Source organism: Trichosurus vulpecula, chromosome 4 (assembly GCF_011100635.1).
Source record: "Trichosurus vulpecula isolate mTriVul1 chromosome 4, mTriVul1.pri, whole genome shotgun sequence".
Lineage (NCBI taxonomy): Eukaryota > Metazoa > Chordata > Mammalia > Diprotodontia > Phalangeridae > Trichosurus > Trichosurus vulpecula.
This window is the reverse complement of record NC_050576.1, coordinates 35,486,467-35,626,141: the sequence shown is the minus strand read 5'-3', so window position 1 is coordinate 35,626,141 and position 139,675 is coordinate 35,486,467. Positions and strand designations below refer to the sequence as shown.

Genomic DNA, 139,675 nt, shown 5'->3' with positions numbered 1-139,675 from the left:
TATTGCTGACCTCTTCGATGTGAGAAAAGTTAAAAGGCCACAGGCCTGTGGTTGGGGCCAGCCCTGAGTATTCCCTTTCCCCAGACAGGCTGGCCCAGGGTAGGGGGGAAGGGGGCATGTCCAGCTCAAGCTGCACCCCCACCCCCAGGGCTGTGCTGTGGCAGAGGGCAAGGGAACCCCTGTGGTTAGGGGTAAGGTACAAGGAGGGGGGGTGGTTGTGGTCCCTGTGTGCCAGCTCATAGGAAGAGGGGAGGGTCCGGGTCTGTCCCCCTGCTCTAGCCAAATCCTGTGACCCACCAGCAGAGACTTGAGACATGATCCACAACCCCCCTGCCCAAATGGTAAGGCTGCCCTCAGTGCAGCCCCGAGGCACTTAGGTGGTGGGCGAGGGCTGGGGTGAAGCCAGCTTGGCTCAGTTCGCCTTGACTTTGGGCACCCCATTCTGCTGGGCAGCCTTTGGCAGCCGTTTGCCCTTGGTATAGGACTGATACCAGAAGTTGGAGAAGAGCACAAAGAAGATGGTGCCATACATCCAGATGAGGTGGATGATCACAGGGTACTGGTAGTCACAGCTGGGCAGGAAATAATACTGAGAGATGTGCAATGAGACCAGCACGAACTGGATCTGGGGGGAGAGAGGGCTGGGCTCAGGGCCAAGGGCCAAGGGCAAGGGCTGGGCTTGGGACTGGGATGTGGAGAAGCCAGAAGGTGAGAGATGGTGGAGAACGGGATAGAGGGAGGGTAGAAAATGGAGGAGAGGCCAGAAGGAGAGAGATGGAGGGGAAGGAAAGTGGGGAAGAAAGGTGGGAAATGGAGGAGCCCGGGAACAGGGAGCAGCTTCTCACCAGCTGGATGGCTGTCATGTGCTTCTTCCACCAGAGATAGGGCTGGGCTGCTGGGCCTAGAGCAGACAGCCCATAATACAGGTACATGATCACATGGACACAGGAGTTGACCATGGCATGGAAGGAGCCCATTCCTCCTGGGAAGCAGGAAGCGCACAAAAGTTGGGTCAATGGGTCTAAGAGAGCCAGCAGCCTTTCCAAGCCCGCCACCATCCTGTCCCCTCCTCACCTGGGGCCACCCTAACGCCCCACCACCAGCTCCAGGGCAGCACAGAGTGATGGAAGACATGCAAGAAAGTCACCTGACCGTCCTTCTTTCGAAGAATAAAGATTACCTGGAGGGGGAGGGGGAGTGGTCAGGGCTGAGGCCTGGCTTCCCCCAACCCTGCCCTGGCCACCCCGAGTCTCACCCACGAACACTCACCGTGTCCATCAACTCGATGAATTTTGAGATGAGAAAGAGCCAAGCCACACGAACCATCTGCAAGGTGGAAGGAAGGAGGCCCCCAGTGAGGCCCCCCGGCCAGTTCTAGCTCCCCGCTTGAAGGCACCTGGCACCACCCCTACCCAGGGTTCAACTCACCCGAATGGCCTCAGGCTTCTGGGAAAAGTCCACAGGGTCACAACGCCATGTGTAGGTGCTCAGCCAGCCAGACATCAGGAACTGGAGCAGGTGGGGGGACAAGCCGGTCAGAGGGGCTGTTCCCTTCCTCTGACAACCCAAGGCCCTCAGAGGGCCCTACTCTGCCCATCCCTGCTTCCCTGCCAAGCTAGATACAACCCTCTTCAGTTCACTGTGGGCAGGGGACAATTAGAAGGGGCAAATGGGCCAACTGCAGCCCCTCCAGAACAAGGGCCCCTCGCCTCACCTCATATACTATGTAGAGGGAGAGGGCCACCAGGGAGAAGTTGTATATGACCATGAAGCGGCGAAGCTGGAATGGTTTCCTATTGGCCATGAGCCGGGGCCCCAAGGACAGCACAAAATAGACATAGGCGAGGAGGATGGAAGTCATGAGCAGCGGGGTGTCCATCAAGGGGTAGCCCTGGAGCCGGGGATCTGTGGGGATGCAAGCACAGGGTCAGGACTGGGGGCTGGGGGGAGGGGGAAGGTTGGAGGGGCTGAAGTCTCACCTGCTCTTTTCATCACCTCATGATACAAGTTCATTAAGGACTCCATCCTGGCTGGCTGGGCTTCTGGGAAGGGAAGCGGAGAGGAGTGAGGGTCAGACAGGGTCCACAGACATCCCACTGCCCTTCAGGTGCAGAGCTGTGAATAAGCTGCCCAGGGACACCTGGGTCCTCTGGATAACCAAGATCAAAAGAAGTGGGGATGGCCAGAGATAGGGGAAAAGAAGCAGAGACAAAGAGGCAGGGGAGCGTGGAGAGGGAAGGAGATCGGGTGCAAATTGAAGAAACACCGAAGGGTGATGAAGCCCGGCCAGAGAAGGGTGAGTGGAGAAGAGCCCAAGCACGGCCACGGGAGAGAAGCCAGGGCACGCCTGGGGGCCTCCTCCTTCCTCCCGTTCACCTGCCGGGCTTGGGGTGGGGGGCAGGGTCGCTCTGTCGCCCTTCCTTTCCCTGCCAGGATCCCTGTCCTTGGTTCCAGGTGCTGTTCCCTGCCTGCCTCTCCCTCGCTGTCCGCCCACCTCTCCTCTGCCTGCCTGCCTCTCCCTCGCTCCTTCCTCTCTGGCTTCCCTGTCTTTGCTCCTGGCCCCAGCCTTCTCCCTCCGCCCGACCTCCTCTGCTCTCCCAGGTGCTCTTGCCCTCCTCGTCCCCAGAGCTAGGGAGTCTGGCAGCCTGGCCCACCAGCCCCACTCTCTCTTCTCTTGAGTCCTGTCCCGTCCGCTCTCCAGCCGGCTCACCCACCTCCTAGCTCTCCCCGGCCAGTTCTGAGGTGTTTGCCGGCCGGCAGCTGCACCTGTCTGACTAGATCAGGCGGCAGCCCCGCCCTCCACCCTCGCAGGGCGGGTCCGAGGAGGATCCGGGCCACAGGTCAGCCGCCTGTGGGAGTGGTACGGGGGGGAGCAGGGGGGCGTGGCCTGCGCCTGCCAGGATTGGGAAAGGACTCACTGCCCCGGTCCGGACCCCTCCCCATCCACATTCCCAACTGGCCAGACAGGCTCTCACCTGAAGGGTGCCTGGCAGGCAGGAAGGGCTGGGAGCTCACACGGACTAGCTGAGCCCCTGGGTCTGGGCCCAGCCCTGTAGTGACCTGACACACAGCAAGGGGAACACAGCCTTGCCCTAGGACGGGTTAAAGTGGGGAGCAGTAACCCCCTCAGTGTGCCCCCTCTGGGGGCCTGCCCAGCCCCAACCCTGAGCAGCAACCTCTTCTGAGTGGGTGTCAGGAGTCCCTGGCATGTAAAGAGGAGGGGAGCAGCCACCCCCAAATCACCCCCTCCTGGAGGGAGGGGTCCCAACAAGCAGGCAGGAATGTCAGAGGAGGGGCAGCCACCCTGGGCCCTCCGGAATTCCTTGACTGGCCACTAGCCAGGCCCAGATACACAGAACAAAGACAAATTGATCCATGAGTGAGTGGGCTGTAGAGTCAAGAGTGGGCTGCAGACACATGCAGAGAACCCATGAAAGATGCAGAAAACCAGATAGGGATGTCACCCCACACAGACAGACACACACACACACACACACACACACAGGTAGGGACATAAGCATGCACTGGCTCCCTACTGCCTCAGAGGCAAATCCTCCCTCTGGCATTTAAAAAGGCCCTTCACAATCTGGCTCCAGCCTCTCTCCCCACATTTATTGTATGTTTCTCTTTTTCATGATCTTTATTAGTTCTAGCCCACTGGCCTTGGGCTTCCTCATACGAGACACTACATCATCTCCCAACTCCACGCCATTATAAGAAGTAGTTTATGCCTGGGACACTTCTCACTTCCACCTCCTGTTTGGTTTTAGCTGCCTTCAAGGCTTAGCCCAGTCATGGGCTGGATCCCAGATCTCCAGCTGGAAGGGTCATCCACCTAGTCCATCCGCCCAGCTGCTGATGTCTCTCCCCTCACAGCACCACCCCCTTTAGTTGGTGTCTTCTGTATTTGTCAGTATGTATTTTGTTTCCCTGAGGAGAACATAAGGTCATGGAGGGTGGGGACTTTCATTTTTGCCTTTGTAGATCCTCTGCCCAGCCCAGTGCCTGGTACAGAACAGAGGATGTGCCTAAGGAACCTATGTGTGCATTCATGAATGAACAAATGAATGAAGTTCAGAGGAAGGGGCTGAGAAGTCTGCACTGGCCTGCACACCTCGATACTGTTGCCCAGCATATGGAAAAGGGGAACCAGGACAGGTCCAAAACCCAATGCCTGGCCTTATCTCCCAAACTGCCTGCCATACCCCTAACCTCCACGAGGGCAGGAGGGGATACTCTCCAAGCCTGACAGTCAGGTAGGCTCTGTTCCCTTCTCAGACCTCTGGAGCAGGTGCTGCAGGTGCTCAACAAAAACTTGTGGGCAGAGTCAACTGACAGTCAGAGGCCAGGGTGCCTAGACTGGGCTCCCTAGGCAGTTTGCCAAGCCCGACCTCCACCGCCCTCCTCACCACTACACCCGCCCCTTCACACCCCTCCAGGACCCAGCCTCTCTCTCTGCCTCCTCCCTCTTTCCCTGGTGTGATGCGGGAGGCAGGAAGGCTGGCCCATCGAGGCCCTTCTGGGAGTCCCATTGGCCTAGAATGCCGAACGAGGGCTTGCCTCCGCGGTGGGGGCGGGCGCCACCTGAAGGGGAAGTTTGTGTCCCCAGAGGCCTCGGGGCGGGTCCCGGTCCGCTCGCACATGCCCGCGGCGCGATTCCCGTCCCGGGCCCCACGCGGGCACACTCTCGCTCTGGCAGTGCCAGTCACGGTCAGGGTCACACTCGCACGCACACGTGCTCCTCCCCACCTGAGTTCGGAGAAGGCCCGGGGCCGCTCCCAGTGGGGTACCAGGCGGCCCGACCCCACCCCCTGCGGCGCCGCGAGACTCGGGCCCCCTCCCCCTTCTCTCCCTCTCTCTCCCCTTCCGGCCCGGGCTGGCCGGGGAAGGGAACTCGGGACGCGAAGGATGGGAAAGGGGGAGAAGGAGGGCCCAGCTGGGGCCCCCGGGGGGAGAGGGGACAGCAGAGGCCGAGGGAAGGGGTGCCAAGGCAAGGGGGCCCAAGCCGGGTCCGGAGGGAGAGGGGCAGATATACGGAACCCCGCCCTCCCGCCCAGCGCCTGCCCCCGCGCCGAGCCGCGCCCGGAGCCCGAGCCCCGCCTGCCCCGCCCGGACCCAAGAACTCACCGGGCCGAGCAAGCGCGCGCAGAACTCCGCGGGGCGGGCGGTGGGACGGCCGGTCGGGCAGGGGCCGGGGGCGGGGGGAGGGCGGAGGCGGACCAGCTAGTGGAGGGCCAGGCCGGAGAGAGCAGGAGGAGGGCGCGCCCAGAGCGAGGGCGAGGGGAGTCCGTCGGTCGGTCGGTCGGTCAGGACGTCCGTCGGTCCGTCCCAAGGCCAGCCCGGCCGCCACTTCCTCCTCCGCCTCCTCCTGCTCCCGGAGCTGCCGCCGACTTTCTGTCACCCCAGGGGGAGGGCGCCGAGGCCGGGCCCGAGGGGCGGGGGCGCCGCTGATTGGGCCGGCCCGGGCCTGGAGGCCTGGCAGGGCAGGGAGGACTGGGAGGGCTGGGAGGGCGGGCCTCGGCTCGGCTCAGCTCAGCTCAGCTTGGCCAGCCCTGCCCAGCCCAGCCCGGCTCCGCCCGGCCCACCCCGACCTCGGGGAGGGGCTTAAGAGGGAAGGGGGGTACGATCTTAGCCCGTCCGGAAGCTTTAGCCCAGCACCCCCCCCCCAGGTGGCCCTCCCCCGACGGTTCGGTTCAGCCTATTCGCTCCCCCCGCCCCCCACTGACAAGCTCCTAGGTCTGGCCCACCCGACTGGGACCTTCTACGGGCCTGTTTCTTCATCTGTACAGCGAGGGCCTTGGACTCCATGGCCTTCAAGGCCCCTTCCAGTTCTAAGGCCATGATGCCAGCCAGCTGTGATCCTAAACATCTCCAAGGCCAAGGTCAATCCCATATAAACTTCACTCGAAGCCATTCGCATCGGACTCGGATGGCGCCCAACGTTCTGACACTGTCATGGCGGGTGGGTTGGGAGTCTCCCGGAGGAACTGGGCATGTTTAGCTTGGAGAACCCTCGAGAGGACAAACAGCTAACCCTGATTCTGAGCTGGCCTCAAGCATGGAAAGAGCTCTTCTATTGAGGGGAGATTTCTCTTGTTTCTCTGGGCCCCCCCCCGGGGTCAGAACTAGGAGTTATGGGAGAAGTTTCAAAGGGTCTCGTTTTTAAGAACTTCCCCAACATTTAGAGCAGTCCCAGGGAGCTGCCCGTGGAGGTGGTGAGCTCCCGATCCTTGGAGATCTTCAAGGAGAAGACGAAGAACCACTTGTATGGTGGAGCTGGGATTTCTTTTGCGTTTGGGTTAAACTGGATGCCTCCAAATTCCCTTCCAGCGCTCAAATCCAAGGATTCTCAACATCCTGGTCAACTTTTTTGGAAGGTGCCAGCATTTGAACCTGTACTGCAGGTGCAATCTGAGCAGAGTTTTGTGAAGCCACTGGGACCCTGGCTAGGGACGTGAGGCTTTACACTAACCCAGGGGAAGCACCAGCCTCCCTCCCTCTCGCAGGCTGACTCGTAGGAAGCCTGCAGTCAACCAAAACCCTTAGGATTTTTTTCTTTGTTTTGGTCCAGACGTGTAATTTCATTGGTGTAGACCTGTAATTTCCACTCCCTGTGTGGAAACTCCCTCTACCAAAGCAGATAGGCAACTACTCTGCAAATTAAAGTCTTAGAGAGGTGATATTGCCAATAACATAGCAAACACCAGTCTTGAACCCAAGTCTTCCTAAAACAAGGACGGGTTTTCTGGTCATTACTTCATGTCCCCTCTCTGCTGATGTTTTTTCCCACATGAATTATTATCTTGTCATAGCTACACTTCCCAATCCAATATTTATAGAACTAGTGTGTTTTGTTTTAACCAACTACAAGACCAATGATAATGACTGCCATTTTATACGGCGCTGGAAGGTTTGAATAGCACTTTACACGTGTGATTTCATTCGATCTTCCCCACCATCCTGTGAGATAGGCATCATTATTATGCCCATTCTACAGATGAGATAACAGAGGCTTAAACAGGTGAGGGGACTGGTCCAGAGTCATACAGCTAGTAAGTGTCTGATTCAGTTTTTGAAATCATGTCTTCCTGACTCAAAGCTCAAGGTTTCTAAGATACCACCTACTAAAATGGATCTTACCAAATGCATAGGAGAACAATGGGAGTTCAAAAGCCTAGTGTTTTAAACACCCAAAATACAAACTCCTGGGAAAGGACTCTTTATTTGACAAGAACTACTGGAAAGCTGTTTGGCAGAAAGTAGGCTTATACCAACATACTCATTACAACATACACCGCAATTAGTTTCAAATGAATTTTGGTCCAGACTTGGGATTTCATTGAATTACTAACAAGGAAACTCCTTCTGCCATTGTAGATAGGCATCTACTCTTCAACTGGTAATCTTAGAGAGTTGCCTGGGACACTGAGAGATTAAGCAGTTGACCAGGATGTTGAAGGGTTTGAATATCAAAGGTCACATCAAACATAAACAAACAAAAAACCAACAACAGCCTAGAGGAGAATAGCTAGTCACATCTTCCATTAACTCTGATTAGGGGGAGAGGGGTGCAATTCATATTAGCACAGACAAAATCTATGCAACTAGGATAATTTTAAAATGTGTGTGGCAAAGGAGGAGGGATGTTTTTAAACAAATATCTTTGATAAAAATCTGACTTCCAAAGTTAATAGAGAATTGACCCAAATTGATGAGGCTAGAACACAAGATGATGAATGGATGAGGGCTTAAATCATATGAACAATTTTCAGAAGAAGAAATTCCAACTATCAACAACCATATGAAAAAATACAATGTTGAGTCTTGAAGAAGATAAACACACTAATATTAGAGTGCTGGACCTGAAGGCACTGAGTTCAAATCCTGCCTCAGACATTAACTAGCTATTCAGCCCTGGGCAAATAAATTAACCTCTGCCTCAGTTCCCTCCTTCGTATGATTTGGATAATAATAGTACCTACTCACAGGGTTGGTGCAGGGACCAAATAACAGTATTTGTAAAGCACTTTGCAAACCTTCTAGCACTATATAAATGGTATTAATACACTTGATGAAACTGTGAATTGGTCCAACAATTCTAGAAAACAATTTACAATTATGTGAGAAAAATACCAGACCTGTTTATATCCTTTGATATCGCAATCCCACTGAGTGAGTTTATATCCTAAGGAAGGCAATCATAGAAGATAAAGGTACCACATATGCCAAAACACTATTTGTAATAACAAAAAAACTGGAACAAACTGTGTGTTCAATGCCTGGGGAACGGCTGAATGATTGTGAAATATGAGTGTAACATAATATTATTTCACTCTAAGTAATGATTAATATGAAGAATCCTAAGCAACATGAGAAGAGTTACATGAACTGATGCAGAGGAAAGAAATGAGAATCAGAAGGACAACACATACAGTGACTACAATTAGGTCAAATGAAAGTACCACAAGAAGGTAGCTAAAGGCTAAAAGCTGAGATCAGATGTGAGGCCAATGTTGATTGGTTCATTCCTTTTTGTTAAGAAATGCTCAAATGAAGACTGCAAAGTTGAGGGCAGAGATTGTCTTTTGCCTCTTTTTGTAGCCCCGGCACTTAGCACAATGCCTGGCATATAGTAGGTGCTTAATAAATATTTACTGATGTAACATCAGTTGTTTTTAACTGAGTTGTTTTTGTTTTTTTAAATGGGGGGGTGCGGCAGGCACATTTTGAGTTTATCATTTTCCAGATAGTAACTGATGTGTCAGAACAAAATGAGTGAATACAATTTGATGGAATGGGGAGATCCACTAGAGATAAATTGTCATTTTTCTTTTTTAATTGTAGATTGTAACTCATTTTTCCAGTGTGCTCCTTCTACAAGTCAGACCAGTTCCTTTGAGATAACTTTTGCTGGTTGAATGTTTAGCTAGTAATATCAGTTATATTTGTGTGCCCTTTTGTTCAATATCATCCAATTCTTTGATCATGCATAGCTCGTAAAGTTGGGGAGGAAAGGGTTATTGGTTTGTTTTTCTTTTCAGCAGGTCTAGAGGGCGTTCCTTAATTTAGTGAGATCCTTATGGACTAAAGGTCCTTAGGCCTAGAAACCCCCAGTAATTAACCCCAGCTAGCTAATCCCTATGGGGAGTTCTGTTCCGGGTTTGCCTGACCCGATGTTCTTCCTTGGCACATTGACCCTACCTGGTTTCTTGTTAAGTCTACTGGAAGTTTGGATTACCCTTGCAGTGGCAGAGTTCCACTGGGGAAATTTCAGGTGCCTTTTGGTACCAGGCCCAAGGACCCCTGGAGAAATTTTAGCATGCTCTGTGTAGAAGGGGACACCCAGAGCTTTTCTGAGTGACCTTCAGGACTACAGCCCAGCTGAAGGACTCACCTGGCAGCAATGGGATTAGTGCCACATAGGAACTGAGATAAGTTGAGAGCCTTCTTCCCCAGAGACCAAGGTGGTGTAGGTGAGTGTATGCCCCAGAGGTATTGGTGGTGGTGGTGGGTGGGTGGGGTAAATGTTTGTATTTTGTTCTTGCTCTATGAAATAAAATGTTGCTGGTCTCACCCTGAGTCTCTTGTGCTGACCTACATCTCTCGGGTTAGTCTATTCTAGACTTTTAAGGTTCAGAGTGCTAGATCTTCAGGGCCTTCTCAGGAACAGAGTAGTAGGGCCTGGGCTGCCTTGGTCTGAGTGCTGTCATCCCTGCTCTGGCAGCTGCTCCTCCCTGGAGTTTCCAAGGTCGTCATGCTTTCTGACCTCTCAGGGATCCTTCCACTCTAGCTGAATCCAGCTAGAGGTCTTTGCAGGCTACGTGTGTCTCTGGCCCATGGTGGAAGCTGGGCTTCTTTGCCTCATCTGCTTCACTGACTTTGTTCAGTTCCTCCCTTCTTCTTGCCTGTGGACTTCTGGCTGACTTTTTGTGCAGTTCTGGGGTAAGTGGTTGAGAAACTTTAGTTTCTTGGTGCATTTCCTGATCATTGTTCAGATGGGTGTAGATTTCAAGTTTTTTGCAGGAGAAGGTATGTGGGAGAATGATGGTCTTCCTTGGTAGCTGCAACTTTTGGCCACCTTTAGCCACTGGCCTAGCTCATGCAACTGAGCATCTGGTGTGGTTGCAGCCCAGAGTAGGGTGCCAAAAACTGAAGGAACTGGGAGCGTTTAGCCTGGAGAAGGGAAGAGCCAAAGGGGACATAATATCTATCCTCAAGTATTTGAAGGTCTGTCCTGTGGAAGGGGGATTAGGGTTGTATTCTTTGGAAGTACCATGAGCAAAATGGATGATGGGGAGTGAGGAAAGGCTGCAAAGAGGCAGATTGGGGCTTAATATCGAAAAGTTTTTCCTGGCAATGAGAGCTGACCCCAAATGGAATGGGGTGCCTGGGGAAGTGATAAGTTCTTCATCTTTGTAGGTGTGTTGGTGATGTTGTACAAGTAATCTTTGTCTAGGCATGCTTTGAATGAAACGGTCATGTCTATACCCTGAGACCCTCCAAGTTGGCTGGATTTATTGATGTGTACTGGGATGGGGGTGTGGAAGGATAAAGGGAGTGGGTGCAGTGGGTGCAGTGATCCAAGATGCCTTGGAGGGTTTGACTAGGTTCATGCGTGAGGACAGGCCCACTGACAAATGGAGGGAATTCAGGATTGCAAACCAGTTTTTCAGGGGAGATGATGACATCAGTTTCAAATATTCTGCCTCGAAGGTGACAGCCCAGCTTCCAAGTGATGTCAACAGACAGTTGAAGATGTAAAACAGGAGCTCAGGATTCTGAAGAACCTGCATGGAGGTAGTCATTGAAGCCTCAAACCTCAGACAATCCCCAGAGACGGGGGAGCAAGGACAAGCATCGGGGTGAGAAGGGGTCAGGGAGAGATCACCATTTCTCTTAGCATCTCTGAAGATCTGTGGAGGGGAAACACTGACCATGCAAATCCCCCCAAAAACTCAAAAAGGCAACGTCAAGAAGAAACCCCCAAAGCTGAGGATGGTGGGGTTGTAAACACCACCCTTGGAAGAAGGGGATATCAATAATCAACCAATCAGTCAGCGTGTCCTAATTAAGGCCCACCCCCACCACTTCTGTGTTCCCCAAACCAAGCCTTGTGTTGTCGTGTTCATCCTTCCTTCTCGAGGAGGACCAATGACGTCATGGAGAGTGATCTTTGGACTTGCTCATGACACGGATTTCAGTGAGGCAGTTTAGAAACTGAGACTAAATCGAGACAGAAAGCCTTCGAGGACCCAACAAGTGCATATACTGGCTTACCCTAAAGTCCAGGGGCCCAGTGCTGGAGAGAAGAAAAACAAGCTGTAAAATACAAGAGGAAGAGTGATTTGTGGAATAATAAAATCATCATTTTTTATAAAATTTATGTAGGGTTTTTTTTTTGTAAGAATGAAAAAAGGAATTATGCTCTCTGGTTATCTGGGTTCAAGTCCTTGAGATCTATAAGAAAACCAGAGACCTCTGAAGGCTGAGATGTTTGGTTGAAGTATCCTTGTCCCAATCTCATTCTTTGAATGGTGTCGCACTGTGAATGCTGCAGTAAGAAGCCCACAACACTCCCTAGACCAGATGTCTGAGAACTAGGAAGGTACAGGTACATAGACACACACATACATATACACACACAGACACAGACACACACACTACTCTCTGGACCTGGATAGAGCATTGCTGGGTAACGTGAGACTTGCCATCTCTAAGGTGAAATGCCCCAAAACAGAAACAAATTGCCTCTCTTGTATTTTACACCCTGGTTTTCCTCTCCCATACAACCAAAGCTATTCCTATCTTAGGTAGACTTTAGGGATCCCCTGTATAAATAGATACAAAAGAGATACAGAATAAATACAAGGTGATTTGGTAGAGGGAGGCACCAGCAGCTGGAAGTGGGGGTGGGGTTGAAAATCAGTAAAGGCCTCCTATTGTTCAGTTGTGTCTAACTCTGCAACTCTGTTTGGGGTTTTCCTGGCAGAGATACTGGAGTGGTTTGCCATTTCCTTCTCTAGCTCATTTTACAGACGAGGAAACTGCGGCAAGCAGGGTTAAGTGACCTGCCCAGAGTCACACAGCTAAGAAGTATCTGAGGCTGGATTTGAGCTCAGGAAGATGAGTCTTTCTGACTCCAGGCCATGAGCTCTATCCACTATGACACCTAGCTGCCCCAGAGGGCCTCCTGTAAGGGATTTTGAGACATGGAAGCAAGATGGGAGGGGATTCAGGGAATGGGGCATTAAAGATAGAAAGTGGAATGTCTTATGCAAGGAACAGCAAGTAGGTCTGTTTGGTTAAAGCATAAAATGTGCGAGAGCAAGTGATATGGAGGAGGAATCCTGGGAAGTTAGGCTGGCACTGGGAGGTGAAGGCCTTTAAAAACTGAACAGAGAGGCTGCTATTTGATACTAGAAGTACTGAGGAGCCCTGGAGTTGGCTCAGCGACATGGGCAGTGCCAGTGACATGGGCAGAGCTGGATTTGGGAAAATGACTCTGACAGCTGAGTAAAGTGGTGGAAGACCAGAGGCAGGGGAACTGCTGGGAAGCTCTGGTGACAGTCCAGGGCCAGAGGGAGCCAGCACTGTGGTGTTGCTCAGGGCTGAGGCCAGGACAGCTGGAATGTTTTGGCCACTCTGATGTCAATTCTAAGGAGGCCAGGAGTCCCCGGGTGCCATCGCCTCTGGGCAGGAGTCCAGATAGGCCTCGAAGCAGGAGAACACTGCCAGCCATAGTTTCCAAGAGGTAAAGAGTGGGGCCAAAGCCTGACCGGTCTGGCTAATGAGTTTCTGCCTCTCAAGGCCCCACCCATCCCCATTTCTGGAGAGTAGAGCCTCCCGCCCCCTGCCCCCCCACCTCTGCCTCCCCACCTCCACCCTCCTTAGCTTTCACTCTGCCCTCATCCAAACAATTCCCTAACTTCCACCTGTTTTAGGAAGCTTCCTTGACTAATAGGAAGGAACTGAAGGTTTTCCCCATAGTCCCACCCCCATCTGACTCACTCTGCAATCACTAGTGGCTAAGTCACTCCTGCCTTTGAATGCTTCCTGTCAGTTTGTGTGTGTCTTTACCTAAGGAAAAGGCCAGGTATGTGGGTTCAGGGTGGGGTGGGGTGGGGAGAGGGCAGAGAGGAGAAGAAGAGACAGAGATACAGAAACATAGACAGAGAGTGTCAGAGAGAGACAGAGAGAGAGAGAGAGAGAGAGTGTCAGAGAGAGACAGAGACAGAGACAGAGAGAGAGAGATAGAGATAGAGAGACAGATACAGAGAGACAGAGACAGACGGAGACAGAGAGAGACAGAGAGACAGAGACAGACAGAGACAGAGAGAGAGTCAGACACAGAGGGAGGGGAAGGGAGAGCAGATCTGGAAGGGAAGAATCCCCAAATCCCATAGGCTTCTCCACGCTGGCCAGAGCCAATCTGTGCTTAAGCTGGAGTCTCCTGGCCAATGCCCTGCTGGACAGGTGGTTATCCAACTTCTGACTGGTAAAACATTTTGTAGTTCCTCCATCAAGCTAGTCCAGTCTTCTCCAGGGTTGGTTCACAAGGATACCCAGGGGCTCCCACAGTCAAAACATGTTGGGGCTGGAGGCCTTGGGCAGATATATTCCTACTGTTGTCTTGCTGCAATATATGGCCCCTTGGGACATTTGTATCTCTGGCTTCAGCATAGCAGAGGGGTGGGGAGGAGAAGTCAGTCTCTCTGCCATTTCCTAGCTCCCCAGGGACCCAAAGGGAAGCAGGCAGACAGACAGACCTAGAGAGAAGTGCCCCTCAGGACACTCAGAGCGTTAACTTCAGCCCAGCAGTAAGGTGGGGAAGGGGCTGGATGCAGTGGCCTATTGGGTCCTTCCCAGCTTTAGAGCTGTGAGCCTATGATTCTCTGCCTTGTAGGAAGGGATGCAGGGCGAAGAAGGAAAACACTGCACCGTGACTCCAGCGATGTAAATGGAAAGACCAGTAAGTGAAACTGAATGTTGTATAATTAGAATGGAGAAGCCCAGCCCAGGGAATGTGTCCCTTCACTGCAGAATCACAGGACTATGGGTGTGGAATGTTGCCTGTGTTGGCAGACACAGTCAACTGGCCCACTGGTTTTTCTTTTTCTCTTTTAAAATCTTTGTCCAAAGGAGGGCTCACCGAGTAGGGGAGGGGAAGGGATGTGTTCATAAGTGAATGGGTGCAAATAGAGGAACTCCTCCCCTATCCCTCCCTGGACCACTTTCCATGTGCATGTAAACAAGGAGCAGTCTTTTCTATAAGCACACCCAGAGTCCCAAGTGAGCAAAGAATACGAAGGAATCCAAAGTACAACTGTAGTAAGGTACACGTGTGCGGGAACCCAGGTGACAGTTCAAGTTCAGAAGACCTGAGTTCAAATCCAGCCTCAGACATTTAATAACTGTATGATTCTGCACAAGTCACTTAACCTCTGTCTGCCTCAGTTTCCTCAGCTGTAAAGTGGGAATAATAATGCCACCTACATCCCAGGGTTGTTGTGAGGATCAAATGAGTTAATATTTGTAAAGCACTTAGCACAGTGCCTGGCACATAGTAGGTGTTATAATTGCCCGCTATGATGATGATAATGCCAAGGTAGCCCAACATTTCAGAAACTCAGGGCCTCCATATCTTCTCACTCTCCAGGCAGTACTGTCATGTGTGATGTGAGCTGTTGCACCGTTAAGCTGGTAAGGCTCTTTGCAGGGAATGGCCTTTCCACTGGACTGGTGGCTCAGCTGGGTTTTCTTCTTCTAGTGCATAATGCCTCAGCTGTTTGGGCCCATCTGTTGATGGACTGAGCTGGGCACTTACTGGGCAGTGGCTGCCAGGCAAGACTGTGCAGGCTGCAGGAGGAGAGGACAGGGCAGGCTGTTCTGCCACTGGGTTCTTCCCAGAGCTTGGGGTCTCTGTTGGATGGGTTGCTAATAATAATAGTAGTAGCTAGCATTTCCAAAGATATCTAAGGGTAACAAGGCACTTGGAGAACAGTGCTATTATCTCGTCTGATAATGAAGTGACTTACCCAGGGTCACACAGCTATTAAGTATCTGAAGCTGGATTTGAACTCGGGTCTTCCTGACTCTAGGTCCAGAATTCTGCTAGTCTCCTGGGATCACTTTTCTTTTTCTTTTTTTTAAATTATTATTTATTTATTTATTTAATATTTTTAGTTTTCAGCATTGATTTCCACAAGAGTTTGAATTACAAATTTTCTCCCCATTTCTACCCACCCCCCACTCCAAGATGGCATATATTTTGATTGCCCCATTCCCCTGTCAGCCCTCCCTTCTGCCACCCCACTCCCCCCATCCTCCATCCCCTTTGCCCTTACTTTCTTGTAGGGCAAGATAGATTTCTATGCCCCATTGCGTATATATCTTATTTCCTAGTGGCATGCAAAAACTTTTTTTTGAACATCTGCTTTTAAAACTTTGAGTTCCAAATTCTCTCCCCTCTTCCCTCCCCATCCACCCTCCCTGAGAAGGCAAGCAATTCAACATAGGCCACATGTTACACAAAACCCTTCCACAATACTCATGTTGTGAAAGATTATCTATATTTTGCTCCTTCCTATCCTATCCCGCTTTATTCAGTTTTCTCCCTTGACCCTGTCCCTTTTTGAAAGTGTTTGCTTTTGACTACCTCCTCCCCCATCTGCCCTCCCTTCTATTGTCCCCCCTTTTTTATCTCCTTCCTCCTTCTTTCCTGTGGAGTAAGATACCCAATTGAGTGTGTATGTTATTCCCTCCTCAGGTCAAATCCAATGACAGCGAGATTCACTAATTGCCCCTCAGCTGCCTTCTCTTCTCTTCCTACAGAACTGCTTTTTCTTGCCACTTTTATGCGAGATAATTTACCTCATTCTATCTCTCCCTTTCTCTGTCTCTCAATATATTCTATCATCCCTTAATTTTATTTTTTTAGATATCATCCCTTCATATTCAACTCACCCTGTGCCCTCTGTCTACATATATATATATATACATATATATATATGTATATATGTATGTATATGTATATTCCTTTCAGCTACCCTAATACTGAGGTCTCATGAATTATACACATTATCTTTCTATGTATGAATGTAAACAAAACAGTTCAACTTTAGTAAGTCCCTTATGATTTCTCTTTCTTGTTTACCTTTTCATGTTTCTCTTGATTCTTGTGTTCAAAAGTCAAATTTCTATTCAGCTCTGGTCTTTTCACTGAGAATGCTTGAAAGTCCTCTATTTTATTGAAAATCCATATTTTGCCTTGAAGCATTATACTCATTTTTGCTGGGTAGGTGATTCTTGGTTTTAATCCTAGCTCCATTGACCTCCAGAATATCATATTCCAAGCCCTTCAATCCCTTAATGTAGAAGCTGCTAGATCTTGTGTTATCCTGATTATGTTTCCACAATACTCAAATTGTTTCTTTCTGGCTGCTTGCAGTATTTTCTCCTTGATCTGGGAGCTCTGGAATTTGGCGACAATATTCCTGGAGTTTTCTTTTTGGGATCTTTTTCAGGAGGCAATTGGTGGATTCTTTCTATTTCTATTTTACCCTCTGGTTCTAGAATATCAGGGCAGTTCTTGATAATTTCTTGAAAGATGATGTCTAGGCTCTTTTTTTGATCATGGCTTTCAGGTAGTCCAATAATTTTTAAATTATCTCTCCTGGACCTATTCTCCAGGTCAGTGGTTTTTCCAAGGAGATATTTCACATTGTCTTCCATTTTTTTCATTCCTTTGGTTCTGTTTTATAATATCTTGATTTCTCATAAAGTTACTAGCTGCCACTTGCTCCAATCTAATTTTTAAGGTAGGATTTTCTTCAGTGGTCTTTTGGACCTCCTTTTCCATTTGGGTAATTCCGCCTTTCAAGGCATTCTTCTCCTCATTGGCTCTTTTGCCATTTGAGTTAGTCTATTTTTTAAGGTGTTGTTTTCTTCAGTATTTTTTCAGTCTCCTTTAGCAAGTCATTGACTTGTTTTTCACAGTTTTCTCGCATCACTCTCATTTCTCTTCCCAATTTTTCCCCTACTTCTCTAACTTGCTTTTCCAAATCCTTTTTAAGCTCTTCCATGGCCTGAGACCAGTTCATGTTTTTCTTGGAGGCTTTCGATGTAGGCTCTTTGACTTTGTTGACTTCGTCTGGCTGTATGTTTTGGTCTTCTTTGTCACCAAAGAAAGATTCCAAAGTCTGAGTCTGAATCTGAGTCCATTTTTGCTGCCTGTTCATGTTCCCAGCCAACTACTTGACCCTTGAGATTTCTGTCAAGGTATGCCTGCTTGTAGAGTAGAGAGTACTTTGTCCCAAGCTAGAGAAGCTGCACTGTTGTTTTCATAGCTTTTCCACACAGCAGACTCTGCCACACCAGCACTCCTCCTCCCCCAAGACCCACCAACCTGGACCACGACTCAGATCTAAGCAGGCTCTGCACTCCTGCTCGGATCTGCCACTTAATTCCTCCCACCAGGCAGGCCTGGAGCCAGAAGCAGCTCTGTAAGCAGCCTCAGAGCTGCACCACCTCCACCACCCCCGGGGCGGTGGCCAACCTCAAACTTCTTTTACTCCATCCCCACAGCTTTTCCCACTAACCTTCTCTGTTGTCTTTGGTGTTTGTAGTTTGAGAAGTCTGATAACTGCCACAGCTCACTGATTCAGGGTGTTATGGCCTGTTCCACCTGGCTCCCGGTCTGCTTGGTCCTTGTGTGGCCCACACTATGCTCTGCTCTGCTCCACTCCCAGCATGGTGCGATATACCTTACCCAGAGAGCATCTGGGCTGTCCTGGGCTGGAGCCCTGCTTCCCTCCGCTATTTTGTGGGTTCTGCAGTTCTAGAATTTGTTCAGAGCCATTTTTATAGGTGTTCGGAGGGTCCTGAGGGAGAGCTTTAGGCAAGTCCCTGCTTTCTAGCCGCCATCTTGGCTCTGCCTCCCCGGGCTCATTTTTCAATGGGTAACTGTAGTCCTTTGCCACTGAGGGATACTATACTATCTTACCCTGCTCTGGTCATTGGTAAGCCTATGGGGCAGATGATGGGGGGGCGTGGCAGTATTGGGTGGGGAGGAATATGATAGGGGAATGGTGAGAGTAGAGTGGTGTGTGGAGGTAGTAAGGGACAGTAGGGACATGTGGTATGATGGCAGAGGTGGGAATGAGAGGGATGGGTAGGGGATGGGAGTAGACTCTAGAGGATGGCAGTATCACAAAGGGGTGTTCTACAGAAGCTAATTTTCTCCCTCAGTTTTGAATCTGCCTTTGCTCAACCTCAGGTGAGTTCTCCCAGACTGGTAGATCTTCATCACCGAGAAAGTGTTCATCTGGAGAAAAGGAGCCCAGGCAGAGGGTCCTGGGCTTTCTAAGAAAGAAATGGCCCACTTTGAGCCAGATGTATGAATTGGCTGCTGGGGTGGGGCCTTGACCACCACCCCCCATTCTGAGAAGAGAGGAATGTGTGGAGGCAAGGAGGGGGAGATAAAGGAAAGAGGCCTGGAACTGGCAGCCAAGCAGCGTAGGAGGGAAGGGGTTTAGGCTTAGGTGGGGGAGATCTTTGAACCAAAGGAGCTAAATCCTGGGGTCCAGGAGAAAGGCAGGGCTTTGTCCTCAAGCTGGGTCCTTGATACCACCTGTGAGCCTGGCTGAAGGGGAGGTCTTCAGGACTCCCAGTTAGCAGAGGCAGGCCTGAAGCCCAGGGCAGCCAAAGAAGCAGGACTTTGGAAGGTGCATCCTAAGAGTTGAAATCCCAGCAAGTGAAGAAATCAGGAGAGCAGCTGCTCCTAAGCAGTTCCCTCACCATCACCGAATCCTGGTCCCCTACCCTAATAGAAGTCCCTCCACAGCATCCTTGCCAAGTAGGTATACAGACTCTGCTTGCAAACCTCCAAAGACGGGGGAAGTCACCACCTCCTGAGGCAATTTGTTCCACTCTGTGACAGCTCCAGGTATCAGGAAGCTTTTCCTGCTCTTTCTCCTGATCCAGCTTTTTGGGGATAACCAGAACAAGCTTACTACTCCCTTCAAATACTTGAAGGAACAGCTACAGTGTTCCCACTGAGCCTTCTCTCCTTCAGAGTTCCTGGATCAGACCCTTCTCTATTTCAGAGGATGGACTTTGTTTTCCATGAATGTGTGATGGGGTCAGTGGCCAATAGCCTACAGAAGACTTGGAGTAGCCAACCAAGGCCATGATCAACTTGGGCACATGAAGAGGCCGGCATCAGGAGGAATTCCTTGCCAGGAAGTATTTTCTTGGTCTCCTTTGCTGCAGTGGCAGCCCTGGTATAAGTGCCCTCCCAGCCCCTGGTCCCCAGCTGGCCCCTTCTGGATTGCGTCACTTCTCTCTTTCATATCAGCTTCCACAATAGCTCCTACACAGATAGTAGACCCTTTTGCTTAATCTTTAAAAGGTTTCGGCACCTTGGGTAATGACAGATTAGCTGCTATTCCATGAGAAATAAAGGAGGAAATGGTACATTTTAACTTTTATCTAGAGGAGTCTGAGAGTAGATGGAAAGGTTTCAGTTTTTAAAAAATTATTATTTATTCCTATTACACATAAAAACAACTTTAAAATTCATTTTAAAAAATATCAAGTTCCAAATTCTCTCCTTCCCTCCCTTCCCTCCCTCTTCGTTGAGAAGGCAAGCAATTTGATCTAGGTTATACATGTGCAGTCATGCAAAACATTTCCATGTTAGTCACGTTAGGAAAGAAAACAGTTTTAAAAAAAGAAAAACAAAGTTGAAAAAGCATGCTTTGATCTACATTCAGAGTCCATCAGCTCTTTCTCTGGAGGTGGGTAGTATTTTTCATCATAAGTTCTTTGGAATTGTCTTGGATCATTGTATTGCTGAGAATGGCTAAATTATTCACAACTGATCATTGTACAATATTGCTGTTACTGTGCACGGTGTTCTGATTCTGTTCAATTCACTTCGCATCAGTTCATGTACATCTTTCCAGGTTTTTCTGAAATCTGCCTGCTCATCGTTTCTTGTAGCATAGGAGTATTCTATCACAATCCTATACCACAACTTGTTCAACCATACCCAAACTGATGGGCATCTCCTCAATTTCCAGTTCTTTGCCACCATAGATAGCAGAGCTGCTATAAATATTTTTGTATACCTGGGTCCTTTCCCCATTTTTATGATCTCTTTGGGATACAGCCCTTGAAGTGATATTGCTGGGTCAATTGCTGTGACCAGGGTCCTCCATTCTTCTGCAGCTTCAAGCTCTGGTGTGTTAATGTTCCTCCTCACCCTGGGACCATGATTCAGGACTGTGACCCAGATCTACTGATGGGCAATACGACAGAGTCCTGAATCCAGTGCCAGCAAAAGAACCCCTGTAATCTCCTTATGACCAGTTGTCTGAACCCCTTACGATCTGTGGGCTGAGAGCTCTGGAAACAATCATTGCCACCACTGATTCAGTCGCTCCCAAGACCTGCTTCTGGTTTGCTGGGGTGTGGCCTGCCAGCACTCCACTCTCACCCTGGTGCTATAGACCTTTTCTGCTGAATTTCCAAGTTGTCTTGGGCTGGAAAATTGTTTCACCCCATCCTTTTGTGTGTTCTGCAGCTCAGAATTTGTTGTGATGCATTATTTAAAGTTGTTTGGAGGGGAATTTGGGAGAGTTCAAACAAGTTTCTGCCTTTTCTTCACCATCTCTTCTCCACCTGAGATGGAAGATTTTGACTGCTATTTGTAAAGAGACTGAGTTGTAACTACTCAGAGAAACTGTGAGAAGACAGAGAGACAGGAGATGAAGAGAACTGTTTTCCTTCTTAATCTCATAGCAGTACATGCTCTGGCACAACTCTCCCAACTCTCACTCCTATTGATGAGTCCAGTCCCCTGAGAAGGGCTACTTCCTATCCCCTCAGAGTCTAGAGGTACCCCTGAGGCATTGGCAGTGTTTTTCTTTCTAATGCTTTTGCCTCAAGCTTCCATCCCAGTGTGTTCTCCTCAATATCAATCACCAATGATTAGCACTCCCATGTCTTCAACCAAAAGGGAAGCTAGGCAGTGCAATGGATAGAGTGCCAGGCCTGGAGGCAGGAAGACTCCTTTTCTTGAGTTCAAATTCGGCCTCAGACACTTCCTAGCTGTGTAACCCTGGGCAAATCACTTGACCCTGTTTGCCTCCGTTTCCTCATCTGTAAAATGAGCTGGAGAAGAAAATGGCAAACCACTCCAATATCATTGTCAAGAGAACCCCAAATGGGGTCACAAAGAGTCAGACATGACTGAAAAAAGCTGAACAACAGCAAAGTCTTCAACCAATTTGCATCAGCTGGCTTTTACCAAGGGATATCTACTGAGAAGCTATAGCAAGAAGAGAAGTACAAAATACATCCTCTTGGACTCAGTGCACACTCTCCTCTAGACTATCTTGGTCCCTGGGAAGAGTGGCCCCAAACTTAAAGCAAGTTCCTATAAGGCATTTATAGCAATCAAGTTCATTTCCAAAGCCAACAGACAGAGTTGTTCCTTCACTCATAGGACCTAGTGTTGAGCCACTGCTAGGCTGCATCACGTGGATAACTTGGGCTTCCGAACTGTTGGGTTTGGCTGCTCTGGCATGGAGTCCTGTCACTGGACATCTGAGGCCTTGCTCTCACAAAGTCACAGCCTAATTTGTTCTATTCCCAATATTTCTTCATCTAAGACAGGAGAGGATAGATACAAGAGGGACAGAAGCAACAGCAGGGCTATATAGTCATGACTTCATGTCAAATTGGGTGAAGAGAGCTCTCCTCTCTCTTCTCTCTTTCCCTCCAGCTCTTCCCTCTCTCTCTCCTCTCTCTCTCTCTGTCTCTCTCTCTCTCCTCTCTCTCACCCCCACCTGTCTCTGTTTCTCCTCTCTCTCTCTCTCTCTCTGTCTGTCTCTCTCTCTCTCCTCTCTCTCACCCCCACCTGTCTCTGTTTCTCCTCTCTCCTCTCTCCTCTCTCTCTCTCTCTCTGTCTCTCTCTCTCTCCTCTCTCTCACCCCCACCTGTCTCTGTTTCTCCTCTCCTCTCTCTCTCTTTCTCTCTCTCTCTCTCTCTCTCTCTCTCTCTTTCTCTCTCTCCCCCCACCCCCTTTCTCCCCCCCCTTCTTCCTTTTCCTCTCTTTCTCCCTCTCTTTATCTTTCCCTTCCCGGAGGCTTACAGTAATTCCTGCCTCCTCGTTTGAATGCAGCCAGAAGGAATGCAGGAAGGACAGAGCCCTCACTTTGGCTGATTAGTGCCTTTGGAAATGCACACCCAGTTCCAACTCTGCAGCCAATTAAAAGACCTTTTCTTCACCACAGAGCACACAGACAGGAAACAGTTACCAAGTATCTGTGCACGCTCCAAACTCCACAAAGAGGAAAGCGCCAGGCAACCCTGCTTCGTGTGGTCAGAAAAAAAACCGGGTTCTTATTGGATAGTCCTCCATAACATTGTGAAGAAACATTATAAAGAGAATTCTTGAGAGGCCTGGGTCGCTCTTTTGAGTTGGTACTTTGTTTTCAGAATTGAGAAGTCAGCAGTTAAAGGGATGGTTAGAGGTGACTGTGGCTATGATCTTTCTCAGTTGAAACATTATAAATAATTATGTCTTTGTTTTATTATTTGTTACACTGTTAATAAGTTATCGAGCCAGTAACTTTGATATTTAAGCCTAGAGGACTGGGGACTTTGATGTGTTGTGAGGGCTGAGCAAGTGCTTATGGGAAAAGAGATTTCTCCAGCCAACTAAATAAATAATATTTATTAACCTGGATTGGGGGCTTAGAGATAATGTTTAAAGGAGAAAGCTGTAGCAGCTTTAATGATTAATAAGGGAATAACCAAACATATTCTTGCATTACTTAAATCTCGAGGTGATAAGGATGAATACAGTTACAAGAAAAGCAGCAAACAGGAGCAATCACTGTCCTACCCTTTCGTCAACTATAAAATGAGGCGCGTAATAGCACCACAGGGTTATTGTGAGGTTCAAATGCAATAATGTTTATAAAGTACTTACGGCAGTGCCTGGCGCACAGTAGGCGTTTAACACATGCTTTTTCTCTTCCCATGGTGCTAAGCGCCTTACAGATATCTCACTGAACCTCCTAACAACCCTGTCAAATAAGTGCCATTGTGAATCTCATTTTACAGATGAGGAAACTGAGACCTATAGGGTTTAAGTGACTTACCGAGGGTCACACAGTTACTAAGTATCTGGGAATGAATTTGAATTTAGGTCTTCCTTCCTGACATATACCACTTAGCTGCCCATAAAAACCTGACTACTTTTTTTTTAATCTTTTTTTAAAAAAGTTATTTATTTATTTTTCATTTTCAACATTCACTTCCATAAGATTTCGAGTTCCAAATTTTCTCCCCATCTCTCCCCTCCCCCCACCCCAAGATGGCATGTAATCTGATATAGGCTCCACTTATACCTTCGTACTGAACCTATTTTCACATTAGTCGTGTTGTAAAGGAGAATTAGAACCAACAGGAGAAACCACGAGAAAGAGGAAACAAACAAAAAAAGGGGGAAAAAAAAAGAAAGAAAGCAAATAACATGCTTCAATCTGCATTCTTTTTCTGAGTGTGGACAGCATTTTCCATCATGAGTCCTTTGGAGTTGTCTTGGATTCTTGTGTTGCTGAGAAGAGCTAAGTCTATCAAAGTTAGTCACTGCACAATGTGGCCATTCCTGTGTACAATGTTCTGCTGGTTCTGCTCCCCTCACTCAGCATCAATTCATAGAAGTCTTTCCAGGTTTTTCTGAAATCCACCTGCTCATCATTTCTTATAGCACAATGGTACTCCATTACATTCATATACCACAAGTTGTTCAGCCATTCCCCAACTGATGGGCATCCCCTCAATTTCCAATTCTTGGCCACCACAAAAAGAACTGCTATAAATATTTTGTACAAGTGAGTCGTTTTCCCATTTGCGTGACCTCTTTGACAGACCTAGAAGTGGTATTGTTGGGTCAAAGGGTATGCACTTTTATAGCCCTTTGGGCAGAGTTCCAAATTGCTCTCCAGAATGGCTGGATCAGTTTACAACTCCACCAACAATGCATTAGTGTTCCACTTTTCCCACATCTTTTCCAGCATTTATAATTTTCCTGTTTTTTCATGTTAGCCAATCTAATAGGTGTGATGTGGTACCTCAGAGTTGAAAAATCTGATTACTTCTTATCAGAGAAGTATCTTCTCAGTCTCTTTGGCAGGATCATCATCATCCTTATCCCACCGACTTTGGATGGGGGTCCCCCAAGGTTCTGCCATGGCCTCTTTTCTCCTCTCTCTGTCTCTCTTTATCTCTGTCCCTGTCTCTTTGTAGGTGTGTCTCTCCCCCCTTCTCTCTCTCCATCGCTGTCTCTCTCTGTTGCTGTCTCTCTCTCGCTCTGTTGCTCTCTCTCTCTCTGTCACTCTCTCTCTGTCTCTCTCTATCGTTGTCTCCCCCTCCCCCTCTCCCCCTCTGTCCCTCTGTCTCTCTTTCTGTCTCTCTCTCCCCCCACCCCTCCCTCTCTCATTGATCAGCTATGCATCTGATTCCCAGACCTACACATAGCGCCATTATGTCTCTATTAAGCTCTAGTCTGTTTCCTAATGAATGTCCTACAGATGTCTTGCATTCAACTCATCTAAAAGACACATCATTAACTTCTCCTGAAACATGCAGCCTTCCTAATTTCCCTATTTCTATCAGAGACACCCCCCCCATTCTGTCAGTCACTCAGGCCCACTACTTAAGAGTCATCCCAGCTCTCCTTCTCCCTGGCCCTAGCCACTCAGTTGCCAGGTTTTGTAATCTCTACCTTTACGACATCTCTGGCATTGGACCCCTTCTCTTCAGTCACACTGCTTCCTCCCTAGTCCAGGCCCACATCAGCTATCCCTCAGACTATTCTAAGAGCTTCCTAATTAACGTCTCTGCCTCCAGTCTCTCCCTTCTCCAATCCATCCTCCAAATAGCCATCAATGTGATTTTCCTACAAAGCTCACATCTGACCATGTAACTCCTCCTCTCAAGAAGATTCAGTGGCTCCCCATTACCTCCAAGATAAAATATAAATGCCTCTCTTTGGCATTTAAAACTCTTCACAACCTGGCTCCACCTGACCTTCCAGGGTTAACTGCATATCACTACATCTTGCTTTCTTTCACATACTCTTTGGCCTTTCCTCTTTGCCAAGACTAACCCCCATTCCTGGAATATTCTTCCTCCTCACTTCTGCCTCTTAAAACTCTCAACTTCCTTCAAGGCTCAGCTCAGATACCTCTACCTTCGAAAGGCCTTTCTTGATTCCTGCAGATGTAATTGCCCTCCCCGACTCCCCACCACAAATCTCAGACATCTCTGGCTCAACAATTACAGCACTGGGCCTGGAGTCAGGAAGACCTGAGTTTGAATCCTGCCTCAGACATTTACTTAGCTATGTAACCATGGGCAATCACTCAACCTCCCTGCCTCATTTTCCCCACTTATAAAATGGGGTGGGTGCAATAGCATCCACCTCCCAGACTTGTTGTGAGGAATATTTATAAAGTGCTTTGCTATTGTTATTCAATGTTATATATCCAAATGCTAGTTATTATTATTAATCTGCACGTACCCCACATGTACTGTTGTTATTGTTGTTCAGTCATTTTTCAGTCGTGTTTGACTCTCCTTGACCCGATTTGGACTTGTCTTGGCATCTCCTTCTCCAGCTTATTTGACAGATGAGGATACTGAGGCTAATGGGGTTAAGTGACTTGCCCAGAGTCACACAGCTAGGAAGTGTCTGAGGCCAGATTTGAATTCAGGATAATAAGTCTTTCTGGCTCCAGGCCCAGGACTCTGGCCACTGGGCCAGCTATCTCCCACATACTGTTTGTGAACATATTATATCCTTCCATTAGAACAGAAACTTGAAGACAGAACTTCTCTCACTTTTGTCTTGGTATCTCCAGGACCTAGAAAGGCGGCTGGCACATGATAGGAGCTTAATAAATGTACATTGCTTGGCTAATTGGGATAAGGGCAGCTTCAAATGCCATAGAGAGCAATGCAAATTTCACAACAATGTGTATTGTGTGTGGTTTTTCCTTCTGCCACAGTCAAGTGGCTCCTGTCTATTTTCCAAGTACAGGCTGAATTTCCTGAAAGAGAAGCTAGTGGACTTGAATAATGCCAGGCCACACTCTCAGGTGATGAGGGACAAGGAAGTATGCTTTAAAAATACAACAGAAGTGGGGCTTCAGTGGGGAGGAGGAGGATCTAGGTGGACAAGAGTAAACTTGCCCCTTGTCAGAAATTCGAAAGTAGAAGACTGTAATATAGAGGTGAGAGGGGAAGAAAGGAAGAGGGTAGCACCAGACTCAAGACAGATTTGGGGCTCTTCTGTTTAGATGCAGAAAAATAAAATTCCAACTTAAAGGGAAATTAAAATGAAGAAAGATCTTCATGCCTAGCTGAATTTCTAGGGCTTTGATTTTTAAACTACAAGTAGTTGTAGTTTTAGGCTAATAGCCTTTGTGCCAATGTTAGTGGAGGCTACAAATAGAATCCAGGTTTCCAAGCCTGGAGCCTTTTGTTTGCCATTAAAAATGCAGAATGAGATATTAAACTGGTGGAACAATGTCAATGGAATGGTGTGGGCCAGCATTAGAGGTGGAGTTAGTGCCAGAGCTACTTCAAGGAGAGGTTTCACACTCAGAAGACACGTGAAGAGGAAGACTTGGAAACTTCAGACATGTAGGGGAAGGTAGCTCCTCTTGTCCCTGATTCCCAGCTCAGCTCCCTGGAGTGTTTGGAGACTGCCTTGGATGGGTACTGGGGCCTCTCTCCTGCTTGAGCTCATGTACTCTTGTGCATTGTCTGGTCTATTTTAGTCTATGTAACTTCTCTTTGCACTTTGCTTGGATTAATAAGTTTACTTATTTTGATATTTGTGATGATCTTTTGTGAAGTAGTGTTTGGAGGAAAGAATAGGTGGGTTAGTCAGTCAATAAACATTTATTAAATGCCTACTTTGTGCCAGGCACTGTGCTAAACACCAGTAGTGGTGGTGAGTGTAGACTAAGGGGTAGTGACCAGGTAAACAGATTTTGTTCTGAACCAGATTTGTACCCGCAGACCAGCAATATCGGAGGGGGCAGAGAGGTATAAATCCAGCCTGATACTCTTCTTGGAGACAGGCAGGGATCTAAGAAAAAAGTACCTAGCCACAGACCCTCTCCTTCTCCTCTTAAGATAGAAACTACAGTATCCTTTGGAGAGGAGTAAGTGTCAATCCTCAACAAATGCCAGTACTTGGATTAGAGGTGGTCTGACTCTGAATTCTTTGAGAGGTACTGGAACAACACACCATGAAACTGCAACAGTATCAGTTCATATACCTCTTCCCAGGTTTTTCTGAAACCACCCTGTTTGTCATTTCGTATAGCACAACAGTATTCCATCACAACCATATTAACTTGTTCAGCCATTCCCCACCTGATGGGCATCCCTTCAATTTCCAATTCTTTGCCACCACAAAAAGAGCTGCTATAAATATTTTTGTCCATGTAGGTCCTTTCTTGTTTTCTTTGATCTTGTTGAAATGCAGACCTAGTAGTGGTATTTCTGGGTCTAGAGCAAGGGTTCTTAACCTGGGTCCCATCATCTGGGGGTTTTTTAATAACTATATTTCAATATAAGTGGTTTCCTTTGCAATATTATGTACTTTATTTTATGCATTTACAAACCTGACTTTGAGAAGGGATCTATAGGCTTTATTAGAAACCAAATGGTCTAGGACACAAAAAAGGGTAAGTAACCTTTGAAAGTTGTTTGATGAACTCAAATATTGTTGCCTAATATTTGTCACATCTTGTGAGTTGTCTAAAAAATAGGAGACTAATTCGGAATCCAGAGGTTCAAGCATCTAACAGCATAGGACAGAAGTTTTTCAGTCAAGTCCCTGAAAAGGAATCATTTGGTGGGAGGAAAAAAGAACCCTGGCCTTGGCCCTAGACCTAGCCTACCATGGCTTCCATTTTCCTCCTGAGCAAGCCAGAGGATGACCTCTTGAACTTTGTAGAAATGGGAGATTTGGAATTTTTCATCAGCATTTTAATGGTGATTCTAGGGCAGCAACGGCTGCATCAGAAGCCAGGGATGGACTAGATGGGAAGAAACGTGACTTCAAAGCTCTTCAAGGAGCTTATTTGTCAAAAAAGCTCCCTAAAGGCAACATCTTGAGGGCTCCAGCAAAAGGACTTCTGGGAGCTGTGAGTTACCCTTTTGCCACATGAGCGCTCTAAGCTGGCACCCATTTTCCCCTGGTCTCTGTATGTATTTGTGGGTGAGGATGTCACAGATCTTTGGGAGAGGAAGGTCTGTACTAAGTGTTATTACTCTAGTACCTTTTTTTTGGAGGGGGGAGGGCAGGGCAATTGGGGTTAGGTGACTTGCCCAAGGTCACACAGCTAGTAAGTGTGCCAAGTGTCTGAGGCCGGATTTGAACTCAGGTCCTCTTGACTCCAGGGCCAGTGCTTCTACTACCTTTTAAAAAGCTAACTGACATCTAACTGACTAATTGTTAGAAACTGAAAATAATAGAAGAAAGTATACAAGTGTGGCTCATGAGATATAGCATCAGAAATACAAAATGCTCCCCTCTGATCCTTCAGGACTAACCCTCTGAGGAGGGGAAGAAAATAAGTATTTATTTGGTGCCTACTATGGACTAGGGACTAAGCAGTTTTACAAACATTTCATTTGATCCTCACAACACTCCTGGGAGGTAGGTGCTGTTATCATATTCATTTAATAATTGAGGTAACTGGGATAAGCAGAGGTTAAGTGACTTGCCCAGGTTCATACAACTATTATGTATCTGAGACTGGATTTGAACTGAGGTCTTTCTGACTCCAAGAGCAGTGCTCTGTCTACTCAACCACCAGCTGCCTCTAAGGAGGATCTGACTTCTCAGTGAGTGTGAATTGGGTTGGTGGCCCTAGAGCCAAAAAAACACTGATATATGACCAGGTGTAATTAGGCCTCTTGTCAACGCTTACTATCTTTGTGATTTGTGATATCTTTCTCATAGGGGGCCATCTCCAGTCATCCTGACTTATATCTGGCCATTGGACCCAGATGGCTCCGGAGGAGAAAGGGGCTGGTGACTTTGCACAGCCCTCCCTCACTCAAATCCAATTCACTTGCAAGTCATGGCGTCATCTTCCTGATGTCACGGCCCTTTTCGAGAATGAAGTGCAAACAACAACATCTTTCTCATATCCTGGAGTTCTTGGAGCTATGTAATATGGACTGTCATGATTTAACATGACATGTATTTTAAAACTATTTTAAATTTATTTTTAACATTCTTTCTTTTAAATTTTGAGTTCCAAATTTTCTCCCTCCCTTTAGTTCCTCTCCCACTCAATAAGAAGGCAAGTAACATGATATCAATTGTACATGTGAAGTCATGGAAAACGTATTTCCATATGGTTGTTGTTTAGTCATTTTCAGTCATGTATGACTTTTTGTGGCCCCATTTGGGGTCTTCTCGGCAAAGATAATGGAGTAGTTTGCTATTTCTTTCTCCAGCTCATTTTATAGATAAGGAAACTGAGGCAAACAAGGTTAAGTGACTTGCCCAGGGTCACATAGCTAGGAAGTGTCTGAGGCCAGATTTGAACTCAGGTCTTCCTGACTCCAGGCTTGGCCCTCTATCTATTGTACCACTTAGTTGCCTTATTTTCATATTAGCCATGTTGAAGAAAAAAAGGCATGAAAAATAAAGAGAGTGAAAAAAGTATCCTTCAATCTGCACTCGGAATTCACCAGTTCTCTCTCTGGAGATAGACAGCAGTTTTCATCACAAGTCCTTTGGAAGTGTTTTGGATCATCATATTGATCAGAGTAGCTAAGTCTTTCACAGTCAATCATCATTACAATGTTGCTGTTACTGTGTACAGTGATCTCCTGGTTCTGCTCACTTCACTTTGCATCACTTCACATAAGTCTTCCCAAGTTTTTCTGAAAGCATCCTGTTCATCATTTCTTATCACGCAACAGTATTCCATCACAATCATATACCACAACTTGTTCAGCCATTTCCTAATGAGCATCCCCTCAATTTCCAATTCTTTGCCACCAGAAAAATAGCTATTATAAATATTTTTGTACATATAGATCCTTTTCCTTTTTCTTGGATCTCTTTGGGATATAGACCTAGTCATAGTATTGCTGGGTCAAAGGGTATGGATGGTTTTATAGCCCTTTGGGCATGGTTCCAAATTGTTTTCTGGAATGGTTAGACTAATTTACAACTCCACCAACAGTGCATTGATGTCCCTGCTTTTCCACATTCTCTTGGCATTTGTCATTTTCCTCTTCTGTCATGTTAGTCAATCTTATAGGTGTGAGGTGATACCTCAGAGTTGTTTTAATTTTCATTTCTCTAATCAGTAGTGATTTAGAGAATTTTTAAAATATGACTATAGATAACTTTAATTTCTTCTCAAAACTGCCTGCTTTTGTCCTTTGACCATTTTTCATTTGGGTAATTTCTCTTATTTTTATACATTTGACTAGTTCCTATATATATATTATGAAATATATAATTTCATAAATGAGACCTTTATTAGAGAAACTCACAATAAAATTTCCCCCTAGTTTCCTGCTTTCCTTCTAATTTTGGCTGCATTGGTTTTGTTTGTGCAACACCTTTTAAATTTCATATAGTCAAAATTATCCATTATACTTCTTCTGATCCTATCTCTTGTTTGGTCATTAACTCTTCTCTTATCCACAGACTTGACAGGTAAAAATTTCCATGCTCTCTGAATTTGCTTGTGATACTGTACTTTATGTCTAAATCACATGTTGGAAAAGAATTGGAAATACAGGAGATGTCCATCAATTAGGAATGGCTGAACAAGTTGTGATATATATATATATATATATATATATATATATATATATATATACACACATATACACACACACACACACACACACACACACACACACACATATATATATATATATATATATATATATATATATATATATATATATATATGGTGATGTAATACTATTGTGTGATGAGAAATGATGAACAGGCTGCACTCAGAAAAACCTGGGAAGACTTACGCGAACTGATGCAAAGTGAAGTGAGAGGAACCAAGAGAACATTGTACACAGTAATAACAATATTGTAATGATAACCAACTGTGAAAGACTTAGCTACTCTGATCAATACGATGATCCAAGACAATTCTGAAGGACTCAGGATGAAAAATGCCATCCACCTCTAGAGAAAGAACTGATGGAATCTGAATACAGACCAAAGCATATTTTTTCACTTAATTTTTTTGTGGGTTTTCCTTCCGGTCTGTGTTTCTTTCATAACATGACTAATATGGAACTATGTTTTGCATGATTGCACATGTATAACCTAGATCAAATATCTTGCCTTCTCAATGAGGGAGGAGGAGAGGGAGGGAAGGATAGCATTTAGAACTCAAAAATTTTTTTTGAGGGGGGAAGGCAGGGAAATTAGGGTTAAATGACTTACCCAAGGTCACCCAGCTAATAAGTGTGTCAAGTGTCTGAGGTTGGATTTGAACTCAGGTCCTCCTGACTCCCAGGCCAGTGCTCTACTCACTGCATCAAAATTTTTAAAAAAGAATGTTAAAAATTGTTTTTACATGTAATTGGGAAAATATAAAATATTATTTATAGGGAGTAAAATATAATATTAAACACAAATTATAAATAAATATAAATAAAACAAAAATTTTAATAAAATAAAATATTACAGGGAAAAAATTTGTAAATCACATACCCATTTTGACCTTATCTTAGTATACAGTGTAAGACTTTGGTCTATACCTAGTTTCTGCCAAATGGCTTTCCAATTTCCCCAGCAGCTTTTGTTAAATAATAATTTCTTGACCCAAAAGCTTTGGTCTTTGGGTTTATCAGACACTAGATTGCTATGGTCATCTTTACTGTGTGTGTAATCTTCTCCACTGATCCATCACTCTGTTTCTTAAGGTAACACCGGATTATTTTGATGATTACTGCTGCCAAACATACTTTTGACACATTTTCCCTTTCTGTTATAGACAGAGCAAGATTTGCTCTCTGGAGTAATTTCTAGAACTTTCTAGGAGCCCCTTTGATAAAGGCTATTTAAACCCTCAGGCTTCTTATGTCAATTTGTGATTTCTTGGCTAGTAAAGGATTATGTATAATGGTCAAGGGATCCTTCAAGTCAGTATTTGATAAATTAATGAATATGTATTTCAAGGGCAGCTAGAAGGTACAGTGGATAGAGCGCTGGGTCTGGAGTCAGGAATTGAGTTCAAATCCAGCCTCAAATACTTACTATGTGACTTTGGGCTAGCTAAGTCACTTAACACTGTCTGCCTTTATTCCTCATCTGTAAAATGAGCTGGAGAAGGAAATGACAAACTACTCCAGAATCTTTGCCATCTGACTGAAACAACTCAACAACAAATGTATTTCAAATATATCTGAACCCTAAATGCATTGCTAAAAACTCAGTTTATGAGTTATGAATTAAGGACTCATGCAGAAGAGGAAGGAGTGGGAAACAGCTCCCTAAGGTAGAATGGAATTAAGTACCGGAAGGTGAGAGATCACTCAAAAAGTATCAGAAGATGACAAGTATAGCAGTAGTACCTTGTCAGAGGTAATAACTCTGTGTCTCCCACATCATAGTGTCTCAGTTCCTAACACCAGACCTCAAGAGCTCACACCAACTCACTCAATTTAACTCTGCAGGGGGCTCTCTGGAATGCTGGCATTCTGAATCCTCTCATCAGTTGGAGGATGTGGGTCCAGGAAGCAAATCCTTGAATTCCCCTTTCAGGTTTCTTTTTGCCAGTGGGGCAAGAAGAGACACATCTCCTGCTGCCCCATGCTGCACTTAGTAAAAGGCCCAAGGGGAAAGATGAAGAGTGACCTTAGGTGTTGGTTGATCCTCTCAGCTACTCCCTAGATATTCCCTGTGTGGTGTCATTGGCAGCTGTCCCATAATCCTACCAGTCTGATTGAGCGGCTTCTTTATATCTCATCATCAGGTTGTAAAAACATGCCTTACAATCTCCTTTTCATTAAGGGCTTTTCATAAAGGGCTGGAGAAAACTGTCTATGCACATCCAACCCTCCCCCTCTCCCCCCACTCCACCAAAGCCAGGCACTGTCAGGGATAACTTCAGTAAATGAAGACTAGCAGTGAGAAACTCACAAGAGGGGGAAAATGCAAGAAGAAAGCTAGTTGGTACCATCTGTGGCTTCAAAAGCCTGAAGATCGACCGCCACAGTTCAGGCAACAAGAAAGAGGAAATAAGGGTCCTGATGACGGGGAGGAACTGGACCTGCTTGGTGGGATGAAATGGATGGCTGGACTACAGGTCTTTGCAGGCAGACCTCACTGAAGAGAAATAGGATAGTAAAGGGCAGTAATTATTAAGAAGGTATGCTCATCTGCAGAAAAGAAAGAATAAGAATGAGAGAAAGAGATGACATACACTTGAAACAATTCAATCCTGAACTACCTTGACAAGTAATTGGCAACCAAACATTGAAAATGGACAGAAGACAAAACAGCAACACTGACTCTAACAATGGTGTAGAGAAGTTTAAATGATATAGATCAACTATGACAACAGGGAGATCAAAAAGGTCTCAAAAGGCCTCTAGCAACAAATATCTGACTCACCAATAGAGAAAGCTGCCAAAGGTAACATCAGGTTAGACTATAAACTTGTCTATAAAATATTACAAAGGATCATGGACAATTAGAACTATCATTTCATAACATGGAGAGAAGCAGTAGAGAGCAAAATCAGTTTAAAGAAAGCTTGATAAGAGATTCAACCTTTAGCAATGTCATCACAAGGACATTCAAAGATGAACATGGGAAAAGGACTCAAAAAGAAGAAACATGGAAAAGATCTGCAAAAGTCTGTTTAAAAAGGCAAGAGAACCACTACCCTTGGGCCCCCTGACCCCAGAGTTCTACATATGCTTTTAGAAGAGGTGGAAATGATGGTAAATAGAACAAAGGTAGGGAAAGTAGCTGGATTGGGCCAAGTATATACAGAGGAGATGCATGTTGGAGGTGACACAATTGTGAAAGCCTTGGGGAACTCATATACAAGGAAGGGAAAATGACAAAAGTGTGGAAGAAAATCTCAAACCATGTAATTCATAGTGCAATAAGATGGCTTAGAGAACAGATAGAATTACTGACCTTCATGACCTACTGACTTACTTTACTTTCCCATATATACAAAAATTTAGGAAACCTAGCTCTGCATGATTTAGGCCATCATCCTTGGTAAGGAGAGGAAGAGCTAACAAGCAGATCTTCCATAAGATTGTGAGCTCCCCAAGGGCACGGACTGTCTCTTGCCTTTTTTTTAACAGCCATAATGCTTAGCACATGGCCTGTGTAGGTAGTAAATAATAAGTACTTAATAAATACCTATTGACTAACTGATATTCAGCAATGTAATGTGTAACATCAGACATAACATGTTCAGTCACTCTCTAGAGAGAAACATCAGATGGGACATCAAATAGGGAGATCCATGTTCACCAAAGGTATGTGCTTCTGTGATGGAAGAGATCTAGCTCAAAGTCCAAATTCTCTTCAAGTGGATGATGAGGTTGTCTAGGAGTTCCTGTCTGTGAATGACACTTTACTGATTGTATCAATCCCCAGAAGGGGCTTGCAGGGCTTCCTAGAAGAGACCCATAACCATTCAAAGTTAAGTTTGGTTTTACCATCCACATAGAAAAGACCAAGTGGATGAGGACCATCTATTGCCTAGATTTGGTTCATTCTTTCTTTTAAAGCATGGAAACTTTTTTTACCTTTTTCTTTAGTTCCAAATTCTCTCTCTCTCCCTCTGGAGCTCCCCCCACCCCCAAGGAGGTAAGAAAATCAAAACCTATTATTAATAATTATAGTCATGCTAAACAACTTTCTGCATTAGCCATGTTCCAAAAAAAGATAGAAAGAAAAAAAAGGAAGGAAGGAGGGAAAGAAGGAAGGAAGGAAAGAAAGAAAGAGAAAGAAAGAAAGAAAGGAAGGGAGAGAGAAAGAAAAGAAAGGAAGGAAGGAAGGAAGGAAGGAAGGAAGGAAGAAAAAAGAAAATACACTTCCATCTGTACTCTAAATCTATCAGTTCTCTATCTAGAGGTGGATAGCATGTTTCATCATGAGTCCTTGGAATTGTGGTCCATGTTATTGTTACTGTGTACATTGTTCCCCTGTTTCTGTTCACTTCATTTTGTATCAGTTCATACAAGTCTTCTCAGGTTTTTCTGAAACCATCCCCTTCATCGTTTCTTATAGCATAATAGTACTCCATCACATTCATATGCCATAACTTGTCCAACCATTCCCTAGGTGATGGGCATACCCTAAGTTTCTTTGCCACCATAAAAATAGGTGCTATAAAAATTTTGTACATATGAGTATATTAGCAAGGCAATAATCACAATGTAGAAAACACAATGAGTCCTTTTCCTCTTTCTTTGATCTCTTTGGGATATAGACCTAGTGTGTATTGCTGGGTCAAAGGGCATGCACAGTTTAATAGCCTTTTGTATTGTGTAGGTTTCAAGTTGCATCTGAATGGATGTAAACCCTCAAAGGGTTTGCCCAGCAATACACATATCTGGAACAGACAGTGCAGATGGACAACAAGCTGGGCCCAGGGTTAATCGGGAGGAGGAGGAGAGCAAGCTGGATTGACCTCTGGAAATTGCAAAGTCAATTCAGTGATTTCAAGCTTTCCAGGAAAACAAAGGTCCATCTTTTCAACACTAATATTCTACCAGTGTTGCTGAATAGTAGTGACACATAGAACACAATGGTTTCTCAGCAATTAAAAATGATTATCACACAGAAGGCCATGGAGAGGCACATGGAGGGTCAATTGGAAACCTTTGAAAAAGAACTGGAGTAAAGGCTGCTATCAAGGAGCTGCATGATTGGAAGAGACCATGGGCCATTCATACGGCAAAGATAAAGATTATTTGAAGTGACTGATGTGAATACATAGGGAACTCCCTGGCCAACTCAGAATTTAAAGAAGACATAAACAAGGCAAGATAACAGAAGATGGATGTAAGAGAGTGGTACAAATAGTATCTGAAATGCTAAAGCTCTGAGCAAGTTGAGGCTGGAAAGGAAACCTAACAAAACAAAAAGTTTATTTTTTAAGCTATCTTGGGGAGAACAGAAGAACCAGAGAAGAGTTGGGATGACTTTTGGGGTCAATGGGATGATGACACTAACCGAAAACAGAGAGAAGATTAGAGTCACCTGGTTGCTATTTTGTCTCTGTTTTCTCTACAAAGGTAGATGCTCTTCACATTAGAAATGACAATACGGGGCAGCTAGGTGGTGCAGTCAGTAGAACACCAGCCCTGGAGTCAGGAGGACCTGAGTTCAAATCTTACCTCAGACACTTGACACCCGACACCTGTACTAGCTGTGTGACCTTGGGCAAGTCACTTAACCCCAATTGCCCTGCCAAAAAACAAACAAGAAAAGAAATGGCAATTCACCTCCAAAGAGAGAACTGATGAACTCAGTGCAGATTGAAACAGACTTCTTTCACTTTCTCAATGTTTCCTGCTTTTAATTTTTTTTATTAAACATGGCTAATATGGAAATATGTATTGCATGACTTTACATATGTAATTGATAGCATGTTGCTTGCCTTCTCAATGGGTAGGTAATTGGGAGAGGGAGGGAAAGAATTTGGGACCCAACATTTAAAATGAATGTTAAAAGTAAAATTTTTCTTAAAAAGGAAAACAACAGAACAACAAGTATTGACACCCATGCTAATCCAGGAGAGGGTGAGAGAGTACTGGCCTGCCTTGAATGAAGTCAAGCCACCTGGCAGAGAAGTGACAGCTGGGATTGCTGAGACCCTGCCAGTGACACGTGAAGGATCACAGAGATTGGGGGGGGGTGGTACCACAAAGTTAGAGAGGGGAAAATGTGGTCAGTTTTCACAAAAGGGAAGAGAAGAAAATCTGCAAGCTTGAGGCCAGTAAGTTTGACTTGGATTCTTTGGAAAATTCTAGAACAAATCATTAAGTGATCTAGCTGTTGGCAAACCTCTAGCAAGGGAAGCCAACCTGGCTTCCTCCAGAACCGGTCCTACCACACTTGGCTCCTTTCCTTTGTGAACACGATTGCTTCACTAGTGCATAAGCACAATGTTGTAGGTAGAATTTATTTTGATTTTAGCAAAGCAGCTGATGAAGTGTTTATACTTTTCTTTTGGGGAAGACAGAAAAATGGAGATGAGATACAACCATCAGATGGATTCAGAATTGGCTGGATTATTAATTAATTGTTAACGGTGCACTGGCAGCTAGAAGTTTCCAATGGTGTGTTTGCTTGGTTCTGTGCTAGCTGAAAAATTTTTATCATAGGTTTGCAGGCTTATCAGGCTTGTTGATGACACCAAGTTGAGAGAGAAGCAGATTAGCTAACAAACACAGATAGGGGCAGGATTCAAAAGAATCATGATAGGCTAGAGAGAGCATTGGCCTAAATCTAGTAAAATGAAATTCATTAGGAATATGTGTCATCTTATACAGGATGGGGAAAGGAGCATGGTGGTTGTGGTTTAGTCTTATCTGACTCTTTGTGATCCCATTTGAGGCTTTCTTGACAAAGACACTGGAGCTGTTTGCCATTTCCTTCTCCTTTACAGATGAGGAAACTGAGGAACCAGGGTTCAGTGACTTGCCCAGGATCACACAGCTAGAAAATGTCTGAGGCTGGAATTTGAACTCAGAGAGAGGAGTCTTCCTGACTCCAGGCTCAGCACTCTGTCCACCGGGCCACCCAGCTGCCTCAACAGAGCTCATCTCTACCACTCTAATATTTCCTACCCCAAGCATCATGGCAGCATTCTGTGCCACAAGAGAAGCCAAAGAACTCAGCCCAAGAGCAGAGGAACAGAGGGATGGGGCAGGACATGTGTGTACCTCTGCCATGCAGCACTCTATTAAGCTAGAGGCAAAGTGAACAGCATCCATCTGGGGCCAGTTCTGCCCCCCAGAAGTCATTTGAAGCAGAGACTGAGGCTGGTTAACCATGAATTGCCTAGTGTGGAAGGAGGCTTTGAGGTAGAGCCCCCAAGGAAACTGACATCAAAAGAGAAGGAGCTAGAAAGCCTGCATGAGAAAAATAGAGAAATTACCCAAGACCTCAGCAGAAACAAAACTGAAATCAAATCCCTGAGCACACACCAATAAACCAACAGGAAAGATATTAATAGCAAAAGGAAACATGGCTTCTAGATTGTGTAGAGATCAGGCATCTATGACCAAGCACTGCAAGACAAAAGAAAATGAATCAACACCTGATGAGGAAGGGGATCCTAGGGATTCCCATGAGAGCATGGAAACACAGCAGGGTGCTCCTGAATGGTTTAATGGAGATGCTGCCGCAAAAGGAGCTAATAGGATCTTGGGCTACATTAAGAGAGGTTGGTTTTTATGAAGAGAGATTCAGAAGGACATTGATAAGCTGGATCATGTCCAAAGGAGGGCAATCAGGATAACATATGGTCAGTGACATTCAGAGGCAATGGTTGTTTCAAGATGGCCAGTCTGTTCAGCTTGGATACTAAGAAATATCCTGAGAGTGACCTTGACAGATGCCACTGTTATCTTAGAGTGACGGTCCAGGTATAAAAAGCATCTGCTGCATTTCTGACACACAAATTTCTGAGTCTATGAGTGGCTTGGCTTTAAAGAAAATAGCTCTTTTTAAAAAAGTCAATATTTTATTTTTCCCCAATTATATGTACAAACAAATTTTAGCATTCTTTTAAAAAAAATTTGAGTTCCAAGTTCTCTTCCTTCCAGCCTCCCCTCCCCTCCTCATTGAGAAGGCAAGCAATTTCACATAGGTTATACGTGTACAGTTACACAAAATATATTTCCATGTTAGTCATGTTGTGAAAGAAAAAAGAACAACTCCCTGCCCAAGAACAATAAAGAAAATAAAGAAAAAGAATGTTTCCATCTGCATTTAAACTCCATCAGTTCTTTCTCTGGAGATGGATGGCATTTTTCATCATAAGTTCTTCAGAATTGTCTTAGATCATTGTATTGATGAGAATAACTAAGTCATTCACAGTTGATCATTGTACAATATTGCTGTTACTGTGTACAGTGTTCTCCTGGTTCTGCTTATTTCACTTTGCATCAGTTCATGTAAGTCTTTCCAGGTTTTTCTGAAAGCCTTCTGTTTGTCACTAAAGAAAGCAACTATTAACATGAAATCCAAAAGGATTCAGACAATTCTGAAGTTTCTACCACTTATAAAAGGAGATTCTTAGAGTGGGGGCAATACTTATAGTTTCTGTGTATAGTAGGGAACATTAATAAAAGCATAACAACAAGCCTAGGGTAATCCATTCCTTTGATGCCCATCAGCATATTGTACACAAGCAGTCTGAATGAGATGCTGGCTAATAAAGGAGCCCACCCAGACACATACTCCTCCATTTCACTGCTATGATTAACTCACGCTACACATTACAACAACTCTCTTGGGAACAGGAAAAAGGAGCAGTACAGGGACTTCAGGTTCTCCAAATTGGTTCTTGGACCAAGGCTGCTGTCTTCTGTTTGTGGGTTATCCCTATCAATCAATCAACAAACATTAAGTGGCTACTATTTACCAGGTACTGTGCATAATACTAGGGATACCAAGATGAAATCTGGGACAACCTCTGCACTTAAGAAACCCACACACTAGCCAGAGTGGATGTGTATGTAGAGGCATATACACTATACTGCAAGGTGGTGGGGGTGGGGATGGGGTGGGTAGAGAAGGCATTAGCACCTGGAAGGATCAGAAAAGTCTTCAGGTAGAAGGTGTGACACTTCAGCTGAGTCTCAGAGGAAGTCAAGGAGTCTGAGAGACAGAGAGGGGGCAGGGACAGCCAGTGGAGAGGCCTGGAGATGTAGGATTGTGCATGAGGAAGAGTAAGTACCTGGTTTGATGGGCCCATAGATCAGAAAGATAGGCAGAAGTCAGTTTGGAAAGGGCTTTCGATACCAGACAGAGGGGTTTCTATTTGATCCCAGAGGTGCTAGGGAGGGGGTCCATTGGGTAGGAGGGTGACGCAGTCAGACTTGGACTTTGTGCGCAGAGTTTGGATAAGTGTGAGCACAGCCATGACCCAAGAAGCTTGCTTGGGACACTATTGCAATTGTCCAGGTGAGAGGTGTTGAGGGCTTAAAATGTGTGGGTAGAGAGAAGGGAACAGGTGTAAGTAATGTAGTGGAGGTGGGAATGACAAGATGTGGAAACTGTGCCCAAGAGTACCTGGCACCAGGCCTGTGTGCCCGACACCTTCACTCCTCATCATAGTTATCAGCTCCCTCAGTGAGTTTGCATACGCTTCTTGTCTCTGGAGGTTTCCACTCCTCCCTCCATCTGGGATGGACAGAAGAGGAGATTATCCTGGTTTTCAGCTTCAGACAGGGGTTTCCATAGACTTCAGGGACTCACAGGGGTTTGCATAGACAGGCATTGGGGACTTTTCAAGCATATTGACTTTGCATGCCCCTTGTTTCTTAAGAGATTCCTGCTCTTCTTTCCTCCTGGGATGCAGAGAAGAGACTGGGGCTTTGTTTTTTTCAGTTCCAGACAGAGACTTCAAGCACTTCCAGGGGTTTGCATAAACAGGCACCAAGGACTTTCTAACAGCTAGAATATGCTGATCTCTAGGGCTTCTATACAGAGATGAGTACATGCAAAGTCAGTAGGAGGTGCCAGGGAAAAGGTGCGAGAGAATGAGTAGGGCCTCACAGACATGGGACCAGGCAGTATGAAGGTTTGGGAGTAGGAGGTAGAGTCTCATGGATGAAGAAGAATAAGAAGGCCAGTCTGGCTAATGCATAATAGGACATGTGTAATAAGGGTGGAAAAAAAGAAGCCTGAGTGCAGGCAGGTCACCCGGGAAGAAAAAGAGCCACGGGCCCTGGTGTGTCTGGCCACAAAACACGGGAGGGAGGGGTGAGGGGACAGACAGTGGCTCGCGTTTCTGTAGAGGGGTAAACGCCTCGGGCATCTATGCTAATGCTACATTCTGACTTGGGGGTGAGGGTCAGGGGACCTCCCAGGAGCTGGAATAAAGCTGTTCTCTTAGAGGTGGTCTTGCATCCATAGCCGTATAGAATTGGGGCCACTTCCTGCCCCATAGGTATAGGTTTAGGGTTCACTTCACCAGGGTGTCTCCGATCACCAACTGGACATTCCAACTGGATGGCCTAGAGGCATCTTGAACTCAACACGTCCAAAACTTTAACTCCTTCACTTTCCCTTCAAATCCTTCCCCTTGTCTTCTCTTTCCCATTACTGTGGAAGGTACCACTATCCCAGGTGCTCAAGCCAGATGTCACCCTTGAATCTTTACCTGAACTTGGCCCACAGATCCAATCAGATCTATAAGGTCTTTACTTATCTATGAAGTAGTTACTATGTGCCAGGCACTATGACCGAATCTTATCACTCCCTCGTCCACATCATTGTTGCCACTTTAGCCTTCTTTTCATGGCAGGCTTTTTGTTGAAGGGGGCCGTAGTCCACCCACCTCCACTTGAAGACCTCCAGTGATGAGGAGCTCACTACCTTTCAAGGAAGCCCAGGGCAGCTCTCACGGTTCCAAGAGGTCTTTCCTAACCTATCTGCCTACCTTTGCCTCTTGTTAACTTTCTCCCACTGCTCCCATTTTGTTTCAGTCAGAATGTTCCGGTAGCCTGCTGGTTGGTCTCCCAGTCTCAGATCCCTCCCTCCTCCAGTCCAGCCTTCACTCTGCTTCAAATAGATCTTTCTAAAATGCAGGTCTGGCCACATCAGCTTCCCACTCAAGCGAGCACCATCACCTTGATGATTAAATACAAACGTCTCTGTCAAAGGTCTCCCTCATTTTGTTTTCTGGGGCCAGGCAGAACAAGTGTGACCCCTCCTCCACAAAGCAGCCCTTTATATAAGTACATGGAGCCAACACCTGGGTCCCCCAGAGTCATCTCCAGGCTGATTGCATCCCATTCCTTTAAGCCGTCCTCACACGACTGGACTCCAAGCCCTTCAGCAGGCCCTTAACAAATGACAGCTGAATTGGAATCCAGCTCCAAAGGTGTGGACATAGTACTGAGATTAGGGAGAGGGGGATGCTGCAGAGAAGGAAACATCCTGAGCTGGTTGCCTTGGTGCCTGGGGTGGGTGTTTGGAAGACCTTGATTCACACAGGTCCCGATTGCCTCCAAGGCACAGTGAGGTCACTGTCCATGGAGGATTGTTCTTGGCCAGGCAGCTTCACAATGGGGGTTTGTTCCCAGCTGCTGAGGGGCAGTGGGGGTGGCAGGCAAAGGGCCTGGCTGGAGCTGGTGCGGAGAATTTCGGAGGCGTGGTGGTGGTCCCATATATGGCTAAGCCCTGGCATCCTCCCCATCAGGCTGAGGGATGAAGAGGGTGAGCCAGTTAGGAAAGGGCAGCATCTGGGGCTTGAGATAGGAGGTGGAAGCTGGGACAAAGAGCAATGCTGGGAAAGCATTGGGTAATGGGCGCTGTGCTCACAGACACAGCCAGAGGGAGGTGGGTGAAAGGCAGATGTCCATCAAAGCACAGGCCTGAGGAAGAAGTCTGACCTGCAACTCTGAGCTTCTCACCCTGAGGACCCAAAGCTGCTAGGCTGGGCAAACCTACTCTCTGCCCTGGGACTCCTTTATTCCTATCCCCTGGCCCCTTCTGGGAAAGGAAAAGAGCCACCCAGTTGCTACAAACACTCCCTTGAAGGGCCAGGGGCCATGGCACCTCCCTAGTTCATATCCATATAGTGGCTCCTCTAGACTCCTGGCACAGCCCTAGGGAGCACCGAGGGCATTGGGCACAGGTTTTTCATTAGCAGATGCCTTTCCAAGTGGGTGTTTTTTCTCAGCAAATTGTGTGTCTAAAAGGAGCACCTGTCCTCAAGAGTGCACCTAACCTTAGGCTGCCTCATAAGGACCCTGCCATCCTGAGGCAAACCAAGCCTAGGAGAGGGGAAGGGCCTTGCCCAGGACCCCACAGGTAGCATCGCAGGTGAGCTCTAAACCCAGGTGTTCCCAAGTCCTGCAGGTACCCTAATCCTAGTGGGACAGCTACAGAGGTGGTTGGCACAAGGAAGCATGTCTGAATGTCTCTGACATCTAGCAGTATTCCCAGGAGGGCCTGGAGGGGCCAGAAGTGCTTGGGGGCCCCAAGCCTCATGCTCATTTCCCATCTTAACAACAGAGGATCGGTTGGGTGGGCAGGGCTCCAAGGCTGCCAGCCACTGAGAAATGCTTCTCCAGTCATGTCACCAACATCTGCCAGTTTCCTCATCCGAAAAATGGGGCTAAATCATACCCACTTCCTAGATCTATGAAGATCAAGAGGAATGCTTGTAAAGAACTTTGCATATCATAAAGTGCTATGGAAATGCTAGCTATTATAATTTTTATCTGAGGCTCTGTTGAGATCTGTGGAGACCAGGCTGCCCCACAGTAAAATACTGACACACAAATCACTTTAATGCTTTTTTTATTCTGATGATACACAAGGGACCCAGGAGGGATTCCTGTGGTACCCAGGGCCAGCTATCTGCCCAAAGGGAAGCCCTGGAGAGGAGAGAGCTGGAACAGCAGCATTCCTGTGGAACAGGCCCAGCACAGCATGCAGGAAGCCAGGCAGCTGACATGGCAACACTCCTGGGCCCTCTTGCTGTCACTGCCTAAGAGCAGGTAGGCAGAGATGAGGGGAGACCCCTCAGCCCTCCCCCTCCCCAGGCACAGATCCCACACCAGATTCAGGTCAAAGGTGGAGCAGTTTGCCAAAGGCCCTGAGGCTATCTCCTCCTTGGGTGCTTGCTCAGAGAGCAGGAGAGAAAGCTTTTTTCTATTTAACAACGGGACAGTCCTGTTCTTCACACTGGCCTGTTCCATCAGCTCCCAGACTAAGACTGGGATCCCTGCCCCACCTTCTCTTAACAGCTGCAACAACTGCCTCTGTCCAAGGAAGCCTTCATGGAAAGGGCCCCAAAGGCCAGGGACTGGACAGGCCTTGAGGGTCAACCAAACCCAGCTCGTAGGGCCAACACTACCTTCTAGGCTGGACAGGTTACACAGATGCTTCCCTGAGCCAGAGTGAGGCCTCAGCCGTCAGGAGTCCTAGGTGATCTTAAGGTGGAGGGAAAGCCTTGCAAAGGTCTGGCCTCTGAGACGGGGTGTGCCTGCAAGGGGCTCTGTCCATGGACGACCTCTGTCCCTTCAAAAGTAGGCCCAGGCATTCAGAAAAGGAGAGGGCGGTCCAAGTGGCTGAGGAGGCAGAGTGTCAGTGGTGGGTGGGCAGCTCACCGCTGGTAGGGGTGCATTGAAGCTGACTTGATGTTGGTTTTGATGCCACTTGGCATCTTACCTAAAGGGAGAAGCAGCAGCATGGGGTTAAGCAGACCATGTTCAGGCTCTACCCCCTCTACCCCAATGGTCATCTCCAAGCTCTTCTGGCCCTCATCCCTGGGCTGAGGCGCATGTGTTTCTCTGTCATTACCTGTCCCTCAGTGCCAGGACCACCAGGACTCCAGGTACAGGATCTTGAAAAAAGCTCAGCATAGAGAAGCAGGGAGGGTGGAAGGTTTGGTGCATTTACACACAGGGACACCTATCTCCTGTGCCCTCAGACATGGTCCAGACAGGTCTGCGAGGCAACCTTTCCCGATAGAAACCCTGCAGCAGAGGGGCTCACTCACAGGCAATCACCAGGATGGGGGTGGGGGTCACATGGAAACAATGAAACGGGCAGATTGTAGGTACTCCTGGGGCAGGCCCTGGCCTCAAAGGATCTCCAACACCCCCAATGTGTGGCTCTGATCCTCCATTTCCCTGGAGGTTACCCTCCCGAATCTGCGCAGCCACACATCGTCACGCTGGACTCGAACTCTTGAGCTGAAGTGAAGTGAGCGAACAGGAAAGGGAGGGAGGGAAAACACTGGAGAATGAACAGGCAAGACATACTCTTCTCTGCTGCCAGAAAAAATGCCATGGCCGGTGTCACGCCATTATGAGGCACAGAGAAAACATGCCTTATCTCCTGGGCCAGATAATCTAGCCCAGGGGTGTGCCTTACACAAAATGCCTGCAGGACAGAAGAGGGTGGTAGACTATGGAGGTGACCCAAAAAGGCAGGGACCACTCCACTCAGTCCATGGCAGTCTGTGATAGGGAAAGGAAGGGGGCAGGGAGCCACTGGGCTCAGTCTGGGATGACCAGATTCCAAGAAGGGTCAGACAAGGAACTGGCACTGTTGCTTGGGGAAGATGAGAGCCTGCCAGCAAGGAAGGTTCTTTGTAGTAAATGTATTTGAAACAGGGAGTCTGCACCAATCTGTAACCAGAAGAGCCATTTCTTGGCTAGTGAGTGGTCAAAGGACATAGGCAGCAGTGATCAAAGGACGAAATGCAGCTGGCAACAGCCAAAGTGGAGATGGCTCCACTGTCTGCCCACTAGACCTGCAAATATGACCTGTACGGTAAACGTGGGAGGGGCTGGAGGTAGGCGGGCAGACAATGGTATCAAGGAAAACACAAGAATGTGGTGCAGCCCTGCAAGAACGGGGTCAGGGATGCCCAAACCCAGAGAGCTGAGGTGCAAGGGAAGCTTAGGTGGGAAGAGGGGTTCTTTCAAGTTATCGGAGTGCATGCTGGGGGAGCTGCGGAGTCCACCCAGGCTAGATTCAGCGATCCTCCTTCCAAGCCCATACCTAGGGACACCAAAGAATGTGAAGGAGCCGATGCACACGTATATTCATAGCAGCTGTTTGTGGCAGCAAAGAGCTAGAAACAAGGGAGTGCCCACCGACTGAGGATGCTACAGGAATGTAATAGAATACAGCTGCCATAAGAAAGGATAAAGGGATGGATCCAGAGGAAACTGAGCACTGCCGGTCTTATACTCTATCATCTATGATCCAGCTAGAATGGCCTCCTGGCTGGTTCCCAGACATGATACTCCATCTCCTATCTCCAGGCCTTTTCCCTGGCTGTGCCCCATGCCTGGAATGCTCTTCCTTCTCATCTCCACCTCTTGGCCTCCTTCTCCTTCAAGACTCAGATCAAATCTCACCTTTGATAAGAGGCCGTTCCTAGTCCCCCCCAGTTGGTAGTGTCCTCCCCTCAGATGACCTCAATTCCATTTCCCCTGGATACAGCTCGTACGTGCACAGTCATTTCTACGTTATCTCCCCCATTAGACTACGAGCTTCTGGAGGACAGGGATTGTGTTTCTGCCTTTCTTTGTATCTCCAGAACTTAGCACAGTGCCTGGCACACATAAGTGCATGTTGATGCAGGATGAAGTGAGCTGAACCGGGAGAACAAGTTACATAGTGATGACAACACTTCAAGGAAAAAGTACTTCCAAAGACTGAAAAACTGACCGATGCAATGACCAATCCTTTCAGAGGACTGCTGATGAAACCCGCTGCCCCGCTACTGACTCAAGTCAGAGGAGACACTGGTTTTCAGACAACAGCCGATGGATGGATCTGCTCTGTTTGACTCGGTTTGTTACAAGGGGAGGAGGCTTCTTGGGGTGGATTTTGGGGTGGTAATAAGGTTTCCCTCCCAAAAAGAAGAAAAGGGTGTCAATGAAATAACACAAACCAGACCTAATAAAACCTTAGTTTTATAGACAATCCTTTTTCTGTTCTTCATAAATATATGGAATGTCCGTGTCCACTGGAATTTGTCAAGCTCATGATAACAAAAAATCAAAATTAAAATCCTGAAAAAACTGGAGGGAAAGCGGAAGGTCCGAGAAGGGCCCAAGCTGCTCCTTTAGGTGGATAGGCCAGTGCCAACAAAACAAAAGAATGAGAGGACAAAAAGAGGGTGCTGAGTGGCCTTGGCTGAATTCAAGGCACCAAGTGCACCTGGTGAACAAACCCAGCAGATGAGAGTGCTGAGCGACTGCCAGGGACGCCTGAAAGGCTGGAGAGGGATAACAAAGAACAGGAAAAGGCAACTGTCCTGGTTTTCCAAAAAGGTTAGAGAACAGATGAGTGAGGCCAGTGAGCTGCGTAGGTTCCCGGGAAAATTCCAGAATGGTTCATTTAAGGAGACAGTGAGCACCTAAACAAGGATTTGGGGATTGGAAGAGCCAGCTTGGCCTAATCGAGAACAGGTCATGCCTGATGAACCTCATTTCCTTTTTACAGAGGATTATTTAAGTGGTACAGCAGGGAAGGCTATAGACATAGTTAACTAGATTTTAGCAAAGCGTTTGACTAAGTGTCTCATTATCCTATGAAAACATAGGTGAGATGAGGCCTAGACCACAGCAGGATCCAGCTAGGAGGGGCCTGAGAGTGCAATGGATTGCTCTGCTTTGCCCGGGGGCTCGAAGGATCACACCACCTTTCTGCGTAACCTGTATTTCCAATAAGAGTGTGAGCTCCCGAACAGCCGAGACTCATCCTTTCCTTGGACCTTGGCAGAGGGTGCTTCATGTAGTAAGCTTCAGTCATTTTACAGCTGAGGACACGTGGGCCCAGCGAGAAGGCACCCTGCCCAGGGTCACAGGGCTAGGCTAGGAATGTCTGGGATGGGCTTAGCACTCTAGTTTTCCTGACTCCATGTCCAAGGAGCCCTAGCTTCTTGGAGCCTCCTGCTGAGCTAATACGAGACTAACTCAGAACGAGCAGAACAGCTGCAGGTCAACCTGGCAGGTGTCCAGGGGAGCTGCCCTGAGGATCTGTGCTCAGTTCTGGACTGTTCCCTCTTTCTATCAATGATTCATCTGAAGACAGCAGAACATGGTGACCAGGGAGCCGGACTTGAGAGTCATCGAAGACCTGGATTCAAAAGTCCTACCTGCAATGCTAAGTATGTAAACTACAATTATATTAAAAAAAAAATAAAGCTACAATTGCTGTCTGGAATTTCTGCTCCCACTGGTGACTCCTATGGGGAGAGGTCCTGACCCCTGACCCCGGAGGTCTCCTGGCCTCCAGCCAGAATCATGTTTTGGGTGCCCTGGACAGCTGGACCACAGCCAAGAGAGGCAGGATGAAAAGGCTGATAAAGGGGGTGATATACTTCCCAGACAGAATTTCAGAGCTGGAAGATCTAGCTAGTCTGAGCCACACCCAGAAGGAATCCCCCGTTATAACATTTGCCCCAAAGGGGCTGGCTGGCCTCCACTAGAAGACTACCAAGAAGGGAGAGCACTGACCCCTCATCACCACCCCCAGCCCCCCACTGTGGGAGTTTTCATTATAAATTAGCAAGCTTTTCCCGATATCCCACCTAAATTTCTCCCACTGCTCCTGGTCCTGCCCTCTGGGATCAAAGAAATCTAACCCTACCTTCACATGACAACCCTTCAAACTCTTACCCATAATTCTCACATCCTGCCCCTCCCCCCAGATCCTGTACCATGACTGGAGGCCCCTCCCACCTTGGCTACCCTCCTCTCTGGAGGTTCTTAGACTTCTGATATATCCTTCCTAAAATAAGGTGCCCACACAAATTCACTGTTGATGAAGCTGTGAATGGATTCAGCCATTTCTGAAAATAACTTGAGAAAGAACCAACACAGTAACAGCTCACACAGTGAGGTGCTTTCCCTAAATACGTAATCTCATTAGATCCTTCCAGCAGTCCTGGATCTTACAGGGGACTGGCCCATGGTCACACGGCTCCTAAGTCAGATATGAACCCAAGCCTCACTCCACAACACCAAGAAAAGGCCCCAATCTGCTCCTTCCTTTTGACCCAAAGACATCGCTACATCACACATCTCTACTGAGGACGAAGACAGTAAAAGGTCCCCTGAATAGCCCCATATCCACCTCTATGCTCTCGGTGACAAGACGCAGGTGCCTGGCCCCTGAGCAAGCCCTAGTGTGTGACTGTGTCAAATTTCTGTTCCATGAAAATGAGAAAATATAAGAAAATCAGAGAAGGCCGAAGACCCCTGGGGCTGTTGCTGAACGGGACGACAAGAGAAAACTGCAACCTCAGCATGATGGCAATGACCCATCTTGGTCCCAGAGGGCAGATGATGAGGCACACTGAACTCCTTCTTCTTTGGGAGTGGGGGGAGTCTCTAGCTACAGAATATGTGGTCACTTCATCTGCTGGGACTTGAGTGATTTTTTTCTCTGTTCGAAGTGAGGACTCAAGAGGGAGGCACCATGTTGGGAGATGGATGAGGAATGAAACAGCCAAAGCAGCAACAGAAAAGAAAGCTAGACCAAGCCGTCCTCTCTTCCCTTCTTCGTCACCCCCCTCCTCAGGCCCAGAGCAAGCACAGTGCTCCCAACCTTGAGCCCTGGGTGCTAAGCCTGAGCTTTCTGGGCAGCCTGCAAACAGCCTGCAGACCAGGCTGTGTAGGTACACTTCCCAGACAGAATTTCAGAGCTGGAAGATCCAGCTAGTCTGAGCCACATCCAGAAGGAATCCCCCGCGTAGGCACTGCACTTTCCTGCCTCCATGTATTTGCTCACTGCTCCCCTTACCTGGCTGGCTGGCTTGCGCCATCTGTACTCCGCTGAGCAGGGTGCTCTGCTGCTGGCCGGATCCTCCTGTCATCTGAACTTGCTGCATGCCTGAAGCTCCAGCCAGGAGGGTCCCTGCCCCAGGCTGGCCTGGCTGGCCGGGGCCACTGGTGCCAGGAGGTCTCCAGTTGGACAGACCCTTACCAAAAGCAACTGCAGCCACCAGGGCGTTGGTGTCTGTGGGGTTGAAGGTCTGTTTATTCTGACGGAGACCTAGAAAGGAAGGCCAGGACACTGAGCAGCGGGCCTTGGCAGGACCAGAATCACCGGGCCCGAGAGCCTGAGGAGACTTCTGACCACTCCAATCCCCTAAGCCAGCCCCCAGCTCAGGCATGGGAGCAGCAGGTTCCGGTGGTGGCCTGAGACCAGCACACACGGGCTCCCATGAGGGCTGTTTGACAACCCTCGGCCCCAGTGGCTTCACCATCCATCCAGGTCCACTCTCCACATTTGCCTTCCTCCATCCCTGTCTTTCTGTCCTCTCCAGGATTTGCTGCCATGCCCACACTGTGTCCCCTATACCTCCACTTTCCGTGTCTACGCCCCCTTCCCTCCTTCCCAATCTTCCCTCCCCTGTGATGACTGGCTCTTGCCTTGCCAGACACACGCACCTCCACTTTCTGATTCTCGTTCCTCTTTGCTGATTTTCTCCAGTAGATTTGAGCACATTTTATTCAGGGTCTGAATTTGCTTCTGTAAAACATCCAGATGCACTGAGGTGAGCAAGGTCAGGCCTGAGGGCTGCCTGAAGAATAGACTGAAGCCACGCCTCCCAGGGGCCCCCAGGCAGGACCTCGGCCTCCACTACCTGGGCAGCATCTGTGCCGATTCGAGCTGCATCTGTCGTCAGCTGCTTCTCCTGCTCCTCCACCTCTGGGTCTGGTTTGGTTCTCAGGTGGTCAGGGACCACCTCATGACTGAAGACAGGAACCCGGCCCTCTGTCTGCCGCTGTCATAAGCACAAAAGGCTCGCTGCATTAACTATATCCTCTCCTCCAGAAGAAAGCACTTTGGGCCTTAGCCCATCCATACCCCAACAAGTACCCCAGAGCAAATGCTACCAGCTAAGTGGGGAAAGGGAGCAAAGAGCCCTGGTTGCTGGCAGCAGTAGGAGGGAAAGTCTTGATAGAAGCTGGAGAGAATGTGCTGCTCAGGGTGAGAGTGATCCCCATTGTGCCCTCCCAGGCCCCCCTTCTCACCGTGAGCTCTTCGTCTCGGTCCGGGGACAGCACCAGGGGAATGATAACCTGGTTCCGGAGCAATGGGGTCTTCTCGTGCTTGAGGACCTTGTTGAGGGTGTTCAGCTGACCAGAGAGCAGAGCGAAGCTGTCCAGGACTGAAGGCCTAGGTGGGGTGCAGGAGATGAGAACAGGGCCTGGCTGATCCCTCAGGGAAGCAGCAGCTTCCCAAGAGCCCTTCAGACAGAGCTACAGATGTAGCCTTAAGATTCAAAGCTGCAAAGACCCTTCACACCCAGGCCCACCCACAATAGATGTACAATCTGGGACTTGAGTCAGGGGTTTCCTGACGTGGCTATGGGAAAAAAAAAGGCTGTCAAAGAAGCCAGCAGGGCCTGACACACAACCAGGCCATGCTGGGCCTCCTCGGGAGAGAAGTTCTATGGATCAAGGCCCTGTCTAGGCCAGGCTGTCTTCTAAAGACCTCTTTTAATGGCTGGGCCTCTGCTTGCCAATAGGGACACAGTGGGACTTCCCACAGACTGGCCTTCCTGCAGCATCCAAAGTAAGAAGGGCTGGGAGAGAGAGGAGAATACAGATGCATCCTTCTCATTGTCTGAAGAGCTTCATCCTCCCTGGACACAAGTGCCTCAACCCCTCTGCAGCCCAGAGCTGCACCAGAGGAATGAGGGGCGCAGGGCCCCCATAGCACCTTCAGCAGTGCAGGCCCAGGAGCCGGAGGGAGGAGGAGGGGTCACTCACTTCCCTTACAGGCCCCAGGGTCCAGAAGCTGGGAGACTAAACCACGTGGCCAAGGAGGCTTCCAGCCTCCTGCTGGGCTCCAGGCCCACCTGCCCTTACCAGGTGAGCCGGTCATACTCGTTCTCCAGCTTGCAAATAAAACTTCCCAAGGAGCTTTTCAGATCCGCCACTTGATTCAGCAGCGCGTCCACTGACGCCTCCAGCTGCTTCTCTTCCCTCTGCATGGACAGAGACCAGCCAGTCAGCGTAAGGTGGTCAGGGCCCAGTGTGCCAGATGCGGCTCAAGACTTAAGAGCCCACGGGGCACCTGGTGTTCAACAAGAAGACAGAAGCCCCAGGAAGGGGAGAGAAGGAGGGGCTGGCAAAGGCACAATTCTCACCCCCATTGCACAAGGTTGTCTTTTCCTTCAGAGTCCTCTTGGGGTACTAATGGGCAATCCCAGTCAAATCCCAGGACAGGGCCCAGAGCCCCTGGCCCAGTGAGGACCTGCTGCAGAAAAGCCAGGAGAGGAGGGAAGGGGTGTCTGTCCTCTCCCCCAGGGTCTGTGTGAGGGATGCTGTCTGCCCTAGCTGTACCACATGGAGCCACGCGTCAGGGCTTCTGGAACAAGAGGGTCCCCTGAGGGCCAACGGGCAGGGAGTGTGCCCCAGGCAGGAACGAGGCCACAGCTGGAGGCTGTGTGGGCACCCCATCCTGAGCCTCTGGGGACCAAGGGGAACCCGGGTGCTCCCACACAGAGACGGGGCAGGATGGTGGGATCACCCAGAGGTGTGGCTTAGGGGCCACCCCGGTGCCTGCTCCCTGGCCTGCATTCCTCCTGCCCCATTAGCTTATCAGAAGCACCTCATTCCTCCCGAGGCTTGACGCATCCTGGCATCCTTATCTGCCCTCCGTGGAGCATCTGTACCTGCCAACTATCCCGGGGCCCTGCCCACGGGGACCCCTCCTGAGGCAGCCCAGCCTGGATGCTCCTGCCCCCACCCCCGGGGCCCATCGGTCTCTGTCCCCTCCCACAGGCCAGGCTTGCTTTCTCTGGTTCTGCTTGTTCGTAGGTCTGTGACGTAGCTCCCCCTCCCAGGCTGTCCACCTCGGAGCATCCTCCTTCCTGTCACCCCTCTTCTCATTCATCATACCTCCTGGCCAGCCCCTTCTCTCCTCTGACTCAGGCCTGGTCATATCCCGCCCAGAACACGGCAGTCTGCTGAGGGGCCTGGCGGGGGTCTGCCGGCCCCCCCAGGAACAGGGGACCTTCCCCCATCAGACTGGGAGCTCCTGAGGGGCAGGGACCTCTAGCACCACCTTCGCACACAGAAGGAGTTTAATAAATGCTCCACTCGTTCATTCACTCTCCGCTCCAGTCTATCCTGCGCTGAACTTCCGTGGGACCTTCCTAAGCAGGGATCACCAGGGACCCCGTCCACCCCGCCCCCCACGGCCTCAATGACTAGAGAATTCCCTGGCCCGGTCCATGACCCAGGGCCTGCCCTCAAGGAGCTTCCATGGTGGGGGAGGGGGGCCTTTGTGCTCCTCCGTGCTCCGCACAATGGTCTGCACCTGTTGTTGCCACTCATCCAGCCTCCCTCCACACCCCACTGGAGGATGGCCCAGGGTGCAGACACTCCTCACGCTGGCGCTTAAAGCCCTTCCTGGCCGGGCTCTTACCTACTTTTCAAGGCTCATTATGGGTGATCTAACGCGGGGCAGGCAGTCCAGCTAGACCAGCCTCAACAACGCATCTCCTGCCTCCTCGCCTTTGCCTCGGCAGACCCTCCTTCCTGCAAGCTTCCCTCCACTCCCCCCACTCCAGGGCGCCCCCAGCCCCCGTGCCCCCTCCCCCTTCTCTGCCTCCCAGGGCAAAGGAGGGCAGGCTCGCTGTCTCGTGGTAGACCCAGGCCCACCGTTTGACCCTCCCTAGGCCTTGGTTTCTCTATAGGTAAATTGGGGGCAGGGCAGGGAACGTCGGGGCCCAATCAAGCGCTCTGCAAACCCTGAGCAGTGGCTCCGTCCACATTACAGGATAGTCTCCTGTGTATGCGCTACTACGCCGTGGAGGGACCCCCTCCCCCGCTCCTCTCCGACGCCTCCGGCCCCTCTTGGGCCTAGCCTGCAAGGTCTTCTCCACGGAGATCCTCCCCCATACCCTCAGCCCGGGATCTCGGACCCGAGGCCGCCTCGCTTCACCCCCCCCCCCCCCCGCCCAACCCCCATAACCCCACCACGACCCCCAGCCCAGCCCTGACCTGCATCTTGTAGGCAGGAAGAATTTCACGCCCGGGGATGCCGCCCTCTAGCTTCCGCTTCCGGAAGCACCGTCATCCAGCCCCGCGACTTTGCAAGGAACTTCCGGCGCGACGACCAAGCGTTTCCGGGTCACGGCGGGTCAGAGGTCATCCCGGGGATCCGACAGCCATGGCTGCGGAGCCGGCCGAGGTAAGGATGGGGCGGGTGGTCCGGGGAGGGGGGCCTGAGATGCCGAGCTCAGGGAGCGGGGTGCGGTGTCTGCGCTCGGCACTCCAGGTCCCTGCGTCCTCGGTCGGGGAGCCGGACCGCGCGCCGGCGCTTCCGGCAACCCGGCGGTCAGTCCCCCTCCCCCGCCCCAGTGAGCCCCCGGCGGGTCCCTGAGGGTCGAGCTCCCTGCAGGTGGACGAGGCCGCGCAGGTCTTCCTGCTCATGCGCAAGGGCCACCGCATCTCCCGCAACGTGCGCCTGGCCTGGTTCCTGAACCATCTCCGCCAGCCGGTCCGGGCAGCCTCGGCCGAAGAGCTGGTGAGTGGGGGCGGGGCAGGGGTCCTGGAAGGGGGCGGGCGGGCAGCCCCCCGCCTCCCGCGGCGCCCTGACGCTCCTGTCCCGCCCCCCACAGCTGCGCTCCGAGCCCGAGCTGGCCGTGCTCAGCGTCCTCCCGCCAGGCTGGCAGCCGGACGAGCCGCTCGGGCCGCCGGGCCGGGCGCTGCTGCTGGTGCCGGCCACGCGCGTCACCTTCCTGGCCTGGCGCTACCGCTTTGTCATCGAGCTGGACCTGAGCCCGTCCACGGGCATTGTGGTGAGGCGCCTCGGCCCCCCACCCCAACCTGCCCAACCCTCCTGGGGGGGCCGCTGACAATCCCCCTGCCCCTCATCCACGGGTACGGGGTGGGGGGGAGTGCCCTACCCCGCCCTACCCAGGAGACCTTGACAATCCCCTGCCCCCCCCCCAGGGTCCGATGGGCCCCCCCTTCCTCTGACCTCCCCACCCTCCCAGGATGACTCCACGGGGGAGATTCTCTTTGACGAGGTGTTCAGGGCGCTTTCCCGATGCCTGGAGGGGCTGCTTCGGCCTTTCCGAGTCCCGGGCTCCTCCATCACCTTCCAACCGGAGATCTACGTGACCATCCAGGCCTATTCTTCCATCATTGGCCTGCAGTCCCACCAGGTAGGGAAGGGCCGGCCACTTCCACACTCCCCGCGGGCCTGACCACCAGCGGATGAGGCTCCTTTGTCAGCATTATTGAGGGCTAATTCACTGCTGAGAGTCTGAGGTGGGATTGAATCTAGGGTCTGGACTAAAGTCCACCTGGCATCTGGGCATAAAGGTCTTAGTGCTGTCCTCACCTGGTGTGTCTCCCATCCTCCCCCCATGCTCAGGTGTCTGACAAGCTTGGAGTCAGGACTCTGGGTTCAAATCCCACTTCAGACGCTTCTTAGCAGGGTGATCCTTGCAAGTAACTCACCCACTCAGCCTGCATGGCCTCACTGTTAGAAAGAATGTGGTTAACAACAACTCTGACTCTACAGAGTGCTTGTGAGGATCAAATGAGATGATGCATTTAGGGCGCTTCTCAACCCTTTAGGCACAATATTCTGAATTCTGTTTCTTAAGCTAGCCCTGGTGACATCTGGCTTTTGGCCTGGGCTTGCATAGTTATGCCCCAGTGGGGATAGCTGGGGTCTCTGGCTCCAGACAGTCAGACAGCCCCCTGCTCACCTGACCCCCCCCCACACACACACACAGACTCTTGTGTCAAGCCCGCTGTCCTCATTGCATGGTTGGATCCCATGCCCTTACTCATCCGGAATCAAGGAATCACCGACATCTGATTCAACCAGATCTGAGCAAGATTTCTCTCAGCCTCCCAGACAAATTACCGTCCAGCGAGGGGATGAGCCCACCTAACCGAGCACATAGTAAACACCTGCTGTGTGCAGGGGGATCCAGCCAAGGGAGTTGGGAAAAGCTCCTTAAAGGAGATGGGATTTGAGCTGAGTCTTGAAGACAGGCAGGCTTCCAGAAGGCTCAGGTCAGAAAGGAGAGCTTTTTTACTTAGGATGAGTCGCAGCCTGTGAAAAGGCATAGAGGTGGGATGTAGAAGGCGAATGCTTGTATATAGGAAGCAGCAAGGAGGCCAGATGGGAAGTGATGTGGAATCAGTCCTGCAGCTGGGCCGTGAAGGGCTTTCAATGCCAAACAGGAGTTTGAGTTTTGTCATAAGGATCAGGGAGCTCCAGAGGGGTCTTGGGGTCCCAGGGTGTGATAAGGGGAGGAGCATGAAGACAGCAGAGAAGGCTAAGAGTGACTGTACTGAGAAGGATCCCTTTGACTGAGATGACGGAGCCCAAACAGGAGGACGCTCGTGTACTCTAGCAGTGCCCGTGACGAGGGGCCAGCAAGGGTGATGGCTGTGTGAGGAGAGATGAGAGAATGCACATGGGCAATGCAAAGGGTGGATCAGCACGGCTTGGTGACTGGCTGGCTCTGGGGAGTTGGTGAGGATGGCTGAGGGTGTGAATCTGATTGACTGGGGAGAGGCTGACAAGATGGGCAAGTGAGGAAGAGTGGCCAGCGGCACAGATCATGCTCGAGAGGCCTGCAGAAGGTCCAGGCAGGGATCTGGGGGAGCCTGGGGGATCATCGATGTAGAAACAGTAGTAAAATCCAGGGGGCTGGTGTGGTCATCAAGGGCAGAGCGTAGGGAGTGAAGAGAAGAGGATGCCTGGGGTCAAGCCTTGCTTCCCAGGTGAAGCAGAGCTCAAGAAGACATGGTTGGACAGGAGATGGAGAGCCCCGAGAGCAATGCCAGGACCCTGGGGAGGGAGAGGACACAGCCAGTGTGTGAGGCAGCCAAGAGCTGGGATTTGGCAATTAGGAGATCAGCATGAACCTTGGAAAGTCACCTCAGTTGAGGAGCATGAACGGAAGCCAAGGGTTAGGAAGTTCTTGACATCAACCCAAATTTTGGTCCCCAGAAGTTTTGCTTCTCTCTTTGTTCTTGGGGCCAAGCAGTGTAAGTCTTTAGCTCTCCTGTGCTCACCCCCCCCTCTCCCCAACCTGCTTCCAGCTAAATGTGGTCCTTGGCTCCTTCGTCTCCTGGAAGAGAACCCATCTCCAGTCCTCTTCCTGTCTTGGTCTTGCTCCCCCTTGTCACAACCTTCCTGAAATATGGTGCCAGTCCTGAGTGCTGGCTGTGGCCACCTCCCCTCTTAACTCAGACCAACTTTGAGTTTGCTTCAGATGCTTCCATGGTGAACTGCTGACAGCCCACCAGGACCCCCAGACCTTTCTCACCCATGCCATTTTGCTACTTTTTCCTGTGCTTCTCTTCTACAAAATTCTGGCCATGCTGATGCTGTCTGTGTCCCGTTATTTGAGGGATTGCTGTCCTGTCTGTGGACAAGGGAGCAACTCTCACTGGCCTTTAAGGATGCACCCAGGAACTCCATTTGGGACAAACTCCCTCACCACAAGAGCCATCCTACAGTAAACAAGAGTGAGCTCCCTGTTCTAGGAGGGCTGCAAGCAGAGGTTGGATGGCTGCTGGTTGGGATCTGTCGGGGGCTGCTGAGCTGTCGCCCTCTGTTCCCCTGTCTTTGTGAGCTCTTCGCACTTCCCTCTAGACATTCACGTTGTGTTTTTGCTCTTTGTCTCAGGATTTTGTTCTTGAGATCCTTATCCCTCAAAGACTGGCATTCTCTGTTGAATTTTGTCTTTGAAAGGGGTTCACCTGAAGTCGAGAGATGTGTCTGACTATTCCCCAGCATCCATTCCTTCCTTTTTTGACAAAACCCACGTGACCATTTGGCACAACCTGCTTGTCATTTTAGATCTAGCTGGGAGGGACCTTAGGACTGAGGCCCAGATTTGGGGCAGTGACTTTTCCAGGGTCACATGGGTGCATTTGGATGCAGGTCCTCTGACTCCAAACACAGCCATCGGGTGAAAATCGGACCCTGGGTCTGATTGCCTGGGTAGTGACTCCTCCATCTTCTGAGTGAGGTCTCCTCCTGGGACCAGGTCATCGCTCTCTCTGCCCATGATCTTTGCTGAAACATTCTTCTGTGGCTCTGAGCTTTTCTCACTTGAGTTTGCTTTCTTGAGCTCTAATGATCAGTGATGCCCTGCTCTCCCTCCCTCAGCCAGATCACCTCCTCTCCCAGGTCATAGCTGCTGCCCAGCACAGGCCCCCCCAGGGCCCTCAGTGGCCAGGATTGGGGCTGGATCCTTGGTGTCTACCTTGGATTCCCTGTGGATTGTTCCCCGTGGCCTTGGTCATCAGAGTTGGTTGGTGAGAGACAAAGACTGCTGTGTCCGCCCTCCACTTTCATGGTGAGGACTAGCCTTTTCAGGTCTCTCTCCCTCTGGCAGGGAGCTGTGCTTGGGAATGAAATTCCATTATTTGTTCCTCAGTCCTCTTCTTCTTAATCAGCCGCTCGTTTCCCAAACCTCCCCTTTTCTTCCGAATCCTTTGCCTCTTTGGGCAGCAGTCACTCTCCAGGCATTTCCAGAGGACCTGCTGGGTGCTGGGGTGACCAAGACCTAGTGTCACGGTCCTTGTCCTCCGGGAGCCTACAGCGTGATGGGGAGGTGCATCTTTAGAGGGAGCCACAGCTACCCCTTCTCCTTTGTGCGTCCAGAGGCTTGTTGTGTCTAGGGCTACGTTCAGAATAAAAGAGAATTCATCTTATACATACTTCACTGTGTGATAAGCTTGGCTTTTATTGTGTCTGTGCCCAATGTAAATTCAGGGTAGGAGGTGAGGAGGGAGGATGGGCGGCGTCTCAGCCCCAGGCGCCTGAGCAACTTTTGAGAACTGGCCAGAAACTCAAGGTATCATTGTCCCCTTTCCACCCATGGGGAAACTGAGGCTTACGGAGCTGAAGACACTTGCCTGTGTCTCCTCGGGGCTGCCTGATGCTGGTGAATATCAGCAAGGGAATTCTAGTCCAGGTACCCTCCCAGGGAGACAAGAAGAACAAGTGTTTATATATCACCTACTGTGTGCCAGGTACTGTGTGCTATTTTATTAGTATCTCATCTGATCCTTACAACCACCCTGGGAGGAGGCGGAGGCTGTTATGATCCCATTTTACAGTTGAGGAAACTCAGGGAAACAGATTAAGTAACTTGCCCAGGGTCACAAAGCTAGGAAGTATCTGAAGCCAGATTTGAACTTAGGCCTTCCTCATTTGAGGTTCAGCACTCAATCCACTGCTGCCACTTTGCTGCCCTGGAGGCTAGTCTGACCTCATTTAGGTTTCATTTCAGTAAAGACATGAATGAGCTGGAGAGGGTCCAGAGGAAGGCAGCCAGTGTGGGAAGGGCCTGGAGTTCCTCCTCGTGGAAGGAGTGGTAGCCAGAGCTGGGCATGTTTAGTGATGATTTCCAGGGGACATCACAGCTGTTCTCAAGAGGAAGGGGTGTTAGGTGGAGAAAGAATCGTCTTGGGGTCCTTCTGAGCCCTGTCCCTCCCTGCCAGGTGTTGGTTCAGGGCTATCTCTTGGAGCCTTCTCGGCGAGAGACCTTCCTGCAGCAGGTATATGCCCAGCTCTGTGTCTTTGAGAACAAGGTGGCTGCCACACTCCAGCAACAGTATGAGCCACGGAGCCAGGTACATGGATATGAACTGGCTGCTTCTGTGCCTCTAGGGCACAGTCCAGGCATGGGAGCCAAGACAGGGTTTCTGTGTCCCCAGGGTATGACTCAGGCACATGGTCACAGGCTGGGCACTTCTGCACCCCAGGGCACAGCATAGGCATTACTGGTGGTGGGGAGGGGTCTCTAGGCTGTGGACTTGATCAGGCAGTACTGAGCCATCAGATTGGGCTGCTGTAGGTAGGAGGAGCAATAACGGTGTCTCTCATGGGCCGGGCTTAGGTGGATGCCTCCCATTTGAGCCAGGACCGGCCCCTTGGCTCTGCAGGGGTCTCCATGGTGACAGCTGACATTGGCCTCGTCAGTATGATCCGCCAAGGCATTCTAGCTCTGCAACTTCTGCCATCTAACTCCAGTGCTGGTTAGTGGGCACCGGGGGAAGGATGGCACATGATGGGATGGCTGGGATGGGAGCTCAGGGCTCTCAGGGACTTGGGGTGTGGGTATTTATACCTGAGGGCCACAGCCTGGGTACCTGATCAGCAATAAATGTTTGCGGATCACTGGACTGCTCTGGGGCTTTGGTGATGGTGGGTTCTCAGAGGCTGAGCTCAGGTTGGGGCCTTGGCCTAGCCACTCAGGTGACTGACTCTGCTGCCTCCTCCCCAGGTATCATTGTGATCACAGATGGGGTGACCAGCGTCCCAGATGTCGCAGTCTGTGAGACGCTGCTGAATCAGCTACGAAGCTGCACTGTGGCATGTTCCTTTGTGCAGGTAATTGTTCAGGAGCCCCTGGCTCAGAGGCACCAGGAGTGACTGGGCCTGGGCTGCCTTCTCAGGGTGTTTATCAGCACTCCTGACCTGCCAGCATCAGGTGCTCCACTCTTATCCAGTCCCTTGCCCAGGGCATCAAGTCAACCCATGACATCTTCTGCAAGTGGCCTCCAGCCTCGAAATTGCTGCCTCCCAATGTTTCCCATTCCATCGGTGGAGGCTTGAGGTGGGCCTTGTGGCCCCTGCCTTCAGGTTCCTGCCCTCTCCAGCCTGATCCCTGCCTCTCCCCAGGTGGGGGGCGTGTACTCCTATGACTGCAGCTTTGGTCATGTGCCTAATGTGGAGCTTATGAAGTTCATGGCCATGGCAACCTTTGGTTCCTACCTCTCCACCTGTCCTGAACCTGAGCCTGGCAACCTTGGATTGACTGTCTACCACCGGGCATTTCTGCTCTATTCTTTCCTGCACAGCGGAGAGGCCCTGAATCCTGAGTATTACTGTGGTGAGAAGAACATAAGAAGGCCTGGAGCGGGGGGTGGCCTAGGGGAGGCCCCAGCCCTGACTCCCTGCCCTGCCCCTTCCCCAGGCTCCCAACACCGACTGTTTAATGAACATCTGGTGTCTGCAAGCAGCAACCCGGCCCTGGCACTGCGGCGGAAGAAGCACGCAGAGAAGGAGGTGCCTGCTGACCTGGTCAGCACCGTGTCTGTGCGACTGAGGGAGGGCTACAGTGTCCGTGAGGTCACCCTGGCCAAAGGTGGGAGTCCTGCCAGATCTCCTGGCCAGGGGAGGTGCGGGTCGGTGAAGGGCTCCGGGTCCGGGCTCAGGGCAGTGGGGGCCTGAGTGGGGTGGCGGGGAGCCCCTGAGCCCTTCCCCTCTGGCTGACTCTGCTCCCCTCCCCCAAAGGGGGCTCCCACTTGGAAGTGAAGCTGGTGTTGCTGTGGAAGCACAACATGAGGATTGAGTACGTGGCCCTGGCCCCGTGGCCCCTGGAGTGTGCGGGTCCTCGGGGTACGTGGGTGGAGGTGACCATGGAGGGAGGCTATGACATCCTGCACGATGTGTCCTGTGCCCTGCGGCAGCCCATCCGCTCTCTCTACCGGACCCACGTCATCCGCCGCTTCTGGAACACACTGCAGAGGTGAGCTCCCCTGCTGCTAGGATGCCTCTCCCGAGTCACACTTCTCTGGGTGACCCCTCCCTCCCAGAGGCTGTACCTCACCCTGACCTCTGCCGTGCCCTCACCTTCTGTCCATCAGTCAGGAACCCAGGTTTAGGTGCCCACGGTGTGCCAGGTACCACACTAAATGATTCAGAGATGAACAAAGGCTCACGGTCTAATGAGGGAGACAGCCTACAGATGGCCATGGACAAACAGGATCTCTCCAGGATGCAGAGACTGAAGGCACTAGAATTGGGGGTGGGAGGCTGCCTGTGGAAGAGGAGACTTTAGCTGGGACTCAAAGGAAGCCTGGGAGGCCAGGAGGCAGAGGTGAGGAGGGAGGGCATGCCAGGCAGGGGGCACAGCCAGAGACAATGCCTGGTGTTGGGAGATGGAAGTCAGGGGAGTAAAGTATAAGTAAGAAGACTGGACAGGTGGGAAGCTGCTAGCTTATGAAGGGCTGCGAATGCCAAGTGTCAGACTTTATATTTGATTCTGGAGTTGATAGGGAACCACTGGAGTTTATGGAGGCATGGGGGAGGGTAATGTGTTTGGACCTGCATGTTAGGAAAATGAATTCAGCAGCAAAGGAGATAGATTGGGGTGAGGGGAGTTCTGAGGTAGGTGACCCCCCCCTCCTGGCCTATTGCAGCAGTCCAGGTTTGTGTGAGGTGGTGAGGGTCTTCACAGGGCAGGCGGATGTCAGAGGAGAGAAGGGCGCCTGTTGGGAGGTGATCCCCCCGCTCCAGCCTACTGTAGCAGTCAAGTGTGTGTGAGGTGGTGAAGGTCTGCATGGGGTAGGGGGGAGGGCAGGGTGCGCAGAGGAGAGAAGGCGCCACTTGGGAGGTGACACACAGGCTTTGGCAGCGGCTCAGCTGGTGGGGGAGGGGGGGGCGGGTTGTCCAGGGTGGTGAGCCTGGGGGATTAAGAGGGTGGTTCTGGCTTTCTGTGGTAATAGGGAAGCATGGGAGGGGGAAGATAATGAGTTCTGCTTTGGATATATTGAGTTTAAAAGTCTGCTGGACGCCCAGCATGAAAGGCAGTTGGAGAGGAGAGCCAAGGTCAGCAGAGAGGCTGGGGCAGAAAAGGTAGATTGGAGAATCCTCAGCACAGAGATGGTCATTAAATCTATGGGAGCTGATGAGATCACCCAGTGAAGAGGTCTAGAGGGAGCAGAGTGGAGGGTCCAGGACGGAGCTCTGGGAGATGCCCAAGGTTAGCAGGTGTGCTCTGGAGGAGGATCCAGCAGAGGAGACAGAGAAGGAGCTGAGGAGCTGTCAGATGGGTAGGAGGAGAACCAGGACGGGGTTGGGGGGGGGGGGTGGGGAGGGGCGTGGGGAGGGACGTCCTGAAAGCCTTGAGAGAAGAGGAGTGAGTGATCCACAGTGTCAGAGGCCGCAGAGAGGTCCAGGAGAATGAGAACGGGGGAAAGGCCACTGATTTTGCCAGTTAAGATATCATTGGTATCTTTGGAGGGGGCTCTTTCAGTCAAGCGGAGTAAACTTGGGGTCTCCTGGGCTCAGCTCTGCAAAAGCAGTTAGGCTCGATTTTCTAGGGGAGAGAGACTGGTGGTGTCAGGGTGAGATCAGGGCAGCACTTTGCCTATTTCCAGAGCCTTGGGAACTAACCCCTCTTCTCTCCCCCTGGGGCCACAGGTACCTGGCCACCACATCTGCCATGCAATGCCTTGGATGGGGTCTGCTGTGTTTGGGGGAGAGGTGTCCTCATTCTGTTGCCCTTTCTGTTGCAGCATTAACCAGACAGACCAGATGCTGGCGCACCTGCAGGCTTTCTCCTCTGTCCCAGAGCATTTCACACTTCCTGACAGCACCAAGAGTGGAGTTCCCCTCTTCTATATCCCACCTGGCTCCACCACCCCAGTAAGTTACCCTTGCCACTCCTTTCCTGGGGTGCCCCTCTGAGGCCTTGTCCCTGGGCCCAAGCCCTTGGTGTTTCCTCTAAGCCCTCAGGGCCTTCCCCAAGTCTGGCATGTGGCCCCCACTAGGCCCAGACCTGGGGGACGCTCCTTGTTCTGTGTTGTGTGTCTTTGAAAACTGAAGGGAAACTGACCGGAGGACCCACCAAAGAACTTTAAAAATGCCTATTAGTCAAGCGTAGCCAACTCTGAGTTGTCAGGAGCTCAGCTAGATCCCTCTAAAATCCAGGCCCAAGATTTTGCTTGCATCCCAGGGAGGGAGGCTTGGGCAGCCACCACCAAAGCCACGTTCCTTCTTGGCTTTCAGCCTAGGCCAGCTTCAAGGCTGCTCTTCTCCCCAGTCTGTGGAAGCCAATTGGGAAAACTCTCTGTCCAGTCAAGACTGTCTGGACAAGATAGGCATTTCTGGGAAAGAAAGCTATTTTGTGAGAAACCAAGAACTAACCAACAGGCCTCCAGAAGAAGGCCTTACTCCGGCCTGAGCCTCTGATCTGCCTTTGACTCCTGGCTGACTGTACTAGCTCAGCTCAGGTACCCCCAAAGAAGTTCAGTTCAGTTCAGCAAATGCTTCTTAGCAGTCTGTGCCAGGCCCTATGCTGGGTCCTAGGGCCCCCAAGCCTACAGCAAACTGTCTCTTCTGCCAAGGAGCTGATATTCTGCAGCGGCTTGTAGTATGTGAACAGGTAAATCCATTACTACTTCCTGGAGGAAGGGGATGGCACCAAGAGCTTAGGTCAGGGCAGGGCCCTGCAGGAGGTGGCCCCTGCAAGGACCTTTGGGGGATGCTTAGGACTGCCAGGCGGGAGGGATGGGGCTAGCTGGTGGTGTTGCCTGGATGGAAGTGGAGAGGGCTTAGAGAGGGCATCTAGCCTGGAGCCATGCTGGGTAAGGCTTTCAGAGCCAAGATGAGAAAGCGACACCCAGGGTGCTTCCTTGCCAGCTTAGATTTTTAAAACCTCTCTAGAAGATGGAAGCAAGAGCCAGCCAGAACTAGGAGGAAGATGAGAGAGGAAGTCAGTCCTTCCAGAATGGAATCTGAACTTGGGACAGCCTGTAGGGTTCTTGGAAGGGGCTGGACGCTGCTCGGACAGGACAGATAGAGGGCCAGGCCGCTCCTTACTGCTTAGGCTGCTGACAGGGACTAGGGAGATGAGTGGAGAGCCCCCTCTGCCCTGGCCCCACCCTGGGGGAGCTCTCTCCTCAGCAGCTATGACTTCTGAAAGACAGAGGACAGCTTTTCAGGACTAGAGAAAGGTGGGTGTTCCTTTCACCTGTAGACAGTGAGGTGGGTTCAAGTTGTAAAATTCTAGATGGCATCATTGGAGGGAGCGTATGGCAGAGGAGCCAGTCTGGTGTCACCAGGAAGGAGCTGGCCAAGCAGACGGGACTGGGCACAAAGCTTATGCCATTGCCCTAAGGAATGATTTTACTGACTGAACATTGTAGAAAGACCCTTGGCCCCAGTCAGCAGACATGGACTGCAGTCTCTGAGCTTTGACCCTTTACCCTGGTGTCTGGGACTGGGAGGGGCCACAGCTCTTAGAAGTTACCGGACACCTGAGGTCAAGCATGAGAGATGGGCCGGAGGCCCAGTGTGCCCAGAGGGCAGGCATTTAATATGTAGTTTACATTCTTGTTGGTCACAAATAGGGTAAAGACGTGGACCTAGAGCAAGCAGCTCATCCCATCTGCAAGTGAGCCCTCATGGGGAGGGAAAGCTCTTGCAGTTGGGACATAGGGTCCAAAAGGACTGTGACATTCTGGACCATTGACTGGAACCTTTGAAGATGAGGTTCAATATTAGGCATCAAGGTAAAGTCTTCTGCTTGTGGACAAAAAGTCATCTTGACTAGTAGAAGATGGGAGAGGTGTGGAGAGAGAGCAGTTGGTTTGAAAAGAATCTGAGGGTTTGAGTGAACTACCAGCTGAGTGTGGAAAAAGTGCATTCAGTCTGGGGCTGCATTGAGAGGCGGTGATTGCATGTGCAGCCCTGGGTACCACAGTGATCGAGAGGGTCCAGAGAGGGCAGTCAGCATGGGGAAGGGCCTGGAAGAGAGAAGACTGGGGATGGGAGCTCAGCCTTGTTCTGCTTGGTCCCAGAGAGCAGAACCAGGAGCTGTAAGAGGAGACTTGGAATTGCCCAATTCCGCCTCAGCGTTAATGATGAATGCCAGAAATGAGCCTGGTCGGTGTCTGGACGGAGTGAGCTCCCCACCCTGGGGGATGTATGTTTTAGTGGGGAGTCCTTTCTAGAATGGGTTGGACTAGGTGACAGCTGAGGGAAGCCTCTTCTAACCCGCAGTTTATGATCCTGGATCTCCTCCCACTCTGTCCACCCTCCACACGGTACTAAAGAAGTTTTCCTAAAGGGCACTGAACTTCAGTGGCCCCTACAACCTCTATGGCTGTGGCCTGATCTCAGGCTACCTTCCCAGCTTTATTCTGCACGACTCCCCTTCCCTCCTTCTGCAGTCCAGGCCACCTGGCCGTCTCACTGTTGCTCCCTTGCCTGCCCAGAGCCACCCTTGGAGCATTCTTCTCCCTCATCTCTCTTCTCTGCTTCCTAGAATCCCCCCAACTGCCAGGAACCGTCCCCAGAAAGTTGCCTTGCATGTATTTTGTATCATCTCATACCTACGTGTTGTGTGTGTACATGGAGTAGAATGTAAGGTTTTTGAAGGCTGGGCCAATCTTCTATGGCCCCCAGTAGTGCCTTCATGGGGCCAGGCATCGGAGTTTATGGATGGATTAGTGGATTAATCCTCAGCATGTGGCGATTCTTGTTCCAATTTGGGCTGGGCTGAGGCCTCTGAGGTTTTAGGGCTCCCAGCTTGTATTTGACCTCCAGGCGAGAGAGAGAGACACGTGGATGATTTTTGAGGAGGTGAGTGGTGTGGTCAGCTCTGTGTCAGGAATCTTAGTGAAGGATTGGAGAGGGGAGAGCCTGGAGTCAGGGGACCAGTCAGGGGAGAAGTGATGAGGCCTGGCCTTCTGAGTGGAGAGAAGGGGTTTCAGGCCCCACTCTTGTCGCTTCTGATCATGGGCAGACTCGGCCTAGTTGCTGCCACTTGGGTTCTTTCAAGCAGCATCCTCCCTGGCAGTAGGCTGAGGTTGCTTCTGCTCTGAACCCCTTCATCCCTGTCCCGGGCTGGGGCCCCACTTCTAGGGATCCTAGAAGGTTTTTGCAATTGGTAGACAGTAAGGAAGAAGGGGACAGTACTGAGTTCAAAGTAATGCCCCACATTACAGATGCAGGAGCGTGGCCAGAAACAGGGAGGTCCCTGCTTTCCTGGGAGCCCCAGATCCTTAGGCAGAGCAGGGATGGGAACCATTGAGGCCCCTTAAGAGAGGCCACAGCAAGTCTTCTCATAAACCCCCACTGTTCTGGTTGGACGCCAGGGCACTTCATCATCTTGTCAGCTGTGAGACCTCCATTGTTTGTCCTTCTCAGATGTCACAGCAGGGAGGAGAACTGGGGTGGGACTGGCCTCCCAGGAGAGGTCCCTGAAGCTGGCCTGGGCCAGTGTCCAGAGGTGGCTGCGCCCTCCAAACAGTGTTATGGTCGCTATCCCAGGAGGTTTTCCTCAATCATGGCACTAATTTCTTACTTAAAATGCTTCAACAACATGTTGAGTAGTGGCGTGCCCCTCAGTGGGCCCAGAGGTTGTCCCTTCAGCTGCAAGCAGGTCTGAAGCCTTGGCTAGTCTGCTAGCTTCCTGCCAGGGAAGGAAGTGTTGGCTGTGAATTGGCTTCCTGAGCTGTTACAAAAGCGTGCCTCCCAGCCATGGCTAGCTGGGCAGCTCTGCCCTGTGCAAAGGACATTCCCCACCCCCAGTGGTGGGGGTCACTTTGCCTTGGCCCTGAAGGGCTGTGGGTGCATTTCTCAGCAGCATTCGTGGGGTGTGTCCTGCAGGCCCTTTTGTGGCCCCAATTGGTCTTTGCTCCCGACCCTATCAGGATCCTGTGGCTTCAAGGCCAGTCCTTCAACTTAGCTTTGATGTCACCTATGGCAAGAACTTGCCCTGCCCAGGGCTCAGCTTCAGACACCTCAGAAAAAAGATGGTATTCCCTGCTGTGGAAGACCACAGTCCGCAAGCATTGGGTGCCTGCTTACATGTCAGGCACGCCTGACCATGGGGCATGCCATCTAGCAAAACACCACATACATGTCTAGGCATGTATGAAGTATGTACAAGCATAGAGACAGGGACCGATGTCATTGGCATGTGGAACTCCCAGGTGAGGAAACTCCCCACCCTTGCAAGTTGTCACCCTCATAGTCTCAGAAAACAATGTAGTCACCTAGCCAGTGGGCCAGAGGTGGCACTTGAACCCAGGTCCTCCTAGCCCCGAGGCTACCTCTCAATAGCGGAGTTGTTGGGTTTTTTCCCTAGCCTCTGGGGGATTAGGAAGGGCTTCATGAAGAAGTGGTGCCTGGTCTGAGCTTTGAGGGGAGCACAGGAGGAGTGGAGGGGGATCACATAGAGTAGACGTGGGGTATGGGACCTCTCCTCCTCGTTTTTAAAATTTTTAAATAGCTTTATTGTTGTCTTTTTTTGCATCAGTGTCTCTCCTCCTTCCAGAGAACCCTCCTATATAACAAATAATATTTTTTAATGACAAAAAGAAAAAAAGAAAAAGATTAGCATACCTCCCCAACATATCAACACGTTTTGAGGATACGTGTGATGCACAAGTGGGATGGGGGGCGGTCTTCTCACATCTCATTTCTTTCAGGCCATGCGTGATCCCCCTCACTTTGTCGCATTCACTTTTGATGGGTTGATGGTTCTCCCTATTGACGTTGTTCTCATCATGGTGTCTGTTTTTTTCTTGGCTCAGTTTCTCTGTTCATCAGGCCATGCTTCATGCCCTTCTCTGTGCGCCACCATGGATTCCGCCACTCCCCAATTGATGAGCCCCTACTTTGTTTACAATGCTTTGCTGTCACAAAAAGTACTGTCGTGTAGAGTTTGGCATCTTGGAATTTCTAGATCATTTTGTTTGCATAATTCCAAATTGCTTTCCTAAACGGCTATACCGAGTAGCAGCTCCACCAACAATGCATTACCGTGCTTCTCTTCCCACAACCTCTCCAGCATCGATGCTTCCCATCTTGTGTCATCTTTGCCAGTTTGCTGGGTGTGAGCTAAAACCTCAGGGTTCTTTTGATTTGTATTTCTCTTATCATTAGTGATTTGGAGCATCCTTTTATGTGATTGGGAATAGTTCTTTGGAGAAATGCTTGTTCATATCCTTTGACCACTTACATTGGGGAGAGGCTTTTGGTCTTGTGTGTCCCATCTGTTAATTGTTGACCTCTCTTAGACACCAAACCCTTGTGATCGATGTTCCAACCTTCTCTTCTCTTCTCCACTTCACCCTTTCTCCTCATTCCTGCGCCGTACACATCTGTCTCTTCTCTCCATGATGTTCCATCCCTGGTCTTCACCCTCTGTCCCCCAGAGCCTTTCCTGCTCTCCTCCACTCCAGCACCCTTTCTCCTTAAGCCATCCCTTACTGACTTGTGCCTGTTATGTGTTGGCTTGTCTCTGGCATTTCCCCTGATAGAACGGAACCTCCTTGAGATTGGAGAGAGCCCTGTCATTGAGCCTGGTGCCTGGCACACAGCAAGCACTTACTAATTAGTGCTTGTGGATGCATGGATGACTTGCCTCAATGATTTCCTCTTTTAAGTCAAAAAAACCAAGAATCAGGATAATAATGATGGCACACATTTACATAGTGCTTTAAGGTTTGCAAAGTATGTTACAGATGAGGAAACTGAGGCTGACAGGTGAATTGACTTGACCAGGATCCCACAGTTAGTCATTCAGCCTGATGCAAGCTCAGGTCTGGCCTACTCCAAGGCCAGCGCTCAGCTAGTCTGACTCATTACCAGGGATTGAAATGATGAGGACCTTGTGTGTAAGTAGCCATGCTTTCCTAGAGTTTGTGATATAGGAGAGGAAATTTGGGTGTGGTGCGATGGGCACCTTAGGCTTGGGGAGAGCAGATTTCAAAGGGTCCAGGGGAAGGATCGGCAGGATCCCATGGAGTAAAGTGCTTCAAGGGAGGTGAGCCCAGGAGCGAGAAAGATGATAACGGAGCAGAGTCTGAAGAACAGGGAGGATCTGATGCGGATGCCCGGGGAACAGAGGATGACTGTGACGATGGATGGATGAATTTATTGTGCTCACTGTGTGCAAAGTACCCGGGTAATATGAGAGTTAAAGTAGCATCAGGAGCAAGGCCAAAGCTCGGAGTGAGCTGGGGCTGCTGAGGGAAGCAAGGCAGAACAAAAAAGGCGCAGTCGGCTCCCTTGGATGACAGAGGAAGGAAGGGCTTGGAAACTGACAGAGAGGGCGCTCAGACCATCGGGACCCAAACTCGGAGCCGTGCTGGAGGAGTTCAGGTCTCTTGGCCCAGGGCGATTCCCATCGTGGGAATCAGGAAAAGGGCAGCAGAAGGGGGCAGGACGCGCATCGGGAAAGAGAACTGAGTTTGGAAACTGAGGTGAAATTCTGGGCTGTGATGTGAGCTCTGTGGTTAGCGGCAGGTTGGGATGAGCCGCCTTCCCGGCGCGCCGGCTGCCATCTGCATCAGCCAGCCTCGTTTCCTTTTGTGACAGGGTTACTCAAGGGAGTTCAGGGCAAGGTCATGGGTGGAGTTTACTGGGGCTCTCGTGAGTTCTCCCTCACTGTCCTTATGGAGACAGTGGGACAGGATGGGTTCAGAGCTAGCTCAGTGGCCAGACTTCAAGTAGTCATTCATGAATCAGTGGCAGGGATTCAAGCATTGATTAAGCACGTGCTGTGTGCCAGGCCCTGTGCTCGTTGCTAGGGATACTAAAGCAAAAAGGAATGGGCTGCTGCTGTCCTTGAGCTTATGCTATTAAGGGAGACAGTGTGAACACATACAAGGAGATCGAAAATAGATACTCAGTGGCTTTTTGCTAAGGCGTTGGCAGGTTGGGTTTACCAGGAAAGGAAAGAAATAGCTCATGTAAGGTTACTGAGCACTCCTGAGTGCTGAAGGAGGTCTCCAGTGGAATGTCTCCCAGATCTGTTTGCCTGTTCTGCAACATGTTTCTCACTGACTTGGATAAAGCTTTAGATGGCCTACTTATTAAATTTACTCAGTGCTAATACAGAGATCCAAAAAGATCTTGGGTTGAATCTAATAATGAAAAATCAGTAGTGATAAATGTGTTTATTTATGAACCTTTGGCTTCAAAAACTCAGCTTCCTAAATGGAACCTGAGGGAATGGCCAAGCAGCCATACACCTGAGAAAGGATCTGAAGGATTTAGGAGAACATGAATCAGCGGCAGCCTGTGCCTGCTACAAAAGGGAATCTCAACTTGCATTGAGTGGCCTGGCTTCCAGGAATAAGGAGGTCAGACCACATGTGGAGAATTGTGCTCCGTAAGGGCACTTCAGGAAAGACTGGTCAACTGACTGTGATGGCAAAAGAGCTTGCATCTCTGCCATGTGTGTATCGTTTAGAGGAAAACTCGGGAGATTCACTTGTTTTCAAGTACTTACAGCTGTCCCATGGAAAAAGGATTAGACTTTCCTTGGCCCCAGAGGTCAGAACTAGGAGAGATGGGGGAAAGTTTCAAAGAAACAGATTTAGGCTGAATATAGGTAAAAACTCCATAAACGCTGGTGCTATTTAAAGTAGAAGGGGCCGCCTCAGTAAGTGGTGAGTACATTCAATTTTTTACATGATACTCATTTCCTCTTGGTACCCTTCCTTGTAATGAAGCAAAGTTGTTAGACAAAACCTGAAGATGAATTGTTTACCTCTGAGCGTGCACCACATTGCACAGTGTCCTTCCTGGCTCTCCAGAGTGGAAGAAGATATGTTTTATCATTGGTTCTTGGGACCAAGGTGGTAGTTACAATTAATTAATTAGAGTACAATTGCCTTTTAAATATGACTTTCATTTGCATCAGTCTGTGGCCACTTTCCTTAGCTCAGCCAATCTAACAGGGAGAGTTATCATCAGCAGGCCGGCCCCTGGAGGTGAAACATTTGGACATGCCACCCATGAAACAAAGTAACACAGTGTATTCAGACCACCTCTAAACTACAACGTAGCCCTCAACATGAGGTAGGCCTTTGTTTGAGGGCCAACAAGGAGACAGAATGCTGGAAGAACTGAATGTTCTCCATCTTGACCGTAATTGATGCCAGAAGAACATCGCATCTCGTAAAGCCAAATCCCACTTGGTGGAGCTGGTTTTATTGTACCTCCAGAAGCAAGAAGCATCATTTCATGAGGTGCTTAGTCATCTCCTGTTGCATTGCTTATAATAACTATTGGGAAATGGCCACCAGGAAGATGAAGATCGTTTTAGTTTATGTGCCAACATCTATTGCAGAGAATGAAGAGGTAGAGAATGATTGTGAAGATACATCAAGAACAAAGATCAAAGAACAACTTTGGTAACTTCAATACAAAGGTCAGCGTAGGTGAGAACAATAGCAAATGGCAGAAAATGTGGTTCAGGAACAAAGAATGAGGTCAAAGACTTGTCTACCACGCAGAAGCCTCCCATCCCTATGGCATGAAAATCTTTGAAAAAAGAAGAGGCAAGCACCCGATGTGATGAGCACCAAATTTGTTACTATTTGTTTCAGCCTATGAAAATAATACTAGATAACACCACAAAAATGAAATTTATTGTATTTTACCAGATGAATATCCATACGTTCCTGACTTGGGAGTTATTGCTGAATCAGCTTTTTAAATGTGTAGCTAGATAATTGACTTGTTAGAGCAGAGTTAAAAATTAAACGTTCAGTCATTTCAGTCATGTCGGACTCTTTATGACCCCGTCTGGGTCTTTCTTGGCAAAGATACTGGAGTGGTTTGCCATTTCTTTCTTCAGCTCCTTTTACAGATGAAGAAACCAAGGTAAGTGATTGGCCCAGGGTCTGAAGCCAGGTTTGAACTCTGGTCTTCCTGACTCTAGGCCCAGCTCTGTATCCACTGTGCCACCTTACTGCTCTTAAAAATTAGTGTGAAAGAAGAATAAGAAAAAAGAAAAGGGAGGAAGGGAGCAAAAATAAAACAACTGTAGGGGCAGCTAGGTGGCGCAGTGAGTAGAGCACTGGCCCTGGAGTCAGGAGGACCTGAGTTCAAATGTGGCCTCAGACACTTGACACATTTACTTGCTGTGTGATCTTGGGCAAGTCACTTAACCCCGATTGCCCTGCCTTCCCCCTTCCAAAAAAACCCAACAACTCTTAATTTGACCCACAGACATGAGGTTATCATCACTGAAAAATGGGAAATGGACTGAAAAAAGGACATTCACCCTAAGTGTGGCGACTTTATGTAGGATTTTTACCAGTATGAAGCAGTGGCTGTGACAAAAGACCAAAAGAATTCTTGCCAACATGAGAGAGGATGGTAGTAGCCATCATTCCCACCTTAGAGAAGCTTGTGGGAAGGACATCAGTAGGTGATGATCATCAGTGCCTCATAACACACCATGAAGGCAGTGCGGGGAAATAAAACCAGTTTGAAGAAAGCTTGACGAGAAGCACAATTAAGCACACTCATTCTGAGGTCACTTCAGGGTGAGACCGAAAGAGGAAAATCTGCCAACGTTTTCATGACAAATAGGACCAAGGAGCTGCCACACTTGGACTTGGGTGTATTGAGCAAGTAGAAATGGCCCTGAAAAATTAGTCAGCATTTATGAAGTACCCATTTTGTACCAGGCATTGCTTTAGATGCTGAGGGCACAGAGAGAGTGAAAAAAAAATACCTACTTTCGTGGTAACTGTGCAGACACATATAGACATGGATAGCATAAATACAGAGTGAATTAATACCGAGCCGTTAAACACAAGCTAGTCTGGAAGAGAGGGCACTGGTGACAGAGATGATCAGGAATTGATTTCATGTAGAAGGGGATGCTTCAGGTAGATGTGCTGAGAAGGAAGTGAGGGATTCGCCGAAGCGAGGATGGGCTATCCAGGGCAAAGGAAGGGAAACAGGAGGTAGAGTGTTGTTGGTGAGGAATATGGAGAAAGCCAGTTGGACTAGATCACTGAGGCCATGCGGGGGCAGGGTGGGGGGAGGCCATGTCAGGTGCAGCGAGGCAGGAAAGACAAGTCAGGGCAAGGTTCTGAAGGGATTGATTGGAAAGCTAACTTAAGCATTCCTATTTGATTCGAAAGGCTGTAGGGAGCCACTGGAGTTTATTAAGTACTGAAGTGACATAGTCAGATCTGTGTTTCTTTGGCAGCAGTGTGGAAGGGAGGGATGACGAGTCAGGGAGGCTAGTTAGGGGCCCATTGCAAAAATCTAGGCAGGAGGTGAGGAGAGTCTGAACAAAGGTGGTAGTTAGCTATGTGACTGGAGAAGGGGTTTTTTTAGATTGGTCACTTTTAAATTTATTGTAATCTATAAAGGAAATGTTGGCTTACTACCAAAGGAGTGGTATTATTTTAGGATCTGCCAACACTGGTAGAGAAGGAGGGAGGGAGAGACAGAGAGAGGGAGACAAAGACAAAGACAGAGACATACACCTTTTCCTTCAAATAATGAATGCAAGACAGTGCAGTACAGTTATAGAAAGCTGGCCTTGGGAGTCATGAGAACCTGATTCAGATCTCACTTCTTTTTTGCCCCCCCAGATCTCACTTCTGACACATACTTGGACTGCATGATTGTGGGCAAGCCGCCTGACCTCTCATTGCACCACCCTGTTCTCTAAGACTCAAGTTGCAATGCAGATCTGATAGATATCTATAGGGAGAATTTCCTTTCCAGGATGTTTCCTCTACCAACAAAACTAATGGTCCAGTTCCTCCTCCTGTCCCTGCCCACACCCACACACATACACCCATATTAGTTATGTTGTGGGAAAACCACAGACCAAACCCCCTTCCCTTGCTTCAGCCCAAGAAAAATAAGTATGCTCTGATCCGCATTCAGACTCCATCAGTTCTTTCCCTGGAAGGGGGATAACATTTTCATCATAAGTCCTTCAGGCTTATCTTGGATCATTGCTTTGCTGAGAATAGTTGTTATTGTTCATTACACAGTATTGCTGTTTACTGTGTACAGTGTCCTGGTTCTGCTCACTTCATTTTGTATCAGTTCATGTAAGTCCAGATTATTCTGAGAGCTTCCTGCTTGTCATTTCTGATAGTACAACTTGTTCAACCATTCCCTAATTGATGGACATCCCTTCAATTTCCTTTTTTTTTTTTTTTGCCACCACAAAAAGAGCTACTATAAATTTCCTATATATTTTTGTATATATATATCCTTCTCCTTTTTGTTTTTTTTATCTCTTTGGGTTACAGACTTAGTAATGTTAGTGCTAGGTCAAAGGGTATACATGGTTTTGTAATAGCCCTTTGGGCATAGTTCCAAATTGCTTTTCAGAATGGTTGAATCAGTTCACAACTCCACCAAACTACATTAATGTTTCAATTTTCCCACATCTCCAACATTTGTCACTTTCCTTTTTTTTCATATTAGCCAATCTGATATGTGTTGGGTGGTACCTCAAAGTTGTTTTAATTTGCATTTCTCTAATCAGTAGTGTTTTAGAACATTTTTCATACAACTATAGATAAGCTTTGATTACATCATCTGAAAACTGCCTCTTCATATCCTTTGGCCATTTATCAGTGGGGTAATTGGGCTCATATATAGTTGACTCGGTTTTCTATATATTTGAGAAACGAGGCCTTTATCAGAAACTTGCTGCAAAATTTTTTTCACAGTTACATTTGCTAACTGTATTTCCCTCCATCCTATTTCCCCGTTTATCCTATTCTCTCTCTCCTTTCACCCTGCCCATCCTTGAAAGTGTTTTTCTTTTGACTTATCACCTCCCCTGATTTGCCCTCCCCCCTCCCTCCCCATCCCATTCCCCTCCTACTTTCCTGTAGAGTAAGATTGATTTCTATACCCAGATGAGTGTATATGTTATTCCGTCTTTGAGCCATTTCCAATGAGAGTAATGTTCAAGTGCTCCCCCATCTTCCCCTCTACTTTGATGTGAAATAATTTACTCTGTTCCACCTCTTCCTTTCCCATTCTCCCAGCGCATTCCTCTTCCTCGCCCCTTAATTTTATTTTTACGGATATCATTCCATCATAGTCTCTTCACACTCATTCCCTTTGTTTATGCATACTCCTTCTAAGAACTTTATCATTATTAAAATAGTTAGGAGTTACATGTTTCCCCATGTAGAAATGTAAACCATTTAACCTCATCGAATCCAGTATTTCCCTTTCCTGTTTACCATTTTTTTTTTTGGAGGAGAAGGGAAGGCAGTTGAGGTTAAGTGATTTGCCCAAGGTCATACAGCTAGTAAGTATGTCAAGTGTCTAAGGCCAGATTTGAACTCAGGTCTTCCTGACTCCAGGGCCGGTGCTCTGTGCACTCCTGTTTACCTTTTTATGCTGCTCTTGAGTATTGTATTTGAAAGTTAAATTTTCTATTCAGCTCTGGTCTTTTCATCAGGAATGCATGAAAGTCCTATTTCATTGAAAGTCCATTTTTTTCATCCCTGAAGGATTATACTTAGCTTTGCTGTGTAGGTGATTATTGGTTGTAATTCTAGCTCCTTTGCCTTCTGGAATATATTTCAAGACCTCTGCTCCTTTAATGTAGAACTTGCTAAATCTTGTGTTATCCTGACTATGGCTCCATGATTTTTGAACTGTTTCTGACCGCATGCAATATTTTCTTCTTGATCTAGGAGCTCTGGAATTTGGCTATATTGTTCCTGGGAGTTTTCATTTTGAGAGCTCTTCCAGGAGGTGATCAGTGGATTCTTTCAATTTCTGTTTTGCCCTCAGATTCTAAAATATCAGGGTAGTTTTTCATGACAGTTTCTTGAAAGCTGATGTCCAGACTCTTTGATCATGGCTTTCAGGTAGTCCAATAATTCTTAAATTATCTCCATTAGATCTATTTTCCAGGTCAATTTTTTCAATGAGATATTTCACATCTTTTTTTTTTCATTCTTTTGACTTTGTTTTATTGCTTGTCGATGTCCCATGGAATCATTAGCTTCCACTTGCCCAATTCTAATTTTTAAGGAATTATCTTCTTCAGTGAGCTTTTGTACCTCCTTTTCCATTTGGCCAATTCAGTTTTTTAAAGAGTTCTTTTCTCAGTGAATTTTGCACATATTTTTCCATTTGGCCAATTCTACTTTTTAAGGCATTCTTCTCTTAACATGGATTTTTGTGCCTCTTACCATTTGGCCCATTCTGGTTTTTAAGGTGTTTTTTTTTTTTTTCAGTATTTGTATATTTGGTATTTTTTGGTACTTCTTTTACCAAGCTATTGCTTCTTTTTCCATGATTTTCTTGCATCACTGCTCGTTCTTTTCCCAGGTTTTCTTCTACCTCTCTTACTTGATTTTAAAAATCCTTTTGTAGCTCTTTCAGGAATTCTTTTTGACCTTGAGATAGTTTACATTTTTCTTTGAGGATTTGTATGTAGCAATTTTGACTTCGTTGTCTTCTAAGTTTGTGTTTTGATCTTTCCTGTCTCCAACTTTCTGTGGTCAGGTTCTTTTTCTGTTGTTTGCTCATTTTTTCCAGCCTGTTTCTTGACTCTTAACTTATGTTAAAGTTGGGTTCTGCTCCCAGGTCCCAAGCTTCAAGTTTGTTTGTTTTGGGGTGGTGGGGGCTGCATTCAGTGTTACTTCTGGGAGGGCTGTAAGCTTTCAGTTCTTCCAAGATGATATGATCCAAGTTGAGGTGTGTTTACTACTCCCCTGCTCTTTTGCTCTGGTCTGTGCCCTCATCCAGTCTTTTCTGCCCTGGAACTGTGACCAGGGTCCCCTGTTCTGCTGCTGCAAGCTCTGGTGTGCTACTGCTCCTCCTCACCCTGGGACTGCAACCCAGGACTGTGATCCAGATCCACCTATGGGCAATGCAACAGAGCCCTGCACCCAGTGTCAGTGAAGGGACCCCTGTAATCTTCTCACCAGTTATCTACCCCTCTTCCCATCTGTGGGCCGAGAGCTCCAGAAGCCCCTGCTGCTGATTCCATTGCCCTCCAAGGCCTGGGGGCTTGCCAGGGGGTGTCTGCGCTGGACTGTGCCCCACTCTTGCCCCAATGCCACCGGCCTTTCCTGCTGACCTTCTATATTATTTTGGGCTAGAAAATTGTTTCACTTCATCCTTTTGTGGGTTCTTCTACTCCAAAACTTGCTTTGAGGCATTATCTGTGGTTGTTTGGAGGGGAATTTGGGAGAGCTTAGGCAAGTCCCTCCTCTTCCTCCACCATTTGGCTCTTCCCCTGTAGTATTTTCAATATAAGTAGGAATGTTTGGAGGAGGAGAGGGTTTGGGGGTAAAATAGCTCGTTCTGCTTCAGACATGTTGAGTTTGAGATGTCTCCAGTAGACGCTGGGGCTCTCTAGGTCTTTTCCTTCGAGATTGCCTTGTGTTTCATTTGTATGTACTTATGAAGCAGACACCCTGCCTCCACTTAGAGAGGGCAGGGGCTGTTCCATAGCACAGTGCTTGGCGTTGACTCAGTGCTGGCTGGTGGATGTGTCTCTGAATTCCTCACGATGAGGTCACTTCCCATGACATTCTTAGACTGTACTTGGTCTAGTCCTTCCTCTGTTGATGGGTGTCTCCACAAGAAAGAGTTGTTCTTCATATTTTTGGCATATACAGGCCTTTCTGTATACAGTCTCAGGAGTGGGATCCCAAGGTCAAAGGCTATGCCTGGTTTGTTGGCTTTGGGGGCCGAGTGTTTTCCACCAGGGCTCCTCTATAAGTGTCTGTTGACTATAAGGCTATATAAAATATATTTATCTATAAATAAGTGAAAGGTAAAAAAAAGAAATCTCATTACTCCCATAACGGGAGTGGGATGGGAGGTGAAATTTCAGAATTGTTTCCATTCCTTTTTCTCCCAGTAATTTGGAGAGGGATCTAAGCCAGTCTAGAAAGAAAGCCTGTTGCTTCTCCTGGGAGAGCATCCTTTGTGTAGCATAGGCCCTGGGGGCTTGCAGGGTGAGGGGCAATGGGAGGTAATCAGAATTGAATAGCAGCCTATGTAAAGGCAGCTGGTAGAGCAGTGGGTAGAGATAACTGCCAATAAGATCGGCAGTTAACTCCTGCCTTGGACCTGGGGCCTAACCTTGGACTTGGACAGAACCTTCATTCGCCTCAGTTTCCTTATCTGTAAAATGGTTAATGATGACCTCCCTCCCAGGGTTATTTGAGTATTCAGTGGGATAATAATGATAGAGCTGTTTGTAAACCTTAAAGCACCGTGGAAATGCTCGTGATTATTCTGTGGCGTGCAGCTACCCTTCTGTTCCTGCAGATAACTCTCAGGGCCACCCTGGGACTTTCTCACATCTCCAAATTCTCATTCTGGTCATCCTCTGAGACAATCTATCTCCAGCTTATGCCCATTTCTGCCCTCCTGCCAGGTGCTCTCCCTTCAGCACAGTGGCTCTGACTCCTCACACTCGCAATTTGCTGCCTACTGGAAACCAGTGCTCTCCATGGATGCCAACTCCTGGCAGCGCTGGCTGCACATGCACCGGCTGGTGCTGGTCCTTGAGCATGACACGTAAGGGCATGGGCCTGTGGGCATCTTGGTGTTGGGGGAGGCCTGGGAAAGGGCATGAGATGCCAAGGCCTATGTCTGGGAGACCTGACTGTTTCTTCTCACACTCAGGTAGTCAGCAAGCCAGGCCAGAGAGATAAGCTGGAGCCAGATTGTGCAAGGCTTTCAGTGTTAGGTGGTGGGCGTTGTATTTTAACTTCAGTGCAGTGAGGAGCCCTGGACTTTCTTCAACAGGGCAGTGACTTGGTCAGACCTGAGGTTTAGGAAATCATGTTGGCAGCTGGGTGGAGAAAAGAGTGGAGAGGGTGGAGGCTGGAGGGGATGAGGGACTGCCTCAGGGTAACTGAAGTGAATGGAGAGAAGGAACAGATGGGGGAGATGGTGAGGAGGTGGGAGAGATGGAATCAGCAAGACTTGGTGTCCAATTGGATGTGGGAGGTGAGGGGGCACTGAGGGTGGCACCTAGTTTGTGAACCTGAGCGACTGGGGGAAGGAAGGAGTCTGACAGAAATGGGGAAGTTTGGAGGTGGGCTAGGTGTTGGGGGAGGACAGCTGATGTTTTGTTTTGGGCTGGGTGAGTCCGAGATGTCTCTAGGACATCCAGTTTGAAATGTCCAAGAGGCGCTTAGAGATGCAGGACTGGGAGAGATGGGAGAGAGAGATGAGGTAGGTGCCTAATCTGGGACCCCTCTCCCAAGTTTATCTCAGTGTGTCAAGGGCTTGGGTTTCTTCCTAGGCCAGTCCCCAAACACCTGCACACACCAGGGAGTAATGGCCGCTACAGCACCATCCAGTGCCGCATTTCACATTCAGCATTGACTTCTCTTCTCCGGGACTGGAGTAGCTTTGTGCTCGTGGAGGGTTACTCGTATGTCAAACTGCTGCACAGGTGCGTTGAGGACCATGTACAATGGGTGTGTGTGTGTGTGTGTGTGTGTGCGCGCGCTCGCGCGCGCGTGCACAAGTGCGTCCCCAAGGCAGTGGAGGCTAGAGTCAAGGACATAAATTTGGGCATACGTCTAGGGAGAGGAGGCTGATATCCAGAGGTCAAGACAACATTTGGATCTTCGGAATCCACATCGTGGAGTCTAAATCTGGCTTTTGTCAGAAGAATATCAGGAGACATACAGGAGATGAAAAGATCTTCCTGGACGGGTTTGGACTAGTGGAGTAGGACAGGGTTTAAATCTGGGAGGAGACGTTGAATAACACTTTAAGGTGAACTGTCTCCAGTCCAGAATTGACCTTTTGAAAGAGGGCTAAGATTCAGGACAACTAAGAGGACATAAAATGTAGAGCCTGAAGACAAGACTCGAGAGTGAAAAGGAGAAGGTGTGGTAAGAAGGGAAAGTGAAGCAGGACCATTGACAGTGATGGTAAAAACAGGGAAGTGGCTGGGCCTGGAGGAAGGCTGGTATCTAAAGAAGTCAGGGGCAGGCTGCCAAGTTATTAAGGTGCATAGCTGGACTTAGGATCAAGTTGGAAACTCCCACAGATAATTCAAAAAAACAAGATTGGAAATAATTGCCAGCATTGATGGAATGTGTTAAGGTTTGCAAAGCACTTCCCTGTGTTCTCTCATCAATCCTTATAACAACCCCAGGTGCTGCTATTGTCCCCACTTTGCAGAGGAGGAAACTGAGGCAGGCAAAGGAGAAGTAGCTTGCCCAGGGTCCTAGAGCTAGTAAGTGTCTGAGGCCGGATTTGAACTCAGATCTTCCCGACATCAGGGCCACCCACCACTCTAGCCACCTGCACACTTTCAGCCATTGTGGCCAGTAGGTCAAGTAGCACAGTGACTTGCATCAGATGTGTGTGTTTGTATTTCTGCCTTAGTTGAGACCCTAAGAAGCTTGGGTCTAGGGAGACTGATCTCACTCCCAGAGGAGAGCGTCAGGGGTCTCAGAGAAGCCTCTCTATGTTCCAGGTTGGGAAGGAGAGTAAAGGTTCCTAAAGAAAGCTGAAGCAAGGCTTTGATGGGAAGCAGAGGAGGGCATATGTGACTGTGATCAGGACATTGGGGAGTGGAGGAACCTTACCCAGAGCAGGAGAAGAGGAAGAGGACAGCCGGAAAATCAGGGTCTCTTTCTGAAGGGGAAAGGGCTGGCTGCTGTGAGGAGGAAGTAGCTGCTGATTCCCCAGGTATATAGGAATGTGGTCTATCCCCAGAGGTTCCCAGGTGAAAGATCATCCATCAAGGAGGAGGCATGGGCAGAAGAGACTAGCAAGGGTACTTAGTGACTTTCTTCCCCAAATAGGCAGTCACAGCAACTAGGGTGGTCTCTTGTTTCCTGGGTCATGTCTTGTTTCCCTCAGTTCAGAGCTGAGCCCCTCCAAGATTTATCCAAATGGATGACAAGCACCCAACCCAGGTAGTTCACTTGGGCACAAGTGACAATTCCAGGAGAAACTTATAAGCTACTGCTAATGATTACAAAGTCTTAGGCAAGAAACTGAAGACTATGGGAGCACAGATTTCTACTCATTGAAGGCATGGGATGAAAAAGTAATTTAGAAGGTAAGCAGCTGGCTAAGAAGATGCTCTTCACCAAATGGAACTGGCTGAACCATGGTTTAAAATACAGCAATAACAGACTCCTGTCCAGAAACGCAGTGCTTTTAACAAAGGCTGGTCAGAGTATTTGCCAGGGATTGGGCAAATCAAAAGGGCTTTAAAGTAAAAAGATGGTAAGGAGAAGGCTGCCTGTGTATAACATCCCCCCCACTCCCCCAAGTTAGAGAGTAACCACAATGAAAGAAGAGAGCCGCTGAGAAGCCCAGAAGTGCAGAGTTCAAGAAAAGAATCTCTGGGCTCAAGTGTCTGTCTGCAAATGCTCAACAACCAAGAGGACATAGAGATCCTAACACAAAGAGAGAAATTAGACCTTGTTGGTATCATTGGAACACATGCCTGGACTGTATTTCTGGATAGGGTGTGCCTTATTCAGATACAGATTGGGAAGAGTACTGGAAAAGGATTATATGTCAAGATAGTGTGTTCGTGAGAAAATCTAGAACTAGAGAGAAGCACGATAGAGAAGAGTGTTTGAGTAAAGGTCAAAGGAGGGAGAAGCAGAAGTGGCTTTGGTATTAGGATAGATTATAGACTGCTTGGCGGACAGGAGATAGGAGTCTGGGATGCTCCTGGTCACGAGTAACATAGGGGCATGATGGAGCAGTGACAGGAGCCATTAGCCCCTTAGCTGTCCCCTAGCCTCTCTCACCAACGGGAGGAGATCAGCCAGCTTGTGACTTTCCAAACCTGGAGAAACAAAGAAAGGACAAAGTGGACTCTGGATCTGAGTCTCGCTAAGAAGGAAAGCCTGGCTGTGGGGGTGGAAGCCGTGGGACCCTTCTGGGAGCTGACCATCCTTTCACAGGATTTGTGATAGAGAAGGGGAGAAGAGCTGGGCCTCTTCTGACCCAATCATCTTACACTGAGGGCAAAGCAGATTTCAAAGAAAGACGGTAGGCTCTTATGAAGTAATGTGCTTCAGGGAAGTCAGTCCAGGAAAGACGGGAGATGCTCAAGAAGAAAAGCCTGCAGACTCAAAGGGAAAACATTTCCAAAGAGGAAGAAAAATGAGATTTGCCTGTAGAAATTGAGAGGGATGCATAAGGACTCACCAACTCAACTTCAGTTTTAAAAGAAATATACAGAAGATGGAAGCTAAACCAAGTAACAGAAAATGAATCTAAGAATACGGCATGGTCCTGTAACAGTGATGTCAGGAGTACTGAAGCTCAGAACGAGCTCAGGACAGCAAGTGGTGCTAAGGATGAGAAGAAAAGTTAAAGCTAATTTGGGGGAAAGAAGGTGAAAGAAGAGAGAAGACCTTTTCTTGGGGTAGACAGAACAAGTTAGCTGACAACAGTAAGAGAAAAAATTACCGCTCATTTCTTACTTTGCTCCTTTTTTTTCTTTAAAGAAGGATCTTTACGCTAGAAATGAAAAAAACAAAGTTGGCCAATGGAGTTGATACCCAGGACAAGTAAGAGGATGTTAAGAGAGTACCTTGCTGCCCCAGATGAATTCAAATCACGTAGCCTGAATGAGTTACATCTTTGGTCCTAAAAGAACTGCTGGATGTTATTGCTGAGATCAGGGTCAGTAATATTTTAAAAATAGTGGAAAATGGGAGAGACCTTCCAAGGCTAAAGATGAGCAAATGTCCTGATTTTCACAAAAGGGAAGAAAACAAGTCTGTAAACAATAGTTTGATTCCTATGAAGGTTTTAGATCATTAAAGAGGTGATTGGTGAGAATCTAGAAAGGAAGGCTGTGGTTACAAAGAACCAGCATGTTATCATCAAAAATGGATCATGCCAGACTAGCCTCATTTCCTTTTTTAACTGAAATAATAAACTAATAGATGAAGAGGAAGCTGTGGTACCTGGATTTTAGCAAAGTTTTGAAGAAGTATCTCATGCTGTTCTTGTGGAAAAGATGATAATATAATCAGTGGTTTCAGAATTGGTTGGATGGGCAGACTCAAAGAATAGTTTTAATGGTTCAGGGTCAGCAGGGCAGGTGATCCGTAGTGGAGTGTCCCAGAGATCCACTTTTGGCCCTTTTCTGTTTAACATCGTTATCAATCACTCAGATGCAAGCATGGCTGGCATGCTCACCAAATGTAGGTGACACAAAGCAGGGAGAGATCGTTAACATGCCGGAAGACAGAGTAGAATAGTGGTCTGAATCCAGTAAGTTAAATTTCAGTAGGGGCAAACATAAAGTCTCACACTCAGGTACAAAAGAGATCAGCTTCACAAGGACAGAATGGGGAAGGCAGAGCACACTTGTGACCAGATCCCCATGGGGGTTTTAGTGGACGGCACACTTGAGTGAGAAGTGTGACCCAGCAGCCAAAAAAGATCTTGTGCTAGATCAGGAGAGAGAGGGCTTCTAGGAATGGGGAGGTGGTGGCACCCCAGCACTCTCCTTTGTCAGGTTTCATCAGAAATGTATTGTGTTCAGGTCTGGGGACCATAGTTTAAGAAGGATGTGATAAGTTAGAAAGTGTCCAGAGGTGGGCAATCAGGGTGGCAGTGGGTCATGAATCATTGATGTGTGAGGATCAGCTGAAGGACTTGGAGAAGAGACGGTTTGGGGACAGATGTACCAGATTATCTGAAGGGCTGTTATGGGAGGAGATTTTAGACTTGTTCTCTTTGGCCCCTGGAGTGGAACCAGGAGCAGTGGGAGCAAGTGGCAAAGAGGCAGATTGACGCTTCATGTCAAGACAGACGTCCTGACGACGACGACTTGACTGGGACGTTGAATTCCAGGAGGGATGGGCTCCCTCTCCCAAGATTCTTCACGCACAAGCCGAAGGACATTTCCTTTATTGTATGGGTGGGACTGTGCACATCATAAAATGTGAAATCAATGATATGTTAAGAGTAAAAGACTTTTATTGTAAAAGACTTTATTTTGAGAGTTATCCCTGAGTCACCCAAGTGACTATAAGAATTAGTAAAATATAAAAAGAAACAATAAGAACAAGATACTGTACAGAGTTGAAACAACTGAACCATGTAAACAAATGATTGAACATCAAAAGTGAGAAAGGGACAATAGGAGTGATACCAGCTCTAATGCTTTCTTCAGAAAGTAAACCATTTAAAATCACCACAGCAGGGAGGCCAAAAAGGTCCTGAAATGGCTCAGCCTGCAAACGTCCAGCTTACTTGCTAAAAGAAAAGATGTTGCCAAGGGCAGCTCTGTGTTCAGATGTAAACTCCTTTCCAAAATCTTACCAGATAGAGCAATGATGATTATGAGCAGTATCATCTCATAGAGAAGCAGTGGAGGGTAAAGCCAGTCTAAAGGAAACCTGGCAGCTATCCAGCTAAGCAAACTCAATCCAAGGGTATTCAGAAATGAAAATGGAAGAAAGAATACATAGAGAAGAAAACTGGAAAAGATCTGCAAAAAACATTTTAACCAGACTCTTCTCCATGGAGGGCAGTGGGACTACCATGTTTGGACCCTAAATTCTTTCAGAGAAGGCAGACATGGCACTAAAGAAAAGATAGAAAAAGCAGTCAGATTGGTCCAAGAGTGTACATAGAGGAAATCTCTGTTGGGAGTAGTCAATATACAAGGTATCTGAAGGAGGCGAAGATGTCAAAGGTAAAGCCCTCAGATTTCTTTAGTACCTTAGGGATTGCCAAGAGAACAAACATGTGCAGATGGATGGGTGGTGGGGCAAGGTTGGCATGAAGAGGATGAGGACGGTATAGCTCTGTGTGTATGTGTGTGTGTGTGTGTGTGTGTGTGCGTGTGTGAGAGAGAGAGAGAGAGAGACGCGGACCAAATACTGTGAGATGAAGACAGCATTGAGTTGTCTTCCTGTTCCATTGGGTGGGGTCTTGCCACGGGATGCCCACATGCCGCCCACTGACCCCGCCCTTTTGCTGTTGAGTACTTCAGGGTCTCTCATCTGCAGCCTGAATCTCCCATTTGCGTTGATCCCTAAACTTTCTCTCTCCTGTGACTTCTCCTACCTGCCCTACTGACCGACCCTCTATTTACACCACCCCTGCTAACATCCCATATCTCCATAGTGCCCCAGACCTGCCCCCTTCCTCCTTCTACATGGTCCGAATCATCTCCAAAGCTCCGTGCATGGTGCTCAGACTTGGTTTTCCCATTGGCACACCAGCCCGATTACGCAATAAGGTGAGGTCGTGAGGCCTGGGGGGTAGATTGGGTTGGAATACAGTTAATCTAAACATTCCCTTTGGCCCCCTTCTGGGAAGGCAGTGACCTTAGAGGCACAGGGAGGGAGGTGTAGGACGGAGGACACTTGCCCCTCACATGGCTTCCCTTCCACTCCTCCCTGCCCCCACCCCCACCCCGCCATACCTCCTCTCTAAGCTCCCTGGATCCAAGGTGGGTGGGACACAGGATTTGGAGGTAACAGAGCTGGGTGGGAATCCTGAATCTGCCGCTTACTGCTCTTATTTACTGTAAGTCCTTTCTTCTCTCTGGGCCTTAGTTTCTTTATCTGTAAAATGAAGGGGTTGGACTCAGTGACTTTCAGCCAGCCCTAGAACTAGAATTCCTTGATCCTCTGACCATCACTGAGGGAAAAGGGTATGACCCTTTATTCTTGGATTCGGGTCCCCAGATTGTGGATGAGCTGCGGGAGGAGATCTTGAAGCTGCGCTTCCCCCACCGGGTGCAGAGCAAGGAGGCCACCCCCAAGGTGAAGCGGAAAGGGCTGGGGGCAGGCAGCTCCCCCTCCAAATCTCCACCACTCCTTGGGCCTCAGCCTACCCTGTCTGATCGGCCCTGCCTGATAGTCCTGCAGAAGCCCCTGGACAAGCTGCTGATCAGGTCAGATAGGTCTGAGGGAGGTGTCTAATGGAGGGAGGGGCTCTGTGGGGTCTAGAGGAGATAGGGTGCTGAGCGGCCTGGTGGATATGGTGGGCATCAGAAGGAGAGACTGAGGGATCTGGGGAGACTGAAGGGAGAGATCCTACTGATGCCAGCCTCCAGTCTCAGGACCTTTGTACAGAGAACCTCAGTAAGATGGTGCTGCGTGGCTAGCAACGCCCCCTTCTTAAAATGCTCCTGACCCTTCCCTTCTCCCCCACCTCCTTCCATGAATCCTCCCACTTTCTCCTGAACAAAAGTTCCTTTCATGTTGGGGCTCCTCCTGCCTCTCTCTTGGTAGCTGGCTCTTAGGGAGTCCGTTCACCCCTAGAGGACTCTGCGCTCTGGACTCCCACTGCTGCAGGGGCTGGGCCTTTGTTCCCCACTGTCTCTTCTAGCTGCTGCCGTTCCTGGGCAACCCCCTCCTTCATCTTTCTGCTGCCCTGTCCAAATGCTGCCCATCCCCAGCTTCCAGGTTGACTGTCTAGATCATTTGTCCTCGTGTCTTTTCTCCCAGCCCACTGCCCCTGCTTGGACCTCCCTGTTTTCCCTTTGGAGTCATGATCCTGCACCCTGTATGCTTCCCTCGGTGCTTAAACACTGACCCCTGACTCTTGTCCTGTTGATCTTTTTGCCTTGCCAAACCCCAGCCTAGAGAGCCTCTCCTCCTTGAGTGATCCCAGGGCTGCTGGATGGAGCTCCCATTGGGGAGACTCTCGATGCTCACAGCAGCCCCTTTGGCCTTCCTGGCCTCAACAGAGCTTGTCTTTCCTTGAATCTCTCACCTCCGTGTGTGCACATGGTGTCCCATGATTGAATATAAGCTTGAGGATAGGGGGCTGCCCTTTCATTTTTGCTTTTGTATCCCCCTGTGCCAGGCATGGATCCTGACATAGTAGGCAGGGGCTTATTAAATGCTTGCTGATTGATGGATGCTTTATTGATAGAGACCATCTCTGACTCCCATTTCTGCTGCTCTAGATCCCTCCATCTCCTCTTCCATTGGCCTTGGAAGAGGAGGTGGCCCTTCCCTTTGGCCAGGCCCACTCTGCACCCATGGACCTCCTCCAGGAAATGCCCTGGTGATCACTGACTCTCCTGGTCCACAGGCTTCACTGCTGCCTGCAAACAAACCCAGGTCTTCCCTGGTCTCAAGAACTCCTTCATTTGTTCCTGCTATCGTCTCAGGTCATCATCTCACGTCTTTCTTCCCCTTCTTGGGCCACTTCCTGGGAAAAACTCCCCAGAAACAACAACTGTATACATGTGGCTGCTTCTTCCTTTCCTCTCACTCATTTTCTCTACTCTTTACAGTCTGACTTCTTACCTCCTCACTAAGCAGCTACTGCTCTCTTCAGAATTCCCAAAGATTTCCTCATGGCCAAATCTGTTGGTCAGTCAGTCAATGCTTATTAAGCTCCTACTATGTGCTGGGCATTGCCTTATGCACTGGGGCTTCAAAGAAAGGTCAAAGACTGTCCCTGCTCTTAGAGAGCTTAGTGTAATGGGTGTGATGCCCTGAATACGACTACATGAATACAGACAAACTAGAAGCTGGAGACAGTCAGTGCAGGGAAGACTTCCTTTAGGAGCGGAGTGGGAAGGAAGCCGGGGGCGGCGACGAGGAGGGAGAGCCGTCCAGGCAAGGGCCCAGGCCGTGATAGTGCTTGCCATTCTAGGCCTCAGGCAGCCCTTGTTCTTGCTGAGTACTCGCTCTTTCCTGATAGTCTTTCTCTCCTGGGATCTTCTCATTTTCCTACTTGCTCAACCACTCCTTCACACACTCGTATCCATCCTGCCCACTAAGCAGGGGCATCTCCAGGGCTCTCTCGGGGACCCTCTTCCCTTCTCTTTATCTGCTCTTCAGGTGATCTCATCACTTCCCATGGCTTGGTTCGATCATTCGACAAACATTTATTACACACCTACTGTATGCCAGGCACTGTACTGGGTGTTGGGTATACAAGACAGAAAAGAAGCAGTCCCTGCCCTCAGGGAGCTTACTGGGGGACCAGTGTGTAGAAACAGAAATAAAAGGGAAGCAAATCAAGGGAATACAAAGTCACTTGGGGGCGGGGCCCTGGGAGCCGAGGGAATCAAGAGAACCCCCCCAAAGACACTAGCGTTGGAGCTGAGCTTTGAGAGAGCTAGGGACTGCAAAAGGCTGAAGGAAGGGGGGAGGGCATTCCAGGCATCGGGACAGCCTGGGCAAAGGTCCGGAGGTGAGACCAGGAAAGTCATATAGTAGGGATAACAAGACCAGTTGACTGTCCTGCAGAGTGTGCAGGTGTGAGTGATCTATAATCATTTGGGGAAGATAGAAGGGGGTTAGATTGTAAAAGGCCTTAAATGCTCAACAGGGATTTGAATTTTATTTTAGAGGTATTAGAGAGCCCCTGGAGATCTCTGAACTCCTGCAGAGTGACACAGTCACATTGAGTGAATCCCTCTGGAAGTTGTGCGGAGGATGCTCAGAGTGGTCAGAGATTGGAGACAATCGCACCATCTAGGGGAGGGGTAGAGTCAAGATGGTGGCCCGAGGAGTGCAGAGAAGGAACATATGTGAGACGTGTTGGGAAGGTGGAATACACAGGGTTGGCTAAGAGATTAGATGTGGGGAATGAGTGGGGGTGAGGAGTTAAGGGCCAGGCTGGGACGTGAAGCCTGAGCGGCACTGACAGTGGGAAGGGGTAGGTGAGGGGTTCAGTTTTAGACACGTTTAAGGTGGAAGGTGCAGTAGGCAGGAGAGAGCTGGAGGCTGGACTTCCAGATTTAGGAGTCATCTTTCTAGAGGGAATAATTGAGCCCATGGAAACGGGTGAGGATTGAGAAGAGCCTGTGAGATGATGCAATCAGGAGACCCCTGGTGACCTGGGAGAGCTGTGTCCTTGAGCAACGAGCTGGGCAGTGCATTGGTTGGGGAATGAGCCAGAGGACAGGAAGGAGAGGCAGCCAGGGTGAACTTTTTCTAGTTGTTTATCTAGAGGAGGGACAGATGCAGACCAATAGGTGGGGAGATGGGGAGGTCCAGAGGGAGCTTATGGGCAGCAAGGACAGGATCAAGAGGGGGGAGAGGTGGTGATGGGCTCATGTGTGCAGATGTGGGGGTCTGGAGGGGCCACCTTCACAGAGACTACAGGGAAGGAGGATATAGAGAGCAAGGTAGAGAGCAGAACCGCAGAGCTCCTCATCCTGAAAGGAGAACAATTGGTGGGGGGATCCCATTTGTGGCTGGGGCGGAACAAAGGTCACAGGAGTTGATGGACTGGCAGGCCTGGGTGTCAGAGGGCCAGCACCTCGAATGTTGGATCCCCTCAGATTGGAACAGTTGGGGTGGGGAGGAAGAGCCTGTGAACCATGTACTGGAACTCCAGAAGAGAGGAGGTAACGTACATTATCAAAAGTAGTTTTGAGTTTGCTCCCCTCCTCTATTCTAAGAAGCCTCGTCAAGCGGGAGGGATCCCCGCGGGGGCCTCGTGCCTTGCCCTGCCTTGGGCCCATCGCCCTGTCAGCAGGCGAAGAACGTACTCTGCCGTTGGCCACAACCTTGATTGGGGTTCCCAAGTCTGTCCACAGTATTTGTCTTTCCCACGGTGCTCTTGTGTCAGCTTCCTTCGCTCAGCGGCGGTTCAGACTGCCCGCCATTTTCTGAAATTTCTCTTTACTCATTTCTTACAGTGTGGTAACATTCTGTTACATTCGTGTGCCGTCCTTTGTTAACCGTCCCCCAGCTGACGGGCACCCTCTTGGGCTCCAGTCATTTTCTTGTTTCCTTTTAAACCTCCTTTTGGAATTAGGAAGTACGCTGCCTACAGCAGTGAAGGTGCTGAGATGTTTTTTTGGATTGGATCTGAGGCAAGATGGATGGCTCTGAAGGAGGGGGCCTGAGGGAGGCCGACATTTAGAGACAGTAGCCTCAACGTAGGGGAGTAGCTTGGAGGGGGGGGCACCAAAGGCCTCATCTGAGAGGCGGAAGCCTCGGCCCTAAGGGGACCTAGAGAGAGAGCTGCACTCAGGCATCGGGAGGGGCAGCTCTTGGGGAGATGGGCAGCAATTGCTCGGGTCCCTGATGCGCAGGTATGAGAAGCTGCCCCTGGATTACCGTGCGCCCTTCATGCTGACCCTGGAGCCTCCAGGACCATTGCCCCTGGTATCTGGGCGCTCAGCCTCCTCCAGCCTGGCCTCCCTGTCACGCTACCTCTATCATCAGCGATGGGTTTGGACCGTCCAGCCCGCCTTGGCCCCTGTCCTGCCTCTCAGCGCTGTTGCTCAGCTGCTTTCCACACTCACCGAGTAAGTGCTGTGGCCTTGGCACGCTCCTCCCCAGGTTTCCTCAACACTGTCGATTCCCCATTTCTGACTCAGTCTCTTCTTGGCTCCAGAGTCCGTCTGGCCGAAGGTTTCCATTTTGCCTCCAGTGGGGAAGGGATCATCACGATGGTCCTGGAGCTTCCAATCCAGGTATCTTCTCTTCATACCATCCCCAAGGAGCCCCCACTGCCTCCATGCCCCTCCCCCCAACCCCCACACAGGAGTCACTTAAACCTCAGTTCCTGAGTGATGCCCCTCCCAGCTTGAGGTAACTCCTCTGCCTCCAGTACCCAGGGAAGTGTCTCCAAGCCCCTGCTACTTCCTTCCCACTCTCCCACTGCCCCCATGCCATGGCCTACCCTGGGAGCTCTGCACTCCTAGTCCTGCCTAACTTCATCTTAGCTACCCTTTCCTTTTCCTTTGACACTGAGGGTGGGTTTCTTAGTGGAGCATTATGTGCCCAGTGCCCAAGCCCTGCCATCTCTTGCTGGCATGCCGATGGTCTGGTACAGCTTCTGGGCCGGCCAGCCTGACTGCTGTCCCCGGAGTCCCTAGGGCATATGACTCCTGCCACAAGAAGGCTATCTGTGGTACAGACTAGCTCCCCCTCTCCTTTGCTAAGGCCTGGGCTTGGGATCTGCTGAGGCTGCCAGCCCCTTCTCTCTGGACCAGTCGATGGTCCAGCCACAGCTCTTAACCTCTTTCCCCTGTCCTCAAGGCCTGCCGTGTGGTATCCCCCACCCCCACCCCAGCTCCTGGCAGGTGTTGATCATAAACCTCTCCTCTCCTGTCCTCAGGCACAGGATGGCACATGTGGCATTTCAGGCTTTGCAGGGCTCCTGCTGTGCCACAGGGACCCATCCCATCCTTCCCAGCAGGAGCATTTCAGCCCTGAGCTGAGCTCCAGCAGAAGCGGGGTGGCAGGGGGTTTCGTTTGTGTCTCTCATGTCCCTGTCCCTGCTGACAGAGTGAGTCTCCTGGAGTGACGGGAGGAAGCGAGACCCCCACGTGCATTGTCCAGTATCTCCTCTTTCCTCCTCATTCCACCTCTACCAAGGACAGGTGAGCCTGGAACCCAGGGATGCCCCCTGCTTGATACCTGCCTGTGTGGCCCAGATAGACACTCCCAGCGAAGGGTTGGGTGCCCTCTGTGCCCTCTCTCTGTGGCACCTGGGACCCATTCCCCTGCTGGGGCTGAGGGCCTTCCCTTGGCAGCTTTTCTACAGATGATGACAACGACGCAGAAGGGGAGGCCCTGGAAGGGGATTCTGAGCTGAACCTGGTCACTGAGGTCTGGGTGGAGCCCCAGTGTGGGCGCGTGGGCTCAGGCCCTGAGGGCTGCAGGAATCTCCGCGGCCTGACCTACCCTGAGATTCCCCGTGCGGTGAGTCCCAAGCCCCATTGCCTTGGAGCTGGCCTTAGGCGTGGTTAGGGCAGGGCCCTGAACGCCACTTCTGTGCTCCCAACTTTGCAGCTCTTCCCCAGGGACGCCGCCTGCGTCGGCTCCATGCTCAGCTTCGAATACCTGAGCCATCTCTGCCAGAGCAAAGAGTGGAACCCCCCACCTCCTGAGCCCAGGGCTCCTGATGGTCAGTGCTGGCAGCAAGGCTGGGAGGGAGCTTCCTGGTACCTGCGCAGGGCTGTCTCTGAAGCCCTCCCCCATCCCCATCACAGGACGTGACATGGTGGGAGGCCTCTGTGTCCATGAGATCCCATTTCGTTTTGACCTGATGCAGCTGCTGCTGAGGTGCCAGCGGATGCAGACATCCTTTGTCCTGCTTACCAGAGGTGGCTCATCCAGGACCCTCCAGGCTGGCGGAGGGAGGGCAGTGTGGGATGCCGGGCAGGGCTTCAGAGGGCCCTGTGGGTGGGGAGAGGCACTGGTCCTCAGGGGGTCCCACAGGGAAGAGGGCAGGTCCTCGGGGGTCCTATGGGAGAGTGGGCAGGGCCTCAGGGGGTCCTATGGGAGGGTGGGCAGGGCCTCAGGAGTTCCTATGGAGGGAGGGCAGGGCTTCAGGGGGTTCTATGGCAGGGCCAGTGTTGGAGAGGGCATGGGGAGGGGGCGGAGACTGGGTTTTGAGCAGATTCTGTTCTGGGCAGAGGCTGAAGGCCCCAGTCCTGAGGCCCACTGTCCTGCCAACGAGACTCTGCTAGGCCTGCTGCATCGCTGCTTGGGGCAGGAGCTGAGTGACCGTGAGCTCCTTCTTTCCGCTACTGACCAGAAGACCTTTCTGAGCCAGGTGCTACAGTGGGGAGTCCCAGGCCCAGGTGAGACCATCTTGACCCCCAGTTACTATCCCTCTGACTAAAGCCCTGGCCTGGCCTCCCACCAACACAAGCATTGTCCTTCTTTTAGAGGTGCATCCCTCGGTAAGCTCTGGGAGCCTGGAACCCCAAGGCCGCACAGGCAGCTCTCAGGATGTGAGTAACTTTGTGGTCACACCTCTGGTCAGTCTGTATTCTCTTCCCTGGGCCTCCTTCTGAGGCTGGCTGGGGCAGGGAGGGGGAGGACAGACTAGTATCTGCCTTCTTGTAAGGGCCTGCTCCCTTGGCCTCCACACAGCCTCCTGCAGACACTTCACCCCTTCAGTGGCGCTGCTACGGCCGGCTCGTGACGCCACAGCACGTGCTCCTCACCTTCCTCCCAAGCACCCTCACAGGTATGGCCTTGCTGTCCCCCACAGCTGCTGATGGGAACTTCGTCCCCCACCCAGCTGCTTCCCACTCAGTGCCCTAGCTCTTGAACTGGGGAGGAGCAGGGATATCCATACACTTGCTGGGCTGCCTTGGGAGGTGGTGAGGTCCCCGTCACTGGAGGTCATGGAGCAGAAGCAGATCTAGAGGGGGCTCTCGTTCACTCCAGGGCAGGGTAGAAGCCACTGGGGCTGCAGAGTCCCTAGGGGTTCCTCCTGAAGAAAATCATTTGTGTTTGAGGGATCAGAACTTAATTCTGTCTAGAGAGTATGCCCTTCCTTTTGGCCATAGCCATGAACTCCTGGAACCTCCCACCCCCTGAAACCTTTGATGGTTATTTTTGCCAAATCCTAGGGGGCCACCCAGCTAGTTACTGTCCCCGCCTTCCCTCTTAGCCCCCAGATGGCCGATATTGTTCTGGCTCTGGCTCTTGTGGGCCCAGCTTTTCCTCAGCATTCCCCAAGGGGACCAGAAGCAGTCCCTGTGCCCCTGAATTCTTTGACATTTCAGTTCTCCTTTCTCTCTGCACGCACTCAGATGTCCAACGACTAGTGGCTTGTGGTCTCGGCCGGCCCCCTCAGGAAGAGATGAGGCCTGCATTGGGAGAGTGGAATACCATCTCCAGCCCTGAGGACTTAAGAGGAGGGGTTCAGAAGGAGACCACGGCCCTGATCCCTGCCCTCAGCGTAACCCCTGCCAGCGGTAAGGCCTCTCCTGTGGGTCAGGGGAAAGGGCAGTGTAGGGCCCAGTGGGGACTGATGGGACATGGAAACAGTCATTATCATTCACTAAGCTCCTGCTGGGTCCCAAGGCCCAGTGCTAGGGGACATATTTCCAAAGATTGAAGCAAACTGAAGAGTCTAACAGGCAGAGAATGGAGCTAAAGGGATTTGGAGTAGAGCATAGTGATGATGCCTCTCTTCCTGTTCCCTATAGACAAAGCCCAGGATCAGGGGGAGCTCTCTCTGCCTCCTGGAAAGGACCCCCAGGCCTGGCCTGGGCATCAGGCCTCCCAGGCTGAGGGCGGGGAGGGGTCACGTTCCCGCTGCCCAGTCTTTGTCTACAGCTGCTCGCTGGATGCGCTGAGAGAGCAGGTGGTCAGCACGCAGCCCTGCAGGGCTCCCCAAGACCTCACCCTCACGTGAGTGGCTCCCCCTCCCCCCAATTCTGTGACATTTGTGCAGGGGACAGATGGACAAGTGACAGGGGAATGAGGTTGGATGGATGGATGAGTGGACAGATGAGATGAACAGATGGCATGAGATGGGTGGGTGGGTGGATGGATGGATGGCCGGATGAATGGACAAATGGTCTGGAAGCATTTGCAGATGAGAGTCTGAGGGTAGGGACTGGGGGGAACCAGACATGTTGCATGAATCTCTTGAGGCCTGCACTCTTCCCCTCCAGATCTCAATTCCTCGAGCATCCCTCCTCTACGTCCACCTGGCTGGACCCCAAGTTTAAGGAAGTGGCCGATCACTGTGCGCTACTTCAGGAGCACGCCCAACGTTGCTATGTCCGAGGTGAGCAGTGGGGCAGGGGTTGATTGGGGCAGCCTGATTCTATGTCCCTGGGGTAGGGACTGTGCCACTTGACATCTCATTTGCCCCTCTCAGGCCTGTTCCGCAGCCTCCAACAGGCCCAGGCCGTGAGCTCCCAGGACCTCCTGGTAGCTATGGACGCCTGTGAGGAGCTGCTGCAGGAGGTGGACATCACGCCGTTCCTGCTGGCGCTTTGTGGCCATGCTCACGGGCTACCCCAGGGACCTGGGAGCTCTAGCCTGGAGGAGGGCTCTGAGTCTCGCGATAGGGCGGTCCTGGCCTCAGAGCTGAGGTGAGGCCAGCCCCCAACCCCCAGCCCCTGCTCAGGGGGATTCCCAGCTCAACTCCTTCTGTCCATGAGGCCTTGGGAGGCTCCTTCCCTCCTGGGCCTGCTTCCTCCTCTTGAACAGTGGAGGAATTGGGCGCAGTCACCTGCCAGTGCCTTCTAGCCCTGAGTACCTTGACCTCATGAGCCAGTGACCTCTGCTTTGGAAATCAGGGAGGCCCTGCCCTTGGGACTGACCTTGGCTTAGCACCAGGTTGAACCAGCCAAGGGTGGGGTAGGATGAGGATCCCAGGCCTCCTACTGACCGCTGGGGCGGGGCAGGGGGCACTGACCACCTGGGCCAGAGGCACGAGAAGCTCTTGGCATGTGTAGAGAATGAGTCAGTAGGAATGAAGTCCATCCTGGACTAGGAGCTTGGAAGAGTCACAGTTTGGATGAGCAGGCCATAGGCAGCTAGGAAGGCCTGGGTTCAAATCCTGTCTCAGAAGCTAACTGTGCTATTCTGGGCAAGTCATATGACCTCCCTGGGTCTCACTTTCCTCATCTGTAAAACGGAGACGGTAACAGTGCTTCCTTGCCAAGGTTCTCTGGAGATGAGATGAGACGCTTTGCAATTCTTAAGGTCCTGTACACATGGTAGCTGTTACTGTTGTCGTTATTAGGTCAGATATAGTTTCTGTCCTTGGAAAATGGGGGATGGGGAGGGGAGGACACATTTCCTTGTGATGGGAATACAAGAACTCTGTATCCTGAGTGATCCAGACCGTGATGCTGCTTAGAACCTGAGGGAGAGACAGAGAGCCTGCTAGGGGAGGGTTAAATGCTTGCTCCGTGCCGGGCACTGTGCCGGGTACTGGTGATAGAGAGGCAAAAGACCATCTCTGCCCCCAAGGAGCTTGTGAGCTAAAGGAGGCAACAGCAGGCAGACAGCTCCGTGCAGACAAGATCGACACAGGACAAGGGGAGGGGGGCGGTAATCGACAGAGGCTTCCTGTAGAAGGTGGGCTTTTAGCTACAGCCACAAGGAAGCCAGGGAAGCCAAAGGCAGACATGAGGAAAGAAAGCCTCCCAGGCAGGGGGCACAGCCAGGGAAAAGGCCCAGAGCTGGGAGATGCAGGACTGTGTGGAGAACAGCTAGGAGGCCTTGTCCCTGGCTCACAGTCTGCGAGTGGAACAAAGGACCATAAAGATAGCACAGGGCTTGGAACGCCAAACAGAGCGTTTTAGAATTGATCCATGAGAGTTTATTGTGTAGGGAAGCTTCATGGTCGGTCCGGCACTTGAGGAAAATCCATGGTCTGGAGTGGGGAGAGACTCAAGGCAGGCAGAACCCCCCAGCTGCTCTTGCAGGGGTCGTAGGAGAGGTGACGGGCCCCTCTCCAGAGATGGGGTCAGTGGGAACCAGGCAAATTGGGTCTAGTGAGTGAGAGGCTGTGGAAGCAAAAAGGACATCTAGGCTGTCAGCCTGGGTGGCTGGGAGGATGCCAGTGCCCTCAGCAGGAGGGGGGAGGAGGAATTTAGCTGGGCATGTTGAATTTGAGATTTGTGTGCCCTTGAGTTCTTGATGTCTAAGAAGCAGTTGGAGATGCCAGGCTGGGTAACTAGATCTGAGAATCATCTGCTTAGTGACTATCGTTAAGACCGTGGGTGCTGATGAGAGCCCCAGGGAGAATTGTCTGCAGGGAGGAGAAGAGAGGTTAAAGGTCCTGATGTAGAGGGTAGAGCCGAGAAGGATTGGTCAGATAGAAAGGAGAACCAGGAGAGAGAAGAAGAAGGTAAGGACAGGGTTGGGGGGCAGGGGGAGCCAGGCCTGGCCAGCATACAGGCTTGTGCAGCCTCTGGACCCCCTCTGCTGACAGGCAGGTCTGGCCCTGGCCAAAAAGAGCTGCCTGGTCTGACCTCTCATTCTTGACCACAGTGCAGAGGCAGAGGATCCCAGCGAGCCCGAAACCCAGCGCATACAAGGCCCTGGAGCTCTGGGGCCTGAGCTCCTGCTTTCCGAGGTCTGCCAGCTGTCAGGTGGGGCCCACGACCAGCTGCACGGCATCATTCAGGTGGGCCCCGGGGCTGGCTGGGGGAGCAGAGGCAGCTGCCGAGGCCCAGCTCAGGGTCCTCATCCCTGTGTGCCCTCCTTCTCAACAGGAGAAGTTCTTGGAGATCAGTCGCCTGCACTTCCGAGCTGTGCCCTCTAACCCCCACTATTTTTTCTACTGCCCACCCTCCAGCAAACGCGAGGTGAGGCCTGCACCCTGCTGTCTGTGCTCCCCCCTTGTCTGCCCATTCTTTCTGCCCTCCCTCCAGCACCCTCCCTAACCTCCACATTCTGTGTCCTCCCTACCCTGTTCCCCAGTAACCTTCTGTACCTTCTCGCAGCAGGATGAGAGCGCTCGGGATGCCCTGGACAGGAAAGTCAGTGACCTGGAGCTTTCAGAGGCTGAGCCAGCAGGCGATGAAGGTGAGCGCTTGATGTGAGGTGGCTGGGCAGGAAGAAGCATGTTCTGCTGTCACCTTGTGCTTCAGTCGTAGCCACCTGACCCCTGTCCCTAGGAGAGGTGTCCGGTGGCTGCATCGCCACAGAGAGCGACCCAGAGCTGGAGGTAGAATATCGGGATAGCCGGGATCCTGAGCTGGAGCCTCCAGACTCCACGTCACTGTCTGACGAGGATACCATGAACCCAGATGAGGACTCCTTTAGTGTCCTGGGGGATGATGCTGCCCTGGGCCCTGAGGGCACCGCCCAGGATCTGCCCCCTCTCTTCCTGCACCTGACGTGCTCTGTGCGCCTCCGAGGGCAGCATGACTCTGTGCCTGTGCACACACTGCCCACCTGCCTAGGTGAGCTTCTCTACCACCCCCTGCCCCGACCAAGGCCCGGAGTCTCCAGAGGTTCCAACCCTTTTTGCTTCCTCCCTCTCCAGGTCAGGTCTTGACATCTCTGGAGAGCCTGCCCCTGGAGAGTCGCCTGGCCTTGCAGGACCTTAGCGTGACCCTGGATGTCTTCATCCTCACCCTGCCCCTGGAGGTGGAGCTGCCTCCAGCCTCAGACCCCCAACACCACAGGTCAGGCATGCCCGAGGCTCCGAGGGTCTTCTGGAGCTCCTGGGCTCTCAGACAGCACTCATCAGCTCCCTCCTCCTCCCCCAGGTCTGTCTCAGAGAGCAGCACTTCTTTCGCTCGGTCTCCTGGGCGCCCTTCTTCCCTGCGCTCTGACGACAGCCTGGGGCCCCCGCTACCCCCACCAGATATAGAGAGGTAGGATTCCCAGAGGCTTGAGCCCCCAACCCTTGTCTTCTCTGATCCATGCTAACCCTGGCCTCCTCCCCTATCCAGGCAGCCGGGGCTGTGCAGCCTCCCCTTACCCCACAGGCAGGCGATTGAGACCACCATGAGTGAGGTAAGGCTATTGTCCTGGCCCTGATTCAGTGACCCTGTGTGGGGCTGGGGAGATGGGACTCCGCGCACCTGCTCCAGGTCCTGCCGCATTGATTGCTGCCCAGCTCCTCTCTGTTCTGTCCCCAGATTCGCTGGCTGCTCGAGGATGAGATGGTGGGGGCCCTGCGTCGGGGCGGTGCCCCAAACAGCCCCTCCCTGCAGAGAGTAGCAGCCCATGTACACGCCTCTCCGGGACGCTCCACCTGCCTTCGGCAGACACTGCCTCTTAGCTTTGTCTTTGGGCCAGAACGCTCCCTGGCTCGATTTAAAGAGGTTAGTCAGCAAGCATTTATCAAGCACCGAGTGTGTGCCAGGCAGTGTGCCAGGGTACAGAGAAAGGCAAAAACAACTCCCTGGCCTCACAAAGCTCCCAGGCTAATGGGGAGGCGATAGGCAAGTAACTGTACAAACAGAGGTTTACACCCACGTACTGGGGGCTTGCTGGGTCGAGGAGCAAGGCCACCTCTTTGTGTGAGATGGAGGTGAAGGAGGCATCTGACAGGAGACGAGGAGGGTGGGAGAAGAGGGAGATCTGTGCACACAGCCTCAGTTTTCCCATCAAATATGAGAGTTTTCAGCAGAGAGGAGGGGGAGGGGGAAGCTGTAGGAAGTTTGAGGAGGGATGCAGAGGTCAGTGGTACAACCTCAGGAAGCCCAGACCTTCCCAAGAACCCTTATCTCCCAGTGCCTTTGGTCTTGGCCTGGATGATCCTTGTGCTCCACTGGAGATAACCCCAACCCTATCCATGACCTGAAACAGCCCCCTCCCATCTCATCTCTGCCCCATTCAGGAGTTCTGTCGACTTCATCTCCCAGGCCATTCCCTGTGCCAGGACCCCGACAGTGGTTGCTTCTTTGTGTCTATCAGCCCCAGCCCCTGTGAGGAGCCCCCCACCCCCTGGGCCTGGCTCAGTCATGAGGACCAAGCAGCACGTTCCAGCCCTGCAGAGGTGAGTGCCTGGGGTCAGCGGGCTTGGAGCCCCTGGGGCCTTCCTCTCTGAGCTTTGTCTCTCTCTCCACAGGCTCTGCCAGCTAGTCCCCAAGTCCCTGAGTCCCTTGATGACATCGAGGGCTCCACTCTGAGTGCCTTGCCCAGTGGGACACCATTGGGGTCTCATGGAGCCTGTGGTAAGGAAGGTGGGCATCAGCCTCACACAAGCCTGTCCCTCCTCTGACACTGCATTGGCCTCAGGCCCCTCCACAGCCTGTATTTGTCCCCTACCCTCATTTTGTGGGAACCATCTTTGCTGGGGTAAGGATTGGGTTAGGGGAGAGAACAATGTGATGCTGAGAGAGGGGAGTCCATGAAGGCGTCACTGCTCTCCCCTCCCTCATCCAGGAAGCCATCCTGGGCCCAGCCGAGGACAGAGTGTCGTGTCTAGCCAGGGCAGTGTGGACTCTGACCAGCTAGGTGAGTAGGGAGTACAGAGTCTAGACGAGGGGTAGCAGGAGGCTCAGAAAAGCCAGTTATGGGGCGGTGAGGGGAGGTGCAGCAAACACAGATGAGCAGGGAGGGAGGGCCCCGAGGGAGTCACGGGTGCAGTGAGCTAGGCTCTTGTCTCCCCAGGCTATGACGGAGGCAGCAGTAGCGGCTCAGAAAATGAGGGACCAAAAGTAAGTCCAGGGGAAAAGGTTGGCCCCACACTGAAGGAACCTTCAGGCCTCACGCTGTCCCCAGGGCCTGCCCCGCATCAGCAGCCCCCGCCCACCCTCGCAGGACCACGTCTGCCCGACTTCTGGCTCCTTGTCCGTGTGATGCAGGATCGAGTAGAGGTTTACGCCCATGCACGGTGAGGACAAGCCCCCACTGAGAACCCAGTGGCTTCTGGTTATTGCCATTCACCCCAGCCTCCACAACCCTCTGAGGGCCCCTGCATCGCCTCATTGAGGGTTTGTCATCCTTTGATGAGCTTCCCTTCCTCCACCCTCCTCTGCCATATGCCCTCAGTGTGACCCCAGGGACAACTTCGGTGAGTTTCCATCCCCTTCCACCTCAATGAATGCCCATAGGTGCAGCGGATCCCTGTGGCACCCTCTGAGAGTGCCTGGAGCCAAATGCAGCTGATTGATTCCCTTGGTGACTGCCATGTCTTGGGTAGCTGAAGGCAGTGGTTATGGGGCCTCTTGTCCCTTCTGCTTGGTGTAGCCCAGATGTGACCTGTGAGCCTCGTTCCTGACTCTCCTGAGCTGACTGGTTCTTAGTGGGCACAGTTTTTCTGAGCCCATCCTGCTTTTCCCTCTAACTCCTGGTAGGGAAGCCCATTCCTGAGCAAACAGCATCTTCCCCATGTTGGCCAGTCTGCCTGACTCTGTTCCCCTAACTGCCCGCTCGTCTGCCTTTCCCTTATAGGAGTCTCATGCGGGATGAGAGTGGACCAGGTGCCGAATGCCGGCAGCTGCAGCAGCTCTTGGCCAGGAAGGTTGGAGAAATCTGCCGAGAGGTCAACCAGGTGAGGAGTTGTGTGTGTGTGTGTGTATGTGCTTTCCTTTCTACATGCCCTGAGCCCCCCAGGAACCATGACTCAGACCTCAGAGGTCATCTGGCCCGATCCATACCTGACCACCTGTCCACAATTCCCTGTGCCTCAGACACCCCCAGCGAGTGGGCTTCCTGCCTTCTTTTGTAGGTCTCTCTTAAGGGATCTTATGAGCTGACTCCAGAGGGCTTTAAACTAGAAAGGAGAAGCTGCCTACAAGCCAGTAATAAAATCCTTAACCTAAGAGGTGCAGGGCATCAGCACTGAACAAGGTCTGACCACCAGGAGGTTACATATTACTGAGAAGGAGTGGAGAAGGGTAGGGGTCCAAGTAAAAAAAAAACAACAGAATAGAAGAGACAGGTGTTTTAACTGGTTGTCCAGATTATAGAAGGGATAGTCAGAGTCCACCTAGGAAAGGAGGCAGTGATCCCAGCCGGTCAGTCTGGCCTCCCAAGAACAGGCCATGCCCAACTGACCAGATCTCTGTGGACAGGGTCACTCAGGAGAATGCTCTATGTAGGTCTCATTTCCCTGCCAATTGTTGGATCAAAGGATCCATTCAGAGATGGAGGTGAAGACAGCCCAGTCAGGTAGATTTGGAACTGGCTGAAGGGGCCATGCCTGCTTCCTACGGGCTCTGCTGGGGGCACACTTTCTGTCCAAGACTTGGATGAAGGCAGAGATGAGCCCCATTGGACTGGCAGGTGTCCCCAGGCAAGGAGGAATGGCCAGCACCTTGGACACCAGAGAGAGGAGGGCTCAGAAATCTCAACAGGCGAGAGCCTGTCAAGTGCAATAAGATGAACTGCAGTAACCATTCATTTGGGGTCAAAGAAATCATCTTCCCGAGGTTGAAGCTGGAGAAGGCGTGTGTCCTCTGAGGGTCTTCTGGCAGCCTGGGCAAGGGGGATCGCTATTCTGGCCTCTCCTTTGGTCAGAGGCCTTCCCAAGGCTGTGAAGCTCTGGGTTACAGGACTTTGTCCTATACTAGCTGTGTGACCTGTGGCACCTCAGTTTAAAAAGAAGATAGACCTTCCAACTCAAATTCTGGGACCCTGTATTTGGCTCAAGGAGGGTGACCCAGCTTGGTTTTGCTTGGTCCAGACCAGAAGGCAGGCACAGGAGTAATGTGGGGGAGCTGCAGAGGGGCTGATTGTGCCTGAGGGTCAGTGAGACCCTAGAGTGTGGGGCTACCCCTTGAGGTCTTCAAGCAGGGGCTGGACAATGACTTGTCCAGGGTATTGTAAGGGAAATTTCTGTTTGAGTCTGGATGAGCTGGGATACTGCCAAGGTCTGACATGGACTCCTGACGGCTCAGTGACCCCAGAACACCCCTTTGGCTGAGTGGTCACAGGGCCCTCCTTCTGTTTCACTGAACCCTCAGGGACCACAGGCCCTTCAAATTTTCTGACCTCTCACCTTCTCTTCTCCAGCGGCTGCTTCTTCAGGACCTCCATGACAGCCATGTCTGTAACTCCCTGCTTGTGGCTGAGAGTGAGGAGGATCTGTGGCGGAGTGAGACCCCCTTTCATCCCCGCCAGCGGACCCTGCTGCCCAGTGATGGTGAGGGCCTGAGGTCCCCCTCCCCACCAGCAGACCCTGCTGCCCAGTGATGGTGAGGGCCTGAGGTCCCCCTCCCCACCAGCAGACCCTGCTGCCCAGTGATGGTGAGGGCCTGAGGTTCCCCTCCCCACCAGCAGACCCTGCTGCCCAGTGATGGTGAGGGCCTGACACCCCCTTCCCCTTACCAGTGGGTCCTGCTGCCAAAGTGATGCTGAGAATTTGAGCCCAGAAGGCAGGTTGGGGTGCTATCCTGTACATCCCAGGAAGTAGGAGGCTGCACTCTGAGGCTTCTCCGTAGATGGGCCAGGAGGAGTCTATGTGTGTTGGGGATGAGCTAGGGATAGCTCTGATCCGAAGTGTTGCCTGTCCACAGATTATGCAGCTGATGAGAGTTGTGCCCCCCGCGGCTACCTGGCAGCCACCATGCAGTTTGTGCCGGGACACTTCTCCTGCAATGTCGTTTGGGGAACTGTGATCCGGGTCCATTCCCGACTCAAGATGGGGCCCAGCATGGGAGTGTCCCGGGGTAGGAGAAGCTGGGGCAAGGGAGTCCCAGAGCAGATGGGCCAGGGTGGAGGGAGGGCCTGGCATCACAGGGTGGGGGATATTGGGCAGGTTGGGATGCTCGGCCTTCCTCCGTGGGCCCATCTGCCTTACCGAGCCCTGGCTGTCCCGCAGCCATCCAGGCACTTCGTTCTGTGCTCAACGCCTTCTCGGTGGTGAACAGGAAAAACATGTTTGTGTACCAGGAGCGAGCTACTCGAGCGGTCTACTACCTGCGGTAGGAGGGGCAGTGGGGAGTGGGCTGCTGTGGGGGGCAGGCCCGGGCTGTGGGGGACATCCCTGCCTTCTGTGCACACACCTCCGGCCCAGCCTACCACTGGCTCCCTTCCCCTTGCAGACTTGTGGAGACATCGTGCAGTGAGAAGCTCCTAGATGGGGATGCTCTGCCCCCCTCCCTGGCCCTTTCCAGAAGCCAGGAGCCCATCTGCCCTGAGGAGGCCTCGGCAAGTCGCTGCCTCCCCACTGCCCCCAGCATTACTGGACAGTGTGGTTTGCCTGAGAGTCTGGGCTTCAGTCTCCCCGTGTTGGACGCAGGGCTTTGTGACCTGGGCATATCACTTCACCACTTTGAGCCTCAGTTTTGTCATCTGTAAAATGGGGATAATAATGGTGCCATGGGAAGAGTGCTGGATTTGGAATCAGAGGACCTGGGTTCAAATGCTGACTGCCACTTACTCCTTACGTAAACTTGGCACCTGAGATAATCCCCTCCCTGCCTGGGGCTCTGAGTCTGCTGGGCAGGATATTTGAACCCTAGGGCAACACCACTGTCTTTCTGATCAGTCACTGCGTGCCCCCCACATTCCTGCTCTTCAGTCCCAAAGTCAAATCCAAGCCCTTTGCCTGCCGGGTCCCTCTCCTGTGCCCTCCTCCCCCTCTGATCCTCCTGTGCTCTCCTTGCACAGGGTCCTCGATCCCCACTGGAAGTGGCCTCCAGCCGGAGCTCTGAGACAGCCCGCCCTGTGGGCCAGGTGGACCGCCACATTCAGCTCCTAGTGCATGGCGTGGGACAGGCAGGTGAGGCCTATGAACTGGCCAGGGTAGTCTTCAGTGCTGAGGACCGAGTTAGGAAAGAGACCTAGGGGCAGCTAGGTGGCACAGTGAGTAGAGCACTGGCCTTGGAGTCAGGAGGACCTGAGTTCAAATTCGATCTCAGACACTTGACACACTTACTAGCTGTGTGACCTTGGGCAAGTCATTTAACCCCAATCGCCCTGCCTTCCCTCCTCCAAAAAAAAAAGGAAGGACGGACGCACTGGGAGCCTGTATTTGTTTGTCCTCAAGCAAAGAGAGCTCGGGAGCCCATAGTAGCTGCATTCAGTATCTGCAGGGCTGTCCCAGGGACAGGGGCAGACATAGGGCCGGGCTGGGGTGGGAGTAGGGGATGGGAAGCTGCAGGAAGGCATGCCTGGCTCTAGGTGAAGAAGGTTCTAATCACATGCACTGTGAGGCCTGCGAACTCCTCGCCTAGGAGCATTTAAGTGGAGGCCAATGTTTCCTGGTCATGCCAGACCTTCTAGGCTTGCATCTGTGGTTCTGAGAGTGGAACTGGGCAGGGAGTGCCACCCCTAGCCTGGGTACCAGCCCCACCCCTTGCCTGCCTCTCTTCTCCATCTCTTGAGATCCAGGGCCCACATGGAGGGTTCAGATCCATTTGAGGAGAAGGCCCTAGACAGACTGAGCTCATCCTGCTTTTCTAGCTTTGGCTTTTTTTTTTTTTTAAATTTTAATTTACCCTGACAGTGTATATCTCTTGGTGTGAGTGTGTCATGGGTCCTGGCTCTAAGGTTTTTGTGTGCCCACAGGCCCTGAGATCACAGAGGAGCTGGTGCGAGCCCTGCGGCGGCGCCTGGATGAGGCCACTTTGGATATCATCACTGTCATGCTTGTGCGCAACTGCAAGCTGACACCCGCCGATGTTGAGGTAATGGGCTGTGGGCCCCTGCTGGTGCCCCCAGGACCCGGGACATTCTGCATTCAGCCACATCCTTGTCCCAGGCTCACCCCCAGCTCTGCTCTCTCAGTTCATCCAGCCCCCGGGAAGCCCCCCATCAGAAGTGCTCCACCTGGCACTGCCACCCACCTGTCGGCCATGGCTCCCGGCCTTGGCCTGGTACCTGCGGCAGAATCTGCTCATCTTCCTGCATTCACCAAAGTATACAGACAGCAACAGTCGTCACCACTTCCAGGTGAGGGACCAGCTGTCTGCCTGGCAGACTCCTGTTATGTGCCCAGCCTGCTCCTTAGCGGGACCCCACAAGCACAGAGTCTAACCACCTCAGCAGCTGCCAATCCAAACAGCACAGGAAGAAGCCCTCTCCCATGTCCTTGCAAAGGAGTGTCCGGCTTCTGCCTGAAGACTTCCAAAGAGGAGCAAGCGCCTCTCCCTGAGGCAGCCCCTTCCACACGTGGGTAACTCTCATGGCCAGCAGGTTCTTCCTGACGTCCTACCTCCTTTGGCCTCTTGGCCACTGATGCCCCCTCCCACGGCTGCCCTTCCTGTGCCAGAAGATAGCACTTCCCTCCCCCCCAGGCAGAGTCTAATCTTCTCTACGACCAGCGTGTCCCATTTTCTCATATGTCACGCACTTAAGGCCCTTCCCCATCCTGCATGCCCACCTCTGGATCCTCTTCACCTTATCAATGTCCTTCCTAATCTGTGGTGCCCAGAACTGACCACTGGGCTCCAGGTGGTGTCTGACCAGGGCCAAGGGCAGTGGGACAGTCTCCTCTGTTTTGGAAACTCAGCCCCTGTCAAGGCAACCCCAAATCTCGTGAGGGGTTTTCTAGCTACCTCATCACCCTGCTAACTTCAGCGGGGCGGATGGCAGGCTCAGTGGAGTTCAGCCGATCTAGCTGATTCTCAGATCCTCCTCTTTCCCCAGCACAGCCTAAACAAAGGAACCTTTTTCTTGTCCTTGGCGTCTTCCCTCACCAGCCTTGGCTCATTGCAGGCGTTAGCCTTTTTCCTCACACTGTTTTTACAGGCCTGTGACAGGCCCTAGAGATGTCCTCTGTGGCCCTGGCCTCGTTTCCATCTTCTGTATGTTTCTTTTAAAAATCTAACTTGGCTGGTGAGTTCCCTATGCATCTACATCAGTCTCTTCAAACAAGTCCTAGTTTTCCTCCTCTTTGGACACTTTCTTCAGTATCTCCTTTCCATCCTGGGCTGGCCTTCCCTAAAGCATTTTACTCCATGGCCTCTTCCCCATCTTTCTTCCCAACCCTTTGAAGTCTGCTTTCCTCAGACTTGCGTGCATGTCAGACTGTCCTGTTGCACACTCTGGGATGGAACGATGCCTTCTCCTCAGGCTCCCACTGTTTCTACTAATTTTGCTCTGTAAGGGAGAATCTTACAAGGTGGCATTGTCCCTAGTTTGTCCCTTCACCTTTCTACGGCTGAACTATTACTGATGCAAGTCAGGCAGTTATGTCCTGCCCTGCATTGGTCGGGAAGCAGGCCCCAGCAGACGTCTGGACATGAGTCCCCCAGTCACTGCTCTGTTGCGTGCTCTTTCTCAGACTCAGCATCACCTTCCGAAACCGCCCCTCTCCCGTGCTCTGGTCAGACTTGGCATCCCCTTCTTAAACTGCCCCTCTCTTTCCCTTGCTCTTGGTCAGACTTGGTATCTCCTTCCCAAACCGCCCCTCTCTTTCCTCTTTCTGCCGAGGCAGGGTGTGTCTCCTCTGTTGTCTTCCCTGTGTACTCCCAGCTGTGTCTTTGCTTTGTTCCTCCCCCTAACACCTCCATGAATTAGGCCATGGGATGAGAAGTGGGACAGGAGGGGACACAGATACAAGCAGGCCCGATACACCCTCTCCTCAGGGAGCTGCCATTCTCATGGAGAGTCCGCCTGTCCAGGGAGCTGGAGGGACAGGATGGTTTTGCCATGGCCTGTGGCTCTGGGCAAGGAGAGGCCCTACTGCTCCACTAGTGTGTCCTCCACTTCTCTTGAGCTTGAGGGATATCTTTTCATTGGTAAACACCCCTGGGTGGAGGGACTGAGAACCTGCCTTCCTGGGGTCAACTTGATTTCATCTGGAGCTTTGTTCTTTCCCAGCACCCTTTCCACCCTCCTAGTGGCCTTCCTGACTCTGATATTTATCTCTACAACAAGCCTGGTGGCCAAGGCACTGGGGGAAAAGGTACCTGCTCTCCTCTCAGATGGAAGCCTTGGGGATCTGGAGCGGGGATGGCAGGGGTGGGGAGGGTCCCTGAAGTTGTGTGAGGTATAGTGGGGCAGGGCATTCCCTGGAGACTCTTATCTATTTAAATCTTTTGGTGTAGGGGTTGCCTGTATCGCACTGTCCTTCATGGATGAGGGGGGAGCCCCCATTTCACTGGGGCTCTGGCCTCCTCCTTCCCCAAGCCCCCTGGACCTGCTACAGGAGACAGAGTTTGAGAGTCTTACCAGGGTTACCTGCTGCCCCACCCCTCCCAACAGTGCCACTGCAGGTAGGCCCAAAGAGGGCAGCGGGAGGGGACCTGGGGGTGGTGGGCTTGGCTTCATCTGATCACCCCAATTTTCCCTCCACCCAGGTCAGCGCCAGGACCTGCAGCTGCGATTGGATATATGGGAGAAAGGGAACATCAGCCGCCTGCAGCTAGAAGAAAAATTACGTGGAGCCACCCGACATGCTTTGGCTGATACTGTCATGGAGCTCCGTCTGCTGCCAGCCCCTCTGTGTGTAGAGGAGGCCCTGCCAGGTATACCCCTACCCTGGGCCCTGCCCTGGCCCTTAGGAGGGGCAGACACCTGAAGGCCATCAATTCTGGTGTCCCCAGGGAGCCCACGGAGTGTTTCACTGGAAGCCAGGAGTCCAGGGGATCCAGCCAGCACCTCCCCTCTCCCCTTCCCACCAGCCCCGAGCCCAGGAGAGCCTGTCACTCCCCCAAGCAAAATGGGCCGGCGCAGCTTCTGGGATATGCTGGTAAGGGCAAGGGAAGGTGGAGGCGGGAAGCTGACATCTCTCCTTATCCCTTCAGCATCCTCTCTCCCATCTTGCTTGTAAATGGGCCCATGTAGCTCATGGGCAAGGAAGAGGGAGGGGAAGGATCTCCTCTCTTCTTCCCCCTGCCATCACTTGCCCCACTGACTTTTCTCCCTCATGGCTTTTACTCCCTTCAGAGTAAAGTTGAATGTGGGGACCTTGGTTCCCCAAAGACAACAGATGACATTGTACTGGAAAGGTCAGAAGAGACCCGAGGACGGAGGCGTCACAAGACTGAGAGTGTCCGGCCCCCAGGGGGACCAGAGCGTCCCCCAGCCCCAGAGCTGGGTGCTCAGGGTCACAGGTATGCGTAGGAGGTAGGGAGGCTGGGGTCACAGGTTCTCAGGTGACAGAAGGATCTAGCCCTGTATAGTGATTCCCAAAATCCAGTCCTCATTCCCTGGGAGTTACCCCCCACCCTAGAGCCATGGCAGCACAGTGCCATGAGCATTAATTTAGCCCAAACTATGGGCCAGGCCTGGGGTTGCTGTGACCTGTGGAAAGTGTCCCTGCCCTCCAGCAGCCAGCATTTGACTAGCAATGCATGACTAAGAGAAGCCAGTACAGTGTAGTCTGTGTAGGGTGTGACTCATACCACGGGAAGCAGGAAGGGCCTCCACCAAGGAGGCCAGAGGTAAGGAGAAGTGCATTCCAGACCTGGAAGACAGCCCAGGTAACAGTGCCAAGGCAAGGGATGGCATCCTGAGCACTGGAAAGAGTGAGGCCAGAGACACCGGGCTATGAGAAGTGAAGAGAGCCCTGAAGAAAACAGATCTCAAGATGCCCACCCTGCACTGTGTCCTGGGCCCAGAGGAGGTTCATGGTGGAAGTGGTGCCATTTTGAGGGCATTCAAACATTCTTAAGATACTAGGAAGAGGGTAGGGTTCCAAATAGTTGAAAAAACTCATGGTCTTTTATATTAACCCCCAAAAAACCAACCAAACAAAGGTGCCTCAGAAAATATCTGTAATTACTGACCCACACAACTACTTTCTCCTTTCTATAACTTCTCTAAGAAGAATCTTCACACGTGGGGGGCATCCTTGATGAACATGGCCGTCACAAGCAGCAGACCACAGCTTTACAGTTTCCCACTTGATGGAGAATTTGACTGTAAACAAGCCCCTGCCTCTGCAGAGTGTTAAGGCCCTCCTGCTGCAGAGTGCATCTGAGTTGTAGGTTGGAACTTGTCGAGGGTCTGTGAGAGGTGTGAGAGGAGAGATCTCAGGCTGCAGACACCATTTAAGGCATTAAGGTCACAAATGGTTGCCAACTAGTGGTGGTTCTCTCTGTCCCATTCGAAGTCAACGTGGCCATTCATGGCTTTGTCTTTGAGCCCCCTAGCTGGTGTGGTCCCCACAGGCCACAAGCACAACTCCACTGTCCCCTGTGAAAAAAACCTATGGGCAGAGAGCACCTGTGGTATCCATCTCTGATAGAAGTGGGAGCCATGAATCCCTAGATCCCTATGGTCTATATATTGACCTAGATTTTAAAATGTAAAGTTATCTATATTTTATTGTATTCCAAATTGTTGGGCCACATGCAGCCCACAGTCCATATGTTTGATACCTCTGGTCTAGACCTTACATTGCAGTGTAGTGGATAGCCCTGGAAGTCATCCATCAACGCCTGAGTGTATCTGGGATGGACGCTGTGGCTGGGCCCATAAGTGAACAGATGGTGGAGGCTGGAGGGCCGCTGGGTGACCTTTGGGGACTTACACAGTTTCACTATAGCCACCCCAGTAGAGACGTTCTATGGCTATGAGTCATGAGGAGCCGGGATCTCGAAAGGACCGGAGTTTAGGGTTCCCCAGGGCAATGGGCAGGTACATAGTGGGATCTCACAGTGAACAGCAGTCTGGAGGAAGGCCACCCAAGATGTTGGGGAGATTAGGTGAGGATGGATGGTGAGAGTCCTGGGTGGCTAGACAGCCCCATGCTCTCTCTGAAGCAGCTGCTGCTCTGCTCATGGGGCACTCTGGAGCTCCTTTTCTGCAGACTCCCATAGGCATACATTCCAGCTTTCTGGGTTCACGTTCTGCCGCTGAGCAGCACCACCAGTCAGTGGGGATGGTCTCCCTATGAGCTCTGCTCCTCCAGCCTTGAGAGTGCCCCACCGGTCACCATTTACAGGCCACTTCAAGTCTCTCCCCCTCCCCCTCACTGAGAAAGAGGGAATTAAGGAGAATCTGCCCACTATTGAGGGCAAAAAGGAAAGACAATTTTCAGGGAGGACAGGATGATCGAGTGCCGAGGCCCAGAACCCCATCCAGATGCCCTCTTCTTGCTGTGCAGTAAATGATCAAGTGGAACCCTGCTTTCTTTTTCCCCAAGATGTGGGGCTTGGGAAATGTGGTGAGTGGGGCAGGTGGTCAGTGCACAGGCCTATCAGCCTGGTCATCGGTCAGGCTCTGCTGCTGCTGGGCTCACGGCTGCTTCCCCTCTTCAGGCGCAGGGCTGCACAGCTGGAAGAAGGGGAGGTTGGCATCCTCCATCCGGGATTTGCACGTGTGGGTCAGCGCTGGATGGAGTTCATGGCTCAGATCGGTGAGGATGTCGAGCTCGTCTCTGATGCTCTCAGACCCAGCAGTGATCTGTGGTTCACCCTGTCCCTGTACCTGAACTGCCCAGCCATGGTGGCCATGGTCTACTCCTGCTGCCCCCACTGACCTGTGCTCCTTTCCCTTCTCCAATCTGCCCTTCACAGGTTGTCCCTCTGTTTCTGGAAGCTCTACCCACATGGTTTCCCGGTTCCTTCTTCCCTCTGTGCTTACTGAGACCATTTCTCTCGTGGCCTCATTGGCAGGAGACACCAGTGTCCGCATGTTTGAACAGCAGCCGTGAGTGGGTCTATCCCATCAGTGGAGAGCCATGAGGGGAGGAGTGGGAAGGAAGGAAACCAGCAGGTGTTTATTGAGTGCCAGCTGTCCTCCAGCACCTGTGCTGAGGACAAATATCACTTTATTTGATCTGGGACATAGGTGGTTTCCTCATTTTACAGGTGAGGTAACTGAGGCAGCCAGCAGTTGAGTGATGTGTCTAGTGACACAGCCACTAAGGGGGTGAAGCTGGATTTGAACTCAGGTCTTTCTGACTCCAGACCCAGGGCTCTACTATGCCACCTTGGCATCTCTGCCCAACAAGAGGGGGTCCTGGGGTCCTGTCATGTTGTTTAGTCACCCTCAGAGCTGTTTGAGAGCTGAGGCTGAGTTGCCGTATGATCTTTCCTCATGACTCTCTAGGGGTCCAGACCCTGTAACCTTCACCCCCTGCTCCACTGCTCAGCTGCACCCCCCACCCCGCCCCGGAGCTGAGCGCCATCTGCTGCTTTTGGGACGGAACTTCTCCCAGTGGCGGAGACCAACCCAACAGGGTGAGGGCTAGATGGATATGGATGGATGGTGATGGGGGAGGGGGCAGAGAGGTGAGGACAGACCGTTTTGGGAGAGGAGAGGGCCAGTGCCCATTGTTGGAGGCAGAGAACCAGCAGAGATCGGGGCTGAGTCAGCAGAGGAAAGGAGAGGATAAATGCTGATAGATGCTAATGGAGATGAGGGGCACCCCTAGGAAGGGGGATGGGTGCCTCTGGGGGTGAAGGACAGAGCCAGCAGGGCCAGGCTGCCTCACACCCTTGCTAATACTTCCCCTTCCCCTAGCTCCCAAAGCCATGCAGCGCTTTGAGCCAGGAGTTGAAGGCTCTGGTCGAGATGCCCCCCGACAGCGGCTCCTCCTCCTCCGGGTTATGGACACCAAGGTAAAGGCTGGCAAGGGGGCCCAGCTGAGGAGTGGCCAAGACAAGCTCTGCCCCCACTGACCTGTGCCTCTCCCTGACATGTGTTTCCAGCTGCAGCTGCTGACCTATAACTGGGCCCCAGACCTTGGAGGGGCCCTCAGTCGTGCCCTGAGCCGCCTCTTACAGTGGCAGAATGCTCGGGCCCACCTCGTCCACTGCCTGCTCAGCCAGAAGCTTGGCCTTTTCCATCACTATGGTCACCTAGACTGCCCTGGGCATGATGACAAGGTGATCCCTTCCACTCCTTCCACAAATGCTCTCAAACCCTGGACAGCTGGGGGGCAGGGGACTAGAAGGGGATGTCTAGCTTCTGAGTCCAGCTTCTTCCAGGAGCCAAATCCGTTCCTGACCCCATCTCTGGAGGCCGAGACCCTCATCCGGAGCCCTGGCCCCCCACCAAGCCGGGAACAGGGACGACTGAGTGGCTCCTCCCGGGGAGGGGCAGGCCTGGCCCCTGAAACGATGCCGTTTGATGAGGCTTTGAGGGATATTGCTGCTGCCCGCCCCGGCCCAGCCCCCCGCCCGCCTGACCCCGTTACTTATCATGGACAGCAGTTCCTGGAGATCAAGACTGCAGAACGAAGAGGTGGGGACTATGTCTGGGGTTTGAGTGAACTGAGAGAGGCCAGGAGCTGATAGAGCTGGACAGAGAACAGGGGCTGGGGGTTGAGGAAGCCAGGAGAGCCAGCCTGAGATCAGGACCTGAGAGAACCTGGGAGGGTGGAGACTGGCTGCTTCTGGTGTTTGATGTGGGCATGGATGATACTGCCAGAGGAATCTGGAGAGTGGTGCCTGAGATGATGAAGTTTTTCATCGCATCCCCAGTCCTTAGCACAAGGCCTGGCACCAACAAAGCCCTCACTCCATGGAGAGCATTAGGGCCAGCTCACCCCTGCGGCCAGACCAAAGCCAGGGTTTCGTTTGGAAGGGAGGGGCCATGGTGATGAGCAAGTATTTGGTTCTGGACCAGGCCTTGAGGTCCAGGGAGGGAAAGTGCCTAATCAGGGCCCATAAAATGCATCTGCTGTCTGAGGAAAGAGCTTGGAAGGATGGTGTGGGCAGGAAGTGGCCCCTGCCTGTGTTCTGGGGACTATGGCATTGGTGGCCAGTGAGCTAGGATGTACACACCACAGCAGCATTGTGGTGACGGTGTCAGCAGAGGCAGTGTTCCCCAGGGAGCAGCAGTGGAAAGAGATGGGGCCCTGGTACAGGCCTCTGCCAGTGACGGAGATGTGGCCGTGATGTCCAAAGTCAGAAGGTATTAGTAACGCTTTAGAAGGAGGTACAGCAGTAGCAGCAGCAGCAAAACCCAGAAGAGCTGGGGTTCTAGAGCCATGGCTCCTAATGTCCATACAGAGCTGCCGGAAGAGCAGCCAGTGAGCAGGGTCTTGGAGGCCAGGCCCCGGGGTGGCCAGGACGCAATTCTGGGTGAATGGTTGCACCTGCTGGCCTCGGTGGGAACAGCAGAGATGGGAGGACTGGGGGGCATGGGCAGGAAGGAAGCCTGTAGCCAGCCCTGTCAGCTCAGCGGACAATGGAGCGCCTGGACAGATGGGGACAATGAGGAACTTAGCTCACGCCTGTGATATGATCACTCACATGGACATCCGCTCACCCTTTCTGCAAAAATACTGAGCAGCCCGCTATCTCATCCAAGCCTCGCAATGTCTGGAGGCCCAATATGTGTCACAGGAGGCAGCAAAGGCAAGGCAGGCCAAACCAACAGGGTGTCGCTGACCCCTGCCTGGGGGAGGCAGCCCAAGAGTGTGCAGAAAAGAAATCATTAGGAGGGGCCAGTCAATCAGCATTCATCAACTCTGCAGCGCTGCCTACTGCTGAGGATGCAGAGATAGACACAAGGAGGTCCTGCCTTCAAAATAGTCCTTCTGGGGAGACAAATGGATCTACCAAGGTATACACAGAATATATACAAATGGCCTAGGGGCCCAGGAAAGGCCTCCAGCAGAAGATGGTGTTTGAGCGGTGCCTCAAAGAAAACCCCAAGGATGCTAAAACGTGAAGTTGAGGAAGGATGGCATTCTAGGTATGAGGCACAGCTGGCGCAATGGCATGGCAATAGGAGATGGAGTACCCTGAATGAGGAGCACAGTAAGAAGGCCAGCTTGACTGGATCATAGTATATATAAAGAAGATTAAAATATAATAAAGCTGGAAAGGTAGTTGGGGCTGGGTTGTGAAGGGCTTTGAATGCCAAACAGAGAGGTTTGTATTTGATTCTAGAGGCAGGGTACCACTTGAGTTTGTCGAGTTGGCGGGGTGGCATGATTAGATCTTATAGGAAAATCACTGGCAGTTTTATGGAAGATAGATTTGAGTGGGGAGACAGTTGAGCCAGGGAGACCAATTTGGATGTCATGACAATAGTCCATGTGAGAAGTGATGGGGGTTAGGGAAGTAGCTATGTGAGAAAGTGCTCTGGAGATAAAAACAGCAAGATATTGGCAACCAATTGACTGTATGGGATGAGTGAGAGTAAGGGATATCACCACACTTGTGAGCCTGGGTATAAAGAGAAGTAAGATCATTGGTTACTGATCTTGAGCCAGACATCCTAGAGAATGAAGGCAAGTGGGCCTTAGGAAGCATTGCATTGCAAGCAGTGAGGCTAACGGAGGTGATGGAATTCCAGCTGAGCGACGCTGTTAAAGTGCTGCACTCAGTATGCCAGCAAATTTGGAATACTCAACGGTGGCCACTGGATTGGAAAAGATTAGTTTACGTCCCAGTCCTAAAGATGGGCAACGTCAAGGAATGTTCAAATTACCAAACAGTTGCGCTCATTTCACATGCCAGCAATATTATGCTTAAGATTCTGCGTGCCAGGCTTCAGCAATATGTGAACCGAGGATTGCCAGAAGAGCCAGCTGGTTTTTGAAGAGGCAGAAGAACTAGAGACCAAATTGCCAGTATTCACTGGATTATGGAGAAAACAAGGAAGTTGCAGAAAAACATCTACTTCTGCTTCATTGACTACACTGACAGTGTGGATTACAACAAAACATGTTGAGTCCTCAAAGAGAGGGAAGTGCCAGATCACCTGTATATGAAGAACCTGTATATGGGACAAGACACAACAGTAGAACTGAATGTGAAACAACTAATTGGTTTAAGATTGGGAAAGAAGCTCGACAAGGCTGTATGCCATCGCCTTATTTATTTAACTTATACGCAGAGTACATCGTGCGCAGTGCCAGGCTGGGTGAATCAAAGACTGGAAGTAAGGTTGCCAGGGGAAATATCACCAATCTCAGCTATGCAGATGAAACCACTCCGATGGCAGAAGCCTCTCGATGAGGGTGAAAGAGGAGAGTGTAAAAACTGGCACGAAACTTAGCATTTAAAAAGAAAAGCTGAGATCTTGGCAACTGGTCCTGGCTCATACAGGGAGAAGACATGGAAGCAATGTCAGATTTTATATTCTTGGACTCAGAGATCACTACAGATGGTGAATGCAGCCATGAAATTAAAAGAAGCTTGCTGCCTAGAAGGAAAGCTGTGGCAAATCTGAACAGCATGCTGAAAAGCAGAGACATCCATTGCCTTGCCAGCCAAGGTCCATATAGTGAAGCCATGGTTTTTCCAGCAGCCATGCATGGCTGTGAGCGTTGGACTATAAGGAAAGCTGAGCCCCGCAGAATTGACGCTTTTGAATTGTGGTGCTGGAGAAGACTTTTGAGAGTCCCTCGGACAACAAGGAGATCAAATCAGTCAATACATAAAGAAGTTAGATCAGGCTGTTCACTGCAAGGGCAAATACTGATGCTGAAACTTAACTACTTTGGCCGCATAATGAGAAGACAAGACTCATTGGAAAAAACCTGATGTTGGGAAAGATGGCAAGAGGAAAAGGGGACGACAGAGGATGAGATGGATAGAGGGCGTCATGGAAGCAATGAGCGTGTGCTTGGACGGACTTTGGGTGATAGTGGAGGGCAGAAGGGCCTGGAGTGCTGTGGTTCATGGGGTCACAAAGAGTCGGACACTACTGAACAAATGAACACCAACAAAAGAAAGCGCCTCACTGCCCTCGGGCAGCGCATCCTAAGTTCTGAGGAATGGCAGGTGTGGTCGTCGGGCTCCACGTCAGTGGTCTCTAGAAGAACATTAAGATCGAGTGAGATTCTGCGGGACAAACGTTGTCCCAGTTTTCAAGAAGGGGGAGAGAATAGTGTCTGGGAACTATAGGCCATTGCCCTTCACTTTAATTCCTAATAAAATTCCAGAAGGCATCATTAAAGAAAGGAAAATGGCGATCCCAAAGAGTAGATTCGTGTCATCCTAGATCCAGAGCTTAGGGACCTTTGAAGTCAAACCCTGACTTTACTGAGGAGGAAACTGAGGCAGAAGAAGGTTCAGTGACTTTCCCAGGGTCGTACAGCTATGAACAGAATTTGAACCCACATCTTCCTGGACTCTTGAGTCTAGTATCCACTACACCACCATGCTATTTAATCCAGAGCAAGACAGATAATGTTTATAAAGTACTTTGCAAACCTCAGGCGCTATAGAAACATGAATGTTACCAGGTCAGTTCAGACTCACCTCAGTTCCTTCTGTTGAGAGGGCTACTGAATCTAAAAAACATTGTAGACCTAGATTTTAGCAGAACACATAGTCTTCATGCTACTCCTGTGGCCATGAAAGAGGCATGTAGGCTGGGCGCTTGTATGATCAGATTCCAAACTACCTGAAAGGCCAGACCTATCAAATGGTCATTAATGGTTTGTAGGCTACTTGGCAGGTCTCTAAGGGAGTGGCCCCAGGCCTTGGCATGTATTTTTCAGTGACTTGGATAAGGGCATTTTGGCAAACAGCGCCACGCTGGTGGGGCAAATCCTGCAGGGGCACCCTCCTGCAGAGGGTCTTGACAGACTAGAACATGAGGCTGAATCTTAGCAGATGAACTTTAATAGGGATCTACAGCAAGGTGTTTGCTTCTTTCAAAAAGTCCTAAGATGGAGGAGCTGTGGCTCACAGTCTGTTTGAAAGAGATCGGGATGTTTTTGTTGACTATGAGATCAGTCACTGTTTCCTGGGCTGCTTGAAGAAGGGCTTCGTTTCCAGGCTAGGGTGGTGGTGGTTTCAGTGTCCTCTGTCCTCTTAAGGCCCCATGTGGAATGCTGTGTTCTATCCTGGGTGCTGCCTTCCAGCTGGAGCATCTCCAGAAGAGGACCGCTGAGGTTGGGGGGAGGGGGGGGGGCGGGCCGGGTGTGCAATGATGCAGTTCATTCCATTTAACGAGCATTTATTAAACATCGTCTATAGCAAAGCCCTTTACTGGGCTCTGTGTACACAATGATGAATACAATAGTCCCTGCCCTCAAGGAACTTTCATTCTACTGGTTAGAAAACCCCATGTATACAGATAAAGAAATACACATAAGGTAAATATTAAGTAACTTTATGTCATCTGTCTCCCTTGTTTGTTAGGAATTCTCCCCCAATTATAGTTGTGAAAGATACCTCTTCTTGTTATTTTCTATTTTTAAAAATATGATAAGACTTGTATATTCAAGGTTAATGTTCATAAATGAGCTCCTTAGAGTATGTGGTGTAAGATGTTGGTCTAAACTCATTTCCTGGCAGCTTGCTTTCCCACTTTCTAAGCTGTTCATGTCAGACAAAAGTTCTTCTCTAAGTAGTTTACATTTTCCGCTTTGTTTCTGATTCTTGCTTATCTAGCGTGTTTCGTTGATCTATTTTTCCATTGGGGGTGGGGCAGCACCATACAAGTTAAGTGATTATTGCTTTATAATTTAAGGACAGTGCTTGAAGTGCGATTCTCCCTTTATTCCTGCTTTTTTATGATTTCCCTTGAGAGCCTAGACCTTTTGTTCATCTAAGTAAGCTTTTGTTATTATTTTACTTAGCTATGCAGAGGCCCCTTGGTGGTTTACTGGCACTACATTTCACTGAAGCTTCTTGAGCAGGGTGGTCAGTCAGGCCTGTGGTCTAGCACTGGCAGTGTGACAACGGTATAGAGCTTAGATTGGAGAGGTATGATGTGAAGGGGGGATCCGCCTTGTTCTGTGTGGTCTCAGAGTAGCACCAATAAGCTGAAGAGTGGCCAGTGTCCATAGAGAATTGGGCCTCCTCTAAGCATTGTGAGCTCCCCATGGCCCCTAGGAGAGGTATGGTAGAAGGGAGAAGGTGGACCACTTGGCCCCTGAGGCAGCTTTCACATCCAAGATCTAGAGATTCTGTGAAAGAGGCCAGGAACTGATACTTCTCCTTCTTCCCCCAGAGCTGGAGCGCCAGATGAAGATGGAGAATCTCTTTGTGACCTGGCAGCAGAGGTCTGCCCAGTCCAACATGCCCATCAGTGTGAGCACCTCAGGGAATGGGGGTGAGAGGGCCTGAGGGCTCTGACCACTTATAACCCCCAAGATGTATCTGAACCCCTTCTATCTGAGCTCCTCATTTCCACTCTCTTCCATGGACTTCTGGGGACAGGTACCCCTTGCCCCCATCTCCTTTTGACTCTATGGATGGCTCTCCTGTCCCATGGATGCCTGGGATGACTCCCCCACCCCACTTCTCCTGGCAGGGTGGTTCAGGGATGGCTCCCCCTACCATCTCCTGGGGCAGCTTTTCTGATGTTTTCTCTCAGTATTTCCCCTTCTCCTGGTCCCCTGCTGGACATGTTACTGGTTCTAGGCTTCTCCTGTCCTATTCTGACCTGAGCAAACCCACAGGACTTTGTGAGATTATACTAAAGAGGAGATAGGCATGGTGTGGACACTGTGGGGAGTGTCTAGGCCTCCCTGTCCGCCCTGTCTGACTCAGCCCTCACTGGGATAGGAGGAGACAGCTGTATTTTCCTGACAGTTCCCCTCGTTCCAAAGCTGGCTCCATTTGGGAGGCCTCAAGTGACCTTTTATGTTCCTTCCTAGGCTGGGGAGCTGGAGACCCTGAAGCAGTCCTCACGCCTGGTCCACTACTGTGCTACTGCTCTGCTCTTTGACCCAGCCTCCTGGCAACACGGACCCCCTGAGCCCACAGCACCCACTGAGGGAAAGGTGATTGCCTCCCCAGTGTGTAGAGCAGGAGCAGGAAAGGGTCTCGTTGGGGCCCAACAGGAGCTGTGACCTCTTTCCTTTCCCACAGCGCCGCCATCGCTCTAATGAGTCAGGGGGTGGAGGCCGGGAGCCGACCGGGAGCTGTGAGGCTGGGGAGCTGCCCACCCCTGGGGCCCGAGAGGAGCCGTGGCTCTGGGAGCTGAGCTCAACCTTCCTACTGCAGTATGTCCAGTACCTTCAGAGCACAGGCTTCATTCTGGTGCAGCTGCGGCCCCCCTCGCCTACTCGCAGGTGAGCTCCCTCCCCCTGTGGTCTGTCCACACAACGCTCCCAGAGGCAGAGTGGCCTCAGGCTCAGGGAGACACTTGCTTGGTCTCCTCATGTCTCCAAGCTTTTATTTGCTCATCTTCATTCTTCCTCTGTCCTGAGCCTTGGATAAGCTGATGTCCAGAACACAAATCAAGTTTAAAGGATTCTGTAAATGCTGGTTCTTATTGCTCGGCCCCTGGTCCCCCAGGGTCAGGCAGTGCTCTCCTTCACGCCATGTCTGCATGTTTCCCATCTTCTTCCTGGGCCTTAGACCATCCTACCTTGACCAATCACTCACCTCCTGTTCCCTCCGTGAGCTTCTCTGTGGCCCCTGGCCACAGAAGGTTGCTGTCTCCATTTATGGTTTATTTTCCCCTTGGCCTTCTACCCTGGCCATTCTCTGGCCCACCTACTGGCTGGTTCTCAAGTGGCCAGGCCTTGAGACCTTTAGTGCCAGGGGCCAGTCAATATGGGTTCTTCATGGGCCTTTGAGCTTTCTCACCCAAGCCTTGACTGGGACTCCCATTTCATTTTTCAGTCGAGAGTTAGCCCCCTCATTCATGCCTGCTTATCTCCGTGGTACCTCTCTGTGTCTCTCCCAGCAGCCCTCCCCCCTTCTCTTGGCCCAGGATAGCATCTAAAGCCCACTGCTGCTAGGACAAGGCACACTTAGGAATTAAAACTATTTCTGTCTTAGATCTGGTTACCCTGGGCTCCCCTAGCCCAACTCACTTGTTTGACAGAGAAGGAAACAGATTCAGAAAGGGAAGTAACATCCCCCAAATCACACAGGATGGTGGTAGCAGAGCTGGAGTTCAAAGCCAGTGTTTGTTCCCTGACTTCGTGTTAGTTTCTTTGGCCCACAGGCACTGACCCGCCCATTAGAGACCTTCTGCTGACATTTGTACTGCTGCTTTTCTCCAGTCCTGGGTCCAGCTCATGCCTTAACCCCTGGAGCAGGGTGGGAGAACCAGCCAGACAAAATTTATTTACTTTGAGACAAAAATACATTTCTCTACTTTTTTTTACTGTGTTTTTCAATGATTTATTTGAACAAAGAACCAATTGGCTTATTTCTGGTTTTCAAACACCACCACCCTAGTGATTCATTGAGCTGGCAACCCACCCACATCTTTGGATCCTTTTCAGACACTACAATCCATCCAACCAAGTCTCCACTATCTTACATTTGTGAAGTTGGTTTTTTGAACCCCAGTATAAGACATTTCTTTCTACTGCATAGCGTCATTTCAGATTCAGCCTAATGTCTTGCCCTTCATGTTCTTTTTTTTTAATATTTTATTTTTTTCCAGTTACATGTAAAAACCATTTTTAACATTTTTTTTGAAATTTTGAGTTCCAAATTCTCTCCCTTGCTGCCTTCCTCTCTCCTCTCCCCTCATTTCCCCTTCCCTTCCACCCTCTGAAACAATAAGCAGTTTGATATAGGTTATACATGTGCAATCATGTAAAATATCTTTCTATATTAGTCATGTTGTGAAAGGAAATACAGACCAAAAACACAAAAAAAAGAAAGTGAAAAATAGTCTGCTTCAATCTGCACTCAGACCCCATCAGCTCTTTCTTTGGAGGTGGGTAGCTTTTCTTATCATGAGTCCTTTGGAATAGTCTTGGATCGTTGTATTACTGAAAATAGCTAAGGCATTCACAATTGATCATTATACAGTATTGCTGGTGCTGTGTACAATGTTCTCTTGGTTCTGCTCACTTCACTTTGCATCAGTTCATGTCCGGGTTTTTCTGAAATCATCCTGCTCGTCATTCCTTACAGCACAATAGTATTCCATTGCAATCACATACCACAGCTTGTTCAGCCATTCCCCTATTGATGGACATCTCCTCAATTTCCAATTCTTTGCCACCATAAAAAGCGCTGCTATAAATATTTTTGTACAAATAGGTCTTTTTCCTTTTTTAAAAAATATTTTTGGGTTATAGACCTAATAGTAGATTCTGGGGTCAAAGGGTATGAACATTTTTGTAGCCCTTTGGGCATAGCTCCGAATTGCTCTCCAGAGTGCTTGGTTCAGTTCCCAATTCCACCAGCAGTGCACTAGCATCCCAATTTCCCCACGTCCCCTCCGACATTTATCATTTTCCTTTTGTATCCTATTAGCCGATCTGATAGGTGTGACATTGTACCTCAGAGTTGTTTTAATCAGCATTTCTCTAATCAGTAGTGATTTAGAGCATTTTTATATGATTAAAGATAGCTTTGATTACTTCATCTGAAAAATACCTGTTCATATCCTTTGACTGTTTATTAGTATTCTTGTAAGTTTGACTCAGTTGAGAAATGAGGCCTTTATCAGAGACTCATGGTGTAAAAACTGTTCCCCAGCTTTCTACTTTCCTTCTAATTTTGGCTGCATTGGTTTTGTTTCTGCAAACGCTTTTAATTTAGTATAATCAAAGTCATCCCTTTTACACCTGTCTCTGTCTCTTGCTTAGTCCCAAATTCTTTCCTTCTATCATGTTTTTTTTGTATATCGCTCCGTCATCCCTGCTGTCCGCTGTCCCTCCCACCACTGTGTCAGATGCACATTTAATGGCTGCGCCACCTAAGCCTTTATCCAAGTCATTGGATAGACCCAGGGCCAAGCACAGATCCCTGGGGCACTCCACCAGAGACTTCCTGCTGATGTGACATTGAACCTTGGGCTACTCAAGCAGTTCCAAAGGCATCTAATTGTATTATCTTTTAGTCCATTTCTCACTGTCTTTTCCACAAGAACGCTATGAGATACTTTATCAAAGCTTTGCCCAGATTTAGGAAAACCAGAGCATTCCTGTGATCTGCTAGCTTCGTTGTCCTGTCGAAAAACAAGATGTTAGTCTAGTAGGCTGTTCTCCGTGAAGGTAGCATAATGAAAAGAGATCTAGGTCTGCATGGAGTCAGTGGCCCTGGGTTTGAATCCTAGCTCAGCCATTTTCTCCCTACTTGACCCTGGGCAAACCACTTAATCTCTCTAGGTCTCCTAAGGAGACAACTAGGTATTCTGGGTCCATATCCCTAAAACTGCAGTTCACAAGCCCCACTGGTATTTTTACTAGTCAGTAGTCATCCAGGGAGCACAGACCAAAGAAAAGACATTTGTGGAAACAGCACAGTCAAAAACAGTAATGACTGCAGAGCTTCTTTCCCATAAGCTTGCGGTGCCTCTCCCACAAACACCTGCAGCATCATTGGGAAGAATGGCCACACTTGTAGAGCTCACAAGTGGAAGGCAGAGGTGTAAGGGACACATGACCAATCGGGCCGCCGCACTGCAGGCAGGGCCCGAGGATCTGTGTCCTTCTGTTATTCCTTTGGGGCTTATGTCTCTGCTCGAGGTCCTACTCTTCTCTGCTCAGCAGAGTCTCTTTTTTTTTTTTCCGCATTGAATTAATTTATACACTAGTCAAGTTGCGGAGAAGAATTATGACCAATGGAATGAGTCATGAGAAAGAAGAAACAGAACCAAAAAAAAAAACCAACCCAAAAACAAAAACAAAAGAGAAGAGAAAAAGGCGAGCATGAAGTGTGCCTCAATAGCAGAGTCTCTCTTACTGAAGAATTGTTGCACTTAAAACACCTTTGACAGTGGAAGAAGGAATTGCATTCGGGACAAGACAAGCAATTCCCTTTCAAAAGCAGGGCCCTGGCTCTCTTCTCTACTGCCAGGGGTGACTCTCAGCTTGCTCATGCTTTCTAAAGCCACCAGCCAATTGCTAGCCCCCCTCAAATTCATGAGATCAGTGAATCAGAGTGGATTGGAGCTCAGAGGCTGCCTGGAGGCCATCTAGGCCTAAGCCTTGTTTACATCCAGGAGTCTGGGAGATGGGTTGGTTTGCCCAGAATCATACAGTTATTTAGTAGCAAAGCTCGATTTCAAGCCTGGAGGCTCTGGTTTCACTAACACAATGCTTCCCTGCTGTCAAGTTGATTGAGAAACTCCTTTACATCAAAGAAGAGGGACGAGTGTGTCTATGTCCCTCCTAACACTTGACCATGTCGGAAGAGTGGGCTTCTGCCGGCCTCCTATCCTTTACCGTTTGCACACAGATGAGGTCATCGGTTTTGGGGAGTGTGTCCACTCAGTCTGAAAGGGGCAGAACCTCAGCAGCTCCTGGTGTCTCTTACCTCTACCTGAAATCCTGTGATTTCATCAAGTGAGTGGAGGAGACTCAGTTCATCAAGAGTTTCCTGATCAGGGTCAGCTAGGTGGCACAGTGAGTAGAGCCCGGCCCTGGAGTCAGGAGGACCTGAGTTCAAATTTTGCCTCAGACACTTGACACACTTACTAGCTGTGTGACCTTGGGCAAGTCACTTAACCCCAATTGCCTCGCCTTCCCCCCTCAAAAAAAAAAGTCTCCTGATCAGCCCTGCTGCTACAGAGGCCTGGAGGCAGCCATTCTTCCCTGAAAGCTGCAGCCCCTTTTCAGAGGGACCAGGACCCCCTTCCCAGGTACATGGCCTAAGTATCCCAAAAGGTAACTTTTAAACCACATTACAGTGAGCTGAACATGTGGGTCGAGTCCTCCATTGATCCGTATACACTGGCATTATCCTACATGCTGCCTTCCTCCGCTCCCTACCCTCTACCTCTTGTCCATCCACACTGAGGTTCCCACCATTCAGAGATGAGGTCAGTGTGTGTCTAACTCAACCTCTGTCATCCCATCCCCTGCTCTATTCCAGCACCAGCCGACTCCGGGCCATGGCTTTCCTGGGCACCGAGGGTCGAGGTTCTTTCTCCTGTCCCAAGACCAAGACAGATGGGAGCCCAAAGGTGAGTCTCCCTGCCCACCCCCATCCTCCACAGAACTTGGCCTTCCCAGCCTAGAACCTCACCCTTTCCTCCTTTTCTCTCAGAGTGCCAGCTCCCCCATCACCACCTACCACCTGCAGCGGGCTCTACCTGGAGGCATTGTGCTCATGGAACTGGCTTTCCAGGTGAGTGCTGGGCACGGCTTGCTGTCCCCCAACCCCAGTCAGCTTTGTCTGTCCTAGTCCCCATCGTGAAACAGAAGAAAGGGTGGCAATAGGAGGACACAACATGGAGCCTTACCCAGCCCGAGATGCCAAGTCTTTCCCTCCAAAGTGAACAGGTGTTGTAGATAACACACACAGGTTGGAGACTTTTGTCTCTCTCTCCTGAGCATGTAGGACAGGACCTGGTGTAGAGTAGTAAGCACGGTGTGTGGGAGGGCACAGGTGAGCTCCAAGTGAGATGGAAGGAAAGAACAGTCATGGAAGGCTCCTTAGAGGAAGCATGCCTGAGCTCAGCCGCAGAAGACAAGGTGTCAGGCAATCAACAGCCATTTATGGAACACTTTCTGTGGGCCAGGTGCTGCGCTCAACACAGGAGATAATGAGACAAAAATTACACTTTATGTTTGTAAGCAGCGGATAGAGCGCCAGACCTGGAGTCAGGAAGTTCAAATCCAGCCTCAGTCACTTACTAGCTGTGTGACGCTGGACAGGTCATTTAACCCTGTTTGCCTCAGTTTCCTCACCTGTAAACTGAGCTGAAGAAGGAAATGGCAAGTCCTAGGAGATGAGCCGGTGTCTTTGCCAAGAAAACCCCACGTAGGGTCATGAAGAGTCAGACGCAACTGAAACAACTGACCAGCAACAAGGACCTTGCGTTCTGTATGTGCTTCGTGTTGTACAATTGTGTCTGATTCTTCGTGACCCCATTTGGGACAGAGTTCCAGGAGTAGGGCCCAGCCAGTGCAAAGGTGCTGAGATGGGAGATGAGGCATCGTGTGTGAGAGCAGGAAGGAATTTAGTGTCACTGAATCATGGGTTTCATGGAGAATGGTAAAGTATAAGAAGACCGGAAGGATAGCGAGGGCTCTGAAAGCCAGAGGATTTTATATTTGACCCTGGGGTTTACTGGGGGAGTGGGGAGAGCTTTAGGGAAATCCCTGTGGTGGCCGAATGGAGGATAGAGGGGAGTGGGAGAGACTGGAGATGGGCAGACCCACTGGCAGCTATGGCCGTGGTCCAGGCTTTTGAGGCACTGAAGGCCTGCGCCAGGATGGGAGCTGGGTCAGAGGAGAGAAGGGGCTGAGTGAGGGATCCAGGATGACTCCTAGGGGGCAAACCTGGGTGGCCGTGAGAAGGGTGTGGCCCTGGCTGGGGTGGGGCATGAATGATGGGGAGTCATCAGAAATAAAGCTGGGAAGGGGCCCTGAGGTCAGGAGGGCCTGCCTGGAGGGCAGAAGGGCTAGGCCAGAGTTTGTGCTTGAGAGGCCTTAGAAAATAATTTTGGCAGCTGTGTTCAGGAAGGTTGAGAAGAAGTCAGGCAGGAGGTAAAGAGGATCCGAAATAAGGCTGTAGCTGTGGGGGGTGGGGGGGCAGATGGAGAGGACAAGTCCACCAGACTCAGATCAGTTGGATGGGGGAGGGGCAGGGCAGAGACAAGGTGGGCCAAGGAGACTGGAAGTCTGGGGAGGGCAGACGTGGTCCTAAGCCCCTGCTTTGTCGCCTCCTCCCAGGGCTGTTACTTCTGTGTGAAGCAGTATGCATTGGAGTGCTCCCGCATCCCCATGGGGCAGGCTGTCAATTCCCAGGTACGGTGGGCAGAGAGAAGGGGAACGTTCTCATTTCTGCCTGGTCCTGGAAGTGAGGCGTTTCTGAGGATTGTGAGCAGAGAACAAGCCAGGTTCCCTTCCCTTAACCCTCCCCAAAGATGGAGCAAAGGCCAGGACCAGGCAAGGTGCTAGTCCGTATCAAGCTCTTCCTATGAGCCAAGCACTGTGCCAGGCATTAGGGAGATGCAGAGTTTACGTTCTAAGGTGCGTAGGAAAGGCCTTTTTCATAGAGCAACTTTTTGACCAACCTTGGTTGTGTGCTTCATCACTGGCTGGCCCCCAGTTCTCCTGGCCACCATTCTTGTAAGCAGCAGGGAGGGAGACTTGCCTTGTACCTCATGCCCAAGACTTTCCAGGCCCGGGGGGACACTTCCTGAGTCCCCTCCTACAGTATCCTTTGGACCCATAGGAGTCACCAAAAGTGGGTCCTGAGGCTCTGTTGTGACAAGTTGTGAAGCTCCCCTGCCCCACCACAGGCCGACAGAGGCTGGCCTCAATGCCCCTGAGCAGGGCATGTCCAGCACCCTGCTCTTCTCCCAACGACCTGCTCCTCAGGCACTGCGGCTCCAGCTGCTCAGCCCCCTTCCCTGCCCCTCCCTCCTCGGCCTGAATCCCTATCCAAGGTTGGGTTTCCCCTCTTGTCGTTCCAGCCCCTTCCCATCCTTCCCCTGAAGCCCCAATTCCATCAGGGTTTGCTTAGGAACCTTTCATCGTGCCTGAATAGCATGGAGGGTGATGAGGTTTCCCAGCCTAGGTGGGGGATATGGTCAGTTGGCTGGGGCAGGAATTTGATCTCACACGCTCAGCGCAGCATGTCCCCTCCATTTGCCTGGCTGTCCATCCGCCTGAGACTCACCTCCAAGGCTGTGGAGCATGGCCCAGTTCCCTCCCTCCTCCCCCATCCCTGATGGGGTTTCCTCTCTCCCTGACTTCTCATGGGTCCTACACCCCTGGCCAGTGACTTTCTCCTGTGGGCCACATGAGCCCACCTGCCCCACTCAAGTCATGCGGTGCTCCCCCAGGGTTCTCTCCCCTCGTCTCCTCCCCTTCCTTGCCTTCAGCTGAGGGCCTCTCTTCTCCCACTCCTTCCGTAGAGGCCAGAAATCCAGCTAGGAGCAGTAAAAGACCTTAGGCATCATCTAGTCCCCTCCCCTCACTTTACAGAGCGGGACACTGAGGCCTGGCCACACTGCAAGTCCTAGGAGATGAGCCAGGCTCTCTCCCCACTGCGCTGGTCAGGCCCCCGGCATGGGTGGCATGGTCACTGCCCTGAGCCCTCTCACCTCATGTCTTCCCTCAGCTCTCTATGCTGTTCACCGAAGAGTGTGACAAGGTCCGGGACCTGATGCATGTGCACTCCTTCAGCTACGACTTCCACCTGCGGCTGGCACACCAGCATGTGCTGGGCTCTCACCTGGCCTTGCGCCAGGGCTACCACCTCACCAGCTTCCTGCGCTGCTTCCTCTCTCACCATCCTGATGGCCCCAACTTTGGCCGCAACCACATCTACCAGGGTAAGAGGGGACCGGAGCTTGGGCTGCCCCTCCGTCAGGGCCCCCGGCCATGGCTGCCCACTCCCCTTGGTCCCCTCTGCTCTACAGGGACCATGGAGCTCCCCACCCAGCTCATCGCTGCCCACCAGCTTTACAATTACGTGGCTGACCACGCCAGCACCTACCACCTGAAACCACTGCGCATGGCCCGCCCTGGTGGGGGCCCTGAGCACAATGAGTATGCCCTGGTGTCTGTGTGGAACAGGTGAGGCTGCCCCAGGGTCACCTCGATGGGGGCCTGGTGGGTCCTGCTCCCTGAGGCCTGCCCGGCGCAGGTTTCTAGGAGCCCCCCCAACCCCATCATGGCCATGCCCCAGTCTAACATGAGGCTCCTATAGTGTCTGCCCCTCACGACACTTGGCCCCTTCCCTGACGTGTGGGGAGGCAGCTCCCCCTCCCCACCCCACCCCCGGGGCCAGGGAGGGCAGCAGCCTAACATGGGCCCTTCCTTGTAGTCCGGGCATCTACCAAGACTCGGAGGGCCTTCGGCACCAGGACGACTTTGATGTGTCCCTGCTGGTATGTCACTGTGCTGCACCCTTTGAGGAACAGGGGGAGGCAGAGAGACACGTACTCCGGTAAGTTTGGCTGGGAGGCTGGGGCCCAGCCTGGGGGGCAGGGAGCCCCCAGGCCTGGCTTCATCGCCTGTCTCTGTCTGTACCCCTCTAGCCTGCAGTTCTTTGTGGTGCTCACCAGCCAGCGGGAGCTCTTCCCCCGGCTCACGGCTGACATGCGCCGCTTTCGGAAATCCCCTCGCCTCACCCCCGAACCGGAAGGTCCCAGTGGGTCAAGGGGGGCGCCCAGCGAGGTGGGGGGAGGCCCGCCAGGGTCTGACCTCAGCCCTGAGCCAGGTTCAGCAGCCCCCCTATTCCCACCCCTGGCTGCTGAGGTGGGTGTGGCACGGGCACTGTTGGCCCAGCTGGTGCAGCAGGCAGGTGGTCACTGTCGCCGAGACACACTCTGGAAGCGCCTCTTCCTGCTGGAGCCACCTGGAGCTGACCGGCTGCGGCTGGGTGGGCGTCTGGCCCTCGCGGAGCTGGAGGAGCTGCTGGGATCTGTGCACGCCAAATCCATCGGGGACATCGACCCCCAGCTGGTGAGGCCCCAGGCGGGGGGGGGCAGGAGGGGCGCAACGGGGCTGGGTTTGCACCGGCTAAGGTGGCGCAGACTGAGCATGCGGCTCCCTCTAGGACTGCTTCCTGTCCATGACGGTCTCCTGGTACCAGAGCCTCGTCAAAGTCCTCCTGAGCCGCTTCCCCCAGAGCTGCCGCCACTTCCAGAGCCCAGATTCAGGGACCCAGTACTTGGTGAGGGGCCCTCCCTCGTTTGATGGAGTCCAAGCCATCCTCTGAGAGTCCTTTCCATTCCCCTTCCAAGACGCGGCCCTAGGGCCAGTGAGCTGTTGTGCTGGCTTCAGGAAGCCCTGTGTGGTCTGGGTCAGGGGAGGTCTGCAGAGTCCAGTGGTGACCAGGAAGCAGGGATGGGCTGGGGGCTCAGGAAGAGGCTTCTGGGGGAAGGGATCTTAGCATCTCCTGGCCCTCAGTTAGGATGTCATAGGCCACACCTTGGCTGTGAAAATACGGGCAGACTCCCGGGAACAACAGCTGGCGCCCCAGCTCCTCTGGGGAGACAGAGCATGGCACCACGTACAGGAGCACCCAGGCAGCTCAGAGAGGGCTTCTGTGGGGGGTGGGTTGCAGGCTGAGCCCTGAGCAAAGCTGGAGCGTCTGAGAGGCTGAGAGGAAGAGCAGGCCATGTGTTCCAGGCTGGGCCAAGTTCCAAAGAACAGCAAGGAGGTCGGTGTATCTGTCACAAGTTATGGGGAGAAGTGTGACAGGAGCACAGAGGCAGGCTGGGGAGGGCTTGACAGGCTCATTTCCTTCGTAGGGCCAGTAGGGAGCCAGCGCAGATTCCTGAAGCAGTGACAGGTCAGAGTTGTGCTGATGTAGGAAGGTCATTTACAACTATGTGGACTAGAGGGGGGCTTCACGGGAGAAGACCAGCTGATACAAGAGAGCTGTGGAGACTTGGCAGTGAATTGGGTGTGGCAGGTGAGGGAGCTTCAGGCAGGAGAGAAGAAATCCCAGGAGGAGACCGGAACCTGGTGTCGCCTTGAGGGCATCGAAGAAAGGATTTTCCCCCAGGGTGCTGAGCTGCTTTCGGAGAGAATGTGGGATCCGGTCTGATCCAGTCAGATGATGCTCAGTAGGGACAAATGTCAAGTCATACATTTTGGGCCCGGAAGACAGCTTGCCAAATTCAAGATGAGGGAGATGAGGTAGAAAAAAGTTTATCTGAAAAAGATCTAGAGGTCCAAGTGGAGTGCAAGCTCAGTAGCCACATCAGCAGAGTGACTGACCAGCCCAGACAGTTGGTGTGAGCTTGGCTGCATCCAGGAGGGTGAGAGGTGGGGGATAGGCCCTGGTCAGCTCGCAACCCGAGGATCCTGTGCCTTTCTGGGCTCCATCTCAGAAGGAGGACATTGGGTCCCGGGGGGGGGGGAGGGGGCTAGCTGCAGTTGGCTAATGAGGGCTTGTAGCCACTCTCAGGACCCCCTTGGCCAGCCAGTCCTTGCAGGGAGCCATGCACATCAGATGCTCTTGCGCTCAGTCTGGGGCTGGCCAGTTGGCCAGCCCTGCCTCCTCTGAGGTGTCCTGAGGACTGAGGGAGGAGCCCTGGGGAGCAGGAAGTAGAGATGGAGAAGGTGGGAGAGCGCAGGGTGGACAGACAGAAGAGCTGGGGGGGGGGGGGGGGGGGGGCTGGGAGTGGCCTGGACCAGAGAACTGAGCCAGCATGAGCCTGCCCCTGCCGTTGTCCAGGTGGTGCTAAACCAGAAGTTCACAGACTGCTTCGTGTTGGTGTTTCTGGATTCTCACTCAGGAAAGACGGTGAGCAGGCGTGGTGCTGGGGTGCCAGGGCTGGATGCCAAGGCTTCCAGTCTCTGCTCTGTTCACCTGCATCCTCTCTTGTCTCTCCAGTCGCTCACAGTGGTTTTCCGAGAGCCATTCCCTGTACAGCCCCAGAACAGCGAAAGCCCTCCTGCCCAGCTGGTCTCCACCTACCACCACTTGGAGTCTGTCATCAACACAGCCTGCTTCACCTTGTGGACTCGCCTCCTCTGAGGAAGGGGCTGTGCTCCCCAGACCTACTGACCACCAGGAGTCCTCCCTGGAGCTGCCCCTACACCTGGTGACCGCTGGGAGCCCTCCACCAAGGCTCCCAGACCTACTAACCACCTTGACTTAGGGGTCCCTATACAGGTGACTACCACGGGTCCACCCCTGGAGGTGTCAGGCCTAATGATGAGGGGATGGTGCTCTGCTGGCCTCCAGGCTTCCACTTCTCAGGCTGGGGCTGGACCTCTTGCGCCATGTACATGCCCACCCTGGCAGGAGAGGACTGGTCCTGCCAGCCACCATGCGATGCCCCTCCCTGACTCTTGGCTGGGCACAACGGGAGGGAGAAAAGAAGAGAAGGAAGAAAATTGACCAGAGCCCTGACAATAAAGGGCGTATCCTGCTGCTGTCCTCGTGGGGACCTGGGCCTGTCAGCCTCAGAGCTGCTCACACTGATCTCATAGCTGGCCTCAGAGGTCTCGGTGCCGGCCTGTCCATTCTCCCTGCAGGCCCTCAGTTCTTTCTGGCCCTAGAGAGGTTTCCGGAGTTTGTTGCCAACAGTAGCAGTGGCAGGGGGAGAAAGCCCCCATGTGCGCTTGGGGGCAGGCCCAGGTGATAGCTGGTGGTTGTGGCAGCCCTGGCCAAGCCACTGCCTCTCAAGCTTGGTTCCTCCAATAGTAAGACAGGGCTCCAGTTCATGGGGCTCCTGTGGAGAAAAGTGGGAACATTTGGGGGTCACAGCAAAACTTCTCTGATGTTCCTCAGTTCCCAAATGGACCCCAGGGGCTAGTCGCAAAATTCTCCAAGGCCTGGCCTTCCTAGGCAGGGCAGGCATCTGAGGCTCATCAGGGAAAGGTGGCCCTGCTGCCACCCAGCACAACTGAGGCCATCGTGGGATTTAGGAGGCAGGCAACAGTAATTGCCTCCTGTATGCAGCAGCTTGTCCTTGGGGGTCCAGGCGGGGTGTACCTGAGGTCTGACCAGGAGGGACATGAGCTGTCTCTTTACCTCCCCCGACTATACCACACACTCATGTCTCATTCTTCCCTTCCCTGCCCCCTCTGCCCTCTCTCCATCCTGCCTTGTCTTATTCTCTGCCTTGACAAATTCGGTTCTGGACACTCCCAATAAAATATTGTGACCAAGGATAAGTCAGTTGTCTCTGGGCTCCAGCTTTCTCACTGACCGCGTGAGGTTATATTCAGTCAGGGGTTCCCCCACCAAGATCGCCTCCTTGACCTTGGTGAAACTTTCAAGCTAAGTGCTCTCCCCATTGGGCGCTGGCAGCCCTCCAGGCTGGTTCTCCATCCCCTGCTTGCAGGACTCAGCCTACTGGGCCTTGTTTGTAGACCTCATCTTCCTCTGGGGTGGAATTGACCAGCCTCAAAAAGGTGGATGGGAGGGCCTCCCTAGTCTGGTGCTGCCACCATTCCATACACCTTTCTCTCTGGTCCTGGGCTGGTGGCCTGCACCCTCTCCTCTTCCTCTGCAGCCTCCCCAACCCCCACTCCAATCTTGTCAGACCCTCGGTGGAGTCAGGAGAGGGAGGCAGGGTGTCATTCAAGGCTCCTCTGAGGCATCCCACCGGGGGTGGGGGGTGGGGGGCAGTATTCTGCTAGGAAGCTCTCTATGGCTCACACAGATGTCTGATCTCACCAGTGTTGGTGGTCCTTCCACCAGTGCTGCTTGCGCCTCATACTACCCACCTGTCCTGAGTGACTGGGCCAGGTTCCCTCCTACTGACCACTGTAGGCTCCAGTCAGTGCAAGGGCAGTGAGGAAGTACAAGGGCTACCTCCTTTGACCCCAGGACCAGCCCACTGTCTGTCTTGATTATTGAGGACAGCCTCTCCATGGTCTCATGGTCATCCTATCATGTGCCAAGTCTTTCTCACTTGTTAAATGCTGAGGACTCACACAAAGCAAGGCAAAAGACATGCTCTCAGGGATCTTGTATCTAATGGGGGTGGACAAGCTACAGAGAGGGTAATACAGGTGGTATTAGAGGTAAGTCATTATCATGGAGGAAGGGGAGATGGGTAAAAGCTTCTTGTAGATGCTGGGATTTTAGCTGGGACTTGGAGGCCAGGAGGCGGAGATAAGGGAGGGCATTCCAGGCAGGGGGCACAGCCAGTGAAAATGCCTGGAGTCTGGAAATGGAGTAAGGCCTGTGCGACTGGATCCCAGGGTATGTGGGGTTGGGGAGTAGGAAGTATAAGGAGTAGAAAAGGCTTTGAATGCCAAGCAGGATGTTATACTTGACCCCGGAAGAGACATGGTCAGATCCACACTGCAGGAAGATTGTTTTGGCGGCCGAGTGGAGGATGGACTGGAGCAGGGAGAGACTTGTGGAAGGAAGACTATAACCTACCGCTACTGCAGTAGCATGATGGACTCCTGTACCAGAGTGGAGGCGATGTTGGAGGAGAGAAGGGAGCGTACGTGAGAGGTGTTAAAAGGCAAATTTTACAGGCTTTGGCAACAGATTGACTGGGAAGAGTCAAGGATGAGAGATTGAGGCCTGGGTGACTGGGAGGATGATGGCACCCTTAACAGTGATGGGGTCAGGAAGAGAGGCGGCTTTAAGATAGGTTTTAGACCCACTGAGTTGAGGATTTCTACAGGACATCTCTCTAGATGTCTGATAGGACATCCAATTAGAGTCCAATTGGAGTTTTGAGCCTGGAGGTCAGAAGGGAAATGAGGTCTGGACAAGCGGATGTGAGAGTCATCTGTATAGAAATGATCATCGATCCATGGGAGATGAGATCACCGGGTGAAAAAAGTAGAGGGAGAAGCTAAAAGAGCCCTGAGGGGCATCCTCACTTCATGGACGAGCCCTGAATAGAGATCAGCAAAGGTAACTGAGGAGCAGTGAGATAGGAGAGCATGAAATCCTCTAGAGCAGAGTGTCAGGGCCACTGGAGAGAGTGGTTTCAGTTGGAAGTTAAATTGCAGAGTCAAGAAGAGAGTGAGGAAAGAAAGAAAACATCCATTGTAACTGGCCTTCACTGCAGAGTTCAGCACAAAAGGGAGGAGAGATGGGGGATGCCAGCTGGTTGGGATTGACAGAGGGATTCTGAAGATGGGGGAGACCTGACATGTTTGTAGGCAGCAGGGAAGCAGCCAGTAGAAAAGGAAAGAGAGTATCAAAGTGAAGGTGAGAGCGGGGACAATCTGTGGAGAAGTTGGAATGGAAAGAGATCACCTGTGCATGCAGAGGGGTTGGCCTTGGCAAGGAGAAGGGAGACAAGGGTGGTGGAGGAGATGGAATCATTGGAAGAGTACTGGCCTTCGCCTCCAGGAGAAGCTGGGGACAGGCAAAGCACTGGACAATTTCCTCAGAGGCCACTCAGTCCACTCATGCCTCCTTTCCACTCTGAGCCTGGCTCGACCATCTGCCCGTGCCTGCTGTAAGAATTTAGTCTGCTGTGGAATATAGTCACCTGTGCCCCATTGGACCTGTCCTCAAAGAGAGCCTGGATTCCTCTTTAGACTTCTCAAACATTTTGGATAGGTGGTAAAGTAGGCTCACTTCTTACTATTCTAATGACCAGGCTTTGGATGCTCTCCACTTAACAATAGCTTTAGTACTCAGATGTGGTCTAAACGGCACAGAAGGGCTGTTGACCCTTTGTTCTTGGACGCATCCACTTCCCCTTTATAATGCTTACCGCTCAGTATGGGCTTGTTGAGGGGTTAACTGCAGCCTAAGATCCAATTAGCTTTCTCACCTGCCATAATACACTATTGACTCAGCTTTATTTCAGATGAGCTGCCTTCTCCCCATTTCTTCTCCATCTTAGTTTATAAAGATAATTTTGTGAACCTGTACTGAACTTTACATTCATGCCTCAGTCTGGATCAAGGCCTTTTGGGGGGTGGGGCAGGGCAATTGGGGTTAAGCGACTTAAGCCAAGGTGACACAGTTACTAAGTGTGTCAAGTGTCTGAGGCCAGATTTGAACTCAGGTCCTTCTGACTCCAGGGCCGGTGCTCTACTCACTGCCCCATCCAAGGCCTTTTGTAAGCTGTCATTCAGTGACCCTTCACCATGTTGTATCATCTGCAAATGTGTCAAGGATGTGTCTTTATCCAAGTCATGGATGGGGCCATCCAGCCCAGGGCCAAGAGACTGCACGCTCTCTACTGGAGAAAGCCTTCCCGAGTAACAGTTAAATAATAAGTGCTCTTTGGGTCCGGAAATCCAATCGGGTTGGAATCTACCTAATGGTCAATAACCAACTATCATCTTCTAGTCCACATCTCTGCATCTTCTCGAGAACATTCTGAGAGACTTCATCCAGAGGCAGCTAGGTGGTGCCGAAGGGCACAGAGCTCTAGGCCAGGAGTTAGGAAAACCTGAATTCAAATCCTGCTTCAGATACTTGCTAGTTACTCGACCCCGGGCAAGTCATTCAATCTCCCTGGGCCCCAGTTTCCTCATCTGTAAAAGGAAGATAATAATAGTACCTGCCACATAGGGTTGTGAGGCTCGAGTGAGATAATATTTGTTGAGGGCTTTGCAAATCTTAAATTGCTATATAAGTGCCTTGAGATGATTATTTATCATTATTTTAATGATCAAAGTATTATTAAGACCTCAGTAAACTAGATCCACAGCATCCTCATCTACCCCTTCAGAAGAAGGAAACAGGGTTGGTCTGGTTGGCATCCTTGCCGCTTTCTCCCGACGATTCCTGTCTCTTTAATGATACATTCTCACATTTCTCCAGGAATCAAGTCAAACGCGCTCTCCTGTAGTTCGCAGACTCTCCTTTCTTCCTGTTTGCCCTTTTCCATTCCTGTCTCCGTGATGTTTCCAGTATCACTCAGCGGTCCTGGCTGCTGACTCTTGTGACAGAGGCCGGAGTCCACCTGGGCCTGGTCAGCCGCGTGCCTGGGTTCTCCTACTATCTTCCTTCCTTATGTTACGTATTAACTCCTATTAGTCATCTTTGCTTTTGTCCTTCATCGTCCAAAGAGCACTTCCTTAGTAGAGCAGAATAAGACTGGACCAGACCTCCTTCTGCGGCCATCCTGTTTTCTGCGCTGGCTTGCTCTTCTAGAGGACCTTCTAAAAATCTAAGGTAGTTAGAGAGCTCCCTGTGTGTCCATTATGAATTCTCCCTTGTTTCCTCAGAACTTTCTTCTTTTATCTATCTATCTATCTATCTATCTATCTATTTATTTATTTCCAGTTTTCAGCATTCACTTCCACAAGATTATGAATTCCAAATTTTCTCCCCATCTCTCCCTTCCACCCACCCCATGACATCGTGCATTTTGATTACCCCTCCCTCCAATCTGCCTCCCCACCCCCTTCTCTTATCCCCTTCCCTTCTGTTTTCCTATAGAGCAAGATAGATTTCTGTACACCATTGCCTGTATATCTTATTTCCCAGTTGCATGTAAAAACAATTTTTAACATTCGTCTTTAAAACTTTGAGTTCCACATTCTCTCCCTTCCTCCCTCCCCACCCACCATCATTGAGAAAGCGAGCAATTCTGATATAGGTTATACGTGCATAGTCATGCAAAACACTTCCATAATAGTCATGTTGTGAAAGACTAACTATAGTACCCTCTATCCTGTCCCCCCTCTCCATTTATTCTATTCTCTCCTTTGACCTGGTCCCTCCACAAAAGTGTTTGCTTCTGATTGCCCCTTCTCCCAATCTGCTATCCCTTCTATTATCTCTCCTCACTTATCCCCTTTCCCCCTTGCTTTCCTATAGGGTAAGATAGATTTCCCAATTGAGTGTGTATGTTACTGCCTCCTTGAGTCCAATCTGATGAGAGTAAGGCTCACTTATTCCCTCTCACCTCCCCCCTCTTCCCATCCAGTGTAAAAGCTCTTTCTTGCTTCTTTTATGTGAGATGATTTACTACATTCTACCTCTCCCTTTCTCTTTCTCCCAGTACATTCCTCTCAATACTTAATTTTATTTTTTAGGTATCATCCCTTCATATTCTTCTCACCCTGTGCCCTCTGCCTACATATGTACACATATATGCATATATGTATACATATACATGCATGTACACATACATACAGAGATACGCATACATATATATTCCTCTAATATTTTCATATATTCCCTCTAATTTGCATATATATTCCCTCTAATATATTCCATACATATGTGTGTGTGTGTATATATGTATATGTGTATGTGTGTGTGTGTGTGTGTGTGTGTGTGTGTGTGTGTATTCCCTCTAACTACCCTAATACTGAAAAAGGTCTCTTGAGTTGCTGTATTGGGGATCCTTGAAGAGTTTGGCTTTTGTTTCCTTTGATTAATTCAGTGTATTTCATTGAGTCTTACTAAGCCCCAGGCCCTAACCCCTATTAGGTTCTAAACCTATGTGGGTGTCGATTGGTAAGGTGGGGCTAACTAAGGGAGGCCTGATTAGATCTTTGCTCCTAAGTTTGCCCCAAACCCCTAATTACTAGGTGCTAAGCCTATGTGGGTGTGACGCTTCCAGGGTCCTAAGGCGAGGTGCTAACTCCAGAGCCAATCATAGCAGCCTAAGTTCTGGTCATTCAGATGATGGTTGATGATGTCTGAAATGGTATAAGAAGAGAAGACACAGCCATTTGTGCGGGGCTCTGACTCTTGGTGGCTCACTGATGTGGAGACTCTGGGCAGCTGTAGCTAAGAGCCCTCCAGCTAGTAACCCGGATGTTGGAACTTTGTTAAACTCTGGTAACTACGTTTTGGGATTTGAATCAGACAAGGTCTGTCTGTTGACGTTTGTAATTTGTTTATATTTTGTTCTGAAGTTCAGGGTGCTGGCTTTTTCCCCTAAATTAAGTGAGTGATATTTGTATCCTGGATTAAAATAAGCTTGTTAACCCCTTAACGTTGCTTTCCTTAGTAAAGCAGATCAAAAGAACCTGGGCTTTTGCAGTGTGCTGGTAGCGTGCTTGTTGTTGGGCTTGTGTTGGTCTTTCACCCCCACAACAGCTGCTAGCCAGATTGTTGAAACAGTTGCAAATATCATCTTTTCATGTAGGAATGTAAACAAACAGTCCAACTTTATTAAGTCCCTTTCCTGTTTCTCTTGATTCTCATATCTGAAAGTCAAATTTTCTATTCAGCTCTGTTCTTTTCAATAGGAATGCTTGGAAGTCCTCTATTTCATTGAAATTCCTTTTTTCCCCTGAAATATTATACTCAGTTTTGTTAGCTAGGTGATTCTTGGTTTTAGTCCTAGCTCCTTTGACCTCCTGAATATCCTATTCCAAGCCCTCTGATGCTTTAATGTAGAAGCTGCTAGATCTTGTATTATCCTGATTGTGTTTCCACAATACTTGAATTGTTTCTTTCTGGCTGCTTGTAATATTTTCTCCTTGACCTGGGAACTCGAATTTGGCTACAATGTTCCTAGGAGTTTTCCTTTTGGGATCTCTTTCAGGATGTGATCAGTGGATTCTTTCAATTTCTATTTTACCCTCTGGTTCTAGAATATTAGGGCAGTTTTCCTTGATAATTTCTTGAAAGATGATACCTGGGCTTTTTTTGGTCATGGCTTTCAGGTAGTCCAATAATTTTTAAGTTATCTCTCCTGGGTCTATTCTTCAGGTCAGTGGTTTTTCCAATGAGATATTTCACATTGTCTCCTATTTTTTTTCATTCTTTTGGTTTATAATTTCTCAATTTCCCATAAGGTCAGTAGCTTTCATTTGCTCAGAACTTCTGTCATGAGAGCTCCTAGTCCGCCCTCCTTGGGCTGGATGCAGTGTTAGTCCATAGGATCATACCTCTTAAAGGGCCAAAGGTTGGAAGTGAGAGGTCACCAGTCAACTTCTGCTTTGTAACCATATCTTCTAAGTTGCTGCTGACCTGGCCTGATTCTGTTCTCTTTTTAGGCTCCAAAGGAGCTCAATCAGCCAGCCCTGCCTAGCTTGTCTTCCCCAGCAGATACTATTCCCTCTCTCCTCTCCTCTGCTGACTTAGCCCCCTGAACAGTGACTCTAGAACGATTTCTTGCAGTTTTTCAGATCCTGGAATCCCCCAAACTTGACACCTGAGCCACCCATATCTGGCCTTTGCCCCTTCTTCATTTACTCCACCTCCAGCAGACCTCAAAGGAGAACAGAAAGATGGGCTCCAGGGACATTTGTTAGTGGAGTAAAGGAAGACTGCCCAGTCCAGGGCCTGGGGACCAGGAGGGGAAAAGCTGAGCAGAAATAAAAGCTAATAACCCAGTTCCCCTGGAGGCCTCACCCACTGTGATAGACTCAGCCTGGGGGCTCCTGATAGACTGGGGTTCAGGAGTGACTAGGAAGGACTCCTCCATCCCTCCCACTCCTTCTTGTTCCATATGTAATTCTGTCTTCCCACCGTACCCAGGAGGAGCTCAATCCTGGCTGAGAGGAATCTCAACAATGAGAGATTAAAACACTTCATTGGGGCTAGACACCCTCCCAAGTGACAATCGCCAGTTCTGTTTCTCTGAGCCACCCAGGCAGCAAAGCCACTGCTGGGGTGATGTTTTTAGTTGGGGACCCCAAGAAGAGAGGGGAGATCCAAATCTGGAGGTAGAGAAAAGGAGAATTACATCTCCAACCTAAGGAGTCCTGTGACTAGAGCTCTGGGCCACCAGCACCATGGGGACTTGCAGGTGAGCCATCAGACACATCAGATTGGTTATTGGGATATGTGGAGGAGGGTCAGGAATTCCCAGATGTTTCCATAATCTGCCACTGGCGAACACCTAGCGTGGAAGTGGCCCTAGTAACCCCCCAGATCTCCAGTTCCCCCATTAAAATCCACCCCACCTTTATTTCCTGCTTTGGCTTCAAGTGGGACCTATGGCACCAGACTCCAGGTCCCAACCAGGCCTAGAGGCAGCTGGGTGGTATGAGTCAGAGCTGTGGATTAGGAGCGGAAGAACAGAGTTCAAATTCAGCCTCAGATGCTTACTAGGCAAATCACTCCTTTTTGGTCTGCCTCAGTTTCATTATCAGTAAAGTAGGGACAATGATTACCCTAACTTCCCAGGGTTCTTGTAAGGACAAAAATGGAAAGCCCCACATTAATGCTGACTGCGTATGCCAAATGGGGCGGGGGTAGAGGATCTGGAGGAAAGCTGACTCCAGGCCTCAGAGATGTTAGAGGTGGAA

General features: G+C 50.5%; 3 protein-coding genes across 5 annotated transcripts in view; 1 reads left to right on the top strand and 2 right to left on the bottom strand.

Annotated features, from left to right (window-relative positions):
• The window catches only part of ELOVL1 (ELOVL fatty acid elongase 1), a 5,692-nt gene extending 135 nt beyond the window's left edge, over positions 1–5,557 (bottom strand). Inside the window, exons 1-8 of the mRNA XM_036753283.1 lie at positions 5,128–5,557; positions 1,980–2,042; positions 1,715–1,905; positions 1,429–1,509; positions 1,270–1,326; positions 1,075–1,180; positions 846–982; positions 1–625 (exon numbers count right to left, since the gene is read on the bottom strand). The exon at positions 1–625 is cut by the window's left edge and continues 135 nt beyond it. Of these exons, the coding sequence (XP_036609178.1) occupies positions 413–625; positions 846–982; positions 1,075–1,180; positions 1,270–1,326; positions 1,429–1,509; positions 1,715–1,905; positions 1,980–2,025 (831 nt within the window). The 5' untranslated portion in view covers positions 2,026–2,042; positions 5,128–5,557 and the 3' untranslated portion in view covers positions 1–412. The remainder of the gene's footprint in view (positions 626–845; positions 983–1,074; positions 1,181–1,269; positions 1,327–1,428; positions 1,510–1,714; positions 1,906–1,979; positions 2,043–5,127) is intronic.
• Positions 5,558–43,598: 38,041 nt separating this feature from the next.
• MED8 (mediator complex subunit 8) lies at positions 43,599–53,887 on the bottom strand. The gene is made up of 7 exons (XM_036753289.1): positions 53,809–53,887; positions 51,667–51,785; positions 50,827–50,971; positions 50,436–50,576; positions 50,239–50,320; positions 49,589–49,840; positions 43,599–44,488 (listed from the first exon to the last, which is right to left on the bottom strand). The coding sequence occupies exons 1-7, from the start codon at positions 53,812–53,814 to the stop codon at positions 44,424–44,426; spliced, it is 810 nt and encodes a 269-aa protein (XP_036609184.1). The 5' UTR covers positions 53,815–53,887; the 3' UTR covers positions 43,599–44,423.
• Positions 53,888–53,958: 71 nt separating this feature from the next.
• On the top strand, positions 53,959–131,695 carry SZT2 (SZT2 subunit of KICSTOR complex). 3 transcript variants are annotated; one of them, XM_036754611.1, is made up of 72 exons: positions 53,959–53,998; positions 54,209–54,334; positions 54,429–54,608; positions 54,807–54,977; positions 59,296–59,427; positions 59,694–59,832; positions 60,081–60,187; positions 60,479–60,689; positions 60,774–60,944; positions 61,094–61,328; positions 63,100–63,229; positions 78,738–78,880; positions 79,614–79,766; positions 85,448–85,562; positions 86,014–86,222; positions 90,339–90,554; positions 90,644–90,722; positions 91,540–91,634; positions 91,788–91,956; positions 92,047–92,161; positions 92,247–92,360; positions 92,673–92,840; positions 92,929–92,993; positions 93,136–93,232; positions 93,804–93,968; positions 94,203–94,407; positions 94,674–94,789; positions 94,883–95,099; positions 97,012–97,147; positions 97,236–97,328; positions 97,470–97,548; positions 97,641–97,928; positions 98,012–98,153; positions 98,238–98,345; positions 98,424–98,487; positions 98,613–98,798; positions 99,317–99,475; positions 99,548–99,662; positions 99,865–99,936; positions 100,093–100,315; positions 100,876–100,975; positions 102,439–102,568; positions 102,942–103,094; positions 103,247–103,349; positions 103,470–103,575; positions 104,038–104,149; positions 104,938–105,056; positions 105,157–105,321; positions 107,194–107,278; positions 107,421–107,588; positions 107,673–107,840; positions 107,919–108,064; positions 108,262–108,428; positions 110,580–110,677; positions 110,838–110,970; positions 111,373–111,503; positions 111,787–111,884; positions 111,975–112,151; positions 112,254–112,509; positions 118,189–118,268; positions 118,838–118,963; positions 119,052–119,254; positions 123,975–124,065; positions 124,149–124,229; positions 125,780–125,854; positions 127,176–127,389; positions 127,477–127,633; positions 127,884–128,006; positions 128,098–128,524; positions 128,619–128,735; positions 130,248–130,316; positions 130,407–131,695. In XM_036754611.1, exons 1-72 carry the CDS (start codon positions 53,978–53,980, stop codon positions 130,548–130,550), a joined length of 10,251 nt encoding a protein of 3,416 aa, XP_036610506.1. In that variant the 5' UTR covers positions 53,959–53,977; the 3' UTR covers positions 130,551–131,695. The 3 variants fall into 3 exon arrangements, with proteins under 3 accessions (XP_036610506.1, XP_036610507.1, XP_036610505.1); XM_036754612.1 differs by having other exon boundaries at positions 97,467–97,548; positions 99,548–99,653; XM_036754610.1 differs by having other exon boundaries at positions 97,467–97,548.
• Positions 131,696–139,675: the final 7,980 nt, after the last annotated feature.

Bases quoted from the DNA above. Each gene is read 5' to 3' on its own strand.
- SZT2 (XM_036754610.1), top strand. From the start codon at position 53,978: ATGGCTGCGGAGCCGGCCGAG. The intron at 97,929-98,011 runs GTGAGCTTCTCT...CTCCCTCTCCAG, and splicing joins CACACTGCCCACCTGCCTAG to GTCAGGTCTTGACATCTCTG. The intron at 103,350-103,469 runs GTAGGAGGGGCA...TTCCCCTTGCAG, and splicing joins CGAGCGGTCTACTACCTGCG to ACTTGTGGAGACATCGTGCA.
- MED8 (XM_036753289.1), bottom strand. The intron at 50,577-50,826 runs GTGAGAAGGGGG...TGCTTATGACAG, and splicing joins ACCGAGACGAAGAGCTCACG to CGGCAGACAGAGGGCCGGGT. The intron at 50,321-50,435 runs GTAGTGGAGGCC...GATGTTTTACAG, and splicing joins TCGGCACAGATGCTGCCCAG to AAGCAAATTCAGACCCTGAA.